Raw genomic sequence first — 144,179 nt, forward strand, 5'->3', positions numbered from 1 at the left:
GTATGGTGAAATTTTGGAAACAAATGGATGAAATTTTAAAAATGGACTAATGGGAAAGTGACACGTGGTATTTTTTAAATGAAATAATATTATTTTAATGAAAAGTCAGCTCATTTAAACCCCATTTTAAGTGCTGGCCGGCCATAAGAAAGAACAAGAGAGGAAATAGAGAGGAAAGGAAGAAAAAAAGAAAAGCCAAAGAGAAACAAGAAAATTCAAAGGGGAATTCGCGTTTTTCGCCCGTTTACGTGTCTAACGGTAAGATTTTTTTATTTTAGCTTGATTTCTACCTTTTCTATGCCTTTATTTCCATTTAGCATGCTTGAGGAGAGAGATCAAAAAGTGATATCAAGGGCTGGACGAAATTCTAGCGGAGAGAAATTGAAATTTTGAGGTTTTGATTTTTAGTTAAATTGATAGTTTTAGTTAGTTAAATGTATTTAGAAATTAAATTGGGCAAGAAATCATTAAATTTTCACAATACCCACCCTTGGCTGAATCTGCAATGAGGTACAATGATGATGATCTGAAATTTATTCTAAGAGAAATGAAGAGAAAATGATGAAAAATGATTAAATGTGATAGAAAAACAAAGTAGAAAACTTACCGAGTTAATATCCCATTTTTGGCCGAATTTTCCAAGGAAGGGAGTGAGCCGATTTTGTTGTTTTTAGAAGGTTATTGGCTGATATTTAATGGTTAGAAATGTTGGAGAGAGAATGGGGTGATTTAGAGCTAAAATGGAGCGCGTTAGCAATTTATCGGGCAAAATGCCAAAAATAGATTAATACCACGTTTAAGCCGTTTTAGGCTATTGCATTTCATACCATGCATTAGTATAGGATTTAAGTTAATTATATAGTGATTTAGCATCAATGTGATGAATTGTGTAAATTTTTGTAATGTGTCTAGGAGGAGAGCCTTCCGGAAAAGGCAAAGAAGTCGTACCCGACGAGTAGTGATCGGGGCGCTTAGAAAGCTTTTCGTTTGTACAAAGGGTGAATAAACTTATTATTATTGTAAATTATCTAGAGTTTATTTTTAAATGCCCTTTATGTATTTTATGAAATGAGAACGAGATTAAAACGGGATTTTTTATGTTTTAGGAATAAATGTGACAAATGAAAATATATTGTATTGATTATGAAATTGAGTAATTGGAGGCTGCAAATTGACTTGAAAAATATATATTTTCCTAGGAATGGCTTATGAGAAATGAGTATATGTGGCTATATTTTGTGAGTGCATTGAGAAATTTATGTAAGTTGTTTTTACTATGCAGGCTGGATAAATAAATAAAAGTCACGTTATACTGTTGAAATTTTATTAAAATTGGTGGGTTAGTCACTGCAGTGACGGGTTTTCGTGGACTGCCTATTAGAGGGGCACGGTAAACCCAATTATATAGTTACTCCGATTATAGAGTCGAGGAGGGTAACTCCCGGGGTAGTATTAGAGCTCACTTCACGTCGAACCCCCACGTGAATGTGTAACTCGGCCAACGCCAAGGAACGGCTTGTTTTAAAAATAAAAATGTGTTTCACGAGTGAATATTTTGACACCCTTGGCGGACTCGGTTAGATGCCTCGGCCAAGGTATCCCCGAGGATTAGTTTTGGCTTGAGCCTTGTTTTAATAAAAGACATAAGCCTTAACAACTGTTTTGGTAAATTACAAATATTTTATGGTTTAAGAAATAAATTGGAAACATTATGAAATGGGTTGAAATTTGTTGTTTAAACTTGCCTCCATTTTACTCACCTTTAGATATTTATGATAATGTCTGTTTACTCATTGGGATTTTATAATCTCACCACCCTCCTTTCCACCCATTTCAGGTTCAGTATAGACTGTAGATAGCTGATCTCATTGAGGACTACCATTGGATCTGTATTTTCCAAACCGTAGGTTCACAGTCCTCTTTACTTTTGTTTATTCGGGGGCCCTCTTGTTATTGTAAATTAAATTAAATATTTTGGCTTGATGTATTTCAGTATGTATAAATTTATTTAGCTTTTACGCTATAAAAATTATTCACGTATAACTCTATAAATATTGTTTTATAAGAAACTAGAATATTTCCCTTAATATTTCTTTTATTTTCTTATTATATTCAAATAACCATAATTTAGTTTTAAATGAAGATTTTAGACTTTTAAACTCATTTTGAATATGAATTATGTGTTTTGTACTTGTATATTACGTTTTAGCCAGTTTCGAAATTTTTGAGAAAAAATTACCAAAATACCCTTGTGTGGCGAAATTTTATTTTGATTGTTTTTTATCTAAAATAGTGTATATTCTCTAAAAACTCGATATTTAACAATGATTGCTCGCAAGAAAGGAAAGAAACTGATATGTAAGCCTTGCGGGGTTCCGGTTGGCATTCCGGATAATGAGTGTCAATCGGGACGTCGCGGTGATTGTCATGGGCCTGAGGGAGGTTCCGAGTCGTGACACACTTAGTTTTCTGAACCCTTCCTATCTTTGATTTCCAAATCAAATTCTTGTAATAGCAAAACCCATCATATTAACCTTGGCTTGGCATCTTTTTTTGCAATTAAATACTTGATTGCAGAATGGTAAGTATAAACAATAAATTTAGTGCCAATCAAGTTTGAACAAAATTTGTCAAATGCATACACAACAGCTAATAACTCTTTCTTATTAGTAGTGTAGTGCATCTGGGCCTCAGTCAAAGTTTTGCTTGCATAATATATAAAATTAAAAATTTTGTTCTTTCTCTGTCCTAACACTATGCCTATCACATGATCACTAACATTATACGTAAGTTGAAATGGGAATGTCCAATCAGAAACTACAATAATGGGTGCTGTTGTCAACCTCTTTTTCGATTTTATAAAAGTAGCATGACATGTATCATCAAATTTAAATTGGATGTCTTTTTCTAAAAGATTGCAAAAGGGTTTAGCAATTTTGGAGAAATCTTTGATGAATCATCGATAAAAACCAGCATGACCTAGGAAACTCCTAATACTTTTTACCGAAGTTGGTGGTGGAATCTTCTCAATGGTCTCAAGCTTTGCTTTATCCACCTCAAATCCTTTGCTTGACACCTTGTGACCCAGAACAATGCCTTCTTGTGCCACAAAATGGCATTTCTCCAATTCAACACCAAGTTTGTCTCCTCACATCATTGCAATACCCTGTCAAGATTGAGCAAACATTCATCAAAATTATTACCAAACACTGAGAAATCATCCATAAATACCTCTATGGTTTTCTCCACCATAATTGAAAAGATAAACATTATGCACCATTGGAATGTGGCTGGCGCATTACATAATCCACATGACATTCGCCTAAATGCGAAAGTACCATAGGGACATGTGAAAGTCGTTTTGTTTTGATTTTCTGGTGTTATAGCAATTGATTGTAGCCTGAGTATTCATCTAAGAAACAATAATATTCTCTTCCAACTAATCTGTCCAAATCTGGTCAATGAAAGGTAAAGGAAAATGACCTTTCCTTGTGGCCTTATTTAGGTTTTTGTATTTCATGCAAACTCTCCATCTAGTGACTATCCGTGTGGGAATGAGCTAATTACTTTTGTTGACCACGATTGTCATCCTTCCTTTCTTCAGTATGCATTACACCAGGCTTACCCACTAACTATTTGAATTAGGATAAATTATGCCCACATCGAGCCACTTGATTATTTCCTTCTTGACAACTTCTTTTATAATTGGATTTAATCGTCGTTGATGCCTAATGGTTGCTCTGTGATTGGCCTTTAACAAAATTTTGTGCATGCATATGGGGGGACTTATCCCCTTGATATTTTCTATGGACCACCTTAATGCCTTTTTGTGCGCTCTCAAAACTCTAAGCAACTTTTCTTCCTATTGATTGTTAAGATCAGATGCAACAATAACCAAAAGAGTAAATGAGTTTCCAAAATATGCATAACTCAAGCGTTTTGGTAGTGGTTTGAGTTCTAACTCAGAAAGGAACCTCAATTCAAGGTTTCATTGGTGTTGATGAAGGGGAAGTCAAATTTAACAATTTAAACTTGGCTCCAAATACCCTAACAGGAGCATTCAATGCATTGACACATTCTATAACTTCTTCATTAATGGGCTCAGCTTCAGAAATCAATGATACTTCTAGTGGATCATTAGGATGATTTTCTATGAAAAGTTCACTAGTGATCCTCTCTACCACACTAGCTAGAAAACACTCATCATGATCATTAGTGAATTTTAAAGCACGTAAGATACTAAATGTTACCTCTTGATCTTGCACGCACAAAGTAAGTTCTCCCTTTTTAACATCAATGAGTGCTTTAGCTAACGTGAGTAAGGAAGGTCTCTTAAAGATAATAGGAACCTCTCTATCTTCCACCATATCAAGAACTATGAAGTCGGTTGGAAATATAAATTTATCCACTTTCACAAGTACACCTTCCACTATGACTCTGGGATATGTGAGAGTATTATCTGCCAATTGAAGAGTTATAATGGTAGGCTCAATCTCTCCCAAACCCAATTTACTGTAGATGGACAATGGCATCAAATTAATGCTCGCCCATAGATCACTCAAGGCTTTAATGGAGAATATAGCATCAATTGTGCATGAAATTGTAAAACTGACTAGGTCCTTAAGCTTCAGGAGAAGCTTATTTTGAATGATTGTACTACACTCCTCAGTGAATGCCACTATCTTAAACTCACCCAATCTCCTTTTTTTTGGAAAGAATGTCTTTCAGAAATTTTACATAAAATGGCATTTGCTCAAGTGCCTCTGCAAAAGGAACGTTGATGTGAAGCTTTTTAAACACTTCCATAAATTTTTGAAATTGACTCTCTTCTTGTTGCTCCTTGAAACGTTTGGAAAAAAATAGTGGTGGTGTAAATGCCTTAGTCACTTTTGCCTCACATTAACCACTGGATTCTGAACCTTGAATCTCATTATCTAGAAATTTGTCTTGTTGTGCAACTTCTTGTGGTTTGTTATTAACTTTCTTACCACTTCTCAATGTGATGGCCTTGACATGCTCTTTGCCTTTTCTCCTCGGATTTGCCTTAGTATCACTATGTAATGTTGAGTTCGGTTGTTTAATAAATTTGCAAGTTGCCCAACTTAAGTCTCAATGTTTCAAAGTGAAGCTACTTGACTTTGAATGAGTGTTGTTTGACTTTGTATGATGCTATCATTCTGTGTCATATACTACCTTAACATATCTTCTATAGCTAGTTTTTTCTTATAGAGAGGTGCTTGGGTTTGTTGTTGGAATCTTGGAGGTGCATTTGGCCTTGAAGTGGATAATGCCTCTTGATTATTGGCCCAAGAAAAATTAGGATGACTCTTCCACCTTGAGTTGTAAGTGTTAAAGTAGGGGTTATTTTGCTATCTATTACTCACAAATTGTATTGTCTTTGTTGAGCTTGGACACTAATTACTTGCATGATTATCTCCACAAAGCTCACAAGCAACAAAAGGACTTTGCAAACTATTAACACCAAAAGATTCAAGATTTTTAGTTAAAGCTGCTACTTAAGCAAATAATGTTGTCATATCATCAACATCATGAATTCTAACTACTCTCCTCGGCATTGATCACTTTGTTGGCCACTGGTAATTGTTTGCAGACATCTTTTCTAATAAATTATATGACTCATCTATTGATTTAGCCATTAAAGCTCTTCTCGCAGTAGCGTCAATGGTAGTCTGAGCATGCCTACTCAAACCATTATAAAAAGTCTGCACTTGAAGCCACTTTGGGAGACCATGATAAAGACAACACCGAAGCAAGTCTTTGTATCTTTCCCAGGCTTCATACAACAATTCTGAATCGTGTTGCATGAATGATGTGATGTCATTCCACAATTTTGCTATCTTAAGCCGAAGGGAAGAATTTGGCAAGGAATTTCTAGGCAAGATCAACCCATGTTATTAAGCCAGTAGGGAGTGCATTTGGCCAAACCTTAGCTTAATCCCTCAATGAGAAGGGAAAAAGCCTTAAGCATCATCTGTAACACCATTGTGCTTGAACATATCACAAATCTCCAAGAAGTTTGATATATGGCCATTTGGATCATCATTTGGAAGACCACAAAACTAAACTGATGTTTGAATCATGATGATGATAGTTGGCTTGATCTCGAAATTTTTTGCTGAAATAGCTAACCTTCGAATGCTCAATGGAATTCCTTGTACCAAAAGAATAACGTAATCCCTTAAGCAATGATTTTCAGCTACTACATGCTCTTGGATTTGCTATTCACCCTATTGATTAGCCATTGTTTTTATTGGAGCAACACCTTCTTGATTCTCTTGTCAAAGTTTGCAAAATGTTCTTTTAATTTCTAGATCACACGAAAAATCTCCAAGTTGTTTGCTCTTCTCATGCAATGACTGAACGCACTTACAAAACAAAGATATATAACTTAAATTAAGACTAATCTGTAAAATTTTAATATTAGCAAATAACAAAGAAAACAAAATCCTCAGCAACAGTGCAAAAAATTTATTGTCAAAATTGGGCACGCAAATATACGTTTTGAACAAGTATACATACCGAACAAATCCAGATTATCGTTCCCACAAGGATTTGTTACTAAGTTTCACTAAGTACTAAAATTATGGAACAAATTAATCCTATTTAAGCTAACTGAATATTGAAAAAATTAATCAAAGATAAATTTTAAAAATCAACACAAAATAAGTTGAGGAAAGCAATGTATTAAAGATCTAGGATTATGGGTTCATTCAACAATTCATCTGATACTAGCTTTTCTTGTTATTTATCTTTCCTGTGTAGTTTTACTAACCTAGAATCCAAAGCTATCGACAAGTCTCCGTCGAGATGTTTGTACAAATACCTAACTTAATTAATTCTCTATATGACTATATAACGCAATTGGCATATGTCTACCCAAATTGCAAATCAGATCATCTAAACAAAATAAACATACACTAATCAAATCTTAGTCCAATCAAAAATCTCTATGTCGAGTTTCAATCAAGTTCACCATTCAATTAATTGTTGATCAAGCAATTAAAGGCATTACGAACAAATTTAATTAAGTAAAACGATACCCATTCATGATAAATAACAAAAAACAAGTATTCAGATTACTTATTAAAATCCACCACAATCCTAGATAAACAAATTAGTTCATAATATCAAAATAAAACAGTATCTGAAGAATTTTAGCCATGAATTCAAAACAAGAATTAAGAATAACACAGAAGGAGAGAATTAAACTAATGTTGAAGCTTGATTGATCAAGAATCTTTCTCGATTACTCCTGAATTCTTGATTGATTCGAAGCTCCAATTCTTTAGAAAGCTACTACCGTTCTTTCTGTTGAATGCTTTCCAAATAGGCTCTTAAATATGTGCAAGGTGCCCTACTTTTTAATTTTTCGTCGAAAGTTCAATTTTGGAAATCGAGGTGGCACTGTTGGCCATGCCATTTTGGCACTATGACACCATGATCGTCCTTGGTAGCGTCGCAGCGTCGTGCTCTTAAGTTTTTGTATGATGCTCCCAAGATGCTCAGCGTCGCAGCCTTTGTTCTTTGACACTGTGGTTGTATCACCTACAGTGCTGTGCCATGATCCTCTAGTGCCGTCGTGCTTTGGCCATGTTGTTTCAATGTAGAGCTGTATCTATCCACTAAATTTTAACATGATTTTCACCTTGAATCAGTCCAAACTAGGAAAAGTGTGAACATAAAAGTTGTTGCCCATTCTTTCCAATGAATTAAAAATCACCTCAATTGGATTTTTACAACTCAAGTTATCTTCAAATTACTGCAACATATACGAGTGACACTTTATCCTCACTTATGTTATCATATCTTTCTTTCACCTCGCTCATCATATTCCGCACAAAACCATGAGAAAAATTGGCAATAACTTTTCTTAACGCAAATTGAGGCAAAATAAAGTGAAATTAAACTAACACCAACTAATCTAGCTTTTCAATATAAAATCTAACTTACACTAGAAAAGCAACTTAAAAAGTTAAAATTCAATCCTAAACTCAAGGGTCTAACCACTAAAATCTTCAAAATGTGTTAAAAATAACTCTATATAATAGAGTTATCAATCTTAATCTATTTAAAGATGAAGTTTGTTGACGATTTAAGCTGCTTGTTATAAAAATAACAAGAGTTTACTTTTATAAGGGTCATAATAAGCTGTCATTTCTATTTTAATCCTAATAAAAACAAATTATTGTTTTAGAGATACAAATATTTAGTACGTTTACTATTTTTGCATGTATTATGGAATTATATAAATCCATCTTTCTTTTTCATTAATCAGTAGCAAATTGATACAGTTTTAATTTTTGAACATATCTATGTGTAAGAAATTCATGCTTTTTTGCTTTTATGCAATGTTGGTGGGCTTGGTCTTGATTGGAGAAGCAAATACAAATGAACCAATTGGCTACGGGGCTATGGCAGATGGTCGCCAACCTCCATGCAAAGGAGACAAGTGCCTGCCACCTCCATCAAACCCTGGAAGTAGAGGCTGGGAAAGTATCGAGAAATGTTGACACCCATGAAGTTGGTCATGCTTGAAAAGGCTTCACTCCCAATGTTTATCGTGTCAAAAACTTGTTTATAATAATTCTGGCTATATATTTGCATATATCTTCGAGTTATACAAGCCAATCTCTTTTACCCACTAATAAAGCACTCAAACAAAGAAATTGGTATCTATGATCACTACAACATTTTTACCCTTTTACTGCAAAATTTTAGATGCACTTTTTCTTATGTAACTAAATTCATCATATTACTCTTGATACATTTCATTTAATTACACTCTTTAAAGTGTAATCCCATAAAAAAATTAAGAAGAGAAAAGCCCACAAAATAAAAGCAGCCAACAGCCTAACAAAAAACAAACAAAAGCCCCTTGCCCTTTACATGGTCAAATAGACTATATTCTTGAAAAATCCCTTTAGCTCTGCCTTACTGCTTTCTCTTTTCATGATTCCAAAAAATGCCAAACAAATGAAGAGTTGATGATGCCAACCAACTCAAATGGATTTGTGTCACATGCGTAGTCCTAGACTTGTTCCTATATTGGAGCCTGCCCATTTCAATTCCCAGGTGCTCTGCTCCGTACAAATTATTTGATCTACACTCAATTTTTCTAAGACAGGTAAATCTCTTTTTGTCGATTCATCAATACTTTTTTTCTTTCTTTGGCTACTAAGAACACTATTGGTTTACACAAATCTAAAGAAATCCTCAAGGATTTTCTCAACTCTTTTGATTTTATGTTATTTTTGTTCGTTATTTTTTCAAATTTATTTGAAATTTGATAGTTGAGAATTTTAAACAAATATTGAATAGAGTTTTTTATTGTGTTCAGGCAAGTGTTCATATTCAATTCTCTAATTCTCATTCAGGTACTCACTCTATTTCTCCTCTGATTTTCCTTTATTTTAAGCATGATTTATGTAGTTCAAGTTTAGATTAGGGTTTCCTATAACACTAATTAAGTTTTTGGATCGCAAATTAAGGTTGCTTAGGAAATTTAGATATTAATATAGGGTTGCTTAAGGTTGTTGGTCTTTCTTTTATTGATTTGTGAGATATTTTTAAATTGGATTTTCGTTTTCATTAATTTTCTCTTTCTTTTATTTTCTACTTGATTGCAATTAATGTTTTTATTTTGTGTCTTTGATTCTAGGAGTAAGATGACTTTGGTTGCTTGAGAATCTGACATAGGTAAGTTTCAATGCTTTTTCCTTCGATTTCTTTTGTAATTTAGTCGATGATGGAATTTACTTAAAGAAACTGTGTTATAAGCTCTATGATAGTGTTTATCTTCATTACAATCGCCTTTATACTGCTCAGCTAGGTAATTTAAAGACATGCTTTGATGAAATTGGCAGCTGGATTATAATTTTGTCCTTCACTTTTTGTTTATAAAATTTAATGTAGTTAAGTTGTTAATTCCCAAAGAATCCTAACTGTGATATGCAATAATATAACTTATATTCTACATTATAGGCAGACAAGAAGAAGCAGCTGAAGCTTATGATATTGCTGCAATTAAGTTTAGGGGGACAAGTGCTGTAACCAATTTTGACAAAAGTAGGTATGATGTAAAGAGAATTTGCTCAAGCTCTACTCTTACTAACCTCAAGTCAAGTCAGCTTATAATTAGTAAGCTTTTAACATTAAATCCCTAAAAGACCCTTTAACTCTTTACCTTTCATTTCCATCTTATTTCACAGATCCGGGTCTTTTTCTTCTTCTTCTATGAAGGTACATGTTTTGTTATTGCTTTTTTCAAGTTTCAATCTTTAACCCAGTTTTTGTTCATAGCTATCATTATCATTTGGTCATTCTTTTTGGGTGTTTTTCCTTTGCTGTAAGTTTTTTAGATTAGATCAGGTAACTGGGTTTTGCATGGTAGATTTGTTTTGCCTTGTTGGGTTTTTCTTTTTGAAGTCCCAGATTGGGTTCTGAGGATCCTAGGAAAGGGAAATGAGGATAAAAGTTTGTAAAAGATTCTGAGTTTATGTTTTGTTCTGTGTTGCCTTTACTCTAAAAAGGAAAAAAAGATTATAAAAAGTTTGGCTTTGCTTGAGTTTAGGTTGCAAATACTGGCTCTATGGATTGGCATTTATGTTTTCTTAAGACCAAAATTGAGGATGAATTAATTGATTCAAAGTTCAAAGCTATAGGGCTGGTTTTGTTGAATTTGACATAATCTGATTATGAATTCTGTTTTTGGTTGTTTGTTTTAACATTTTTTAGCAATAAATATTGGCAAATATAAGGTAGGAAATTGGATTAAAGCTGATCTGTCGAATTAGATAAAGAACAGTACGGTTAGATCTAAAGCATATTCTAGCCATGTCTTTTATTGGTACCCAGCAGAAATGCAAGGCTTGTGAGAAGACTGTCTATCCTATGGAACTTTTGTCAGCAGATGGGCTTTCTTACCATAAGTCTTGCTTCAAATGTAGTCATTGCAAAGCGACTCTAAAGGTAATGTTTTTAATTGCTTTCAATCATTTTCTGCTCTTTTGTTGATGTAGTTGCAAATATAGTTGCATGCTTGTTTTGTACATTGATTTGGTTTACAGCAAATGGGATATCAAATTATGTTGCCATTTATTGCTTTTACACTAAGGTCATTAAGCATTTTATTTTGTTTGCTGGTTAATTTAGTAGATCTTTGTTAGAATGTGTAATCAAAAAATATACTAAGGAGTAACTTGGACACTATTGTCATCTTATTGCTGGTTTTTTTTATTATTCATTTTTTTCCTTAAGAAAGAAAATTTCGGGTGATTTTTTGTTGTAGAAAATTGAAATTGTTGTAGGCTTTGTGAACGAGTGTTGCTCACACGATAGATTTGGTTAACCAACTTTGTTGATTTATGTAATGAAGTTTCTGCTTCTAACTTAGTAGCATGTCTTATGTTTCCAGTTGGGTAATTACGCCTCGATGAAAGGTGTTCTTTATTGCAAGCCTCATTTTGAGCAACTCTTCAAGGAGATGGGTAACTTCAACAAGAATTTTCAATCACGTATTTATTTTTCTCTTACTGGATAAAAGTTTTTATTTGACTTTTTGATAGTTTTGTTTTGTTGGTTTAATTTGTCATTAATTTTATTGTTAGCAGCTGTAGAGTCAGCTGAAAAGTTAACTTCCGAGCTGGTAAATATCCCCTGCAACACCAAATGTGTTTGATGTTTGATTACATAAAGAGCTAAAAGTTGTTATTAGATGAGGATATTTGATGAAATTATATCTCAGCAGGCATTTTGCATTTGCTAATGCTTCATCTCTGATAATACCAAGTATAATATCTTTCCCCTTTTCTTCCATTATACCAAGTATTTTTTATTTATGATGTTGTTAACTTGTAAGTTATTTTGTTAGTAATTTATTTTATTTTTTATTAATACAGAAAGTTAATAGTTAAGTATTAGGACATGAGTGCTTACCTATCTTTATATCATTGTTTGGTTTGGTATTAATTGACCCATCCTTTAGGTTAATTTTATTTGATTCATGAAGAACTGGCCGAATTGAAAAATAGCCCTTTGCTTGTCACTTTAAGAGTTTTTATCATTTTAAGGTTCTAATTTGTAATATAATTTAAGATTTATGAATTGTGATATCATTTTTACTTTTCTTAGATGGTGGAAGTTAATGTTCCTCAACTTCTCTTGGAAGAATAAAGGCACAACTTCGAACAAATGAGCCTAACAAGATACTTGGAATAATTGATTCCAAATGCTACTATTGATGAATTCTGTAAGTCATTTTATGTTAATTTATGTAATTGCTTTGAAGGTGATTTTGTTCTAGCATTATCATTGGAATTTTTCTCTGTTGGATCCCTATCAGGATTTTCTGATGTATTGTTCTCTACTGGGAACTTCCTTGTTTTTGATGACTCGTAATCTTAGAGGTCTCTTTTTTAAGCTTCTGGTGGCAGTTTCTATTAGCGAAATGCAACAAGGTCTTGAGGTTTGTTGGCTTGGCTCTGATTTTTTTTTTTTTGTGACAGAAGCATTTCTTTATTACCTTGCTTTTGGCTCCTATTGTTTTCAGTCTTCTTTTCCATCTTGTCCTTGTTGAACTTAGCCACTTCATAGAGATTTTATTGTAATTGTACAGCTTTGTTACAACACCAATTTTTATGCCATTAAAGTATTAGGCTAATAAGACAAAAAAACTTGCCATGGCATCCATTGGTGATGGATTAATATAATTATGCTTTTTAGAAAAATATTACCTATTATATGAACTACTTGCAAATGAATTTTATCTTGCAACTTAATCTTTATAGGTAAGGAAGGCTGGGAACTGCAATGTCAGCTAGGTTTGTTAGGTTGGAGAATGGACAAACAAATATGTATAGAGAGGAATTGGAGAGAAAAAGAGAGAAAAAGAGAGATGACTAAAATTAGTTGAGGAAAATGATTGTAAAGATTGATTTTTAGACATTTTAAATGTTGTAATGACCTTTGAAAATGATTTTTAAAGCATTTGATTTTTGAGGCATTAGTTCTATAATTTGATTTTATGATTTGTGAGCATGTCTTTCTATCACATATTAAAAGGTTATATGTCTCTATTTTATACTTGTTAGCTGCACATTTTATATGCTACCATATGATTTAAGATTGCAGTCATATAACATACAGCTGCACTTTAATTTTGCTGTTGGATCCCATAAACAAGTGCAGCCATACTTTTCCATACATTGGTTAAGGTTGCATATTTTTCACCTATGACTGTAATTTTTTTTGCAACCAAAGGTCAAAAATGTTGTAATGGATGTGTACTTTTTAATTTGATTTGAGTCTTTGTAACTTTTTATTCTTTCAAATATGTCTATGTATAAGAAAATCATTCTCTTTGGCTTATGTGCAATGAGGCTGTGAAGGAACTTTCCTCCTCCATGCTCAAAGAGGGGGTAGCCTACCACCTGTGCACCTCCATGGTAGTCCAACACCAGCCATCAAGTTGCTCAATGCTCAAGCCTAAAAGAGAACTTTTGCTCAAATGTTCATAATAAAATTTCCTTTGCTAATTGATATACAATCTTAATCACTAATAATTGAATATTTTAAATTTATCTTAAAATCTCAATCTCTCTCTCTCTCTCTCTCATATATATTAATGCTTTGTTTGAGTTTGACTTTTTTTTAGTCAAAATTCTTCAAGTTACTCTTTCAAAATTTGAATAAAAGTGGTATCCAAATATATTTATTTGAATTTTAATTTGATAAAATATTTTAAAAAATTAAAGTCAAAGTTATTAAAATCATTTTATCACAAAAGTAAATAAACATAATAGTTGTAGGATAGATAAAGCATATAGTTCTTGTATTATAGAAAAGAAATTAACCTTTAAAATCATCAAATAACTTTTTTTGGATAAGGCATCGAAAAAAATTTAGGAAATGTTGAAAAGAAATTACCCCTTTCATAATATATGAGTTTGACATTTTTTAATCAAATTTTTAAAGTTTTGACTTTAGTATTTTAAATATTTTAAAACCTCCTCATTCAAATATTTGCAGAAGTATCTTCTTATATTCTAATAAAAACTCTATTTAAAATAAATTGAAAAAATTTTAATCATAAAAAAAACTAAGATAGAATAAAACTCTTATTATGTCTTATAAATAGTTGACCCTAAAATTAATTATGTAAAGGTATTTTAATCTTGAAAAAATGTTTCAAATCCCTTACTTTCTATTTAATAAAATTAACATTGATAACACAAAAAAATGGTGATTCAATATTTTTTCAATTATATTTTGACTTATTTGAAAAATAATTTAGTTAAAGTTTTACTCTATCATAATGTTTCATTACTAATAAGGATATGTTGTCTTCACAAAACTTTCGTACCTCCTCAACTACATTTATATATATATATATATATATTATAGTTTAGATTATAATTATTAGTATAATTAAATTTAAATTTTAAATGAAAAGATGTAATCCAATTCAATCACGATTTAGGCATTCCCTTTGGGGCCAACTAAAATTATACTTTATTTTATTCCTTTCCTTACAAGCTATCCTATCATATTTATTAATATAAAAGAATTATTTGTATACATATATAACCGACATTTCCCTCTTTCTCATATTTTTCTTGATTTGAGGGTTAGGGTTTTGGTCATCTGTGTTCGATTTTATTAGAGATCAGCGAGAGATTGGAATTCGATTGGCAATGGGAGAGCCAGCGTTCTACAGATGGTTAGCGGAGAAGTATCCGCTGGTTGTAATGGACGTTATCGAGGAAGAGCCGGTGGTTATCGACGGCGTCTCGATTCCAGTTGATACGAGTAAACCGAACCCCAACAAACTAGAATTCGATAATCTTTATCTGGACATGAACGGTATCATCCATCCTTGTTTGCACCCTGAAGACAGACCTTCGCCGAAAACTTTTGATGAAGTATTCCAGTGCATGTTTGATTACATTGATAGATTGTTTGTTATGGTCCGTCCTAGAAAGCTTTTATATATGGCTATTGATGGTGTTGCCCCTCGGGCCAAGATGAATCAACAGCGATCTAGGCGATTTAGAGCTGCGAAAGATGCTGCAGAGGCGGCAGCTGAAGAAGCAAGGCTACGAGAGGAGTTTGAGAGGGAGGGCAGAAGGTTTCCTCCTTGAGAGGAATCACAACTTTTTGATTCAAATGTGATTACACCTGGGACTCTATTTATGGCTGTTTTGTCAATTGCTTTGCAGTACTATATCCACCTTAGATTAAATTATGACCCTGGATGGAAAACTATCAAGGTTATTCTATCTGATGCAAATGTTCCCGGTGAAGGCGAACATAAAATTATGTCATATATTCGGCTCCAAAGGAGCCTTCCTGGTTTTAATCCAAACACACACCACTGCCTGTATGGTTTGGATGCTGATTTAATTATGTTGGCCTCAGCCACTCATGAAGTTCACTTTTCAATGCTCCGAGAGGTGGTCCTCACCCCTGGACGAGATAAATGCTTCCTGTGTGGTCAGAATGGCCATGTAGCGGCAGATTGTGAAGGAAAGGCAAAGCGGACAGCTGGAGAGTTTGATGAGAAAGGTGATGGAAAAGCTGTGGCCAAAAAGCGTTACCAGTATCTAAACATATGGACACTTAGGGAGTATCTGGAATATAAGATGAGAATCCCCAACCTTCCTTTTCAAATTGACTTGGAACGCGTTGTGGATAATTTTATATTCATGTGCTTCTTTATTGGCAACGATTTCTTACCTCATATGCCTACACTAGAGATTCGTGAAGGTGCAATCAACTTGTTAATGGCAGTATACAAGAAGGAATTGATGGGTTTGGTTATGTATGGCATGCTCAAAATACACAGCAGAAAGAAAATTAAAAACTTTAGAACTAAACAACAAAACATGCTTCCACCCATGGATCACCTTGGTGATATTAACACATAAAAGTACAAAATAAATTATTGTTTAGAAAGGTACCTTACCATGTAATTTCGTAATCGCGATAGCACTTTTCGAAGCAATCCCGCAAACACGACAAGGAGCAAAAACCCTAGCCAATCAAGTGTTTGGCCTCCAATTGTAGTACACAAGATTGCACTTGAACCCTCAACAAAGGAAGGAGTTTTTAACTATACTTTGTGCTAGCAAAGAGGACAACAATTGTCCTTTTCTTCTTTTTCATACTCTTAGCCGAACCTTTCTCGAAAATTGCTTCATAAGCAATTTTCTCTTTCACATCAAAGGAGTGGTGGCAAAGAAAGAAAACGTTTTTCTTTTTCTGACAAAAACTACGTTTTGTTCAATTGTGAAAAACTCTCATATGAAAAAATAGTTAAAAGGTGACTTATATAGTTACGTTAAAATAACTTCAATTTTGCAATTAAGCCCTCAATATTATAACACATTTAATATTGGGCCTATTACTTAATTAAACTCTTTTAATTAAGTCCTTAAAAATTAAAATCAAAATTAATTTCCTTTATATTTTGCAATCAAGGCCTTATAGTTATAACTATTTAAATTTATGCCAAAAACTTAATTAAACTCTTTTAATTAAGTTTATAGAAGTTAATTACCTAGCATGTGATTTAAGTCTAACTTAAATCGTCACTCTCCCAATTTAACTCAAATGCAATCATTGTGTGTGACCCATTAAGTTCCCAACATGTTAGCAATAGAATTGATTAATGACTTAATTCATTAATATAAATTTCAATCAATTAGTTTATAATCAATTCCATAGACCAAGATTGGCATCTAGCAATGCATCATGGCCACCCAATTGTTAGGAAAGTCAAAGGGTTCTTTGGCAACCTTTCAGTGTACAGAGTATCAGTGTAACATATTCCCTCATCATATATCTCAGAGATGATAAGAGCTTGGTACAGTATCTACTCTTATTGACCTCCATATTTGTTCCTGCAATTATAACATTAGCTTTATAGAGAGTTATGAAACCTTTTTCATAATCTCCATGTCGCCGTGGCCAAGGACTTCAATAAGCTAATGTTAACCAAGAACTGATAGGATATGTCCTCTAAAACACTTGAGGTGATGATTCCTATCTTGATCACTCATTTGCCTTCACATGTTTCACCCAAAAGCATCCTGTTTTGGCATCCTTGGTTAGGCACTCATAGGGATGAAATCAAAGCATAGCACTCCACACATAAGACAACCTGATGTCTCAAGTCTAGGAAGTATTTACACAACTGACACATGAGAAATGTTGCATAGACACTAGAGTGTATTACCAAATACACTTCTCATGGCAGGTCATGTTTAGTGAACTTGCTCTCCTAGGCAAGCACCTATATTCTAGTTCCAAGTATCTCTATACTTCAATTTATGAGATCAATTGCTTACTTCTAAAGTAAGGAACATAGAATATACCAGTCTCTAAGCATCATTAATGTCCAGTCTCAATGATACATTGAGATTATGCTTTGATGCATAGGAATCTCATAACTGCAACGCATTACAGTTTCCTTGCAAGGTATATTAATCTCATGGACTTCATCCAATTAGACTTATAACTCATTATAATTAATGTTTTATTGATGAAGAAAAACCTCTAATCATTCAACATAAATGATATTGTTGCATGATTGGAATCAAGCCTCAACCAATCCCAATTGGTTGCAGGGCTCATCCTAACATCTCCCACTAGCACAAAGCCAATTGCTACCTCATCGTATGTGGATTCAATCCATCTAGCAATCGTGTCTACATGTAGACTCGCTTGTACCCTTCAATGTGGTTAATGGTTAATTACTTTTATCTATCATCATGATGTCCATGCATCACATCATGTCATATTACTATATCTAGATCCAATAAGACCTAGGTTCTACTTGTATGGCTCCATTGTTACTTTAACAATGTTCAAAACCTTTTATTAGTTCCATGGACTAACGATCTAAGTATTTTTCTATTAGAGCCCTTTTAATAGGATGTATATGACTTTAATTATATACATGTTCATAGTCCTCTTTCTTTCTTTGGAACCATTCCAACTAAACTATGTTGTATGCATCATATGCATTTGTCACTTTTCATTGTACCATCCGCCCCTTTTAAATTTTGGCACTTTCTTTTTATACACATTGCATCCCATATAATTGTATCACCAAAGAATTGTATTCACTCCCACTAACCTCGTTTTGTCTATGAGATAAATACACTTGTACATATTATTAAATCCAACCCTTTGGATCCCATATAATAGAACAAAGTGTATGACTCCAACGAAAAACATATTTAGTAGTTCATCTCATATGAATAATACATCTTCAATGTATCTTACTAAATCTATGGAGTTCTCATACATATGATTATGCATCTCTATGCAAAATCTTAAGAGTTAGATTCCAATGTAACCATTTAATAACTAAAAAACTCCTTTTTTAGTGTCTTCATACTCCAAATAAATCCAAGATCCTTTGTGAGAGTAATAATCAAACTCTTTCGAATTTTTCGTGATGGTACATACATACACTCAATGTATGCTTGGAATCATATCGGTTTGGAATAATATAATTGGCTACATATAACTTGGAGAGATATGGACCAAATCATATCACTATATGAGTTTGCTTTCTTCTTTGAACAAACATCTCTATATTCTGTTCATAAGAAAGTTCCATTTCACATGTATCTACATTCATCTTTTGAATGATTAATTAATAAGTAAGAGTAATCTTTACTAAGATCATATCTTAATAAGAGTACTTCATACTATATAGCTCGTATGATCTTCTATTTGAGTTCTCTGAACATTTCAAGGTTTCAAATTTTATTTCTTTAAGTATACAAGACAAAATCTCAATTTGGTCTTGTGTAAACTTAATGAATTATGAACATTTTCCATAACATTTTATGTTCAATGGTTCGTATACATCTATATGTAAAAGACCTTTTGAACATACCAAGTCATTCACTTTTGCATGAAAATTGATTTGGTCATATAAGAATTACTAGCTCCTTTATGATTCCCAATCAAAAGGATCTAAGTATCTTCATACTCTAATTCTTACTTTAATGACCAAGATAAAAATGCCATAATTGAGATCATATGCAATCAATTTTCTTGACATTTATATTGAGCATTGACTTACTACTACTGTTTTGCGCTTTATGTCATTACTTAAATGCATTCAACATCTAGTATCGAATACTTATGATGTTAATACAACAGTGGTAACTTCTAACTTAATCATAAACTTTGGCAAAGTAGAGGCTTCTATAAGCTTCCTCTTCTTTAACTTTGTCAAGGAAATTTTTTTTTTTAGTCCCTCCTTTGTCCATATTTACCATATAGATGTTTGAGAACATTTCCCAATTAGTGCCATTATCATGGTTGTCTTCCTAATTCATAATTAAGGCAATATAAATTCCATCTCATGGAAGCACACTCCTAATTATGAATTGTATTTGGTAGAGATTATGGAACAAACAACCTTTCACTTGAGAACATTTCTCAAGTCCTGGTACCTTTAAAAAGGGTTTGGTCTAGTGAGTTTGATTTGCATCCAAGATGCACCATAGTGACATATTATTAGCCATGTATATAAATTATGTCTAAATAGATAAAATAAAGTAATACGTAAATATCATGCATAAACTATTTAAAACAAGGTTTTAAAATTTTAAATAGTTCTCCCACTATTTTCTGCAAGATGATAACCTTCCATATCACCTTGAGAGATCTCTACTAGGATTCTATTAGTGAGCTAGGATCCCATCCATCAAGTCATGGCTTTGAGTGTGCTCAACAAACCATGATCGGTGGATTAGGTAGGTAACTGAGCTTACCAATTGTATCTTTATACAACTCCTAGATTAGCTAGGCGACAACACATTGCCTAAACATATCATATATATTTTGCTTAGCCTTTGCCTCTAGTTTCATAATAATCAAGTTTCCAAGCATCCGGATTTTATGAAACTAGTTGAGTAAGACTCACCAATAGCTCAAACATACTTGTGTAAAAGTGTGACCTTGAGTGTGCTCAACAAGTCTCTGATTAAAAGAGCAGCCAGGTTATCTTGCTATATGGTGGAAGGCAACTTGCTCATGCACGGCATGTGACTCAATATATAATGAAAGATTTTGTTTTTGCCTTTATCAGGGTCTCATCTTTGCATGCATAGCATTTATTAAATCGCATAAAATAAATCTATCACATGCATACTACTTTGCATGGCATAGCATTTATTAAATTGCATAAAATAAATCTATCACATGCAAACTACTTTGGATGATTATGGACTTTAACTATATTAATTTTCTTGAGCCATTAAAGGAAACTAGCTTGGTCAAACTTAGGGGATTACATATAAGAATCTTCAAAATTTGCTTGTACCCTAATCTCCTTGTCCTTCTTGGCTCCTTGGATCTCCATCATCAATTTTTCTAAAATTCAATTCCTAATGTACCCTAATTCTAATTACATTTGAATGTAGAAACCTTGAGTTACATTCGAGAGGAGTAAGATAAGGAAAGAATTTTACAAACTGAGATAAAGAGATAAAGTAGGACGTGCAAGCCCTATTTCAAAAATACCAAAAATATACATTCAACCATAGCATAATCATATTGGGCCTAAGTCCATAATCATCCACATATATTCATCAATATGAATAAAATTTAATGACATGTCTCATTCAAATTGTTAATCATATGAGGCATTTGATATTGGCAATTTTCAACATTTGAATTTTGCCAATTTCAAATTTTCGGGTAACCATTTAATTCTATATATATGGAAACTTCTTTCATATATGGTAAGTATTACTAATCAAAATTAGTAATTTATCCATTCCTAATCTTCTTAGGATTAGAATTAAATTTTTATTACAAATTACAAATTAACACAGTTTTAATCTGTGCTCGTAAACATTTTACACAACCTATTATTAATCTCATTTAATTAAAGATTGAATGTCTATTATTACCTAATCTTATTAGGAAATAACTTAGACAATTTAATCTTTAAATTTAATGTCAAATTAGAATTATCTTCTTGTAAGAAGTCAATTCAAAATAAAATTTGTCTATAAATATTAAGACTCCCATTACTCCTAGGAATCTAATTCCTAAATTAATGTAGTCTTAAATTATTTAAATTTTGACACCCTTAAATTAAGGAATCACATTCCATAATTTATGAAATAAATTATCAATCTTTACATAACATATTCCATAAATATTTAATTGGCTAATGAAGATATTTTAACTTCCATAATTTTAGAAATCGCATTTCTTTATTTGTGGATGTTAATGTATCATCTTTGACATGCTTAATTTTAGGAATCATATTCCTTAAATTAAATGTTTCAAAAAATCAGAATAATTATGGAACCAATTCCATAACTTATCCTCCGCCAATTAACTAATTTAATTGATCATTTATTGGTGTAAATTTTGACAAATTCTATGTCTTAACCAAGACAATGTCCTGCTGCAGACAGTAGCAGATATGTTCTAATTAGTTGGCATTATGGTGCTATATCTTTAGGAATTTAATTCCAATAAAATGTATCCTGATAGATAACTCATGGAACTATTCCAGAATAAATTTTCAGGATTTTAGGATGTGATTTGGCCATTCAAAAAATTCAAAAACTGTGACCTTTATGAGGCAGAATTGGTTTTTGAGACCTTTTGAAATTCTTTGTGACTAAAACTTAGGAATTTAATTCCTAATAAAATTTATCCTGATATATAACTCAAGTAACTATTCCAGAATAAATTTTCAGGATTTTAGGAGGTGTTTTTGGTTGTCAAAAAAAATTCAAAACCGTGACCTTTATCTGTAGAGGCAGTTTCGGTTTTGTCTTTCTTTTGAAGCTATTTGGTGGCATAAAATCGGGAATTTAATTCCCAATTCAATTTTCCTTGATAGAAAACTTATGGAAAAATTCCATAGTAATTTTCCAGGATTTTAGGAAACGTTTTTAGCTGTCAAAAAAATTTAAAACCGTGGCTTGCTACTATAGAGGCAACAACAGTTTTGACTCCACCAACTCAGTTTTATGAAGGTTTAATTCTAGGGATTTAAATCCTTAAAATTCTTGGCAACAATTTGGATAATTTGTGGAACCTTTTCATAAAAAAAAAATCCTCAGCCAATTGGTGCAACTAATTGCACAAATTTAGGCCTTTATTGGTTGCCAAGTCAAACAAAACTATGACCATCTTTGTTGCAAACAGCAACTGTTTTAGCCACGTTTTGGTAACTTTACCTCCACCATTAGCCAAACATAATCACCCATCTTGGAACATTTCCAATGTGTATTGATATTTTAATTTTTCTGCATTTTATGAAGCACTTAAACCTCACTTTTATGGCTGAAAATGGACCAATACCGTGGCTGGACAGAATCGAATTCTACCATTTAAATCACACCATAATGTCATGAGATCAAATCTTTATTTGTTAAATTAATTTGTGCATCTCATGCACTTGTTAATCTTCAATATTTTGACATTAAAATGGGACTAATATTATGACAAATAAATTTTAAAATTTAAAATTAAAATCTATTTAGAAATCAAAATAACTAGAACAAATTGTAAAATTTTAAAACTTACTAATTTGTGTAGAACAAAACCTGAACACCTCATATTCCATTTAAACAAGGCATTAACAACAATAGAGATAAACATGTGTTAAAATCGATCCAAGGAAGGCTCTGATACCACTGATGGGTTTGGCTATGGATGGCATGCTCAAAATACGCAGCGAAAGAAAATTAAAAACTTTATAATTAAACAACAAAACATGCCTTCACCCATAGATCACCTTGATGATATTTAACACATAAAAACACAAAATAAATTATTGTTTAGAAAATTACCTTACCATGTAATTTCCTAATAACGATGACACTTTTCGAAGCAATTCCGCGAACACCACAAGGAGCCAAAACCCTAGCCAATCAAGTGCTTGGTCTCCAATGGTAGTACACACGATTGCACTTGAACCCTCAACAAAGGAAGGAGATTTTATATATACTTTGTGCTAGCAAAAAGGACAACAATTGTCCTTTTCTTCTTTTTCACAATCTTAGCCGAACCTTTGTCGAAAATTGCTTTATAAGTAATTTTCTCTTTCACACAAAGGGAGCGGTGACAAAGAAAAAAAATGTTTTTCTTTTTTTGACAAAAACTACGTTTTGTTCAATTGTGAAAAACTCTCATATGGAATAATAGTTAAAAGGTGACTTATATAGTTACGTTAAAATAACTTCAATTTTGCAATTAAGCCCTCAATATTATAACACATTTAATATTGGGCCTATTACTTAATTAAACTCTTTTAATTAAGTCCTTGAAAATTAAAATCAAAATTAATTTTTTTATATTTTGCAATCAAGGCCTTATAGTTATAACTATTTATATTTATGCCAAAAACTTAATTAAACTCTTTTAATTAAGTTTATAGAAGTTAATTACCTAGCATGTGATTTAAGTCTAACTTAAATCGTCACTCTCCCAATTTAATTCAAATGCAATCATTGTGTGTGACCTATTAGGTTCCTAACATGTTGACAACGGAATTGATTAATGACTTAATTGATTAATATAAATTTCAATTAATTAGTTTATAATCAATTCCATAGACCAAGATTGGCATCTAGTAATGCATCATGGCCACTCAATTGTTGGGAGAGTCAAAGGGTTCTTTGACAACCTTTTAGTGTACAGTCTATCAGTGTAATTCATTCCCTCATCATATTTCTCGGAGATGATAAGAGCTTGGTATAGTGTGTACTCTTATTGACCTCCATATTTGTTCCTGCAATTATAGCATTAGCTTTATAGAGATCTATGAAACCTTTTTCATAATCTCCATGTCGCCGTGGCCAAGGACTTCAATAAGCTAATGTTAACCAAGAACTAATAGGATATGTCCTCTAAAACACTTGAGGTGATGATTTTTATCTTGATCACTCATTTGGCTTCACATGCTTCATACTATACCCAAAAGCATCCTATTTTAGCATCCTTGGTTAGGCACCCATAGGGATTAAATCAAAACATAGCACTCCACATATAAGACAACCTAGTGTCTCAAGTCTAGGGAGTATTTACACAACTGACACATGAGAAATGTTGCATAGACACTACAATGTATTACCAAATGCACTTCTCATGGTGAGTCATGTTCAATGAACTTGCTCTTCTAGACAAGCACCTATATTCTAGTTCCAAGTATCTCTATACTTCAATCTATGAGATTGATTACTTACTTCTAAAGTAAGGAACATAGAATATACTAGTCTCTAAGCATTATTAATGTCCAGTCTCAATGATACATTGACCAGGAACATTTTGAGATTATGCTTTGATGCATAGGAATCTCATAACTGCAACGCATTACAGTTTTCTTGCAAGACATATTAATCTCATGGACTTCATCCAATTAGACTTATAACTCATTATAATTAATGTTTTATTGATGAAGAAAAACCTTTAATCATTCAACATGAATGATACGGTTGCATGATTGGAATCAAGCTTCAACTAATCCCAATTGGCTGCAGGGCTCATCCCAACAGGAATTGAGGTCACTGGGTGGTTATTTGACCGATGGAAGCAAGCCAAATTTGACCAGAGTAGAGCATTTTATTCAGGCTGTGGGATCCTATCAAGACAAAATATTCCAGAAAAGAGCACGATTGCATCAGCGTCAAGCAGAAAGAATCAAGCGTGAAAAAGCACAAGCTAAAAGAGATGTATCAGAGCCTGATTCTCTGCTTCCTGTTGCTAGATTTAATGGTTCCCGTCTTGCCTTAGGCCCTTCGCTTGCACCCTTTCAGCCAAAAATGGAGTCTCTTGGTCAGCCGTATAAAATGAGACGTTTATCTTCAAGCACCACTATCGGTGCTGCTATTGTCGAAGCAGAGGATAGTATGCACTTTAATGTACATGAGTACAAAGAAGAGTTGAAAGCAAAACTTAAGGAGTTGATCCGTGACAAATCTGATATTTTTAACTCTGAAAATCAAGAGGAAGACAAGATTAAACTGGGAGAACCAGGGTGGAAAGAAAGATATTATGTAGAAAAGTTTTCAGCAAATACTCCAGAGGAAATGGAAGCAATACGAAAAGATGTTGTTTTGAGGTACACGGAAGGTCTATGTTGGGTCATGCACTATTACTATGAAGGGGTTTGTTCTTGGTGGTGGTTTTATCCTTATCATTATGCACCCTTTGCATCTGATCTAAAGGATCTTGGTCAGCTAGATATTCAGTTTGTGTTGGGCTCCCCCTTCAAACCATTCAATCAGTTATTAGGGGTTTTTCCTGCTGCAAGTGCCCATGCACTTCCTGAGCAGTATAGGAAATTGATGTCTGATCCAAATTCACCCATTATCGATTTTTATCCAACTGATTTTGAAATTGACATGAATGGGAAGCGGTATTCATGGCAGGGTATTGCGAAATTGCCTTTTATTGATGAAGAACGTCTTCTTGCAGAGGTTGCAAAAATAGAACATACTTTGAGGGAGTAAGAAGACAGTGTAATGTGTGACATGCTTTTTGTGGCAGCATCACACCGTCTCTCGGAACAAATCTTTTCTCTTGACAATCGTTGTAGACAATTGACAGAAAAGGAACGAATTGAATTCAAGAAGGAAGTCAAACCTGACTTGAGTGATAGGATGAATGGTTACATTTCGCCTTCTACCGGATATACTCACCCTCCTATATTCAGATCTCCAATCAAGTACACAGAAGATATATTGGCCAATGAAGTTATAAGCTGTATATATAGACTTCCAAAAGCTCAAAAACATATCACGCGTCCCTTAGCTGCAGTTATATTCCCTCCTAAGATTGTGCAATTCAGTGATTTGAAAACCGAACCTGTGTTATGGCATGAAGATTCGGGGAGGAGAGCTTGGGAAAATGGGAGATCACATGCGCAAGTTCTTCAGTTGATGGAAAGGCATAACACTCCGGGAGCCATTTCTGGCCGTAAGCTTGGGGAGGCATCACACAGATTCATTGCTAATAGCTTACAGATGAAGGTCGATTGTAATGGTTTCAATAATGATATGCAGGCTCCACCACCGTCATATGCCGCTGCTCCCTGTGTCCCACCAGTAATTCCCATGTAAATTATGGGTTTCATAACCAGGGACAACATATAAGGGCTCCTCCTGGACTAGATTACTTCAGTGCAGGTTACCCCATATCTCAAACTTCTCCTTTGCGTCCTCACCTTGCCCATGGCTACAATGAACCCTATGGTTCTCCTCATCAGTACCAAATAAATAACCAAGCAGCTGCCAATAATTTTCATTACCCTCCGAGAGATCATCAGAACGGTGGATCAAGGCACATGCCCAGGCCTACAACACAACTGTCAATGGAGATTGGTCTCTATCCTTCTCGTCCAGGTGGTTATGATGGCAATCGGATGTACCAAGCACCTGGAACTGGTAGTCATCAGGAGTGGGGTGGTGGAATGGGTCCGCAGGCCAACCAGAATGTTTCTGGAGGGTATGGCCTACATCAACAAGGTGGAGTTAACCGGGGTCTTCATAGTGGGCATGACCATCAGCAACAAAGAGGTAACCAAATGCATAACCAGAGGGGAGGTTATCACCAAAGAGGGAGCCAGCTACGCAGGGGCAATCAACAACATGGTGGCATCCAACAACAAAGAGGAAACTCATATGTTGCATTAGACAGGCAACGCCATAGGAGGCCACTAGCTCCACCAGTTGAGAATAGCCACTGAATGATCCATTTTACTGCTGTTAGGTGTTGATGTTTGAATTGCTGTATAATAATTGTTCCGAGTGGCTAGGGTTTCTTTCTAGAAAAAGTAAGAGATGATGTCTATTTCCTATTTGAGAACGTCTATCTATAACAACATTACATTAAACATTACATTTTTCTATTCCAAGAGGAATTTGTAAAATTTTTGCACGCAACAATGATGGCATTTGATCCACCCATAAAGTTTCTTTGTGTTCTGGGTAAGAAGTTATTAAAATAAATTGCGTGCCCACGTGTGAAAAGTGTAATGCTGTCAGCTGGGAGCTTAGTGTATCGACAAATGCCAGGTTATTTATTCTGTACTTTGAGTTGAGGATCAGCTTCTTTGTCTGTGTTAATACGTCTGCTGAGTGATGCAAAGTTGTTTGGTTATGCCAATGTGTAAACCAGTCAATGTGTAAAGTGTGAGCTGTATGTGTACATGCCAATGTTTGAGGTTGTGTTCTGAGTGTAAAATTGTAAAACATTTATGGTATCCAAAAGTAAAATGTGGTATGCTCGATATCTTCCTCTTAACTTGAATCTAGGCTTATTGCCCATGTAGTGTTAATGATTGCTTAACGCAGTAATTTTATGATGTATCCGACATTAATATTTGTGACATTTGTTTTGGTCTTTAATTTGTTTGAAACACTTTTTTGAATATTTTTGCCATGTGTTGAGTTGAACTACGGTGGAATGAAATTTGTGGGTGTATTGTGTATTGGATGGGGCAGAGGCGGGGCTAGTGTTTTTGTCTCTCAAAATTTTTAAAATTTTTTATTTATTATATATATATTTTTAATAACTTTTTTAAAATAATTTTTTATTTAATAACTAATATAAAAAAATAATAATAAATCGACTTTACATGTCCTACTCAATTTTACTTTAATTTTTAAGTTTCTTCACACCTCTTTTTCTCTCTTTTTTTTTTCTCTTTCTCTTCTCTTTAATATTTTTTTATTTTTACTTTACGCTCTTTTTTGTAATTCATCATTAAAACACACTTCAATTTTCAAAAGAGATTTATAACTTGTGAACTTGGATAAAGAAGGACAAGGATCACTCACCATCATTGTGAAAATTATACATCAATTACAGAGAGAGCCTTTTCAGTATTGAGAATTGTGAAAACAAGACTCCGGAACAAATAGATGAAAAGTTTCTTGTAGATAATTAATTATTTTTATTGAGAAAGACATTGCTAGCCTTTTCAATATAGAATTAATAATTCATAAATTTGAATTTAGGAAATATCACCGAGCACAACTTTCCTAAAAAACTATTGTAAATTTGTTTCCTTTTAATTTACATATTATATAAAACTATTGTTTATAATAAATCTTTTGATTGTTAATTAAACTCACATATTAATTTTAAAAAATTTTAATCTTTATTCTTCTTCCGTCTTTGATCTCCAATAAAAGTTGATTAACTCAGCCGCTATGATGAGGCACCAATGGGGCACCAGTGGTTCTATGTTTCTGCTTCTATTGTACATGCCTTTTTCACTTAGTAGTGTACTGAAAATGGGATACGTTCTTCGAAACTATTTTATTCTGAGAGGTTGGAAATCTTTCTCAAGTTTATTAGAAAGGGTCCACTATGACACATTAAGCTCCTTATAGCATGTTTGGTTGGGGGAATGGCTAAGCCATTCCCCCTTTATTCCCAAGGAATTTTTGTTCCTTTGTTTGGTTGAAAAATGATCCAAGGAATAGCCATTCTTATGGAATGGCTATTCTTCAAAATCCTTCAAAACGAAGGAATAGCTAATACCACCCTCCCCCATGGTATTAGCTATTCCATGGTTGAGGAATAAATTCAAAAATTAATAAAGACAAAAATACCCCTTACAAGTTTGAAAATTTACAACTTTATTAGTATAAAATATTATTTTTCTCTCTCTCCTCTTTCTCTCACTTGATTCCAACTTTTAATAAAATATTAATATTAAATTATAAATAAAATATTAATATTTAAAATATCAATTATTAATAAAATAAATTATAAATTATTCCTATTTAAAAACAAAATAAATTAAAAATAAATAAACATAATATCATTTAAATTAGATAAACAATATTAATAATTAAATCATCAATTATTAATATTTAAATAAATTACCAATTATTAATATTTAAAAAATAAAATAAAAATTAATCATAATAAAATTTAAATAAAATAAAATATTAGTATTTAAATTATCTATTATTAATATTTTAAATAAATAATCAATTATTAATTTTCAAAAATAAAATAAAATAAAATAATTGATCATCATAATATTTAAATTAAATAAAATAGTAATATTTTAAAATGTAAATAAATATTAATATTGAAATTATCAATTATTAATATTTTAAATAAATTATCAATTATTAATATTTTAAAAATAAAATAAAATAAAAATTAATCATAATAATATTTAAATTAAATAAATGTTAATATTTAAATGATTTATTATTAATATTTTAATTAAATTCTAGATTATTAATATTTAAAAAATCTAATAAAAATAAAATGTCACATAAATAATAAATGGTGTTTTTGTCTTTTTATTTTCTATTCCTTTCTTATTCCAAAATTATTGTTACCAATCAAACACTACAATAAGTCATAATAATTATTCTTGTTCTATTCTCTTTGTCATACCAAACTAAGTAATAACCATTTTATTATATTCTCACCTCATTCTATTCCCACATAATAACTATTCTATTCCATTCCTGTCTATTTCGCCAACCAAACGTACCATTATGGATCCAGTCATTTAAGTTCTGCCATATTGAGGCTTCTTTAACATAGATTATGGATGGCTCGTTACAGTTAATAGACAACACTGTCCTTGGACTATTGGAAAACACTAATCTCCGAACAGAATTTTCTGTTAGATGATTTGTTTTACACTAATATTTTTGTCCGTGAATAGCGATGTGGGATAACGTGTTTTGTTAAGTCGAATGGATGTGTAAGATATGGGGGGCAGAGGGGCGTTATTTTCGGAGGGCTGAGTCCTGATCTATCTTTGTCCAACCCGACCTTTGCCATGGCAGGTCACCCAAACCTAATAAAATATATTTATATCTTTTTGTGCTTCGAGGCGAGTTGGCACAGGTTCTCTCCCCTGGTGTTCCTTTTCCCCATATTTATCTGCACCATACGTGTTTGATTCACAATCCCAATATTTATGGCTTTTTGATATTTTTTATCACTACAACATTTTTTCGCATAATTTTAGTTGCATTTATTCTAATGTAACTAAATTCACGATATTGCATTAATACATTTCTATTTACTTACACTATTTCAAATGTAATCACAAATAACAAATTAAAAGGAGAGAAGCCCACAAAATAAAAGAAAGCAATGGTCCATGAAACAGCTTATAAAAAACAAAAACCCTTTACCTGTTACGTTCAATGCTTCTTTCTAAAAAAATCTCTTAGTTTATACCTCCCTCTCTCTCCAATTCCTCAAATGGACTATATCTCTTCATTTCTCATCATATGTTTTCATATTTTTCTAACACAAGTACATCTCTTTTTTCCTTTTTTCTCAATTCATCCATTCTCTTTTTCTTTTTTTATTGACTTTTCTCATTTGGTTACTAAGAAAATTCTCTATTAGAATGGATCTAAAGAAATTCTCAGTGATTTTCTCAACTCTTTTGATTTTATGTTATTTTTATTTGTTATTTTTTAAATTTTTATGAAATTTGAATTTTGAGAGTTTTGAACAAATGCTTAATGGAGTTTTTATTATGTAAGCAACTGGTCTTAAAGTCTATGATTCTAATTCAGGTGCTCACTATATTTCTTTTCTCATTTTCTTTTTATTTTGAACGTGATTTGTGATTTATATAGTTTAAGTTTTGATTAGGGTTTCTTGTAATACTAATAAAGGATTTTGATTGCAAATTAGGGTTGTCTAGGAAAAATAAATATCAAGATAGTGTTGCTTAGGGTTTTTTTTTTTTTAATTTGAGTAGGGGATTCAAACTCTATTTTTTAAACAGGAGAATTATGCATCAACCACAATGAGCCAAATGCTCCAGTGCTATAGTATTGCTTAGGGTTGTTGATCTTTCTTTTATTGATTTGTAAGATATATTTAAGTTGTTCGTTTTCATTCATTTTCTCTTTCTTTTTTATTTTTTTCTTGATGATAGTTAGTGGTTTGAGAATTTGACATAGGTAAGTTTTGGGTGCTTTTTACTTGGATTTCTTTTGTATTTTAGTCAACGATGGAATTAACTTAAAGAAACTCTGTGATAAACGATGGAATTAACTTAAAGAAACTTTGTGATTAACGATGGAATTAACTTAAACTTTTATGGTGACTTTCTCTCACATCGTTACACCATACTTATTCAACCTCATGGGCCCCAAAAATTTTCAGGATACAGGGTTCAAATAACCCCCAACGTACACCATTGTTTGTATGAAAAGTGGCTTGGGAGGCTTTAAACGGGGGAGTTTTTTAGTTTTTGAGTTTCAGGGGTTCTCAGATTAGGATGACTTAGGATTTGGGATTTGATGCAATCGTTTGAATAGAAAAAGGTTATTTTGGCTTCGAGGAATGGAGGAAATTGGAGTAATATTTGAGGTTTGGGAAAGCTAGGGTTCGGTTAGGGTTTGAGAGAAGGCGTCATTGGTGTAGAAGAAGAAAGAAAGAAGGAAAATAGGGTAAAGGGGAGGAAAGAAAGAATTTATTGTTTGGGCTTGGAAGCTAAAAGACGTAGTTTGGGGAGAGTTACCAAAGCTGTTCAATGGTGCCGTTTAGGCGTTGAGCAAGGAATTGGGTTGTGGTTCTTCGGCCCGTCATTATCTTAGGCCTATCTAAGGATTGCCTTCAGAGCCTGCTTATGCCTTCTTAGGCTTGGATCAGATGTCTAGTTACCCAAGAAAGGTATGAGCTTTTCTCAAAAAAAAGAGAAGAAAACTTTATTGTTATTTGGGCCCTTTTATATTTTATGCTTTTGGGTTATATGATGTAGTTAGGCATGTTTTATTAAAATTATTATCATTTTATTTCGTTAGTCATCTTAGCTATTAAATAGCATGATAACAAGTTTTGAAAAAATTAATTATAAAATAATATATATAATGACAAAATAGATAGATTAAATGTTATTAGCTCAAAAGGTAGAAAATTAGAACATTTTTTTTTAGAAAAATAGACAATGTATACCATAAAATTTTAATACATAAAAAATAGTACATTATTTGGATTGAGCCGAAGATGGAATTTTGGCATGGGATTCGAAAAGTCACAATCTTGGGTTATGTTTCCTTGGTGAAGGATTTAATTAAAACCCTACCAAAAAGATGGATGGATGGGAAGATTTTAATTGTATATCTTAAGATTTCTCAATTCAAATAATCAATACAAAATAAAGCTCATAAACTAATAAAAATGTAGTTAAAATGAAGACAATAATGATAAAATATAGATCTTATTTAAGATAATAGGTAAATGAAAAGGAGAACTTCGAGTCCATATTGCATTATCATTACAACTTTAATTGTCATTCCATATACCTCAACTTTATATTTTGTACAAAAACCAAGGTGATCTTAGAAATGTTAGCTTAATAACAAAATGACAAGAATGTTCAAGAGGAGGTGAATTGGACTTTAATAATTTTTGGAGAATATAGAAATGAACTACAATAGTCGACTATAAGACTCAACCAATCTACTATGATTGTTTTCCTTTTTCACAAACTTTTTTCCTACACAATTTAACCAAACCTACAATCGACTACCATGACTCAATACTCAATCCTAGACCAAGAAAATCATTTTCAAGGCTTGTGAAAGAAATTCCGTAGAAAACTTTGATGATTACCTCAATCTTGAGCAAGTCTACACCATCAACCATAAGCCAAGGAATACTTTTGAAATGCTTATAAACAATTCTTAAGTGTGAATCAAATAAGACCAACTCAAGGATAACGTTTCAATAAAACTTTTCAGCAAGTAATGAACAAGTAAAGAAAGCATAATAATATTCAACAAAGAAACAAACCAAGGTGTGAAAGCTACAAATAAAAGCACAAGCAATTCACAATATTGATTTTCTTAAAATGAAATGCACCAAAATAAAGCGACAATAAAAATAAAGACACAAGTATTTTTATAAAGGTTCAACTTTTTCAAATGCCTACGTTCTTTCCCTTAGCTCACCAAAGACTTTCAAATCCATTCAAGGAAATGGTTTTTTTTTTTTTAAACGGGATCAAACGTTAAACCTTTACAAATGCTTTTTCATGGAATCAAGCAATATCCATTACAATGTTTTTTCACGAGATCATGCTTAACCACAAATCCACCTTTTACACGAGAACAAGCATAACCCACAAATTGCCTTCTACACAGGAGCAATCATTAAATCTTTACAAACGCTTTTTACGAGATCAAGCAATAACCCTCACAATGGCTTTTTTCGAGCTCAACCATAACCTTTACAATGGCTTTTCATAAAAGCAACCACAATCCTTGCAATGACTTTTTCTAAGCTCAACCATAATCCACTCTAACTTTTCAAGGCTAAGTCAAAACCTTTACAAAGATGGAGACAAGGAATAACAAGAATGCCTCTAAATGGTAGGTTTTGCTAAGTAAGTACAAAGAAGGAATGTCAAACCCTGTTCTATAAAATAATTACGACGTCATTTACATGCTCAATAGAATGTTTGCATGTTTAGGAAGTTCGAGGAATCGTTAAAAGATGATATTGCCCTTAATGGTACCATTAAGTCGATTAAGCCTCGAACTAGTTCAAATAGGAATTTTGAGGTGAAATTAAGAGTTTCACAATTCAGGGATGACTCAAAATGGTAATTCGGAGTTCGAGGATCAATTTGGAGTCAAACCAAAATTTTTACTATTTAGGGGCAAAATGGTCATTTGCCACATTAGGACAAAATGGGAATTTTGAGAAAAGATTTTTTTGGCCCCATTTAACTTATTGTAGTATGATTTGAGTATTGGAGTATAATTTGAGGGTTTGGTAGTGAAAAAGTTTAATTCCGATGATTTCTGCAATGTAGGGGCAAAATCGTGATTTTTCCATCCACAGACAAAATTTGAGATTTTGAGAGAATTTAGATCAAATTTGACAAATTGGAGAATGGTATGAGTATAAGGGGTGAAAAATATGTCTATGGGCAATTTTTCAGTTTTTGGGACAAAAATGTAATTTTTGACTTTTACGGGGGCAAAAGTGTAAATTTCAAAAATTACTCCACCAAGACTTTGGATAAGTCTGAGAATTTTATCTAAGCTTTGGGTATGTGGGACAAGTGTATGGTGAAAATTTGGAAGTAAATGGATGGCTAGAATTTAAGGAATTAATAAAACAAAAAAATGAATAAAATAATATTATATTATTTTAGCCTTTAAAAATGTCAAAATTCCAGAATTCTCATCTTCTTCAGCTGTCCAAACCAGGAGAGAAAAAGGGGGAAAAGAAATAAGAACCCTAGCTGAAAATTTTGGGGAAAATCAAGAGAAATCAAGAAATCAAGCATTAAAAAGGTAAATTTCATTGATTTTCCTTGTGATTTTCACTACCCATGCATTTTTTTCTTATTTCCATGCAAAATTAGAAAGTGGGTATGGACACCCATGCTGGCCAAACCTCCATGGATGAGTTTTGAGCTTGAGTTTTGGTTGATTTTAATTGAATTAAGTGATTTTAGTTAGGTTATATTGAAATATAACAAAAATAAGCTAGAGAAATAATTTTCTCCCATTGAAACCCATTATGCTGAATTTTCTATGAAAATATTGGCTGCTGATCTTGATGTTTATTTGAGGAATTATGATGAATAATGATGAATTATGAGCCTAGAAAAATAATGGGAATTTTTGGAGCAAAAATACGAATTTTTATCCACTAGGGGTATTTTCGTAATTTGCTATCGGGATTGATAATTTGCACCACACTGAGGGACATTAAGTCAATTTGGGTGCAATTGAGGTATAAAAACTGAAAAAAAAAATTAATTTGGAGTTTAAACGGACACGTATATCGATTTATCTGGTAAAAGACCGAAATAGGCTAACATCGCGTTTAGGCAAAATTTAGACATTTTGCACTTCATATCATGCATTAGTAGTATAAATTAGTTTATTTTGGTTTAGTACCAAAGTAGTAAACCTCTTAATTGTGCAATTTGTCAAGGTGGCGAATCCTATAGCAAGGGCAAAGAAATCGCACCCGAGGAGTAATAGTTGGAGTACCCGAATTAAGTTTTCGAAAACTGTGACTAAACTTATTATCGTCTTAATTATTTAGAGTAGTTTTATACAATTGTGTGATTTTATGGAAAATGGGTTTAAATGGTAAATTGCTATGTTTTAAGAGAAATTGTTATTTTATAAAATGATTTTATAAATTTTCTGAAAAATCGAATACTGATTTTGAAAATAAAGTAATTGGAGACTGCCTGCTTGTGTTGTAAATTTATGGTTTTAAATTGAATGGCTTATGACAATAAATGAGCATGAATGGCTAAACTGATTTTGGTGTTAGAATTATTTGTATTGTGTATTTAGCCTTGAGAGGCTAAGTTGCGATAAATTGTCATGTCATGCAGAAAAAGATTTTATAAATCAGGTGGTAGATAAAAGATTAGCTACTGCAGTGGTGGGGGGTTTCGTGGGCCAGCCTATTAGAGGGGCACGGTAAACTCCTTTATATTCTCACCTCGGTCGTAGAGGCGCGTAGGGTATCTCCTGAGGTGGGCTTTTTGAGTGCGCTTCACGTGGACCACTGCGTGAGAGTGAGACTCAGCCAACGTCAAGGAACGGCTATGTTTCAAAATAAAAATATGATTTATACGAAATATAAATTTTTAACAGCCTTGGCGGACTCGGTTGGATACCCCTGGTCCAGGTGTCATCGAGTACAGGATTTGGCTTGAGCCAAGTTTTGAGTAATTCACGAGCCATATTGATTATTTGGTTGAATGAATATTCGTGATGTGAAAAATTTGCTGAAGTTAATTATTTTTTAATTATCTCCATTTACTCGCCTTTAGAGAGTTTAGATGGTGTTTGTTTACTCACTGGGATTTTATAATCTCACCACCCTCAATTCCACACATTTCAGGTTCGGGATAGCAAGTAGATAGCCGATTGCATCAAGGACTTCAGTTAGCCTTGCATTGTCAAAATTATAGGTTCACAGACTCGCATCTTATTGGTTAGTTGGGGGCCCACGTGTCATTGTAAAAGTAATTTTATACTTTAGTTATTTGATTTAAAATATGTATGAACATATTTAGCTTTTACACCATGTTTTTGGCTGGTTTTGGTGTTTTCAAAGAAAAATAACCAAAATGCCCCCGTGAGCCAGAAAATAATATTTTACTATTTTAATTTAGAAACGATTTATGATTTCTTGAAATGCAATATTTAATAACTGTCGCTCACCAGGGAGATGCGGAAGCTGATGCTAAGCTTTGCGGGGTTCCGATCAGCATTTGGGGTAATGAGTGCCTATCGGGACGTCGCGACGGTTGTCACGGGCCCGATGGGAGTTCCGGGTCGTGACAATTAAAGTGGTATCAGAGCATGGTTTAAAGATCAGAGATTTTGATTTTGAAGCTTTGGATTTTAAAGTTTTTGGTTTTAAAGTTGTTTTAAGAAATCCACACTAACACTGCGTGGCCCGAGTTAAGTTAAGTTAGGTTTGATAGAATAGAATGCGTGCATCTACATATAGAATTTGGAGTCGTTTAGACTCGTTTTGTTTCTTCTTATAGATCTTATGGGAGCTATAGGAACTCCTGTTTCCAGTAATCCACTTCCTTGTTAATGTCATACAAAGGTCATAAGTAGGGCCGTTGTTCGGGTTTAAAATGCCACCAGTGCCACGAGCCAGTGTTGGAGAGATCTTAAAACGAATGCTCCTAATGAAAGATTAATGAAATGATATATCCCTCCGATTATGGATGGAGAAATTTGGAGTTGAACAAATAGGTCGTGATAATTTATTCATTTGGTGGAGTGTATAAATTAAGCATTGAGGTAAGAGTAAATTCATACATATATGCATGAAGATAAGAACACTATGTTAATTAATCGTGTTATGCCCATATAAAAGTGGTGTTGATTTCAATTAAGCGATTGTGAGATTTTAAAAATTGATTGGATTTATTATAGTTCATGGATATAAGCACGTGAACTAACTCGAGAGTGAGTACTAATGATTACTATAATTGATGTGTGGTCATGAAGTAAGAAGTTAGTAAACAAATTTGCTCTAAGGATGAGCTTGAACTTTGTTATGCATAGTAAGGAGGAGCCAAAGGATTAAAGGATTAGATGTGGAATTGGCAGCTTGAGGTTAAATGACTTGGAAATGTCGAATCTAGTCTAAGTGCCACATGAAGTTCTATAATTGAGATTGATATACGAATTACTTTAAAGATCAATTTAAAAGTTTATTCGGTTTAAAGTGCGGCCTATAATACGAATGATCAGTCTTAAAGGTGATCTCCCCAGAGCAAGAAATTTAGAAAATTTTGATGTTTGGATATACTCTAAGAGAGAGAACTTCTGCATCCTAAGTTTAGGACAACTTTGATCTTATGATCGCAAAGGCAAGGTGTAATAACTAAGTAAATTATTCACTTAATAAATGTGATTGATTATTGATGAATAAAGTCAAGATCTTGATGTTTAGTGGTATACAATTTGATAATTATGTATTTAAGGGTTATTTGGAGACAATTTCTTTATCAAATTTGCACTAAATGCTATGGTAAAGGCATATCAATGTTAATATGAAAATGTATCCAGGAATGATTTTAACATATCACCAAAGGAGAATTAAACATGTTGAAGTTAATGTTCTAATCGTGTGCATATGATAGAAAGCTAGTTTGTAAGTTGTAGTTTTCATGAAATATACAAGGATTATCAATATATGGACATACACTTGGAGTTGTAATTTACAAGTTTGAAGTATTTAAGATATGATTAAATGGAATTAGCATTAGTTAAGGTACGTGAATCTTCTAATTAAATTTTGTGGAGTATACATGATAGTAGAATGGAGGAACAGAGTGTCGTGATAATATATGGTCAAGTTACTATACAATATGGAAAGAGTATTCTAAAGTGGGATTTATTGACTGATGATAAGTGATGTGCAATCTGAGATACATGTAGCTATGAATAAATTTGGAGATCTTTGCTTAAGCAAACTCGTACTAAATGTTATGGTAAAGATATATGAATGTTAGTGGCAAAATAAAGACATTAAATCAATGTTCTGATCACGTACTTGTGATAGAAAGTTATTATTGCTAATTATGGTATAGACTTAGAGGGAAACCACACGATTGTGAATAATTGAGGTAGTAGCTTTAAAGGTAGAAGAATTACTGGGATAAAGAAAATTCAAATAGTTGCAACACCACAGTATTGACTATCAAACGCTGTCGCGTTAAGAACCCCTAATGGCTAGCAAGCATGAGCAAATTGAGAGTGGCATGAAGATGAAACTTATGAGTTGAAGAATGGTCATTGGTGTTGATGCTCAGCTTTGTTGTTTGGAATCTTAAGTGCATTGGGGAGGTATTAAGATAAAGATGATGAGTGAAATTGTAAAGTTTCTTTATTGCCTTATATATTGGCATGTAAGAGAAAGAAAAGTTAGAGAATTTTTGAGATGGTTACATAAAACTAAATTAACATGGGGAGTGTTAAGATGAATAATATGATGACTGAAGTCAAATCTTAAGAAATAAGGAAAATAAGAGATTAAGTCTTGTTAAAGACTAATGAGGAAGCGAGCGAAAGGTTAGATGAATGTATGAGATACTGATAAGAGATGTCAATACCAAGTGAGGAAAAATGTAAATAAAAATTTCAATAATGATGTAGCAAATGAGTTGATATAGAATATTGTTATGAGAATATACTGATCTTGTCTTAACTTTGTTGAAAGGAAAAGATTAGTAACAACACAAGTAAACTAGGTGACATGCTAGAAACTCTTGGAGATAAATTGAAATATGAGTAGTTGGGTATACCTTTATGGAAATGATATACTTGGAGTATGAAAGAGCAAATAAGTGATTTGGTGTTTCAAGAATATTTAAATACCTTTGAGGAAGAATTATACATTATACGAGATGAGTATAAGATGTGTGATTTTAAAACTTGTTGAGGAGCCTAACGGCTAAGTCACAAGTTAAGTGATCGTATGCTGTGAGACATAAGTCTAAGATAGATATTCCCAATGAAATACTCAAGAAGAGTTTTGCTACGGATTTCGTGAAAGCAAACACTAACTTATGTGATTATAAAAAGGAAGCTGTAAGCTGAAAGTGATATTCATATTAATATTGAAAAATACTTTAGGAGAATCTAGTTTCAAGTTTTACAATTTTAGGTACAATTTGTAAATTGGTTAGAGAAGAATGATGTTATATTTATATGAAAGAGTAGAACAAAGGATGATAGAAGTTAACCTTGAAAATGAAATTAGATAATGAAATTTTCCTAATACATTATGGAAATTGGAATTCGAAAATACTTGAGGTATACATGATTCAAATGAGTTTGAGTCTTAAGTGACAAATCAATATCGTAATGCAAGAAAGATACAAGGTAATATAGAGGCATGAAAGATGATTAAGGACAAAAGATGACTTTGAGAAATTATGATATTGCATCGTATTCAATGATCAAATCAAGGTAGATCTTGGAAGCATAAATGGGATTATAAGGCATATACACATATGTGGGGTTGATATTGTGATCAACTAAAATGAAGAATGATTTTTTGTGAACTAAGATTCAAACTTAATATATGATGAGTGATGTAGGTAGTACCATGATAAGAAATTTTATCAGAAATTAAACTATGTGAATATAAAAGACTCTGGGAAATAGTCAAGGAGATAATATCAAGGAAATGTGATCTATAGCATGGTTAAGCCGTACGAGATGGATTAATATGATTAAGAAGATTGATATTTCATACTTGTGAGATAAACAGGAAGCACATGGAAATAATGGAAGAAAACACCCCACATTTTCTTTGAGTTTGATAAGTGAAATTTTGAGGATAAAATTTTATTTTAAGAGGGGTAGTGTTGTCAAACCCTGTTCTATAAAATAATTACAACGTCATTTACATGCTCAATAGAATGTTTGCATGTTTAGGAAGTTCGAGGAATCGTTAAAAGACGATATTGCCCCTAATGGTACCATTAAGTCGATTAAGCCTCGAACTAGTTCAAATAGGAATTTTGAGGTGAAATTAAGAGTTTCACAGCTCAGGGATGACTCAAAATGGTAATTCGGAGTTCGAGGATCAATTTGGAGTCAAACCGAAATTTTCACTATCTAGGGGTAAAATGGTCATTTGCCACATTAGGACAAAATGGGAATTTTGAGAAAAGATTTTTTTGGCCCCATTTAACTTATTGTAGTATGATTTGAGTATTGGAGTATAATTTGAGGGTTTGGCAGTGAAAAAGTTTAATTCCGATGATTTCTGCAATGTAGGGGCAAAATCATGATTTTTCCATCCACGGACAAAATTTGAAATTTTGAGAGAATTTAGATCAAATTTGACAAATTGGAGAATGGTATGAGTATAAGGGATGAAAAATATGTCTATGGGCAATTTTTCAGTTTTTGGGATAAAAATGTAATTTTTGACTTTTACGGAGCAAAAGTGTAAATTTCAAAAATTACTCCACCAAGACTTTGGATAAGTCTGAGAATTTTATCTAAGCTTTGGATATGTGGGACAAGTGTATGGTGAAAATTTGGAAATAAATGGATGGCTAGAATTTAAGAAATTAATAAAACAAAAAAAATAAATAAAATAATATTATATTATTTTAGCCTTTAAACATGTCAAAATTCCAGAATTCTCATCTTCTTCAGCTGTCCAAACCAACAGAGAAAAAGAGGGAAAAGAAATAAGAACCCTAGCTGAAAAATTTGGGAAAAATCAAGAGAAATCAAGAAATCAAGCATTAAAAAGGTAAATTTCATTGATTTTCCTTGTGATTTTCACTACCCATGCATTTTTTCTTATTTCCATGCAAAATTAGAAAGTGGGTATGGACACCCATGCTGGCCAAACCTCCATGGATGAGTTTTGAGCTTGAGTTTTGGTTGATTTCAATTGAATTAACTGATTTTAGTTAGGTTATATTGAAATATAGCAAAAATAAGCTAGAGAAATAATTTTCTCTCATTGAAACCCATTATGCTAAATTTTCTAGGGGAATATTGGCTGCTGATCTTGATGTTTATTTGTGGAATTATGATGAATAATGATGAATTATGAGCCTAGAAAAATAATGGGAATTTTCGAAGCAAAAATACGAATTTTATACTTTAGTTATTTGATTTAAAATATGTATGAACATATTTAGCTTTTACACCATGTTTTTGTCGAGTTTTGGTATTTTCAAAGAAAAATGATGAAAATGTCCCCGTGAGCCAGAAAATAATATTTTATTATTTGATTTAGAAACGATTTATGATTTCTTGAAATGCAATATTTAATAACTGTCGCTCACCGGGGAGATGCAGAAGCTGATGCTAAGTCTTGCGGGATTCCGATCGGCATTCGGGGTAATGAGTGCGTATCGGGACGTCATGGCGGTTGTCACAGGCCCGATGGGAGTTCCGGGTCGTGACAAGGAAGAATGCCTAAATAAAGAGTATAAAGATTGGAGTGAACGCACAAGTGAAATTTCAGCTTAAGAAGGCTTGGTTTTGCTTGGTTTCTCTATTTTTTCTTCAAGATTTTGATGCTCAAGAGTTTGGCCTTTTTCTCTTTTCTTCCACACATTGAAATGCTTCCAATTGGTCCATTTTATAGTTTGAGAATTCTTAGAGTCGTTAGATATGATGAAAGCAAGAAACTAGTTATTTTCCTTTTGATATTTATGTTTAACAGTCATCTCTAGTTGAGAATAGAAGTTCTTTAGTCGATCCACTTCCAAAAAACTTGTCATTTTGAGGTTTGGCATTGAGGGTCAATTAGGAGGCTCTTAAGGTCGACTAGGGCTTCCAAAAATTTGAGTTTTCTCATCTTCACTACCTTAGGGTCGTTTGGGACCTTTATGGGTTCGATCGGAGCTGTTTATTTTTTAGATTTTGTTACCTTTCTACCATAGGATTGACTGGGGCAGCTCTAGGGTTGATTGGGCCTTCATTTTCTTCAAGTTTTCCATACGTTCTACCTTTGGATCAATTGGTCTTGCTTTAAGATTGATTAGAGTTTTGTTTTTTCAAGGTTCCTTGTCATTTTAGCATATATCTTCGGCTATATCCTCCCTGTGATCAAATATTGAGTAGTGATTGAGTATCTTGACTTGAAACAAGCTTGATGTTGTGTAAATCAGTCATCTTTAAATACCTTAAGATAAACTCCACAATTTGTAAACCTATCTCACAATTTAACACCTTAAAGATGAATGTTAGAAAAAGCATAGAAAGACCTCATTCAAACAAGTTTAACACTCATACAACTAAGTCATTCAAGCTTGTAAATATTCATGAAGTGAGTGTGTGAAAGTTCAATAACATCAAGAATTCACACAATTAAAACAATCAAGCTTGTAATCATATAAGAATAAATGTATGAGAGTTAAATCATTTCAAGAACTTGCTAAAGATCACTTAAGGAAATTTGATCATTTTATCATATTCAAAACTATAATCATTTTAAAGCTAACAATCTCTCCTTTTTTGATATTACAAAAACATGAGCATAAGTTGTATTTAAAATCTCCTTTGAAAGCTCCCCCTAACTCTATTAGTCTTAAAGCCTTTTTTGAAAACATTTATGTTAAAGTAAGAAAAGATTTAAAAAGGAATTAAAGTTTAAATTCTCCCCCACAACATATGCATGGGGTATCAAAAAGATTTAGCATTTCAATTAAATGTGCTCATAAACCTTTTCCCCATTTTTTATTGTATCAAAAAGGTTTAGAAGTGTGAACATTAAGATGTTTACGCTCAAGAGATAGGAGTAATCTGAATTCATTAAACTTGAACATTAAGAGCTATGATAAGTCCATAAGCTATCAAGTCATGTGTAGATCATTCAACCACTCAACTATGACCAAGCATTAAGATAACCATAATCAAGTATGCCACATATATATATGTATGTATATAATCAAGATGCAGTCATAACAACAATGAAGTTTAGAAATGATAGGCACAATAAGTTATTTACTTTTTAAGAGAAAAGGATATTCAATGAGCACATAATGTCACTAATGTTCAGCTTTAGTACCAAGTGTTAAACCTTAATATACCAATTATTAAAGTTTAATCTCTTTTTTGTAAGAGTAATTAATCACAAGGTCAATTTTAAGGGATAAAATCGTTTTAAAGCTTACTATATCAATTGGCATAAAATTAGTAAAGACTCCTCATTTTAAAGGGACTTTTAGCATTCCAAGCATATCAATTTGCAAGGCTTAAACATGTTTAAGAAGGTTGAAGTGAAAGAGAGAATATACGCTTGATGCAAGTTAAAGACTAGATAACAATTTAGAAGATTTAAAGCTCGATACCAATTATGTATTTCATTATTCAAGTATGAGTGAGAAGCAATGTAAAACACAATATAAATTTGGTGTTGAAAAGATGTTACCATGAATGATGAACACTAATTGTTGGATTTTGACCACAACTTGTTGTTGAAGATCTTAAGTACTCATAATACCAATTTGAAATAAAGTATAGAACAATGATCGACTCCCCCTCAAGAATTCATAAGCTCAGCACCAATTGTCAAAGTTTGTTAAAAGATTAAATTTTAGGAGAGTAATCATGAGCCTAAAATAAATGAACATTTAAGTAGATATTCAATATATTCATTTAAGAGCCTATTTGGCCTAGCTTTTTTGTAGCTTAAAAGCTATTATGAAGTTCTTATGAAAAATAATAGTTTTTAAAATTAAGCTAAATTTGTTTATTAAATTCACTTTTATAAGTTCTTTTTATAAATAAGTTGTTTGACAAAATAATTTATATAAGTTCTAATTTTGATTAAAATTACCATAAAAGATATTTAATAAATAATTTTCTATTAATAACAAATTCCTTTGTTCATAATGGAAAAAAGTTAATTTTATTTTTTATTTATAAAAAGTATAAAAAGTATTTTTATATAACATAAAATTTATAATTAATAATAAATCATATAAAAATGAAAACAGATAATGTTGAAATTATTTTTAATAGATTAGGACATTTTTGAAACAAAAAGAAAAATTCTCCTAAAAAAGAAACGTTTTCTTAAAAAAAGAAGAGAGAAAGCTACTCTTTGGAGCTTTTTCTAAAGCTCTTTTTTTCAAAATTTTATTCTTTAAAAAAAAGCTGCTTATTTTTTAAGAGCTTTTCCGAATTCTTGTTTGGCCTGGCTTTTGCTTTTAAGAGGTGGATAAGCTGAAAAAAGGCCAAGCCAAACAAGCACTAATACTCAAATATTCATGAAATTAGAAGAGTATGAGCATTTAAATAGATGTTCAATATATGCATCAAATACTTATATTTTCAAGAAATATATACAATGCAGTTTCTAAGCATGTCCAAGGTATCATAAGTCATCAAGCATTACTCCTAATCATTATCAAGCATCATTAGATATTCTTAATTTTCATCAAGCAATATTCATCATGTTATATCATCAAGCAATATTAACCAAGCATTTTTAAAGAATTCTCCTAAATTGTACAAGAATGGTAACTCAAGAAGAACTTCCGCTGTCACGACCCAGAACACCCATCGAGCCCATGACAACCGTCGCGATTTTTCGATAGGCACTCATTACCCGAAATGTCGATCGAAACCCCGCAAGGCTTAGCATCAACTTCCTCATCTCCCCGGTGAGCGACAGTTATTAAATCTCGCATTTCAAGAAGTTATAAGTCGTTTCCAAATCAAAACAATATAATATTTTTTTCTGGCTCACAAGGGCATTTTCGTAATTTTTCTTTGAAAATACCAAAACCCGCCAAAACATGGTGTGTGGGTGAAAAACACATGTTTCATAATTAAAAGTAAATTTAGATGTCTAAAATAATTATTTGAAATGAAATTATAATTGTTTGAATAAAATAATAATATTCAATAAAATATTCTATTTTCTAAATAAAAAAAATATAATATTTATAGAGAAATCCGTAATTTAATTTATGTAGTGTAAAAGCTAAATATTTTCATACATACTTTAAAGCACAGAACTGAAGTATAAAATTACTTTTACAGTGGCACGTGGGCCCCTAACTAACCAATAAGGTGCGAGTCTGTGAGTCTACAATTTTGTCGATGCAAGGCTAACTGAAGTCCTTAATGCAATCGGCTATCTACCAGCTATCCCGAGCCTGAAATGTGGGGAATTGAGGGTGGTGAGATTATAAAATCTCAGTGAGTAAACAATTACCATCAAAAGCATCTAAACTCGAGTTGATGGAGACAATATAAAAAAAAACGTTATATTTCAATAATGTTCATAACGCAAAATTCGTTTCGATCTATACCAAATAATTTCTTTTCATCAAAATTTCTCTGGCTTATGAGTTTCTTAAACTTGGCCCCTGCCAAAATCATTCTCGCAGGTACCTTCGTCAAGGTATCCCACTGAGACCGCCAAGGTTGTTCAATGACCCATACCCATAAACATGTTTTCACATCTGACACACAGCCGTTCCTTGGCGTTGGCTGAGTCTCACTCTCACGTGGTGGCTTGAATGTGAGGTGCACTCAAATCATACCTTAGGAGATACTTCACCCAACATCTCCCCCCAGAGGTAAGTATATAATTGAGTTACCGTCCCCCTCTCATAGGTAGTCCACGGAAACCCCCACCACTGCAGTGACCGTTTAATATACCACTAGACCCATAAAAATTCTAGTAGCATAACATGGTGAATAAAATGTAATCCAGTCTACCGAGACTAATCCAAAACTATTCATATATTTCATGCCAACCCCAAAAATTTAGCCATCATGCTACCATAGTGTCATAAGCCACAATTTTAATAACATATAAAATCATAAATTTCAACACAGTCTCCATATACTCAATTTTCCCAAAACAATATTTGATTTCAAAACCAGTATAAATCTCATTTTTATTAAAAAACATTTTAATTAGAAAACATAATATTTTATAATTTAAGCTCACCATTCAATAAAAGCATCAAACAAGTATAATAACTCTAGATATTTAAGACGATAAGTTGTCCACTCACAGTTTTATGAGTCGATGTACTCCTAATCCCAGTCTTCAAGCACAATCTCTGTACTTTTACCAATGTAATTTACTCACCACCTATCCACAATGTACAATACATAATTCACCACATTAATGCTTGACCATTATAAAATCAATTCAAGCTCGATGTATATGGATGATATGGTATGCAACCTATCCGACTACCACTTAAATGCGGTGCTGACCTAATTTGTCACGACCCGAAACTCCCATCGAGCCTGTGACAACCGCCGCGAAGCCTTGACAGACATTCTTTCCCCGAATGCCTTTCGAGACCTTGCAAGGCTTTTGTACCAATTTTTCCATTCCTCTCTCTTTTTTTCTTTTTTTTTAATAATAAAATAAAATAAAAATATTAATTAAAATAATCTATTTTAATGTAAAACAATATATATATATATTTGAAACATCAAAAATTAATTTTCTGCACATAAAAGGAAAATAAATTTATACATACTGTAATATAGAAAACTGGAGTATGCAATTTAAATTACAATGACACGTGGGCCCCCAAATAACTGAGAAGGTTTAAGTCTATAACCTTGCTTTCTAGGATGCAACTCCGAAATTTACTTCTCGATGCAATTGACAGTCTACTGCCTATTTTGAGCCTGAAAAATGTATAGGAAGAAGGGGTGAGATTATAAAATCCTAGTGAGTAGACAAACATCATCAAAATAATCTAAAACCGAGTAATAGGAGACAATTAAAATAATTCATCCCAACCCATATAAATAATTGGATTTCATCCAATTACTCAACATGGCTTATGTACTTTTCAAACTTGGCCTTTGCCAAAAATCTATTCTCGGGGATACCCCATGAAGGCATCTTACCGAGACCACCAAGGCTGTTTATTGTCATACACACAAACACATTTCACCTCTAACAACACAACCGTTCCTCGGCGTTGGCTGAGTCCCAGTTTCACGTGGTGACCAGCGTGAAGTGTACTTAAATCCTACCTCGGGAGTTATCCTACGCGCCTCTCCAATCGAGGTAAGCTCAATAATTGAGAATCGTGCCCCTCTAATTAGGCTGGCCCACGTAACCGCCATCACTGCAATGCCCATTTTATAATCCACCAACCAATAAAATCATAATAGTATGACATGGCTCACTTAACACATTCAAGGCAAATTAAAGCAATTCACATATTCTTTAAATCATAAAAATAACCAGTTATACCCACATTTATCATAAGCCATATAATGTAAAATCATGGATAAACAACACAATCATAGTATAGGTCTCCAATTACTCTATTTTTGAAATCATTATTAAATTTTCAAAAATTTTATAAAATTATTTTATAAAATCTCATTTTCCTATAAAACACAATAATTTTTCAATTAAACCATTTTTCCATAAAATCACACAATTAAATAAATCTACTTTAGATAATTAAGACAATAATAAGTTTACTCACTGTACTAGGAGTAGATATACTCCTATTCTCAATCCTCGGGTGTAGTCTTTTACCCGTATCAAATAGCTCACCACCTATCCATAATATATGACACAAAAAATTCAATAATTTGTATCAAATCAATATATATTATTTCAGGCTCTTATCCATGCGTATGCACTAGATAGGGTGTGAAATGTTTGGACAATCGCTTAATCATAGTGTCCGACCTAACTCGCCTATACACGGTGTAAATTTCTAAAATCTCCAATTCAACTCCAATTCCATCCATTTCAATTTCAATTATCCAATTATATCCACAATACCTCAATGATTGTGAATATGGTCCAATTTATCAGTTCGGACCACAAATTACGCTTTTACCCCTAGTGGGTAAAAATTTTAATTCTTTTGCACCAAAAATTCCCATTTAATTTCCAACCTCATAATTCATCATTTTTCCATCTAATTCTCTTAAAATAAAGTCAACCTCATACTCACACACCATTGGCTAGATTCAGCCTAGAGAAATTCATGGAGAAAATGAATATTTTTCTTGTTGTTTTACTCATAAACATGCTAAACTAACACTAAACACTAACATAGTTCAAAATCAAATTAATCTAACAACTTTCTCTCTCTAAACCCATATGATCAGATTTGAATCCATCATCAAAACACATAATTTAACCATGAAAAATAAGGAGAAATGCATGACAATGATAAATCTTAAGTTAAGCTTGAAAAATCATACCTTTAAACACTTGATTCCTTGAAAAATCACACTTTTTCTTTGAATTTTCTCACTCTAGGATTTGTTCTTATTTCTCTCTCTCTCCTGCTGGTTTTGGCTGACCCTCCCAATGAAGAATTCTAGAATTTTTAAGCCTTTTAATAGGCTTAATAAAATATTATTATTTTATTTACCTTTTGAATATTTTATTATTTTATTTTTTCTAGCCATCTTTTTGACTTTCTTTTTCTACCACTCAATTCTCTTCACTTATCCATGTCTTCCATGAAATTTCTAGACTTTTCCAAAGTTTTGGTGGAGCAAATTTTTAAAAATTACACTTTTGCCACAATAAAGTGAAAAATTACATATTTGCCCCAAAAATTGAAAAATTGTCAAAATGCATAATTTTCACTCTTTATACTCATATCATGCTCCATTTAATCAAATTTGATCTAAATTCTCTCGAAAATTTCAATTTCGTTCTCGGGTGAAAAAATTACGATTTTACCCCTAGATAGTGAAAATTTCGGTTTGACTCCGAATTGATCATCGAACTCCGAATTATCATTTTGAGTCATCCCTGAGCTGTGAAACACTTAATTTCACTTTAAAATTCCTATTTGAACTAGTTCGAGGCTTAATCGACTCAATGGTACCATTAGGGGCAATATCGTCTTTTAATGATTTTTCGAACTTCCTAAATATACAAACATTCTATCGAGCATGTGAATGACATTATAATTCTTTTACAAAGCAGGGTTTGACATAATTCGGCTAATTACCCGATTAAATCGATATATGCGTCCGTTTAAACTCCAAATTAATTTTTTTCAGTTTCTATACTTCAATTGTACCCAAATTGACTTAATGTCCCTCAGTGTGATGCAAATTATCAGTCTCGATAACAAATTACGAAAATACCCCTAGTGGGTAAAAATTTGTATTTTTACTTCGAAAATTTCCATTATTTTTTAGACTCATAATTCATCATTATTCATCATAATTCCTTAAATAAACATCAAGATCAGTAGCCAATATTCCCCTAGAAAATTCGGCATAATGGGTTTCAATGGGAGAAAATTATTTCTCTAGCTTATTTTTGCTATATTTCAATATAACCTAACTAAAATCATTTAATTCAATTAAAATCAACCAAAACTCAAGCTCAAAACTCATCCATGGAGGTTTGGCCAGCATGGGTGTCCATACCTACTTTCTAATTTTGCATGGAAATGAGAAAAAAATGCATGGGTAGTGAAAATCACAAGGAAAATCAATGAAATTTACCTTTTTAATGCTTGATTTCTTGATTTCTCTTGATTTTCCCCAAAATTTTCAGCTAGTATTTCCTTTCCTCCTTTTCTCTCCTGGTTTGGACAGCTTGAAGAAGATGAGAATTCTGAAAATTTTGACCTTTTTAAAGGCTAAAATAATATAATATTATTTTATTCTTTTTTTTTGTTTTATTAATTCCTTAAATTCTAGCCATCCATTTGTTTCCAAATTTTCAACATACACTTGTCCCATATATCCATAGCTTAGATAAAATTCTCAGACTTATCCAAAGTCTTGGTGGAGTAATTTTTAAAATTTACACTTTTACCCCCGTAAAAGTCAAAAATTACATTTTTACCCCAAAAACTAAAAAATTGCCCATAGACATATTTTTCATCCCTTATACTCATACTATTCTCCAATTTGTCAAATTTGATCTAAATTCTCTCAAAATCTCAACTTTTGTTCACGGGTGGAAAAATTACGATTTTTGCCCCTACACTCCAAAAATCACCGAAATTAAACTTTTTCACTTCTAAACCTCAAATCATACTCCAATACTCAAATCATAGTCCAATAAGTCAAATGAGGCCAAAAATCTTTTTTTAAAAATTTCCATTTTGTCCCTAAATAGCAAATGACCATTTTGCCCATAGATAGTGAAAATTTCAGTTTGACTCCAAATTGATCCTCGAACTCCGAATTACCATTTTGAGTCATCCCTGAACTGCAAAACTCTTAATTTCACCTTAAAATTCCTATTTGAATTAGTTTGAGACTTAATCGACATAATGGTACCATTAAGGGTAATATCATCTTTTAACGATTTCTCGAACTTCCTAAATATGCAAACATTCAATTGAGCATGTAAATGACGTTGTAATTATTTTATAGAACAGGGTTTGACATCCGCAATAAGAGCATAACATCAAATATTGAAAAGAATATCATCATTAGGCATAAGCATTCTTCCAAATTATTATCAAGAATGCATTTCAAGAAATATTCTCTAAAACATATATGACACAAGTAATTCAAAGAGAATTTTCCACATTAGGGGAATATCATTATCAATGGATCATTACCAAAGCATTTAGTGCATGTTGCAATCACATAAAGGAATATTATGACCAAGCAAGCACAAGCATGATTGCAAGGAAAATCTTGGCTATCTTGACTAATCATTGTCATAATGTGCGGGTCTAGGATCCCATCCACTAGACATGGAAAACTAAAAGTCGCCACCAATCGTTTTACCTCGGTGTGATTGGCCACCTATTAAATTTATTCTATTCGAAGAAGTCCTAAATTGATTTTAGGTCCATCTAAAGAATAATAACTTGATCTGCGAATTTTATAGTTGGGTTCGAGAGTGCAGTTACACACGGGGAAAGATTAGCATTTCCATAACACCTATTCCACGAACAGTATCATTTAATCATATGTTATCCTACTTAAGCCCTAATTTTATTCTTGTGCTTCCTTAATCATTGTTTATTTTCCTATTATTTATTTTATTAGTAAATTAAAAGTACTTTTATTCGATTTTATGGGTGTGACGTGTGTATGATATGATTATGAAATACATGGCAAAAATCTTGATAAAATATCAAAAGAAAACATTTTATTGAGATTGTCCTCCGAATCTACCCATTACACTGATGGGATTCGGGGATAACTGCTCACCTAGGGAATCACTTGAGAAAGCTCGCCTTTGTGGGTTTATTGAGTAAATCCCATCATCGGAGTAATCATTCGTGTTTAAAAATATTTTCCATGAATGCAAACCCTAATACGAGCGAAAACATTTTATTAAAGACAATCTTCAAGCCCTCGCATGGTACTGGTGGGACTCCAAGGTGTCATTTCACCTAAAAATTTTTTTTAAGGAACTTGCCTTCGCATGTGCTCTCGAAAAATTCCCATCATCGAGGCTTTGACTCGTACGCACAATTTGTCTACATGCCATGATGTTTAAATGATGCAATGATGGTGCGTGACATGCTATAAATTCCTATGTCCATTATTAATTATTCTCTAAATTCATTATTATTTTGAGAAAGCTCACCTTTATTTATCATCATGATATCATTAATTTTCATAATCTTATATATTTTTAAAACTATAAGTATATATTTCATCTATTCTCTCTTGTATTTATTATTGTCATTATTAATATTATTATGTTATTTCCTTTTGTTTCCATATATACTTTCATTACTATCAATACTGATCCTACAACTAAGTATTTTCCTATTCTTTCCTATTTAAATCATCATTTTTTTAGTACTAAAATGCTATTTATTTTTATAACTTTCTACCGAAACCTAGTACCATTTATTTTCTTTCTATATAGTTTACCTATAAACCTAAACATTTATTTATTGTCTATTTGTTATTTTTTTCTTTTCCATTCAATATTCCTAACATAATATCATGTAACTTTCTATATATTCTTTTTTTTTTGTATCTTCTTATTTTAATTAATCACATACCTAGAGTAATATGTTTCTTAACAAAGCACTGGGCTAAGCACAATACCTTAAACCAAACCAAATCCACAAAGGAAAGAACTTACCTTACTTAGGCTAAAGACGACCCAAGAAAACTAGTCTCCAAGTCAACCAACTGAGCTTAGCCAAAATGCATTGTTTAGTGCACAGTACGCCCTCCAAACGATGTCGTTTAGGCTTTGCTTCCTTCAAATGGCACGACACTAGTGAAACGGCATCATTTTGCTCTCTATCTTAAGTATTTAAACCCTATTTTCTTCCTCTCTCCCCATTTCTCTTTTCTATTTTCTCTCTCTAACAATTAACATTCTCTTTTTTCTTGATTCAGATTCCTCCCTTCACACTTTCTTGAAAAACCCTAACCATTCTTTCCCTCTAACCTCCTTTCTTGGTCGTCGCTCTCCCTTAAACCCTAACCACTGTTGTCAAAGCCTCATTTCTTCCTCTCCACCGAAGCCTCACTTTCCATTCTCTCACTAACTGAAACCCTAATGATGCCTCTCTTCATAAAAACACACCAAGCACTACCTCCCTTTTGTTTTGTAGTTTTTGGTTTTTTTTTTTTTTTTTGTGGTTCTGGTATTGTGCAGGTTGGTAGAATAGGAAAGTTAGAATTTTTGGCTCTATGGTTTTTAGTAAAAGTTTCTAAGGTTTTCTTTCATAAGTTGGCTACCCTTTTTTAAAATTTTTTTTTTCTTTATATAGAGGTCGAGAATATCATCCTCGGCACTCGGTTAACCATTGATCTTGGTTATTTTTTCCCCTACTGGGTGCAATTTCGTGCACTTGGCAATATGTGCTCCTACATTGTACAATTTTAAGTCCTTTTGCTAGTTGTCTTTTTTCATTCCGTTTCCTTGCATTTTCTAGAAAGTTCTTGAGATTAATCACATTTAATCCTAATTTCTTAGTCTTAATATTGTTTGATCAATTTTTTACCAACCTAATTCTATTGGACCTATTTTCAGTATCAAGCTTAGGCCTTGGGCTTGACTTTAAGTCCACTGCTTTTTAAATGAATACTAAAGCAATACTTGGGGTGCCCAAAGCCCACTAATCATTGGATTTGATTTAAATAATAATAGAATAAGCAATATATAAAAATACAAAATGAAATAAAAAATAAAGGCCTATATGTTAATTAAAAAAGAAAATAAATAATGTCTATAATCGTGATTCCAATTTATTCCATAAAATGCAAGCATGATTTGTCACGACCCGATACTCCCTTCGAGCCCGTGACATCCGTCGCAATGTCTCGATGGACATTTATTACCCGGAATGTCAACCGAAACCTCACAAGGCTCTCGCATCAGTTTTACATCTCCCCTGTGAGCAATAGTTACTAAATATCATGTTTTAAGAGAATATAAACTATTTTTAATTCAAAACAAACAAAAAAATAAATTTTGGCACACGGGTATTTTGGTCATTTTTACCCGAAAATTTTGAAACTTGGTAAAAATATAGCATATGATCAAAAAATATACATTTCTTATCTAAAAATAATTTCAGTAATCTAAATCATCCCTTTATAATGAAATTATGGCTAATCAAACTAAATAACAATATTAAATAAAATATTTCATTTTTTTATAAAACTATATTTATAGAATTCTGCGTAAATAATTTTTGTAGCGTAAAAGCAAAATAAATTCATACATATAGTGGCACACACAGCCAGGTATACAAAATATTCTACAATGACATGTGAGCCCCGATATAATTGAAAATATGCAAGACTGTAGACCTTCGATTTCTAAGGATGCAGATCCAAAAGCAATCCTCGACAAAATCGGCTGTCTATAAACTGTCCTAAGCCTAAAATGGGTGAAAAGAATGGGTGAGTTTTTATAAACCCAATGAGTAAGCAAAAGCTCATCTATAACATCTAAAACCAAGTAAATGGAGACAGTTAAATTATCCCATCATAATATAATTCATCACATACCAAAACTCATTTCAATTCATATAAAACAATTATATTTCATCAAAATAATCAACAAGGCTTATGATTTTTTAAAAAACTTGGCTTGTACCAAAACTCATACTCGGAGACACCTTGGCTCGAGCATCCAACCGAGTCCGCCAAGGATGTTAAAATGACATATACCCATAAAACATGTTTTTACTTTTAAAATATAGTCATTCCCTAACGTTGGCTGAGTTTCATCCTCACGTGGTGGTTCAGCGTGAAATGAACTCTAAATATACCTTAGGAGATACCCTTCACGCCTCTCGTACTAAGGTAAAATATAATGGGGTTTATTATGCCCCTCTAATAGGTTGGTCCACAGAAACCCGCCCACTGTAGTAAGCTAATCAAATAACCCACCAAATCAATAAACATTTCAACAACATGACATGGCTAATATAATATTACCCAGCCTGTGTCACGGCAAAATAAAACAGTTTATATATTCCACACAAAACACAAATCCAACCATTCATGCCATCACATTGTCATAAGCTACCAATTCAAACCATATATCAAAACACGAGTATATAGTCTCCACTTACTCAATTTCCAAAACCAATATTCAATTTCAAAACAAGTTATAAAACTCATTTCATTTAACCAACAATTCAATTTTTAAAACATAATAATTTACCATTTAAATTCATTATTCTTTAAAACATAAAAACAAGTAGAAACAACTTTAGATAGTTAAGATGAAAGTTTGTTACTCGCAATAGCAGGAGTTTAGAGTACTCCTATTCTTGGTCCTCGGTTACAATATCTTTACCCTTATCAGAGGGCTCATCACCTATACATAATACACGACACGTAATTCAATATATTTGTGTCAAACTGTTATAAAACTATTTCAGGCTCCATATGAATACATGAAATTGAATGAGAATTGTCCGAATAATCACTTAAAGACGGTGTTCTACGTGGGTTCAATTATGATAGACTGAATTTGTATTCGATCTAACTCGAACTATACACTGTTAAATCAACCAAAACATCCGATTCAACTCCAAATATATTCATTACACTTCTAATACTCCAATCACACCTAAGTACCTCAATAAGATTAATTATGACCTAATTCACCATAATGGAAATTCATTTTGATTTTGATATCCAATACCATAAATCATCAATTACTAGCTAAATAACTTGAAATACAACAAAATCCATCATCAATATGTCACCCACAAAATTCGACCAAAGTGGGTTGTTGAAGGGCATGTGATTTTCTTGCTTGTTTTTCATGCCAAACATCATCAAACAACTAAAAACACTAAGATATCATGAAATCTAGCAAAATCCACCATCAAAAGCTCTCTCTCTAAGTTCGGCCAGCATGCAATCCTTCATGGAAACTTGTGTTTTAGCCATGGAGAATGAAAAAGAATGCATGGGAAAGGTAGATCACAAGCTAAAATTAAAAAATCTTACCTTTACTTGCTTGATTCCTTGAAATCCAATAATTTCTCTTGAATTTTTCTTGCCTAGGGTTTGTTCTTCTCTTTTTCTCTTGTTCCCTTGCTTGGCCGGCCATAAGAGTGTGAATATGAAGGTTTCAAGTGAGTTTATATAGGCAATTTGTCACGACTCGGAACTCCTATCGGGCTCGTGACAACCACCGCGACATTCCGATAGGCACTCATTACCCTGAATGTCGATGGAAACCCCGCAAGGCTTAGCATCAGCTTCCGCATCTCCCCGGTGAGCTACAGTTATTAAATCTTGCATTTCAAGAAATCATAAGTCGTTTCCAAATCAAAACAATAAACTATTATTTTCTGGCTCATAGGGGCATTTTCATCATTTTTCTTTGATAATACCGAAACTCGCCAAAAACATGGTGTAAAAGCTAAATATGTTCATATATATTTTAAATTAGATAACTAAAGTATAAAATTACTTTTACAATGACACGTGGGCCCCCAACTAACCAATAAGATGCGAGTCTGTGAACCTATAATTTTGACAATGCAAGGCTAACTGAAGTCCTTGATGCAATCGGCTATCTACCGGCTATCCCGAACTTGAAATGTGGGGAATTGAGGGTGGTGAGATTATAAAATCCCAGTGAGTAAACAGACACCATCTAAACTATCTAAAGGCGAGTAAATGGAGACAATTAAAAATAATTAACTTCAGCAAATTTTTCACATCACTAATATTCATTTCAACCAAATAATCAATATGGCTCGTGAATTACTCAAAACTTGGCTCATGCCAAATCCTGTACTTAGGGACACCTAGACTAGGGGTATCCAACCGAGTCCGCCAAGGCTATTAAAAATTCATATTTCGTATAAATCATATTTTTATTTTGAACATAACCGTTCTTTGGCGTTGGCTGAGTCTCACTTTCACGCGGTGGTCCACGTGAAGTGCACTCAAAAAGCCCACCTCAGGAGATACCCTATGCGCTTCTACGACCGAGGTGAGAATATAAAGGAGTTTACTATACCCCTCTAATAGGGTGGCCCACGGAACCCCCCACCACTGTAGTAGCTAATCTTTTATCTACCACCTGATTTATAAAATCTTTTTCTGCATGACATGGCAATTTATCGCAACCTAGCCTCTCAAGGCTAAATACACAGTACAAATAATTCTAACACCAAAATCAGTTTAGCCATTCATGCTCATTTTTTGTCATAAGCCATTCAATTTAAAACCATAAATTTACAACACAAGCAGGCAGTCTCCAATTATTTTATTTTCAAAACCAATATTCGATTTTTCAGAAAATTTATAAAATCATTTTATAAAATCACAATTTCTCTTAAAACATAGCAATTTACCATTTAAACCCATTTTTCATAAAATCACACAATTGTATAAAACTACTCTAGATAATTAAGATGATAATAAGTTTACTCACAGTTTTCGAAAATTAAATTCGGGTACTCCAACTATTACTCCTCGGGTGCGATTTCTTTGCCCTTGCCAGAGGATTCGCCACCTTGACAAATTGCATAATTAAGAGGTTTATTACTTTGGTACTAAACCAAAATAAACTAATTTATACTACTAATGCATGATATGAAGTGCAAAATGTCTAAATTTTGCCTAAACGAGATGTTAGCCTATTTCGATCTTTTACCCGATAAATCGATATACGCGTTCGTTTAAACTCCAAATTAATTTTTTTCAGTTTCTATACCTCAATTGCACCCAAATTGACTTCATGTTCCTCAGTGTGGTGCAAATTATCAGTTTTGATAGTAAATTATGAAAATACCCCTAGTGGGTAAAAATTCGTATTTTTGCTCCGAAAATTCTCATTATTTTTCTAGGCTCATAATTCATCATTATTCATCATAATTCCTCAAATAAACATCAAGATCAGCAGCCAATATTCCCCTAGAAATTTCGGCCAATAATGGTAATGGAGGAAAATGAATTTTTTTCTTGTTGTTTTGTTTCTAAATTTGCTAAACTAACTAAAAATACTAACATAACTTAAAATCAAATTAATCTAACTTCATTCTCTCTCCATACCCATTTGGGCAGCCATGAATTTACCATGAAAACATGAAATCTAACCATGGAAAATAAGGAGAACAACATGGGAAAGGTAGATCACAAGTCAAAATCAAGAAATTTTACCTTTGATTGCTTGATTCCTTGAAATCCATTGATTTTCCTTTAATTTTTCCACCTGGGTTTCTTGTTTTTTTCCTTTCCTCCTTTTGTTCTTCCTTTTTCTTTGTTTGGCCAGCCATGTGAAAGAAAATTGGCTGATTTTTATATTTATTTTAAAGTTAAATAATTAATGAATATAAACTTGACACGTGTCACCTTATTATTGATCCATGTGTCATTTCTTAACTATTAAGATTTCTCTCTCCACCACACATTATCCAAGGGTCAAAAATGATGATGGGTGAAGACCTTGTGCTGGAAAAATGCTCTGGGGGTGCAAAATTACCGTTTTGCCCCCAAGGTGACAAAATTACATTTTTGCCCCAAAAACTGAAAAATTGCCCATAGACATATTTTTCATCCCTTATACTCATACCATTCTCCAATTTGTCAAATGTGATCTAAATTCTCTCAAAATCTCAAATTTTGTCCGCGGGTGGAAAAATTACGATTTTGCCCCTACACTCTAGAAATCATCGAAATTAAACTTTTTCATTGCCAAACCCTCAAATTATACTGCAATACTCAAATCATACTCCAATAAGTTAAATGGGGCCAAAAAAATCTTTTCTCAAAATATCCATTTTGTCCTCAGGTGGCAAATGACCATTTTGCCCCTAGATAGTGAAAATTTCGGTTTGACTCCAAATTGATCCTCGAACTCCGAATTACCATTTTGAGTCATCCTGAACTGTCAAACTCTTAATTTCACCTCAAAATTCCTATTTGAACTAGTTCGAGGCTTAATCGACTTAATGGTACCATTAGGGGCAATATCGTCTTTTAACGATTCCTCGAACTTCCTAAACATGCAAACATTCTATTGAGCATGTAAATGACTTCGTAATTATTTTATAGAACAGGGTTTGACAACACTACCCCCCTTAAAATAAAATTTTGTCATCAAAATTTCACTTATCAAACTCAAAGAAAATGTGGGGTATTTTCTTCCATTATTTCCATGTACTTCCTGTTTATTTCACAGGTATGAAATATCAATCTTCTTAATTATATTAATCCATCTCATACGGCTTAACCATGCTATAGATCACATTTTCTTGATATTATCTCCTTGACTATTTCCCAGAGTCTTTTATGTTCACATAGTTCAATTTCTGATAAAATTTCTTATCATGGTACTACCTACATCATTCATCATATATTAAGTTTGAATCTTAATTCACTAAAAATCATTCTTCATTTTAGTTGATCACAATATCAACCCCACATATGTGTATATGCCTTATAATCCCATTTATGCTTCCAAGATCTACCTTGATTTGATCATTGAATACGATGCAATATCATAATTTCTCAAAGTCATCCTTTTGTCCTTAATCATCTTTCATGCCTCTATATTACCTTGTATCTTTCTTTCATTACGATATTGATTTGTCACTTAAGACTCAAACTCATTTGAATCATGTATACCTCAAGCATTTTCGAATTCCAATTTCCATAATGTATTAGGAAAATTTCATTATCTAATTTCATTTTCAAGGTTAACTTCTATCATCCTTTGTTCTACTCTTTCATATAAATATAACATCATTCTTCCTTAACCAATTTACAAATTGTATGTCAAGCCCGACCTTATAAAATACTTTCCATGTCATTCATATGATTGACAATATGCTTGTATACTTGGAAAGCCTTGAAAGAAAAATCGTTAAAAGACGACAATGTACCAAATGGTACAATTAAGTTAATTTAAGTCTCGAACTAGATCAAATAGAGAATTTAAAATGAAATTAAGAATATTAAAGTCCCAGAATGGTTTAATATGGTGATTTGGAGTTCGAGGATCAATTTGAAGTCAAACTAGAATTTTTACTGTCCAGGGGCAAAATGGTCATTTGCCACCCAAGGACACAATGGGAATTTTTAGAAAAGAATTTTTTTTAGCCCCATTTGACTTATTGGAGTATGATTTGAGTATTGGAGTATAATTTGAGGGTTTGGCAGTGAAAAAGTTTAATTCCAGTGATTTTTAGAGTGTAGGGGCAAAATCGTAATTTTGCCACCCGCGAATAAAATTTGAGATTTTGAGAGAATTTAGATCAAATTTGACAAATTGGAGAATGGTATGAGTATAAGGGATGAAAAATATGTCTATGGGCAATTTTTCAATTTTTGGGGCAAAAATGTAATTTTTGACTTTTACGGGGGTAAAAGTGTAAATTTCAAAAATTACTCCACCAAGACTTTGGATAAGTCTGATAATTTTACCTAAGCTATGGATATGTGGGACAAGTGTATGGTGAAAATTTGGAAATAAATGGATGGCTAGAATTTAAGGAATTAATAAAACATTAAAAAAATGAATAAAATAATATTATATTATTTTAGCCTTTAAAAAGGTAAAAATTCCGAAATTCTCATCTTCTTCAGCTGTCCAAACCAGGGGAGAAAAGGGAAAAAAAAAAAACAAGAATCCTACCTGAAAAATTTGGAGAAAATCAAGAGAAATCAAGAAATCAAGCATTAAAAAGGTAAATTTCATTGATTTTCCTTGTGATTTTCACTACCCATGCATTTTTTTCTCATTTCTATGCAAAATTAGAAAGTGGGTATGGACACCCATGCTGGCCAAACCTCCATGGATGAGTTTTGAGCTTGATTTTTGGTTGATTATAATTGAATTAAGTGATTTTAGTTAAGTTATATTGAAATATAGCAAAAATAAGCTAAAGATATAATTTTCTCCCATTGAAACCCATTATGCTGAATTTTCTAGGGAAATATTGGCTGCTGATCTTGATGTTTATCTGAGGAATTATGATGAATAATGATGAATTATGAGCCTAGAAAAATAATGGGAATTTTTGGAGCAAAAATACAAATTTTTACCCACTAGGGGTATTTTTGTAATTTGCTATCGGGACTGATAATTTGCACCACACTGAGGGACATTAAGTCAATTTGGGTGCAATTGAGGTATAGAAACTGAAAAAAATTAATTTGGAGTTTAAACGGACGCGTATATCGATTTATCGGGTAAAAGACCAAAATAGGCTAACACCGCATTTCGACAAAAATTTAGACATTTTTGCATTCCATATCAAGCATTAGTAGTCTAAATTAGTTTAATTTCAATTTACTACCAATGTGGTGAATTTCTCGATTTTTTTTACTGTGTCAAGGTGGTGAGTCCTCCGATAAAGGCAAAGGAATTGCACCCGAGGACTAGTAGTCTGAGTATTTCAAAAATCCCCACTCTAGACACGGTGAGTAACCTTACCATCATTTTAATTATCTAAAGTATGTTTTTATTCGATTTTGGTGAATTTTATGAAAATGAGTTTAAATGAAAATATTTTATAAATTGTTTTGAAACGAAATAACGATTTTGCAAATAGAGTAATTGGAGACCACTGATATGTTGTAAATTTAAAATTGAATTAATAGCTTATGTTATTGTATTGGTATGACTGGCTGGGCTATGTTTTTTATGAATTGTATGAATTGCTTTATTTTACCCTTGCAAGCTGGGTAGTAATATATTAGCCCTGTCATGCTGTCAAAATTTTATTGTATGGTGGGTTTGACCTGCTGCAGTGGGCTGGATTCTGTGGACTAGCCTATTAGAGGGGCACGGAATCCTGTTATATTTTTACCTCGGTTGGAGAGGCGAGTAGGGTAACTCCTGAGGTATAACTTTTAGAGTTCACTTCACGCCAAACCACCTCGTGAAGGGGAACTCGGCCAACGTCAAGGAATGGCTATGTTTTCAAAATAAAAACATGACTTTCTAATAGCCTTGGCGGACTCAGTTGGGATAGCCCTCGGCCAAGGTATCCCAAATAACTGAGTATGATAATAATTTTTGGCATGAGCCAAGCTTTTTAAGAAATTCATAAGCCATATTGATTACTTGCTTTAAATAAATTGATTTCATTTGGTTGAAATAAGTTGAAAGATGATAAATTACAGTTTGATGAAATGTTTTAATAGTCTCCTTTTACTCGACTTTAGATATTTTGAGTGATGTTTGTTTACTCACTGGGATTTTATAATCTCACCACCCTCATTTCCACCCATTTCAGGTTCAGAATAGATTGTAGATAACTGATATCGGCAAGGATTACAGTTGAACTTGCCACATCCAAAGACTGTAGGTTCATTTCTTTTGATACTTTTGGTCATTCGTGGGCCCACGTGTCACTGTAAATTAAATTCTATACTTTGGTTATCTGTATTACGGTATGTAAGAATTTATTTTGCTTTTACGCTATAAAAATTATTTATGCAGTGTTCTTAAAATATCGTTTTATGTGAAAATTGAATATTTTATTGAATATTTTTATTTTATTATAACAGTCATAATTCCATTTTAAACGAATGTTTTAGACATCCAAAATTATTTTTGATTAAGAAATATGTGTTTTCCACTTACATACTATATTTTTAGATGATTTTTGAGATTTTTGGGATAAATGACAAAAATACCCCTGTGAGACGGAAATTATTATTTCATTTGTTTAAGTTGGAAACAGTTTAAAATCTTTTAAAATGTGGTATTTGGAAACAGCTACCCACAGGGGAAATGAGAAGCTGATATTAAAGCCTTGCGGGGTCTCGGTTGACATTCTGGGTAATGAATGTAAATTGAGACGTCGCGGCGGTTGTCACGGGCTCGATGGGAGTTCCGGGTCGTGACAATTAAGTTGGTATCAGAGCAAAGGGAAAATAACCCTATTCCTGGGAACTCTCGCATATGATCTATGGCGAAGTATGACTCTCCGCCCAGGAGCTTGGAAGAGGAGGGAAGGGACTGCTCCCGGTGCGTCCCGGAGTGAAGTGCACCTCTTGCCGAGTGCTCTGATAGGTACCACCTAATGCCATCTGTGTCCAGAGTGGTGGAAGAATTAAGTTGGTATCAGAGCTGTTGGTTTGAAAGATTAGAGTTTTGGGTTTAAAGTTATTTTAAAGCTGTTTTAAAAATTTACAGTGTCAGTGTGGCCCCGAGTTAAGTTAGGTTAGGTTGAATAAAATACATGCATAAGCATATAGAGCCTGAGGTTGCCTAAACTCACTTTGTTCCCTCTTATAGATTATTATGTCTCCTCGACGCAAACAACCACCTTTCACTAGATCAGCTGGGAGGGGAAGAGGTTGTTTTCAACGTCGTCAGTTAGGTGCAATAGAGGAGGAATCGACTGCATCCACCATTCGGGCAGCACCTGCTGCTGAACAAATCGAGACTCCTCCACATCCTCCACCTCCTCTACCACTTACTAGTATTCTTGCTATGCCTCTTGAGGCAGTTCAAGCATTAGCAGCCTTCTTTACTGCTATTGCTGGCCAGGCTCAAGCTGGTCAAGTTCTTCCTACAGTTCCTCTGGCTGCTCCTTCAGTACCACTATCCCCACCTCCTGTCCCACCACCAGTGCTGGATGTTTCTGATTCTAAGAAGCTTAAAGAGGCTAGGCAACATAGTTGTGTTTCTTTTATGGGTGAGTCGGACTCAACCGTGGCTAAAGATGTGGTGCGAATGGCTTTAAGAGCTGAGAAGCTTGCGAATGAAAATAGGAGTTTGCGAGCTGAGTTAGCAAAAAGGAGAAATCTGAGTGTATCTTCTAGTCAGCCACCAAAAAGGGGCAAAGACTCCTCTGTTTCAGGAAGTTCACGTAGATGCAGAAATTGTGGGAATTATCATGTTGGGCCGTGCAGAGGGCCTGCACGATGTTTTCATTGTGATCAACTGGGTCACATTAGGAGAGATTGTCCACAGTTAGGACGGGCTACGGTAGCTGCTCCATCTCCACCAGCTCATACGGATATACAGAGGAGAGATTCCTCTGGATTGCAATCGAGACAGGGATGATTTTGACATACCACCAAGGGTAGATTAAATAAGTTGAAATTAGTGCTCTAATAAAGTACGTATGATAGAAAGCTAGTTTGTAAGTTGTAGTTTTCATGATCATGAAATATATAAAGATTATCAATATATGGACATACATTTGGAGTTGTAATTTACAAGTTTGAAGTATTTAAGATATGATTAAATGGAATTAGCATTAGTTAGGGTACGTAAATCTTTTAATTAATTTCTATGGAGTATCCATGATAGTAGAATGGAGGAACATCGTGCAGTGATGCTATATGGTGAAATCACTATACAATATGGAAAGGGTATTTTCGAGTGGGATTTATTGACTGATGATAAGTGATGAGCAATTTGAGATACATGTAGCTATGAATAAATTTGGAGATCTTTGCTTAAACAAACTCGTATTAAATGTTATGGTAAAGATATATGAATGCTAGTGGCAAACAAAAAAAAAAAACGTTAAATCAATGTTTTGATTTCACACTTGTGATAGAAAGTTAGTCTTGCTAATTGTGGTATAGACTCGAAGGGAAGCCACACGATTGTGAATAATTGAGGTAGTAGCTTTAAAGGTGGAAGAGTTGCTAAGATAAAGTGAAATCAAATAGTTGCAACGCCACAGTACTGACTCTCAAACACTGTCGCGTTAAGAACCCCTAATGGCTAACAAGCAAGAGCAAATTGAGAGTGGCATGAAGATGAAACTCACGAGTTGAAGAATGGTCATTGGTTTTCATGCTAAGCTTTGTTGTTTGGAGTCTTAAGTGCATTGGGAGGTATTAAGATAAAGATGATGAGTGAAATTACAAAGTTTTTTTTTTTATTTTATTACCTTATATATATTGGCATGTAAGAGGAAGAAAAGTTAGAGAATTTTTGAGATGGCTACATAAAAATAAATTAACATGTGGAGTGTTAAGATGAATAATATGATGACTGAAGTCAAATCTTAAGAAATAAAGAGGACAAGAGATTAAGTCTTGTTAAAGACTAAAGAGGAAGCGAGCGAAAGGTTAGATGAATGTATGAGATACTGATAAGAGATGTCAATAGCAAGTGAGGAAAATGTAAATAAAGATTTCAATAATGATATAGCAAATGAGTTTATATAGAATATTGTTATGAGAATATACTGATCTTGTCTTGACCTTGTTGAAATGAAAGGATTAGTAACAACACAAGTAAACTAGGTGACATGCTAGAAACCCATGGAGATAAATTGAAGCATGAGTAGTTGGGCATGCCTTTATGGAAATGATATACTTGGTGTATAAAAGAGTAAATAAGTGATTAAGTGTTTCAAGAATGTTTAAACGCCCTTGAGAAAGAATTATAAGTTATACATGATGGGCATAAGATGTGTGACTTTGAAACTTGCTAAGGAGCCAAATGGCTAAGTTACGGGTTAAATGATCATATGTTATGAGACATAAATTTAAAATAAATATCCCTAAGGAAATACTCAAGAGAAGTTCTACCATGGATCTTGTGAAAGCAAGCACTAAGTTATGTAGTTATAAAAAGGAAGCTATAAGCTGAGAGTGGTATAAGTATTAACATTAAAAAGTACTTGAGGAGAATTTAGTTTCAAGTCTTGTAATTTCAAGTACAATTTGTAAATTAGTTAAGGAAGAATGATGTTATATTCATATGAAAGAGTGGAATAAAGGATGATAGAAGTTAACCTTGATAATGAAGTCAGATAATGAAACTTTCTTAATATATTATGGGAATTGAAATTCGAAAATGCGTGAGGCATACATGATTCAAATGAATCTGAGTTTTAAGTGACAAATCAATATCGAAATGCAATAAGGATACAATATATAGGAGACATGAAGGATAATCGAGGAATAAGGATGACTTTTAGGAATTGTAGTATTGCATAAGATGCAATGATCAAGTCAAGATAAATTTTTGAGATACCAATGGGATTATAAAACATACACGCATAATAGATTATAATTCAATGGAGATGACATTGTGATGCAATGATATACAGTACAAGGAAACTTAAGCATATAATTGGAAACGATAAGAAGAGAATATAAGTATATAAATGATGAGGAACTATACACAGGCATGATGAGAATTTGTATGAATTATGAAGCTTATTCTATTGAATCTTGATTGTGGATGGGAATGAATTAAGAGAAATTAGTCTGAAGGCATTTGAAAACAGAGACTCGTATACATAATGAGGAATATAGACATTTGAATGTATATGTATATGTATGTGTGGAGTAGTGATGTACCCAACTAAATGAATAATGGTTTTAGTGGTTCAAGATTTGAACTCAATATATTTGATGAGTTGTATAGATAATGTAACGATTAAGAATCTTATCAGAAGACGATTTATGGTGACCTAAGGAATTTTGGAGAAATAGTTAAGGGAATATAATCTATAGTACGATTAAGCCATATGAGATGGATTAATAAGATTAAGAAGATTGAAATTTCCTAAATGCAAAGTAAACATGAAATATGTAGAAATAATTAAAGCCATTAATTTTCCTGAACGCTGAGGATATGTACAGGAATGAGTATGGAGTGTTAATGATGTTGTAAACTACACAATAGTGTATGAGGATAGGATGAATGAATGAAAGTCGAGAAGTTTGATATGGAATGAAGTAATAAGATAGTGATTGGTATACCTAAATAAGAATAAAATGCGATCGAAATTGGTATGATTGAGATGGAGTTATGGTTCTATTGAATCTTTTTGGGAATGTAAATGTGTTTGCACAAGACATTAAATGATTTTATCAAACTTTTCTTAAAAATGGGTGCCTTGGGAACAAGCCCTTGATAAATTATCTTTGTGTTGTGATATGTGGCTATTATGGATTCATATACTGTTACATTATGTTGATATATAGATATATACGTATGAATATATTGTTGTGTAATGATATTGACTCGGCTATGTGCGAGTAGGGAGTGCGCATAAGCCGATGATGACCCGGTTATGTGTGAGTAGGGGGTGCGCAGAACCCAGTGATGACCTAGCCATGTGCGAGTAGGGAGTGTGCATGAGCTGATGATGATGGGATGGTGTGCATGATGATGATGAGATGGTGTGCATGATGATGTTGGGTATATATAAATATACATATGTAAATATGTGTGTTATAGGAAGTTTATGAGTAAAGGTATATGGTTGTAATGCATGTGAAATTTGGTATGATGAATCTTGAGAAATTCCCATTTTCTAGCAAATTGATCTTTATTGAAGCACCAAATGGATTTTTGTGCAAAGGAGGCCCCTTTTTCACTTAGGTGCCTTGCTTCTCGCTGCATTCTGTTTTGGCAGCAGAAAACTCGCTGCAGCGAAAATAAATCTTGCTGCAGCGAGAAACTCTCAGATTCTGATGCAGTGCCTTCACTTTGATGAAGATTTTGACCATTTTCCCGTCTGAACTGGGAAAAGTGGAAATTATAAAAGTTGTAGCCCTGCATCTTATCTTTCTAATGATCAAAAAATGAGGTCAATTGGACTTCTGTAGCGGGAGATATATTAGAAAAACTAAAACATATGCAAAGTGGTATTGTTTCTTGCTGCAGCGAGAATGAACTTCGCTGCAGCGAGAAATAGTCTATCCTACATGCTACCCTATTTGGTTTTTGATATACTTTTCACCCATTTAACTTCATGGACTGATCATGGGTTGTTGCAACACTATGAGGTTATTAATCAAAGTTTGAAATGAGGGGTTTTTAGTAAGAAATTAAATCAATTGCATTGTTTTTGAAACAAGTGCATCATGATTTCCAAATTCTTCCTATTGATTGCTTGTTCCCTTCTTATGTTCACTCACTGAGTTTCGTACTCACATTTTTAAAATTCATGTTTTTAGATTTGAAGGCAGTTGAGACCTAAATTGAGTTGCACACATATGCTCGCCTTCTTGGTAGGTACTATGGCATCTCAATAGCCGCACCTTCACTGTGGTCACTCCGCTGGAAGTCAATAGTCATTTTGTTTTATGAGTACGTTCATATGATGTAAAATACTAAGATACGTGTCTTAGACGAAATATGTATATTTTAACTGTTAATGCCACCATGAGTTGAAATGATAATATCAATTTGGGTTTATATTAATGAAATTCTTGATTGCTATAGGCCATTATTAAAATGATTATAAATTGGACTTACGAAAGATGAGTTGAGAATAGTTGATGGAATGTTAAGCAAGATTACATAATAGGCTTGGTTGGGCTTGGTGGGCTATGCCTATTGGGCCCATGCGCCTGTCATAGCCCGAGAATTTGGGCTGTGACAGTGTATTAGGCTAGCTTGTGTTTGTTTTATTTAATTATTTAGTATTTGGTTTATATTTTGTATGTAACTAATTAATAATGTAAGAACGAAGATTTAAAAGACATAATATATATATATATATATATATATATATATATATTAGTACAATAGTGCATTAGAAAATGTAAAAATTTGAAAAATATTTGTGCATTAAAGATAATAATAAATAGAACATGTAGGAAATGTATTTGCAAGAACTTATTTCTTAATTTTTATGCATAAAATATATGTATACATAATAATGCATTATAATGTGATGAAATAAATAAATAATATATAGAATATTAAAAAATGAATGATAGAAAAAACTTAAATCAAATTATAATTAATCATTTAATGTAAATTTGTGATGAGTCATTAATTCCATGTAGAAGTTGAAGATTCCACCAGAATGATGGGAGGGTTTCAATTGTAGTGGTACAACTTAATAAATAGATATTCCTAATAACATAATTGACAAATTTTATAAATAAAATATATAGCAAAAATGTATAAGTATAAAAATAACAAATAAAGATATAGGAATATATTATCTATGTTAGGCTGCATATGAGATTTCACTTGAGACATGAAAAGTTGTAATCACGAACTAGTTTTCTTCGGTGAGGGATTTGATTTAAAACTCCACCAGTATAATGGGAGGGTTTTAGTCTTAAGTCTCAAAATCTTAATCCAAATGAATGTTTCTATAAAACATTAATAAAAAGAAATTATTAAAATGAAAAGTATAAAATTAAAATGAAATAAAAAGAAAATAATAAAATGATGAATTATAATAATAGTAAATATATGGAATAAATAGCTATAAATATTAAAATTTATAACAAGTCATGCACTATCATTGCATTATTTAAATGTCATAACATTTCGATATATTTTTTATGCAAGTCAAGGCTTTGATGATAGAACTTTTTGAGAAAGCTTGTGAAAGCAAGTTCACTTGAAAAATTTCCTAGTTGAAAAGATATCTTCGGGTCTCACTAATATAATGAGAGAACTCGAAGAATGTTCTAAATAAAAGATCGTTTCTCGTATTAGGGTTTGCATTCATGAAAATATTATTTTTACCCGCAAATGATTACCCTAATGATGAGATTTGTTTGATAAGCTTGTGAATGTGAGTTTTCTCGAATAATTTCTTAAGTGAGAAAGTATCCTTGGGTCCCACTAGTATAATAGACGATTTGGAAAATATTCTCAATAAAAGGTTTTAAATGCATAATGCATACCAAAACCAAAAACATTTCTATAAAAGCCATAATTTCACAACACAATCTTTTTATTTTTTATTTTTAACTCGTAAAAGATGTAAGAGCTTAGGTTAGAATTAATCTTTGTATCTTGTAAGACTCCCTACCAAACACATAGAGCCGTAAACATTAAACTCCATATATGAAATGTGTTATTTAGATGTTCGGGCATTGATAAATTGAATAATTAGAAAACCAAGCTACCAACATACACAAACAACACATATGGGGCAAAAGATTAACCATGAAAACTACAATAACTGCAGCTGTGCTTTTCTTTCTCTTTGTAGTATAATCAGATTTCCTTGAGGTAGCCAATGCCGTAAATGAGCCCATGCTTGACACCGACAGTGAAGAGCTTCACACTGGTGTTGAACACTACATTGTGTCATCATTATGGGGTGCTTGTCACCACCCGGTTCTCCCTTCTAGCCCGTGAAAACTGTCGCAATGTCTTGATAGACATTCATTACCCGGAATGTCAACCAAAACCTCGCAAGGCCCTTGCATCAATTTACGTCTCCCCTGTGAGTAACAGTTACTAAATATCATGTTTTAAGGGAATATAAACTATTTTTAAATCAAAAACAAACAAAAAGTAATTTCTGCTGCATAGGGGTATTTTGGTCATTTTTACTCGAAAATTTTGAAACCTGGTGAAAGTACAATATACGATTGAAAAATATACATTTCTTATCTAAAAATAATTTTAGTAATCTAGATCATCCATTTAAAATGAAATTATGGCTAATCAAACTAAATAAAATATTAAATAAAATATTCCATTTTCTTATAAAACAATATTTATAGAATCCTGCATAAACAATTTTTGTAGCGTAAGAGCACAATAAATTCATATATATAATAGCACACTAAACCAGGTATACAAAAATATTCTACAATGACATGTGGGCCTCAAAATAACTGAAACTATACAAGACTGTAAACCTTCTATTTCTAAGGATGCAAATCCAAAAGCAACCCTCGACAAAATCGGCTGTCTACAGATTGTCTTGAGCCTGAAATGGGTAAAAAGAAGGGGTGAGTTTTTATAAACCCAGTGAGTAAGCAAAGTTCATCTACAACATCTAAAACGAGTAAATGGAGACAGTTAAATCATCCCATCATAATATGATTCATAACATTTAAACTCATTTCAATTCATATAAAACAATTACATTTCATTGAAATAATCAACAAGGCTTATGATTCTCTTAAAAACTTGGCTTGTGCCAAAACTCATACTCAGTGACACCTTGGCCCGGGCATCTAACCGAGTTCGTTAAGGATGTTAAAACGACATATACCCATAAAACATGTTTTTACTTTTAAAATATAGCCATTCCTTGGCGTTGGCTGAGTTTCATCCTCACGTGGTGGTTCAGTGTGAAGTGAACTCTAAACTTACCTTAGGAGATACCCTCCTCGCCTCTCGTATTAAGGTAAAATATAATGGGGTTTACCGTACCCCTCTAATAGGCTGGTCTACAAAAACCCGCCCACTACAGTAAGCTAATCAAATAACCCACCAAATCAATAAAAATTTTGATAGCATGACATGACTAATATAATATTACCCAGCCTATCAAGGTAAAACAAAACAGTTTATATAATCCACAAACCACAAATCTAGCCATTCATGCCATCACATTGTCATAAGCCATCAATTCAAACCATATATATATATAGATAACACAAGTATATAGTCTCCACCTACTCAATTTCCAAAATCGTCATTGAATTGCAAAACAATTTATAAATCTCATTCATTTAACCAACACTTAACTTATAAAACATAAAAATCTACGGTTTAAGTTCATTATTCTTTAAAATCATAAAAACGAGTATAAACTACTTTAGATAGTTAAGGTGAACATTTGATTACTCACAATAATGGGAGTTTGAAGTACTCCTATTCTTGATCCTCGGGTATGATATCTTTACCCTTATCAGAGGGCTCACCACCTATACATAATACACGACACGTAATTCAATATATTTGTGCCAAATTATTATAAAACTCTTTTAGGCTCTATATGAATGCATGAAATTGAATGAGAATTTTTCAAATAATCACTTAAAGACGGTGTTCTACGTGGGTTCAATTATGATCAGACTGAATTTGTATTCGACCTAACATGAACTATACACTGTTGAATTAACCAAAACATCTGATTCAACTTCAAATATATTCATTACACTTCCAATATTCCAAATACACCAAAGTACCTCAATGAGCTTGATTCTAACTTAATTCATCATAACCGAAATTCATTCCGTGTAAAGCCCGACCTTATAAAATACTATTCATGACATACATGTGATGATAGCATGATTGCATGCTAGGAGAGTCCCGAAAAATTTACAAAAGTCGGTATTGTACCTAGAAGTACAACAAAGTTTATTTAATCCTCGAACTAGATCAAATAGGAATTTTAAGGTGAGATTAAGAGTTTCACAGTTCATGGATGACTTAAAATGGTAATTTGGAGTTTGAGGATCAATTTGGAGTCAAATCAGAATTTTCACTAACTAGGGGTAAAATGGTCATTTGCCACCTGGGGACAAAATGAAAATTTTAAAAAAGATATTTTTTACCTCATTTGACTTATTGGAGTATAATTTGACTTATTGGAGTATGATTTGAGGTTTAGAAGTGAAAAATTTTAATTTCGGTATAATTTGGAGTAAAAGGGTAAAATGGTAATTTTGCCACCTCATGGGCAAAATTGTAATTTTCCACCACCAGGATATTTTTCCAGCACATGGTCTTCCTTTATCTTCATCTTTGACCCTTGGCTAATCATGTGGTGGAGATAAAATGTTTAAATTTTTAAAATTTAACAAACGGACCAATGACATGATGCCACGTGTCATGCCTTTATTAATTTATTATTTTCCTTTTTAAAAGGCACAAAAATCAGCTCATCTTCCACCCCATGGCCGGCCAAACCAGCAAAAAGAGAGAGAAAATAAAAACAAAACCCTAGAGAGAGAAAATCAAAGAAAATGTGTGAATTTTCAAGGAAATTAAGTGAAAAAGGTGAGATTTTTCTATTAAGCTTGAGTTTTCTTATTTCCAAGCATTTCTCTTTATTTTCCATGATTAAATTACATGTTTTCATGATGAATTCAATTCTGAAAAAATGGGTTAGGAGAGAGAAAGTTGTTGGATTTATTTGATTTTAATTTATGTTAGTGTTTTTAGTTAGTTTAGCATATTTAGAAACAAAACAACAAGAAAAGAATTTATTTTCTCCCCCAACCATTAATGGTTGAATTTATCATGTAGTGAGTGAGGATGAGTTTGATTTTATTCTAGGAGAATTGGTTAAGGAATAATGAATTATGAACCTAGGATAATGGGAATTTTCGGAGCAAAAATATGAATTTTTACCCACTAGGGGTATTTTCGTAATTTACTATCGAGACTGATAATTTGCACCACACTAAGGGACATTAAGTTAATTTGGGTGCAATTGAGGTATAGAAACCGAAAAGAATTAAATTGGAGTTTAAACGGACGCGTTAGGAATTTAATCGGGTGATAAGACGAATTAGGCCAATACTGAGTTTAGATAGTTACTAGTGCATTTTTGCATTCCATATCATTCATTGGTAGTCGAAATTAGTTTAATTTTGATTTAGTACCAACTTGGTGAAATTCTCGATTTTGTACTGTGTCAAGCTGGTGAGTCTTCCGATAAAGGCAAGGAAATTGCATCCGAGGACCAGTAGACAAAGTGCTTCGAAAGTCTGCATTATAGACATTGTGAGTAAACTTACTGTCATTTTAATTATCTAAGGTGGTTTTTAGATGCTTTCATGAATTTTATGGAAAAAGGAATTTAAAAAGGTAAATTTTCATGTTTTATGAATAAATGAGTTTTAATGAAATTAATTTATAAATTGTTTTGGAATTAATAATGATTTTGAAAAATAGAGTACACGGAGATTGTTAATATTGACAATTTGATTGTTTAAATTGACTGGCTTATGATAAATCGAGCATGATTGGCTAGTTGGCAATTGTATTGAAATGCGAATTGTTTGGTTGCCTTGAAAAACTGCGAATTACAAAATTGCCATATCATGTTATTGAGTTTTATTATATGGTGGATTATATATTAATTAATCACTACAGTATGGGGTTTCTGTGGACCAGCCTTTTAGAGGGGCTCGGTAAACCCCATTATATTTTTATCTTGAACGGAGAGGCGCGTAGGGTATCTCCTGGGGTAAAGCTTAGGGTTCACTTCATGCCAAACCACCACGTGAAGGGGAACTCAGCCAACGCCAAGGAACGGCTATGTTTTCAAAACAAAAATATGATTTATGTGAAATGTGAATTTTAATAGCCTTGGCGGTCTCGGTAAGATGCCTCGGCCAAGGTGTCCCCGAGAATAGATTTATGGCACAAGCCTAGATTTTTGTGAGATTCATAAGCCTTTTTACTGATTTTGAACGAGATGTGTTCTAATTGTATAACCCAGTTTATGATGATTTACTTTATTGTCTCCATGTACTCAACTCTAGATGTTTATGATGATGTCTGTTTACTCAGTGAGATTTTGTAATCTCACCACCCTCCTTTCCACCCATTTCAGGTTCAGTATAGACTGTAGATAGCTGATCTCATCGAGGACTACAGTGGGATCTGTATTTTCCAAATCGTAGGTTCACAGTCCTCTTTACTTTTGTTTATTCGGGGGAACTCTTGTTATTGTAAATTAAATTAAATATTTTGGCTTACTGTATTTAAGTATGTATAAATTTATTTAGCTTTTACGCTATAAAAATTATTCACGTATAACTCTATAAATATTGTTTTATAAGAAAATAGAATATTTTACTTAATATTTCTTTTATTTTCTTATTATATTCAAATAACCATAATTTCGTTTTAAATGAAGATTTTAGACTTTTAAACTCATTTTGAATATGAATTATGTGTTTTGTACTTGTATATTACGTTTTAGCCAGTTTTGAAATTTTTGAGAAAAATGACCAAAATACCCTTGTGAGACGAAAAATTTATATTTTATTTGTTTAAAGTTGGAAACAGTTTAAAATATTTTAGAACACGGTATTTGACAATGGTTGCTTACAAGGGAACAGAGAAACTGATAGTAAAGCCTTACTGGGTTTTGGGTTGACATCCCAGGCAATAAGTGTCTACCGGGACACCGCGGCGGTTGTCACGGGCTCTAGGGGAGTACCGGGTCGTGACAATTCGATTGGTATCAGAGCTTTTGATTTTAAAGATCAAAGTTTTTAGTTTTAAAGTTGTTTTAAAAATTTACAATATCAATGTGGCCCCGAATTAAGTTAAGTTAGGTTAGGTTGAATAGAATACATGCATCTGTATATAGAGCCTAAGGTTACCTAAACTTGCTCGTATTTTTTTTATATAGATTACAATGCCTCCTCGACGCGGACGCCCACCTCTCACTAGATCGGTTGGGAGGGGAAGAGGTCGTTCCCAACGTCATCAGCTAGATACAGTGGAGGAGGAATCAGCTGCATCTACCATTCGGGCAGCACCTACTGCTGAGCAGGCCGATAGTCCTCCACATCCTCCATCTCCTCAGCCACCTACGGGTATTCCCGCCATGCCTACTGAGGCAGCACAAGCATTGGCAGCTTTCTTTGCCGCAATGGCTGGTCAAGTTCCACCTGTAGTGCCTCCAACTACTCCTTTAGTTCCACCACCAGTACAGGATGTATCCATTTCCAAGAAGCTGAAGGAGACTAGGCAATTGAGTTGTGTATCTTTCACGGGTGAGTTGGATGCCATTGTGACCAAGGACTGGATTAATCAAGTTTCAGAGACTCTCTCTAATATAGGATTAGACGACGACATGAAGCTGATGGTGGCTACGAGATTATTAGAGAAGAGGGCTCGTACTTGGTGGAATTCGGTGAAGTCCGGTTCCGCTACTCCTCAGACATGGTCCGATTTTCTCAAGAAATTCGATGGTCAGTATTTCACTTATTTCCATCAGAAAGAAAGAAGAGAGAATTTCTGAGTTTGAAACAGGGAAATCTAACTGTAGAGGAGTACGAGACTCGTTTTAACGAGTTGATGTTATATGTGCTAGATCTGGTGAAATCTGAGCAAGATCAGGCCAACTATTTTGAGGAAGAACTCCGTAATGAGATTAGAGAGCGAATGACAGTGACTGGTAGGGAGCCACATAAGGAGGTGGTACAGATGGCTTTACAGGCTGAGAAGCTCCCGAATGAGAATAGGAGGATTCCGACTGAGTTTGTAAAAAAGAGGAATCTTGGTATGTCTTCTAGTCAGCCAGTAAAAAGAGGCAAGGACTCAGCGACTTCAAGGAGTACTACTTCTGTTTCTGTGACATTTCCTCGACCTCCATTTCCACCATCACAGTAGAGACCTTCGAGGTTTAGTTGATCTGCTATGACTGGTTCTGGGAAGAGTTCCGGAGGTTCTGACAGATGCAGAAATTGTGAAAATTATCATAGTGGGCTATGTAGAGGGCCAACAAGATGTTTCCAATGTAGACAGACGGGTCACATTAGGAGTAATTGCCCACAGTTAGGACGAGCCACTGTAGCTGCATCATCTCCACTAGCTTGCACTGATATGCAGAGGAGAGATTCTTCTAGGTTACCACCGAGACAGGGAGTAGCCATACGGTCCGGTGTGGAGAGTAATACCCCGACACATCCACCTTCGAGACCACAGACTCGTACCGCGACAAGAGTTTTTGTTGTGATAGAAGATGAGGCACAGGTCCGACTTGGAGCAGTGACAGGTACTATGTCTTTATTTGATAAAGATGCTTATGTTTTGATAGATTCTGGTTCAGATAGATCTTATGTGAGTACGACATTTGCATCAATTGCTGATAGAAACCTATCACCTTTAGAGGGAGAAATTGTAGTGCATACCCCTCTAGGAGAACAGTTGATTAGAAATACTTGTTATAGAGACTGTGGGGTAAGGGTAGGTGAAGAAGAATTTAGGGGTGACTTAATTCCTCTAGAGATCTTGGATTTTGATTTAATATTGGGTATGGACTGGTTAACTGCACATCTGGCGAACGTGGATTGTTTCTGAAAGGAAGTTGTTCTTCGAAATTCAGAGGGAGCAAAGATTGTGTTTGTAGGGGAACGTCGAGTATTACCATCTTGTGTAATCTCAGCCATCAAAGCTTCAAAATTAGTGCAAAAAGGGTATCCGGCTTATTTGGCATACGTGATCGATACTTCAAATGGGGAACCTAAGTTAGAGGATGTCCCAATAGTAAGTGAGTTTCCTGATGTATTTCCTGATGATTTACCGGGACTACCTCCTAATCGAGAGCTTGAGTTCCCTATTGATTTACTTTCGGGTACCGCACCTACTTCTATTCCTCCATATAGAATGGCTCCAGCAAAGTTGAAGGAACTGAAAGTTCAGTTGCAAGATTTGGTGGATAAAGGTTTCATTCACTCTAGCATTTCTCCTTGGAGAACACCAGTTTTATTTGGAAAGAAGAAGGATGGCACTCTTCGATTGTGTATCGATCACCGTCAGTTGAACCGAGTGACCATCAAGAATAAATACCCTTTACCCCGGATAGATGATCTTTTTGATCAATTACGAGGTGCTATGGTATTCTCTAAGATTGATTTGAGATCTGGGTACTATCAGTTGAGGATTAAGGAGCAGGATATACCCAAGACTGCCTTCAGGATGCGTTATGGGCATTATGAGTTTCTGGTGATGCCGTTTGGTTTTACTAATGCCCCGACAGTTTTTATGGATCTTATGAACAAGGTGTTCCATCCATACTTGGATAAGTTTGTGATAGTATTCATCGATGACATACTGGTTTATTCGAAGAATGATGATGAACATGCTGCCCATTTGCGCATTGTGTTGCAAACTTTGCGCGAGAGACAACTCTATGCCAAGTTCTCTAAATGTGAATTCTGGTTGAATGAAGTCGTTTTCTTGGGACATGTGGTATCCGGAGTTGGAATTTATGTCGATCCTAAGAAGATAGAGGCAATCTTACAATGGGAGCAACCAAGAACGGTTACAGAGATTCGTAGTTTTCTTGGCTTAGCCGGTTATTATCGGAGATTTGTTCAGGGCTTTTCTATGATAGCAGCTCCTCTAACTCGTTTGACTCGTAAAGGAGTTAAGTTTGAGTGGGATGATGTTTGTGAGAATCAATTTCAGGAGCTCAAGAATCGGTTAACCTCCGCTCCTGTTTTAACACTTCCTGTTAGTGGAAAAGAATTTGTGGTATATATCGATGCATCTAAGTTGGGATTAGAGTGTGTGTTGATGCAGAACGAGAAGGTAATAGCTTATGCTTCCCGGCAGTTGAAGAAGCACGAGACGAATTACCCTACTCACGACTTGGAGTTAGCAGCAGTAGTATTTGCATTGAAAATTTGGAGACATTATTTTTATGGTGAGCGTTGCCGAATTTTTACTGATCATAAGAGTTTGAAGTATTTGCTCACCCAGAAAAAGCTTAACTTGAGACAGAGACGATGGTTGGAGTTGATTAAGGATTATGACTTAGTGATTGATTATCATCCGGGAAAAGCAAATGTTGTAGCGGATGCCTTAAGTCGTAAATCCTCATCGTCGTTAGCAACACTTCAGAGTTCTTATTTTTTGATGTTACTTGAGATGAAATCTCTAGGGATCCAATTGAATAATGGTGAGGATGGAACCCTACTTGCTAGTTTTGTCGTGAGACCTTCATTGTTGAATCAGATCAGAGAATTGCAGAAATCTGATGATTGGTTGAAACAGGAAGTTCAAAAGCTGCAAGATGGAGAAGCTAGTGAGTTTAGACTCAGCGATGATGGTACTTTGATGCTTAGAGACCGAATTTGTGTCCCTAAAGATGATCAGTTGAGACGAGCTATTTTGGAGGAAGCTCATTCTTCCGCCTATGCTTTACATCCCGGAAGCACCAAGATGTATCGGACTATTAAAGAAAGTTATTGGTGGCCGGGTATGAAACGAGACATAGCAGAGTTTGTAGCGAAATGTCTCACATGCCAACAGATCAAGGCGGAGCATCAAAAATCGTCAGGTGACTATGGACTCTGTATTGGGTTTACCGCGGACACAAAGTGGGAAGGATGTTATTTGGGTGATTGTGGATAGATTGACTAAGTCCGCCCATTTTTTGGCTACCCATAGCACGTATTCTATTGAGAGGCTGGCAAGACTTTATATAGATGAGATTGTGAGATTACACGGAGTCCCAGTTTCTATTGTGTCAGATCGAGACCCTCGATTTACTTCTCGATTTTGGCCGAAATTTTAGGAAGCTTTTGGAACTAAATTGAGATTTAGTATTGCCTTTCATCCACAGACAGATGGTCAATCTGAAAGAACTATTCAGACCTTGGAGGATATGTTACGGGCTTGTGTCATTGACTTTATCGAGAGTTGGGACAGACACTTGCCATTGGTGGAGTTTGCTTATAACAATAGTTTTCAGTCTAGTATTGGGATGGCACCATACGAGGCTTTGTATGGAAGGAAATGCCGAACTCCACTCTGTTGGGATGAAGTAGGTGAGAGGAAATTGGTGAATGTGGAATTGATTGATTTGACAAACGATAAGGTCAAAGTTATCCGAGAGCGATTAAAGACAGCTCAAGATAGGCAGAAGAATTATTCGGATAAACGAAGGAAAGATTTGGAGTTTGAAGTCGACGATAAAGTTTTTCTTAAGGTTTCTCCTTGGAAAGGTGTGATTCGATTCGCGAAGAGAGGAAAGCTCAATCCAAGATACATTGGACCCTTTCGTATCATTGAAAGGATTAGGCCAGTGGCTTACAGACTTGAATTACCCCTAGAGTTAGATCGGATTCATAATGTCTTCCACGTCTCGATGTTGAAAAAGTATGTTCTCGATCCCTCTCACATTTTAGAGACACCTCCCATTGAGTTGCATGAGGATTTGAAGTTCGAGGTGCAGCCTATACGTATTCTAGATCGAAAGGATCGAGTGCTAAGGAAGAAGAGCATTCCAATGGTGAAAGTATTGTGGAAGAATGCTCGAATGGAGGAGATGACGTGGGAAGTCGAGAGCCAAATGAGAAACCAATATTCACATCTTTTCTTCGAATCAGGTAAGTGAAATTTTGAGGTCAAAATTTTATTTTAAGAGAGGTAGTGCTGTAAAGCCCGACCTTATAAAATACTATTCATGACATACATGTGATGATAGCATGATTGCATGCTAGGAGAGTCCCGAAAAATTTACAAAAGTCGGTATTGTACCTAAAAGTACAACAAAGTTTATTTAATCCTCGAACTAGATCAAATAGGAATTTTAAGGTGAGATTAAGAGTTTCACAGTCCATGAATGACTTAAAATGGTAATTTGGAGTTTGAGGATCAATTTGGAGTCAAATCGAAATTTTCACTAACCAGGGGTAAAATGGTCATTTGCCACCTAAGGACAAAATGAGAATTTTAAAAAAGATTTTTTTGACCCCATTTGACTTATTGGAGTATAATTTGACTTATTGGAGTATGATTTGAGGTTTAGAAGTGAAAAATTTTAATTTCGATATAATTTGGAGTAAAAGGGTAAAATGGTAATTTTGCCACCTCAGGGGCAAAATTGTAATTTTCCACCACCAGGATATTTTTCCAGCACATGGTCTTCCTTTATCTTCATCTCTGACCCTTGACTAATCATGTGGTGGAGATAAAATGTTTAAATTTTAAAATTTAAAAAACGGACCAATGACATGATGCCACGTGTCATGCCTTTATTAATTTATTATTTTCTTTTTTAAAAGGCACAAAAATCAGCTCACCTTCCACCCCATGGCCGGCCAAACCAGCAAGAAGAGAGAGAAAACAAAAACAAAACCCTAGAGAGAGAAAATCAAAGAAAAAGTGTGAATTTTCAAGGAAATTAAGTGAAAAATGTGAGATTTTTCTATTAAGCTTGAGTTTTCTTATTCCCAAGCATTTCTCTTTATTTTCCATGATAAAATTACATGTTTTCATGATGAATTCAATTCTGAAAAAATGGGTTAGGAGAGAGAAAGTTGTTGGATTTATTTGATTTTAATTTATGTTAGTGTTTTTAGTTAGTTTAACATATTTAGAAACAAAACAACAAGAAAAGAATTTATTTCCTCCCCCAACCATTAATGGCTGAATTTACCATGTAGTGAGTGAGGATGAGTTTGATTTTATTCTAGGAGAATTGGTTAAGGAATAATGAATTATGAGCCTAGGATAATGGGAATTTTCGGAGCAAAAATATGAATTTTTACCCACTAGGGGTATTTTCGTAATTTACTATTGGGACTGATAATTTGCACCACACTGAGGGACATTAAGTTAATTTGGGTGCAATTGAGGTATAGAAACCGAAAAGAATTAAATTGGAGTTTAAACGGACGCGTTAGGAATTTAATCGGGTGATAAGACGAATTAGGCCAATACTGAGTTTAGATAGTTACCAGTGCATTTTTGCATTCCATATCATGCATTGGTAGTCGAAATTAGTTTAATTTTGATTTAGTACCAACTTGGTGAAATTCTCGATTTTGTACTGTGTCAAGCTGGTGAGTCTTCCGATAAAGGCAAGGAAATTACATCCGAGGACCAGTAGACAGAGTGCTTCGAAAGTCTGCATTCTAGACATTGTGAGTAAACTTACTGCCATTTTAATTATCTAGGGTGGTTTTTAGATGCTTTCATGAATTCTATGGAAAAAGGAATTTAAAAGGGTAAATTTTCATGTTTTATGAATAAATGAGTTTTAATGAAATTAATTTATAAATTGTTTTGGAATTAATAATGATTTTGAAAAATAGAGTACACGGAGATTGTTAATTGTGACAATTTGATTGTTTAAATTGACTGGCTTATGATAAATCGAGCATGATTGGCTAGTTGGCAATTGTATTGAAATGCGAATTGTTTGGTTGCCTTGAAAAACTGCGAATTACAAAATTGTCATATCATGTTATTGAGTTTTATTATATGGTGGATTATATATTAATTAATCACTGTAGTAGGGGGTTTCTGTGGACCAGCCTTTTAGAGGGGCACGGTAAACCCCATTATATTCTTACCTTGAACGGAGAGGCGCGTAGGGTATCTCCTGGGGTAAAGCTTAGGGTTCACTTCACGCCAAACCACCACGTGAAGGGGAACTCAGCCAACGCCAAGGAACGGCTATGTTTTCAAAACAAAAATATGATTTATGTGAAATGTGAATTTTAATAGCCTTGGCGGTCTCGGTATGATGCCTCGGTCAAGGTGTCCCCGAGAATAGATTTATGGCACAAGCCTAGATTTTTGTGAGATTCATAAGCCTTTTTACGTATTTTGAATGAGATGTGTTCTAATTGTATAACCCAGTTTATGATGATTTACTTTATTGTCTCCATGTACTCAACTCTAGATGTTTATGATGATGTCTGTTTACTCATTGAGATTTTATAATCTCACCACACTCCTTTCCACCCATTTCAGGTTCAGTATAGACTGTAGATAGCTGATCTCATCGAGGACTATAGTGGGATCTGCATTTTCCAAATCGTAGGTTCACAGTCCTCTTTACTTTTGTTTATTCGGGGGCACTCTTGTTATTGTAAATTAAATTAAATATTTTGGCTTACTGTATTTAAGTATGTATAAATTTATTTAACTTTTACGCTATAAAAATTATTCACGTATAACTCTATAAATATTGTTTCATAAGAAAATAGAATATTTTACTTAATATTTCTTTTATTTTCTTATTATATTCAAATAACCATAATTTCGTTTTAAATGAAGATTTTAGACTTTTAAACTCATTTTGAATATGAATTATGTGTTTTGTACTTGTATATTACGTTTTAGCCAGTTTCAAAATTTTTGAGAAAAAATGACCAAAATACCCTTGTGAGACGAAAAATTTATATTTTATTTGTTTAAAGTTGGAAACAACTTAAAATCTTTTAGAACACGATATTTGACAATGGTTGCTCACAAGGGAACAGAGAAACTGATAGTAAAGCCTTTCGGGGTTTCGGGTTGACATCCCGGGCAATAAGTGTCTACCAGGACACCGCGGTGGTTGTCACGGGCTCGAGGGGAGTACCGGGTCGTGACATTCCGATTTCGAACTAACGTGCTAATCAGTGTTAACACAGTCCAATAAATCCATCTATATTATTAAGAATCAAATCCAAGTCCATTCACTATGATTTTCTCATTATTGTTTAAGTCGTTTACTAAAGGAACTATACTTTTAGATAGCCGTTTTCGATATCCGATACCATAAATCATCAATTACAGGCTAAATAACATGAAATACAACAAAATACATCATCAACATGTCACCTATAACATTCGGGCAAAAAGGGTTGTTGAAGGGCATGTGATTTTCTTGCTTGTTTTTCATACCAAACATTATCAAACAACTAAAAACACTAAGATATCATGAAATCTAGCAAAATCCATCATCAAAACCTCTCTCCCTATGTTCGGCCAGCAAGTATTCCCTCATGGAAACTTGTGTTTCAACCATAGAAAATGAAAAAGAAAGCATGGGAAAGGTAGATTTTAAGCTAAAATTGAAAAATCTTACCTTTGATTGCTTTGTTCTTTGAAATTCAACAAATTTCTCTTGAATTTTCCTCTCTAGGGTTTGTTTCTATTCTTTTTTCTTTGTTCTTTGCTTTGGCCGGCCATGAAGAGTGAAATGGGAGAGTTTATGTTGAGTTTATAAAGGAAATTATAAAAAATACTAAAGCTTGACATGTGTCACCATGTGATTGGTCCATGGTTAAAACTTAACAATTAAGCATTTTCTCACCACCACATGTAATCTCTTAATTATCCAAAGCATAAAATAATAATAGGTGAAATTCATGGGCTTGACAAGTGTTATGGTGGTGTAAAATTCCCAAAAATTTCAATTACGTCCTCGTGGACACATAAAATGACTATTTTGTCCTTATGTTCGAAAAAATATCGAAATTAAATTTTTTCATTTCTCAAATTCAAATCATGCTCCAATTAGTCAAACTTGGTAAAAAAAAATTCGTCCAACATTCCAATTTTGCCCTTAAGTGGCAAAATGACCATTTTGCCCCTACGTTATGAAAATTCCTAATTTGACTCCAAATTAATCCTTAAACTCCGAATCACCATATTAAGACATTCTAAGGTTCAATAACTCTCAAATATATCCTAAAATCTCTATTCAAAATAGTTCAAGGTTTTAATCGAATTAATTGTACCACTAGGTACAATACCGACTTTTAACGATTCTCTGAGGCATCCCAGTATATAGATATGCTATCAAGTACATGAATGACATGACAAGTATATAATAGAGCAGGGCTTGACATGCTGGTGGTGTTGCGCTAGCTCTGGGCAAGTTTAGAAATCAAAGCTTCCCAAATATCGTTGTTCAAAGATGATTTGACCTAACTATGGTATTCCGATGATATTTTCACCAGTGAAACCCAACAATGTTTATATCCGCGCATCCACTGATCTAAACATAGAGTTCATTCCCCTTAGAGACAGGCTCTACTTAACAACAACTGTTAAGGCCACCCTAAGCAAGGGTTTTAGGCCCCCAATTTGGGGAGGCCCCAATTTTAGGGAAGATTTATAATTTTATAATAATTATAATATAATTAATTATATTAACAATATATAAAAATTAAAAAAATATAAAAGTAAAAAATAATTAATAAAATTATTTGTCTTTTCACTTTTTTAATTATGTGCCTAATAAATCTTAATTTTCTATTACTTCCTCATTTCTAAAATGCTATTAATTCTCAATTATATTCTCTTATTTCTAATAAATTAACAGTCATATGTATTTAATCATCTCCAATAGCTATTTTTTTCACACTTATTTCTCTTATTTCCAATTAACACATTTAATAATTTTCAACAGCTATTTTTTTCCTATATATAAAACCAATTATTTTTTTTCAATGTGTAATATCTACTTTTAAAATCTTCCTTTGTCAAACCCTATTCTATAAAATAATTACAACGTCATTTACATGCTTAATAGAATATTTGCATATTTAGGAAGTTCGAGGAATCGTTAAAAGACAATATTGCCCCTAATGGTACCATTAATTCGATTAAGCCTCGAACTAGTTCAAATAGGAATTTTAAGGTAAAATTAAGAGTTTCACAGTCCATGAATGATTTAAAATGGTGATTTAGAGTTCGAAGATCAATTTGGAGTCAAATCAAAATTTTCACTATCTAGGGGTAAAATGGTCATTTGCCACCTGGAGACAAAATGGGAATTTTTAGAAAATATTTTTTGGTCCCATTTGACTTATTGGAGTATGATTTGAGGTTTAGAAGTGAAAATTTTTAATTCAAGTATAATTTGGAGTATAGGGGTGAAATGGTAATTTTACCACCCAAGGGGGCAAAACGGTAATTTTGCACCCCCAGAACATTTTTCCAGCACAAGGTCTTCACCCATCATCATTTTTGACCCTTGAATAATGTGTGGTGGAGATTTAAAGCTTAAAAGATAAGAATTTAAAAAAATGGACCAATCATGGAATGTCATGTGGCAAGTTTAAATTATTATATTATTTAACTATGAAAATCAGCCCACACCACCATTTTCTCTTCATTATGGCCGGCCATAGCAAGAAAACAAAGGGGAAAGGAAGAACAAACCATAGGTGGAAAGAAATTCAAGAGAAAAGTGTGGATTTTCAAGAAAATCAAGTGGAAAAAGGTAAAATTTCTTGATTTTAGTTTATGAACTATTTTCCCTATGCATTTTTCCTTAATTTCCATGGTTGAAAAGCATGTTTTCATGATGAATTCATGGCTGGTCAAAATGGGTATGGAGAGAGAAAGATGTTGGATTGAATTGATTTTAAGATATGTTAGTGTTTTTAGTTAGTTTAGCATATTTAGAAGCAAAACAACAAGCAAGGAATCCATTTTCCCCATGAATCTTCATGGCCGAATCTTCTTTGATGTGTGTGGGTGATGGATTGTTATTATTTCAAGAGAAATGGCTTAGAAAATGATGAATAATGGTAAGAAAATTAAGTAGGAAAAATCACGGTGTTAATGCACTGTAATGGACAAATTTTTCCATGAAGAAATGGGAGGGTTTTGATGCTAAAATTGGTGTTATTTGAATAATGTTTGGTGAATTGAGGTACTAGAAATGAAATTGAGCAATTTGGAGCCAAATCGGACACAATTGTCATTTAATCGGGTAATAGGCCGAATTAGGTCAACACCGCATTTAAGCGGTAGTCGGATAAGTTGCATATCATATCATGCATATATACTGAGCCTGAATTGATTTTATAATGGTCAAGCATTAATGTGGTGAATTATGTATTGTACATTGTGGATAGGTTATGAGTAAATTACACTGGTAAAAGTACAGAGATTGTGCTTGAAGACTGGGATTAGGAGTACATCAACTCTTAGAACTGTGAGTAAACTTATTATTGTCTTAATTATCTAGAGTAGTTTTATACAATTGTGTGATTTTATAGAAAATGGGTTTAAATGGTAAATTCCTTCGTTTTAGGAGAAATTGTGATTTTATAAATTTTTTGGAAATCAAATAATGATTTTGAAAATAGAGTAATTGGAGACTGCCTGCTTGTGTTATAAATTGTGTTTTAAATTATATGGCTTTTAGCAATATGTGAGCATAAATGGCAAAGTCAGTGTTTGTATCAAAATTATATATACTATGTATTCAGCCTTGAGAGGCTAGATTGAAATAAATTGTCATGTCATGCAGAAAAAGATTTTATAAATCAGGTGGTAGATAAAATAATCCATAGTCACTACAGTGGTGGGGGTTTTCGTGGACTGCCTATGAGAGGGGCACGGTAACTCAGTTATATATTTACCTCCGCGGGGAGATGTTGGATGAAGTATCTCTTGAGGTAAAGATTTGAGTGCACTTCACGTGGACCACCGCGTGAGAGTGAGACTCAACCAACGCCAAGGAACGGCTATGTGTCAGATGTGAAAACATGTTTATGGGTATGAGACATTTAACAGCCTTGGCGGTCTCAATGGGATACCTTGACGAAGATACCTGCGAAAACGATTTTGGCAGGAGCCAAGTTTTGTTAGATATATAAGCCATGTTGATTAATTGAGTAAACTGAATATTCATGTTATGAAACATATATTAGAAAATGATATTTTAATTCGTCTCCATTTACTCGCCTTTAGATAGTTTAGATGGTGTCTATTTACTCACTAGGATTTTATAATCTCACCACCCTTCTTTCCTCACATTTCAGGCTCAAGGAATTTCATAGTTAGCTGACTTTGACAAGGACCTTCATTTGGACTTGAATCGGTAAAAGCGTAGGTTTTCAGCTTCTGATGCATTTTGGTTAGTTGAGGGCCCACGTGTCACTGTAAAAGTAATTTTATACTTCAGTTATCTTATTTAAAGTATGTATGAACATATTTAGCTTTTACACCATGTTTTTGACGGGTTTTAGTATTTTAAAAAAAAGACGAAAATGCCCCTATGAGCCAAAAAATAATATTTTATTATTTTGATTTAGAAATGACTTATGATTTCTTAAAATACGAGATTTAATAACTGTCCCTCACTGGGGAGATGCGGAAGCTGATGCTAAGCTTTGTAGGGTTTCGATCAGCATTCGGGGTAATGAGTGCCTATTGGGACGTCGCGACGGTTGTCATGGGCTTGATGAGAGTTTCGGGTCGTGACATCCTTTTTCATTTGCTCTTTCTTCCTTTAACTTCAATTTTTCTCCAAAGAATACACAAGAAGTCTATTCTTTTATTATCTTCATAAAGTTGTGAGCCTCATTTGCGGTTTGCAATAAGCATTCAACAATTGGTACTATTGTTCTAATCTTTAGAGATTTTTTTACTTTAATTTAGAGTTTATATTATATTGTTATATTATTTTTATTTTATGTGATAGTTGATTTATTTGAATTAGAAATTTTGATTGTTGATTTTATAGTAGCCATTTAAAAAATATAAGATAATTATAATAGTTAAATATTTTTGTACCTCATGTCAAATCAAAAATATGTTTCTAGTTATTCAAAGCTTAAAAAAAAAAAAGAAGAATTGAAAGCTTAATACAATCTCAAAAAGGAGCTCTTGATAAATTTTTTACAAGGAATAAAAATAATGAATCGAAAATTATTAATAAATGTCCCTTAAACGACATTATTAATAAAAATAAGCCTCATTTGAATATTTCGCTTTAGGCCTTTGAACTTATTGAACTGCCCCTAACAGTTGTGTGGAAGCTTAACAACTATGACCAATCAACAAGAAAATGGTGTTGAGGAGTAATATTTGCATGGTAGCAGCATGTGGATGTCATGTTGATAACTTATTTTCCTTGGCTTAGTTTAGTTTTTTTTTTTTTTTTCAAGCTGGAAAAAATGTAAGGCCCAGTTATCCTGTCAAATTTTATAAGTTACGAAATAAAAAGTACAAAGGAGGGGGACATGATCCGAGCCTCCAAGTTACATGAGCATAAGAGAGTTTCCAAGACGGACCTAGAGTAAAAATTTAAAATCGAAAATGCTAAATTTCTTTATTCTTCTCTAGATTAGCGCACTAGTAATACCTCTCTCGTTCCCAACTAGCTGCAAAGTTCACCGAGATGGCATCTTCATCCGAGTCCTCATCATTTTTCCCCATGTCCACGGCTTTGTTTGAGGCGAAACTTAATATTTTATCAATTGAAACTTCAATGTCTGAATGTCTCCTATGCCGTATCTTAGGATGGACCTCGATTTCTGTGAATTTTGTTTCGGAGAAAGAGGGAAACGAAGGAACATCACTTAGTTCTTTATTGTGCATGCACTTACCCGAGGTGGACTGTCACGACCCGAAACTCCCCATCGAGCCCGTGACAACCGCCACGAGGCCTCGACAGACATTCTTCACCCCGAATGCCTATCGAAACCTCGTAAGACTTAGCATCAACTTTCGCATCTCCCCGGTGAGCAACAATTATAAAATCTCGCATTTAAAAAAATCATAAGTCATTTTCAAATAAGAACAATAAAATATTATTTTCTGGCTCATAGGGGCATTTTCGTAATTTTTCGTCAAAAATCTCAAAACTTGCTAAAAGTGTAATAGGTAAGCAGAAAATATATATTTAATGATTTAAAAACAAAATAAGTATCTAAAACTTTCATTTGAAAGCAAATTGTTAACAACTAGTACTATTCAAAAATAATTAATAAAATATTCTATTTTCTCATAAAATAAATTTTTATAGAAATATTCGTAAATAATTTTTCGCACATGAAAGTAAAGTAAAAATTGTATGAATAGAAATACAGATAACCAAAATATAAGTTTTGATCTGCAATGACACGTGGGCTCCAATTGACCAAGAGGATGTAAGACTGTGAACTCTTACTTTCTATAATGCAGTTTCGAGCTTAGTTCTCGTCCTACTCGACTATCTACAAACTGTCCTGAGCCTGAAAAATGTATAGGAAGAAGGGGTGAGATTTTATAATCCCAGTGAGTAAACAGATACCATCTAAAGTATCTAAAGCCGAGTAAATGGAGACAATTAAAACAAGTCATCATACTGTAATTTCATTACCATTCAACTCATTTCAACCAAATAAAATCAATCCATAAAAATCGAGTAATCAACTTGGCTTATGAATTTCTTAAAACTTTGGCTCGTGCCAAAACTCATACTCGGTGATACCTTGCGCAGGGCATCTAACCGAGTCCGCCAAGGCTGTTAAAATTTTGTATACACTTAAAATATATTTTTGTTTGAGAAAAATACAGCCGTTCCTTGGCGTTGGCTGAGTTCCCCTTCACGTGGTGGTTTGGCGTGAAGTGAACCCTAAGCTATACCCCAGGAGATACCCTACGCGCCTCTCCGTTCGAGGTAATAATATAATGGAGTTTACCGTGCCCCTCTAATAGGCTGGTCCACGGAACCCCCTCTGCAGTAAATAATTAATATATACTCCACCAATTCAATAAAATTCATTCTAGTATGGCATGGCAATTTATCGTAATCTAGCCTCTCAAGGCTGAATACACAATATAAATAATTATAACACCAAAATCAGTTTAGCCATTCATGCTCATTTATTATCATAAGCCATTCAATTTAAAACCATAATTTACAACACAAGCAGGCAGTCTCCAATTACTCTATTTTCAAAACCAGTATTCGATTTTTCAGAAAATTTATAAAATCATTTTATAAAATCACAATTTCTCCTAAAACATAGCAATTTACCATTTAAACCCATTTTCCATAAAATCACACAATTGTATAAACCTACTCTAGATAATTAAGACGATAATAAGTTTACTCACAATGTCTAGAATGCAGACTTTCGAAGCACTCTGTCTACTGGTCCTCGGATGCAATTTCCTTGCCTTTATTGGAGGACTCACCACCTTGACACAGTACAAAATCGAGAATTTCACTAAGTTGGTACTAAATCAAAATTAAACTAATTTGGACTACCAATGCATGATATGGAATGCAAAAATGCACTGGTAACTATCTAAACCCGGTATTGACCTAATTCGTCTTATCACCCGATTAAATTCCTAACGGGTTCGTTTAAACTTCAATTTAATTCTTTTCAGTTTCTATACCCCAATTGCACCCAAATTAACTTAATGTCCCTCAGTGTGATGCAAATTATCAGTCCCAACAGCAAATTACGAAAATACCCCTAGTGGGTAAAAATTCGTATTTTTGCTCCGAAAATTTCCATTATTTTTCTAGGCTCATAATTCATTATTCCTTAACCAATTCTCCTAGAATAAAATCAAACTCATCCTCACTCACTACATGGTAAATTCAGCCATTAATGGTTGGAGGAGAAAATAAATTATTTTCTTGTTGTTTTGTTTCTAAATATGCTAAACTAACTAAAAACACTAACATAAATTAAAATCAAATAAATCCAACAACTTTCTCTCTCCTAACCCATTTTTTCAGAATTGAATTCATCATGAAAACATGTAATTTAATCATAGAAAATAAAGCGAAATGCTTGGGAATAAGAAAACTCAAGCTTAATAGAAAAAATCTCACCTTTTTCACTTAATTTCCTTGAAAATTCACACTTTTTCTTTGATTTTCTCTCTCTAGGGTTTTGTTTTCTCCTTTCTCTCTCTTGTTTCTTGCTTGGCCGAATGTTGAAGAAGAAGAATGGGTGGGCTGATTTTTTTTATGCCTTTTTATTGTTTAATGAAATAATATTATTTTATTCATATTTTAAATATTTTATTAATTCATTTTTTTTTCTAGCCATCCACTTGTCCTATTTTTTTCACCATGCATTCCCTTTGACTTATCCAAGTCTTAAGTGAAATTTCCAGATTTTTCCAAAGTTTTGGTGGAGCAAATTTTTCAAAATTACACTTTTACCCCCGAACTTTTCAAAAATTACATTTTTACCCAAAAAATTGAAAATTTTCCATAATGCATAATTTTCACTCCTCATACTCATTTCACACTCCAAATAATTAAATTTGATCAAAATCCTTTCAAAAAATTAAATTTTCGATTCCGAATGGTAAAATTACCATTTTACCCTTTTACTCCAAATTATACCGAAATTAAAATTTTTCACTTCTAAACCTCAAATCTTACTCCAATAAGTCAAATGGGGCCAAAAATCTTTTCTAAAAATTTCCATTTTGTCCCTAGGTGGCAAATGACCATTTTGCCCTTGGATAGCGAAAAATTCCGGTTTGACTCCAAATTGATCTTCGAACTCCGAATCACCATATTAACCCATTCTGGGACTTTAAAATTCTTAATTTCATTGTAAATTCTCTATTTGATCTAGTTCGAGGTTTAAATCAACTTTATTGTACCTCTAGGTACAATACCGACTTTTGTAAATTTTTCAAGACTCTCTTAGCATGTAAACATGCTATCCACCACATGTATGTCATCACAAATATTTCTGTAGAGTCGGGCTTGTCATCTTCTCCCCCACTTGGATCAACCATATGATCCTCCTTCTTGATTGACTTCGACATCTGGCTAAATATTAATATTTTAATATTATTTTATTAATAAAATATTATTTTATTCTAAAAATTTTATCTTGTCTCCTTGGTACCAAAAATACCTTATTATGCCTCACTTGACTTCCAAATCGCCTTTTATCTCACAAATTCTCCTCCGATAAAATTATTATTATTTTATTATTATTTTCTCACTTGCGAAACATTTTATCCTAAACTACTCCTTTCGTCTTTTATCACTTCTAAACATTTTAATTGACCTCAATTTACATTTGATCAATTTTATTTATCACCATATCAAAGTATGGGGTATTTCACGGACTCTTGGGTGGGGGGAATGTCTGCTTGGCTTAGTTTAGTTTATTTCGTTGTATTGTCTAATGTTAATGTGATCTTTGAGCTGTCCTTTGACGTGTTAGTTTGCATGTAAATTAACACTTACACTTATCAAACAAGTTTACAGGTGTTTCTTATGTACACAAGGTGTATAAGCCTTGGTTTTGTATTAATGAAATGGGTTTTGATCATTATCTCTCTTCATGTACTCTATTCTTTCTCTCTTTCATTACATTAACAAATGGTGGGTGATAGTCGGTGGGGTTGCAGGTGATGCTGGTCCTCATACTTTGCCCAATTGATTTAAGATTGAGAAGAACAAAGTTCTCGGTTACAAATTTACTTTCTGCACTTCAGTCTGTGATTCACGCACGACTATATGTAGAGATCTTGGAAGATATGAGGATAATGGACAAATACGTCTATCTCTGGATGACCAAGGATGGCCATTTGTATTTAAAAAAGCAACAAGGGCAATAAAACGAGTTGTTGGGAAGCAATAGCTATAAGTTTATTATGAATTCATTCAAAGTAGTTGTTCTTGCTGTTAGTTTAAAATAAATAAAAGTTAAGTGTGTGCATTCTAGAAAGCTGGTTGTAACGCATAGTTGGATGTTTTTGTTAAGGTTGCCTTTGTTTGAGATTGGATATGTCCTCATTGCATCTATCTTCACAATCTCTTTCCAACCTTATGAATAAATAGTTTGCTTCTTGGCTGTGCAATATATTTGATAAGCTGACTTATGCATTTTTCTACCATTATGTATTAATTGCAGTCATGAGCTTGCATATTTCAATCCCTCAGGCATTGTTGTCCTTTTAGCTTGTGAGGTACGGAAAGGGAGAAAAAAAAGACGAAAGAGAAAAGAGAAAAGAAAAAAAAAAGAATAAAACATGGGGAGGTTAATTTATGTTTATGATAAAATTTATTAAGTCAGTATTAATATTAAAGTTAATAATAATACTCTCTTTCTCTCGTAAATACTGTCTTTATTTAACTTTGGATAGTAAAACTTTTTTAACTTTGATTTCATTTTATTTCAAATTAAAATATAAAACAAAAAGTTACTAAAAACTATCATTGAAGAGGTTTTTAAGTATATTTTTATAAATATGTAGTTTAATAAATATGTTATTATGTTTCAATTATACTAGCATTCTTGGTTACATGCTTTGTACATAAATATTTACTTCTACATATTTTTTAAAATATAATTTTGAAGTATAATAAGTAATTTTTTCATTTTTTAAATTTATAAATATTTTATTATTAATCCTCTTTATAATTCTAACTATTTTTAACCAAGAGAAATTAATTTTGGATAAATTCGCCTTTGATGAAACTGACACATATATTTAGGTCCGTACCTCAACTTGGCCTCTATGTTTGGATCAAGTTCTTAACCTTTGTAACCAGGGGCAGACCTAGAAATTTTCTTGACTGGTGTCGTAATTAAAATAATAATTAAAAATAAATATGTTAAAATTTATAAAGAAAAAGTTTTGATATTAAATTAAAGAAAATGTAAATTCAATACATTCATTTAATACTTCAAAGTAAAAATATCTAAAAAAAATTATAATTATTTGCGATAATTTTTCATATTTTGAAAACGTTGTATGATAGTATTAGCAGAAATACTATTAAATACATTTTTTTCAATATATGTCACCAAGTAATTATTCATCTACTCATCACTCATTCCATTGCATAGCCTGTACTTTATAATTATGAATCCAAACTATCAAATTAATCAAAAAATATTTAGACATGAAATATTTAAAAACTTAGCTTGGATTAAAAATTACTTACAATTGAAGCTTAGTTGAGTTGTTTTGAGATAGTGAAAAACACAACCAAGAATCGAGAAGAGAAAAATCACTATAAGTCTTAAGAGTAAGATTTAGAGTTTTGAAGAGAGAGAGTAGTTTAGGTTTTGACTTTTTTAATAAAATTTTAAATTATAGAAGAAAATTTTTTTATTTCTATATAGAACTTAAATATTAATTTGTAAATTTTTTTGATAATATTTAAATATTATTAATATATAATTTTTTAATAAAATCTACCTTTTGTCCCCACTTCTTACAAAATTATAAAAAAATTAGTCGGTTCATAATATTATTTTAAAAATTTTTCATAATTCTTATCTTTTTCCATTTATAAAATAAAATTTTATGAGTAAATGATAATATATTATATATTATATAATAAAAAGATAAATATAAACCCTTCATAAATATAATAATCACGTTATTCTAAAAACCGACAGTGTATTGAATGACGATCAGGAAAAAGGATAAAGAAAATTTGATTCAACATTATTGATGTGATAGTTTGGAGCATGTCGTGAACACATGTATCATGAGTTTGACGACTTTAGTAAGTAGACAAATATTTTAGTGATATACGTGTTGCCGCATCGATATGGATAAAGATTGAAGTTAAAGTAAAAAAGATAAAAATAGATTTATCTTTAGATGATTAAAAAAATATATATTTAATATATATGTAATTCCTTTAGATGATAAATACATGATTTTAATTTTATATAGACTAATTAATTAAGTTATAATTTGTGTTACATTTTAAGTATTCATACATTTTAATTTAATTATTATATAGTTGTTGACCTTTTTTTATTTTGTAAATTTTTTTTCAAAACTAAAAAATAAACAACAAATAACAAGTAATGAAAATATTAATCAAACAAAATCCTTTTACAGCATTTAATGAAAAATATTTTTTTCTTTTTTTTACATCTTAAAAGTTTATACTAAATTAGAACAAAAATTATTAAATAAATTATAATTTCTCGTGAATTTAACTTTTTAATTATATAATGTATAAATCAATTACAATAATAAATCATTTTACTTTGTTGATCATTCATGTCCGCTGTCTATTCTCACATAATTAATAAATTAGAACAAAATTAATACCGACATTGTTTTTTGTCCATACGTTGTTCTTATCTTGCATCTTAATTGTTGTGCATTTATTGAGGAACTCAAAACAAACTTGACAAGACGTTGTATGTACCTGCCAGAAAATAATTCTTCTCGTGCATTTACGGATAAGAAGACAAAAAAGTAAATAATATCACAAATGGACAATAGCTAGCCATGCGCTGAATGTATGGAGGCCTGGCATGGGTCATTCGCCCTACTTCGATTCTATCACATTGTTTTTGTGGTAAAAATAAATTTTAATTTAAAATTTCAACAACATTTTAACTTAGATGTAAATTAAAAGGAATTTATGTGCGAAAATTATATGAAGAAAGCAAAACATAAATTAATCACTTGAAACTAAGATATTTTTTAAAATAAAATGCAAGTGTTATGTTCTACTTTTATCATTATACCTTAAATGAATGTGTCTTCTTTAATATCTTCATATTCATCTTAGTCCTCCCAACTTAAAACACTGTAAGTATGCTCTCCCATTATCACAAATTCAAGTTTCAACAACCGCAAGCTCACTTATAAATTTTATTGTAACATTTGCACGAATTTGCTCTAGGTTTATAACTTATTCATAGAATTAGATGTAATATAGAGTAATTTTTTTTTGTATTGATAATAAAAGTGATTTTATACTAAGATGGGCTTATATTAGAAAATAAGATATTGAAATAACTCTATTTTGGGAATAAAAATTTTAAAATGCCTTGGTCCAGGAAAAACCTCTTTGGCCAAACTATGAACTTAAAAAGTTCTTAAACTTTCTTTCTATTTTTATCATTTTTCCTTCCTTGCCCTTCTCCTTTAAGAAAGATACTAGGTGTCACCTGTGTGGCGCCCATACCTAGTGTTACACGAGAAAAATGCCATGTCGTATTTGCAAACTCCTGATGTACCGATGGAAAGCAACAAGTGAGACAGTCTTTTTATCTCATTTAAATTTTATCACGTCGAATAATTTTTTGTCTGATATTTTCAAACTGGGTCGATTATAGAGTAATAATAAATAAGGTTGGTAAGGTTTTTGATTTATTTACCAAGCTTTATTTTGTCTTTTTAATTATTTTATATTCAGAAATAAAAAAATTGATATATAATAGCAAGGCGTCTCAAATAAAGAAGTCACGTCGCTGTTCAGAGCTAGAAGCACTGATACTAAGGCATCTGTTTCTCCTTTAATGGTACTAGCACGTGGTCACAAACTCTTTTAACATTTTCTGACTTACGATTTTCGTCCGTATGTCTATCATTGCCATCGATTTTGGTCTTCATCTCATAACCATGCAATTGACTAAATAACTTAGAAAAAAAGGAAAAAAGGTAGCCCAACCTTGGTTTTTTCTGTCTTATTTTTTCTGTTCATTTAATTCATTTTTATAAAATATAAAGGGCTGACATTGGTAACAGTAACTGGAGCAGGTCATGATCTTCCACTCCATCGTCCCTGTCTAGCTTTATCGTTTTCAGATTATCTCAACAAGCCAATGCCAAGTTAAAACTCCTCTTTAGCACTACTATTCCTTTCCCAAGATGAATAAGCCCAAAAAAAAAATTATAGAATTCTTTAGATATAGGCCCACGAAAGAAGTCGCAAAAAGAGACACATTCTTCTCGTGTGCCCCTCCATTCTTGGCTACTCTGTTCCAAGAATAACGTAGAATAATGTAGATTTGGAGTTATAATGAGAATACAAACTTTATCAAAATTTAAATTAAATTTAAATTTAAATTTAAATTTTAAATGAAAATCTTGTTCGATTTAAATTCAAGAACTAATGTCTTCTCTTCTCCACAAAAGTTTAAGAATTTTCACATTATTACCCTAGAAAAATATCATGTCCTATTTTACAGGCTCATGATGTGCATTTAAAAGCAGATGGTGAGACAAATATAGTCTATCCATTCAAATTTTATTACATATGTTAATCAATTTTCATTTATTTACTTGTGAGATTTTGTCTTTATCTTCTTAATTATTGCATGTGATAAATGGATTGACAGTACATGCATCTCAAATAAAGTAGTCACGTTGTTGTGCAGAGCTAAAATATTCAACAAAGTAAAGAAGATAAAAAAACTCAGAACTTGGACCCACATCCTTGTTATGTGTAGGTTGATTGCTACGTGTGGTGAAATTATTTGAAGCATTCAAGCACGGATTTAGACATTTGATTTTGGAGCTAACTAAAACTATATTTTATTTTATTTTTTTCATTTATTATATTCATTAAAAATATATTAATATAAATTGCATACCCACGAGTTGCCGGGAGCAAAATTGTAAATGCCTATTTAATAAAAAAAATATTTGTTTTTCTTTTTCTCTTTACATCATACAAGTTAATAATAGATTAGGGTTAAAAGGAAATTAATAAATGAATTAATATAATTAATTGGTTAGGTGTATCATTTTGATTATATTGTATATCAAATGCATAAAATATTTGCGCCCAATTATCTCAACAAATTCAAAGAATATATCCATTAAAAAAGTGTACTATATTTTTTTTCCTAACATTTATTTTATTTTTATACCTTTTTCCTTGTAGGTCACTTGTTTTGGCGACCAGTCTTATAAAATTCACAATTTTTTTCGTTGTTTTCCTCATTTTCTTCTCTCCCAATTATCTTTCACAGTTATAAAATTGAGTGGCTCAAATATAAAAAAATAAGATCGACATTAATGGGATCTTAAGAAAATTTTGGTTTCTTTTCTTCTTTCTTTCTGCTCAATTTCTAGGCTGCTTTTTTGGCCTAGAAGATTGATTTTCTTTTTTCTTACCCTTTGATGATGTTAATCTAATTTTTCTTTATTATTTTACATATTTATATCACTAAAGTTTACTAAATCTTATTGCTATATGACTAAAATTTATTAAGTCAGTATTAATACTAAAGTTAATAATAATAATCTCTTTGTCTGTTTGATATATTCTCTCTCTAACGTAGGGTTATGAGAGCTAACGCTTGAAGTCCAAGGTAATTACCAGAACCAAACATTTTGGGTTTAGCTTTTTGATTTTTGACGTTAGTGTTTCTGGTAAATCTACGTTGGTGAAGTAAGGAGGCTATGGAGGGTCTAAAAACTAAGTGGAAGAATTTAAGATTATCGGAGAATGAAGTGAGTCCATTACGAAAAAAGCCAATGGTCGAAACTAGTTCCTTTAGGGTTGGAAGAGAGTTCTGCTTGGTGGGATTATTATGGAAGCCCCAATTGGTCAATAAAGAGGATATGAGCAAAACGTTGGGGATTGCATGGAGACTGCATAGGCAGTTATCTATTAACGAAATAGAGGACAATAAATTTCTATTCGTTTTTACAGATAAATGTGATTATGATACAGTTAGGTTGGGTAAACCTTGGTGTTTTGATAGAAGTTTGCTGGTCTTAAAAGAATTTGATGAAGAACATATGGATCTAGAAGAGATAGACTTTAGCATAAAAGAATTTTGGATCCAGTTGGTTAGTGTACAATTAAAATTGATGAATGGTGAGATGGCTAAAGCCATAGGTAATATGGAGGGATTATTTGTGCGACTGGATGGTGATGAGGAGGATTTACGACATCGTTTCTTGAGGATTAGGTTTCTAATTGACATTAAAAAACCACTGAGATGACGAATCATGTTAGCATGTGATGATGGTCAAATTAAATGGATAAATGTTCAATATGAACGATTACCCAGGTTTTGTTATTGATGTGGCGTAATTGGGCACAATGCTAAAGATTGTAAGGTTTCATGTGTTGATGAAGATGGTAATGAGATTGTTAGTGTAAGCCCTACAAACCAATCGATTTTGTGCTCATAAAACACTATATTAGTTAGTGTTAAATAAAGAGTTTATATAATGTATAAGGTATTTCTTTATCCATGAGTTTATTTATAAAGAGTTATGAAAGACTTTTGTCGATAAAATCCTTGGAACATAATGGTCTTGCAAAGAAATTATAAAGGTTATAATTATGAGATTTTTATGCATCAAAGCTTTGCTCCTAAATGTATTGCTGATCATTGTATTGTTAAGAATAAGAGCATTGACAACGCTCAAAAGCTAGTACAGGCTAAGCCTCCTTACTTTAGAAGTAAACGATTGATCTCAGAGGTTGAAATATGTGAGATACTTGGGAATAGTATGTGGGTATTTGTTAAAGAATAATGTCACGCCCCGGAACTCCCTATCGGGCCCGTGACAACTGCCGCGAAGCCTCGACAGACATTTTTTACCCCGAATGCCAATCGAAACCTCGCAAGGCTCTCGTATCAGCTTCCACATCTTCCCAGTGAGCGACAGTTATTAAATCTCGTGTTTCAAGAAATCATAAGTCGTTTCCAAATCAAAATAATAAAATATTATTTTTTGGCTCATATGGGCATTTTCGTCATTTTTCTTCGAAAAGACCAAAACCCGTCAAAAACATGGTGTAAAAACTAAATATGTTCATACATGCTTTAAATCAAATAACTAAAGTATAAAATTACTTTTACAATGACACGTGGACCCCCAACTAACCAATAAGATGCGAGTTTGTGAACCTACAATTTTGTCGATGCAAGGCTAACTGAAGTCCTTGATGCAATCGGATATCCCAAGCCTGAAATGTGAGGAATTGAAGGTGGTGAGATTATAAAATCCCAATGAGTAAACAGACACCATCTAAACTATCTAAATGTGAGTAAATGAAGATCAATTAAAATATTCTTTTCCAATATATGTTTCACAACATGAAAATCATTGTATTTTTGTGGAAGGTTTTGACAGGTGGTCCTCCTACAAGGAGTGCATTGATTAGGGCAAGAATTAATGTTGAAGTTGATTGTCTCATATGTGGAGTTGAATTGGAAGCAGATACTCGTATTGTGTGAATGTACATTTGCCACAGCAATTTGGCTTTGTACTAAATGGGGTTTTAAAGACATATCCAATCAGTTTGCCTCTGTTGGAGATTGGATAAGGTTGTTGTTGCAGCAAATGGATAACGTTGAAATGAAGGAGATTGTGTACATTGTGTGGGCTCTTTGGAAAGGCCGAAACTTGGCAATTTTTAAAAATGAGAAGAGGTTACCGAATGATATAGCGAAAATGGGCAATGAAATGAGTTTACAATTTCGTAATGCTGTAGTGGTGCAAAGTCCAAATTGGATGCCTTATTTAGTTGAAGAATGACGATGGAGGAAGCTAGCTAGTTTTAAGCTAAATTGTGATGCATCAGTATTTGATGTAAATGGCTGGGGCAAGCTTTGTAGGACGAAACTTTAATGGAGATCTTGTATTAGTTGGAAAGTGAGGATTGCCTATCATTCACATGCTTCGATGGCAGAAGTAAGCTGTTTACGTTGGTCCCTTTTGACAAGTTGCGGTGAAAAGGTGCTAGTATCTGAAGCTGAAATTGATTGCTTGCAGGTGGTCAATTGGATTAAAGGTGAACATTTCAATGGGGATATGAGGCACATTATAGAAGAAAACTGTAACGACAGTAAGTGGTCAATTATACCTTATAAAAAAGATTGATGGCAACTCAATTTCACATCGAACGATTGAATTCTCGACTCCACACGTAACGACAATAATTAATTGATCAAGTGTAACATTTTGATCATATTGTATATAAAATGCATAAAATATTTACTCCCAATCATTTCAAGTAGAATATATGTTACTTGATAATATTCAATAATACAAAAGAATATATTCCTTAAAAAAAGTATATTTTATTTTAATTTTTTCCCTAAAATTTACTTTATTTTTATACCATTAACCTTGTGGTCACTTGTTTAGGAAACCATTCATATAAATTTCAGAAATCCTATCATTGCTTTTATCATTTTCTTCTCTCTCAGTTATCTTTAACAGTTATAAAAATGAGTGGCTCAAATATAAAAATAGAATCAACATTAATGAGATCTTCAAGAAATTTTGGCTCAATTTCGGGACTGCTTTTTTGGCCTAGATGCATGATTTTGTTATACTCCTAAGTTCTCCAAAATCATAAAGTCCCAGGGTAAATTTTTCTTTATATGACTAATATCTTAAAATCAACCATAAAGTAGAAATTATATAAATTATAGATTACATATATAATCAAATAGAAATTTGTTAAAATATAAATTGTAGAACTGATTTTTTGTTTCGAAGATAATTTAAAAATTTGTCACATTATTTTTTTTTGAAAAATGATAATATGCTTTTATTAAGCTGCGAAGAAATTCCACCATCAAACCAATGGAAAACAGAAGAAACTGGCAATATACCCACAAATGTCCAGGTATATCCCACCAAACCAAAATGACATCATCCACATGGACCGAAGGACAATACAAAAAAAGAAAAACTTTACATTTATAAAAACATACAGCCAAACTTTGTCTTGTACTCTTAATTATTTTGTAGTTGAAAATAAAGAATCGGTATATAGCAACAAGGCATCTCAAATAAAGAAGTCACGCTATTTTTCAAAGCTAAGACCAATGATACTAAGGCATCTGTTTCTCCTTTAACTATAAGAAAAAAGAATCAACGAAGAAAACAAGGTTATAATAATGACGTGGAAGGCTGATAGTTACATTTGGCAAAATCCTTCATAGCAATTAAATGATTTTTCTTCTCAATTTCTAAATAATATTTAAGAAATTTTAGTTTCGGTACTTTTTTTTTCTCACTTGAATTATCTATTTTTAATTAATACCAAATGAGTGGAAATTTTTTTCAAAGTACCAAATCTTGTCATCAAATCTCTCAACTCTTCATACGTTGCCTAACTTTTTTTAATGTAATCTCATGTTAAACTTATAAATTCCGTGACACAGGTACGATTTCCATATATTAACCTCTCAGAAATGATAAAAAGTTTGAATATGTAGTGATTCAAGTAAGACATATAAAATTATTATTTTATAAAATTTTCATCTTTTCATATTTTGTCATTTTTTGTCTCATTACTATACAGTAAGATTTTGCAATCCTTTTTTCTTCTTGTAAACTATAATCATAAAAAACAAATATCAAGTTTCTTGTAGTTTTCTATCTCTTCTCTTTGAATCATTTAACATATTTTTGTTACTTATTTGTTCAAGTTTGTCATTTACTTTTAGTTGTATATGAAAAATGGAATGAAGATGACATATAAGAAACAGTTAAAGAGTATGAATTTAATGGGTGCCTATAAGTACCAGTTAATGTCGCTTTAAATGTCATTGTAGTACATCTTTTTTAATTTAATGTACTAATTTTATTAAATTCAAAAACAGTAATTACAATCATGGTGTGGCAACTGAAGGTGATGATTTTGTTTTAAATACATGGTTAGATGTTTGCGGGATGTGTTATGATCAATTAGTTTCAATGATGTTTTTAATTTTTTTTGAAAGTCATGTTATTGTAATCTTTATAACATGACTGGTATTTATTGATCTATTAACATGTTTTATAATTGGGTTTATCTTTTAAGCATTGTTATATATGAATTCTATATATTATCAGTAAATTAAATCATATCACTTTATTAATAAAGAAATTTAAAAGTTGAAAATTCTCAAATTAAATATTTACAATATATATTTATAAAAAATATTTATAATTTTAAAAATAGTTATTTGAAAAATTTTTAGAATTCTTATCTTTTTACATTTATAAAATAAAATTTTATAATTAAAAGATAATATATTAAATATTATATAATACAAATCGACAGTGCATTCATAGAGGATAAGGAAAAGGACAAAGAAAATCTGGGTCCAGCATTATTGATGTGATAGGTTGATAGATATAAAAGTGGAAAGAAATTATTCCAATTATTATCAAATATTAATTATATGCACAGATTGATCATGAGTCTTATGACTTTGGTAAGTGAACAAGAAAACATTCTGTTGATATACGTGTTGCCGCATCTTTATGGATAAAAAGATTGAAGCTATCCACGTTTTTACTTTTTATTTATCTATTTTTCAAAGTAAAAAGGTCAAAAAAGATTTATCTTTAGATGATTAAAATATATATGTTTAATATATATAATAGCTAGCAGTGCTGTTATCAAGTACTATAAGAAATATTACCATGAACTTCAAAAGTTCTTAAAATTTCCTTTTATTTTTTATTCAACAATACGTAACAAGATCAACCTCAGCAACCCACTAAAAAAACAAAGTCAGAAAAGCAATACTTTAATTATCTCTTCACAGCATCAACCAAAAGCAGACCCCTCATTCCGTTGCATCATCTCCCATAAAATGAACGGACAGCAATTCTTTCTTGCTCCCTTAGAACACCCTGTTTGACCAAAAGATCAACTTCACCGTTAGGACTTCTAAGCACATGTTTGAACTTCACGTTATTAATTTGAATTTTAAACTTCTCGGTTGCTAAAATATGAAGCCTAAACTTCTCATTTTTAATGGGATCTTCAAGAAATTTTGGCTCAATTTCTGGACTGTTTTTTCAACCTAAAAGCATGATTTTGTTATACGCCTAAGCTCTCCAAAATAAAAACATCCAAGGGTAAATTTTTCTTTATATGACTAATATCATAAAATTAACCATAAAGTAAAGCCTTTGATGATGTTAATCTAATTTTTCTTTATATTTTAAACATCTATATCACATATATATTAACTTCTCAAAAATAATAAAAAATTTGACTATATAATTATTCGAGTAAGACATATTCCTATTATGGTGTGACGGCTTAAGGGATGATTTTATTTTTAATACATGTTTAGATGTTTTTTTGGTGTATTATAATGAATTATTTTCAATATAATATTTTAATTTGTTTGAAAGTTTTGTTATTGTCATCTTTTATTACATGACTGGTATTTATTAATCTATTAACATGTTTTATAATTAGGTTTATCTTTTATGCATTGTCATATATGAATTTTATACATTATAAGTGAATTAAATTACATCACCTCATTAATAAATAAATTTAAAAATTGAAAAATCTTAAAAATAAATATTTATAATTATAAAAATATTTATTTTGAAAGTTTTTTAAACTTTTATCTTTTTACATTTATAAAATAAAGATTTATAATTAAATGATAATCCGAAGACCAGTAAAAATTCTTGTGTAATGTGTAATTTTTTTGGAATAAAAGACTGAAGTATAAATTGAAGGATTGGAGTGGGACAAAAGAAATGGGCGGAAAACCGACACCGCATTCATTGAGGATAAGGTAAAAGAACAAAGAAAATTTGGTCCAACATTATTTGATGTGATGGGTTGATGGGTATATGAATGGAAAGAAATTGTTCCAGTCACTATCAAGCATTAATTAGCCACACATTGATCATGAGCCTTGTGACTTTAGCAAGTAAACAAGTGTATATGAATGTGATATATATGTTGTCACAAGTTATGGGTAAAAGATTGAAGAAATTGTGAGAAATAATTTTTTTGATAAAAATATTTAGATATTTTAAAAGTAATTATTAAAATAAGTTTAATTATTTTTAATTATATTTAATTTTAATTTGATAAAAATATTTTTTAAATTATTTCAAATAAATTAAACACTTCATCAAAAATTTTTTCTATTTAACTCCATTTGTATTTCGAATTTCTCTCTCACCATCTCAATCTTTCAAATTTTATCGATTTCTCTGTTTGGTAATCGTCTGCTATGCTTCTGATTTCTCTCTCCCGCGTTTTCAGATTTCTTTTTCTTACGCTTTCAAGACACCAAGCAATGGTTTTGATATGCTTGGGTGGGTGACTGCTTGAAAAATTCGATTTTTAGGTATTTTGAATAAAACTAAAGCGGTAAAAATAATCACAAATGTATGAAATAGCTTTGAATTGAATCAATTCGAGACCTAGATACTAATAAACTCAAAATTTTGAAATTTATAAATCTAAGTTTTCAAAGATTTTTTTTTATTTTTAGTCAAAGTAGGTGTTTTAGATAAAAAAATATTTGTATTTTGATTTATGAAAACATATTAGAAACACTTTAATCTATGTCAAATTGTCAAGAAAAAAAAAAAAGTTGAGAGGATTTGAAGTTTTGGTTCGTAAGTAACAACAACATTTTAGGTATTAAAGTGTAACAAAATGTTTTTGAATATGTCGTATAATAACAATATTTTTTTAACATGACATGTAACAATAATATTTTTTTTTCAACATGGCGTGTAACAACTTTTTTTAATCATGACGTGTAACATATTTTTTTACATAGCATGTAACAACAGTATTTTTTTTCAACATGATGTATAACAACCTAACTACGGCTCGTCACAAGTTTTTGTACATAGTGTGTAACAAGCTAACCATAACTTGTCACAAGTTTTTGTACTTGACTTGTTAAATATTTTTGTACATAGCATGTGACATGCTAACCATGACTTGTCACAGGTTTTTGTACATGACCTGTCACATATTTTTGTACATAGCGTGTAACACGCTAACCATGGCTTGTCACAGGTTTTTGTACATGGCATGTAACAAGCTAACCATAACTTGTCACAGGTTTTTGCACATGGGTTGTCACATATTTTTGTACATCGCATGTAACAAGCTAACCATGACTTATCACATATTTTTGTACATAGCGTGTAACACCCTAACCATGGCTTGTCACAAGTTTTTGTACATAACGTGTCACATATTTTTATCCATAGCGTGTAACACGCTAACTATAGCTTGTCACAAGTTTTTGTACATGGCGTGTAACATCATAGCGTGTAACTTCATTAAGGGTAATTTTGTCCATCTTGGCTAAAAATAGTTAAAATTATAAAGAGGATTATTTTTAAAAACATGTTATCTTTAAGGATTATTTTTTAAAATGTCCCTAAAAGATTTAAATTATCTACAATTTGATTATTTATTTATGTACTTTTGAAGATAAAAAGATAAAATAAATAAATATATTTGGTATTGAAATTAATAAATTTTTTAGAATTATACATTTAATATATATTATTCCTTTTGATGATAAAATACATGATTTTAATTTTATATAGACTAATTAATTAAGTTATAATTTGTGTTACATTGTAAGCATTCATACATTTTAATTTAATTATTATATTGTTGTTGACCTTTTGCTTTTGCTTTTGTTTATAAAACTTTTTAAAAAATAAAAACGTAAGTAACCAATAACAAGTAATTAAAACATTAATCAAATAAAATCTTTGTATAGCATTTAATGAAAAATTTATACCCAATTAGAACAAAAATTTGAAAAATGAATTATAATTCCTTGTAAGTTTAACTTTTGATTATATATGCATATAGTTACAATAATAAATCATTTCAAAGGTGATATATTCAAAATTTTAATCAAATATTTTGCGTTTCAATTATAAAGCGGGATTAATGATATGGTATTGTTGAGTTCATTTCAATTATAAACTGGCCCTTAAAATGATTAACAATTCCTTTTGGAGAAAATGAAGGTAAATTAGAAATTATATTTATTAAAAGAATAACGAATTAGCATCTAAAAAATAAAGCAATATAAGAAGATAGCATTAGATAAAAAAAAAGTGTATTGATCAAAATTATATTTTTAATTTTCCTAATTTTTAAAATATTATTCCTTTTGCTTTGTAATTGATTATTTATGTCCACTGACCATTTTAGACTTGGTAATTCATATTTCTATGTCTTAATTGTGTCGACACGATTAAGATACGAAATATGATAAGGTTAAATACGAATACAATACGAATAGTTATTCATATTAGCATCTGAAACACATATACGAATATATTTAATAACCGTATAACATGACACGATACGACAACATATTTATTAAATATGTCAAAATTTTTTATACGACACGACGAGATTAATAAACACAATTAAGATGATTTTTCCTAACAAGTTTAACACAATTAACTTAAAATATTTACAATTAAATATAATTTTATTATTAAAATTTAAAGTTAATAATTATAAAAATAATTATGGTAAAATAATAATAACATCAAATATAATAAAATTTAACATAAATAACATACTTAAAATGTCAAATCCTGTTCTATAAAATAATTACGACGTCATTTACATGCTCAATCGAATGTTTGCATATTTAGGAATTTCGAGAAATCGTTAAAAGACAATATTGCCCCTAATGGTACCATTAAGTCGATTAAGCCTCGAACTAGTTCAAATAGGAATTTTAAGGTGAAATTAAGAGTTTCACAGCTCAGTGACGACTCAAAATGGTAATTCGGAGTTCAAAGATCAATTTGGAGTCAAACCAAAATTTTCACTATCTAGGGGCAAAATGGTCATTTGCTACCTGGAGTCAAAATGAGAATTTTTAGAAAAGATTTTTTTTGGCCCCATTTAACTTATTCGAGTATGATTTGAGTATTGGAGTATAATTTGAGGTTTGGAAGTTTAAAAGTTTAATTTCGGTGATTTTTGAAGTGTAGGGGCAAAATCGTAATTTTTCCACTCGCAGACAAAATTTGAGATTTTGAGAGAATTTAGATCACATTTGACAAATTGGAGAATGGTATGAGTATAAGGGATGAAAAATATATCTATGGACAATTTTTCAATTTTTGGGGTAAAAATGTAATTTTTGACTTTTACCGTGACAAAAGTGTAAATTTCAAAAATTACTCCACCAAGACTTTGGATAAGTCTGAAAATTTTATCTAAGCTATGGATATGTGGGACAAGTGTATGGTGAAAATTTGGAAACAAATGGATGGCTAGAATTTAAGGAATTAATAAAACAAAAAAAAATAAATAAAATAATATTATATTATTTTAGCCTTTAAAAAGGTCAAAATTTCCAGAATTCTCATCTACTTCAAGCTGTCCAAACCAGGAGAGAAAAGGGGGAAAAGAAATAAGAACCCTAGCTGAAAATTTTGGAGAAAATAAAGAGAAATCAAGAAATTAAGCATTAAAAAGGTAAATTTCATTTATTTTCCTTGTGATTTTCACTACCCATGTATTTGTTTCTCATTTCCATGCAAAATTAGAAAGTGGGTATGGACACCCATGCTGGCCAAACCTCCATGGATGAGTTTTGAGCTTGAGTTTTGGTTGATTTTAATTGAATTAAGTGATATTAGTTAGGCTATATTGAAATATAGCAAAAATAAGCTAGAGAAATAATTTTCTCCCATTGAAACCCATTATGCCGAATTTTCTAGAGGAATATTGACTGCTGATCTTGATGTTTATTTGAGGAATTATGATGAATAATGATGAGTTATGAGCCTAGAAAAATAATGGGAATTTTCGGAGCAAAAATACGAATTTTTACCCACTGAGGGTATTTTCGTAATTTGCTATCGCGACTGATAATTTGCCCCACACTGAGGGACATTAAGTCAATTTGGGTGAAATTGAGGTATAGAAACTGAAAAAAATTAATTTAGAGTTTAAACGGACGCGTATATCGATTTATTGGGTAAAAGATCGAAATAGGCTAACATCGCGTTTAAGCAAAATTTAGACATTTTGCAGTTCATATCATGCATTAGTAGGATAAATTAGTTTATTTTGATTTAGTACCAAAGTAGTAAACGTCTTAATTGTGCAATTTGTCAAGGTGGCGAATCCTTTGGCAAGGGCAAAGAAATCGCACCCGAGGAGTAATAGTTGGAGTACTCGAATTTAGTTTTCGAAAATTGTGAGTGAACTTATTATCGTCTTAATTATCTAGAGTAGTTTTATACAATTGTGTGATTTTATGAAAAATGAGTTTAAATGGTAAATTGCTATATTTTAGGAGAAATTGTGATTTTATAAAATGATTTTATAAATTTTCTGAAAAATCGAATACTGGTTTTGAAAATAGAGTAATTGGAGACTACCTGCTTGTGTTGTAAATTTATGGTTTTAAATTGAATGGCTTATGACAATAAATGAGCATGAATGGCTAAACTGATTTTGGTGTTAGAATTATTTGTACTATGTATTTAGCCTTGAGAGGTTAGGTTGCGATAAATTGCCATGTCATGCAAAAAAAGATTTTATAAATCAGGTGGTAGATAAAAGATTAGCTACTGCAGTGGTGAGGGGTTCCGTGGGCCAACCTATTAGAGGGGCACAGTAAACTCCTTTATATTCTCACATCGGTTGTAGAGGCACGTAGGGTATCTCCTGAGGTGGGCTTTTTGAGTGCACTTGTCAAACCCTGCTTTGTAAAATAATTATAATATCATTCACATGCTCGATAGAATGTTTGTATATTTAGGAAGTTCGAGAAATCGTTAAAAGACGATATTGCCCCTAATGGTATCATTAAGTCGATTAAGCCTCGAACTAGTTCAAATAGAAATTTTAAGGTGAAATTAAGAGTTTCACAGTTCAGGGATGACTCAAAATGGTAATTAGGAGTTCGAGGATCAATTCGGAGTCAAATTGAAATTTTTACTATATAGGGGTAAAATTGTAATTTTTCCATCTGCGGATAAAATTTGAGATTTTGAGAGAATTTAGATCACATTTGACAAATTGGGGAATGATATGAGTATAAGGGATAAAAAATATGTCTATGGGAAATTTTTCAGTTTTTGGGGTAAAAATGTAATTTTTGATTTTTACGGGGGCAAAAGTGTAAATATCAAAAATTACTTCACCAAGACTTTGGATAAGTTTGAGAATTTTATCTAAGTTATGGATATTTTAAGGAATAATGTGTGGTGGAGATTTAAAGCTTGAAAGATAAGAATTTAAAAAATAGACCAATAATGTAGTGACATGTGGCAAGTTTAGATTATTATATTATTTAACTATAAAAATCAGCCCACACCACCATTTTCTCTTCATTATGGCCGGCCATAGCAAGAAAACAAAGGGGAAAAGAAAAACAAAAACCTAGGGGGAGAAATTCAAGGAAAAATTGGTGAAAATTCAAGGAAACAAGTGACCAAAGGTAAAATTTCTTGATTTTGACTTGTGCTTTACCTTTCCCATGCATTTCCCATCATTTTCCATGGTTGAATCATGTGATTTGAGGATGAATTCAATTCTGGAAAAATGGGTTAGGAGAGAGAAACTTGTTAGATTAATTTGATTTTAAGTTATGTTAGTGTTTTAAGTTAGTTTAGCATATTTAGGAACAAAACAACAAGAAAAGAATTTATTTTCCTCCATTACCATTATTGGCTGAATTTTCTAGGGGAATATTGGCTGATGATCTTGATGTTTATTTGAGAAATTATGATGAATTATGAGTCTAGAAAAATAATGGAAATTTTTGGAGCAAAAATATGAATTTTTACCCATTAGGGGTATTTTCGTAATTTGCTATCAGGACTGATAATTTGCACCACACCGAGGGACATTAAGTCAATTTGGGTGCAATTGAGGTATAGAAACTGAAAAAAATTAATTTGAGATTAAATTGGATGCGTTAGTAATTTAATCGGGTAATAGGCCGAATTAGGTCAGCACCGCATTTAAGCGGTAGTCGGATAAGTTGCATGTCATATCATGCATATATACCGAGCCTGAATTGATTTTATAATTGTCAAGCATTGATGTGGTGAATTATGTATTGTACATTGTGGATAGGTGGTGAGCAAATTACACTGGTAAAAGTACCAAAATTGTGCTTGAAGACTGGGATTAGGAGTACATCGACTCCTAGAACTGTGAGTGGACAATTTATCGTCTTAAATATCTAGAGTAATTATACTTGTTTGATGCTTTTATTGAATGGTGAATTTAAATTATAAAATATTATGTTTTCCAATTAAAATGTTTTTTAATAAAAAATGAGATTTATACTGGTTTTGAAATCAAATATTGTTTTGGGAAAATTGAGTATATGGAGACTGTGTTGAAATTTATGATTTTATATGTTATTGAAATTGGGGCTTATGACACTATGGTAGCATGATGGCTAAATTTTTGGGGTTGGCATGAAATATATGAACAATTTTGGATTGGTCTCGGTAGACTGGATTACATTTTATTCGCCATATTATGCTACTGGAATTTTTATGGGTCTGGTGGTATATTAAACGGTCACTGCAGTGGTGGGGGTTTCCGTGGACTGCCTATGAGAGGGGCACGGTAACTCAATTATATACTTACCTCCGGGGGGAGATGTTGGGTGAAGTATCTCCTGAGGTATGATTTGAGTGCACCTCACGTTCGGCCCACCACGTGAGAGTGAGACTCAGCCAACGCCAAGGAACGGCTGTGTGTCAGATGTGAAAATATGTTTATGGGTATGGGTCATTGAACAGCCTTGGCGGTCTCAGTGGGATACCTTGACGAAGGTACCCGCGAGAATGATATTGGCAAGGGCCAAGTTTAAAAAAAATTCATAAGTCGGGGAAATTTTGATGAAAAGAAATTATTTGGTATAGATTGAAACGAATTTTGTGTTATGAACATTATTGAGATATAACGTTTTTATATTGTCTCCATCTACTCGGCTTTAGATGCTTTTGATGGTAATTGTTTACTCACTGGGATTATTTAATCTCACCCCTCTTCCTATCCATTTTTCAGGCTCAGGACAGTTTGTTGATAGTTGATTAAGACGAGAATTAATCTCGGAGTTGCATCATAGGAAGTAAGGGTTCGTAGCTCTACACCTTCTTGGTTAATTGGGGGCCCACGTGTCACTGTAAACGAAATTTCATACTTTAATTATCTTTATTACTATATGAATAAATTTATTTTACTCTTACGCTACAAAAGTTATTTTAGGAAGACTTTGAAAATATTGTGTTTTAAGAAAATAGAATATTTTATTTAATGTTTTTATTATATTCAAATAGCTATAATTTTACTTTAAACGAATGTTTTAGACTTCAAAATTTAATTTAAATCATGAAATATGTGTTTCCACTTACATATTACATTTTTTCGGATTTCGAAATTTCAAAAAAAAAATGATGAAAATGCCCCAGTGAGCTAGAAAATAATATTTTTATTGTTTTGAGTTGGAAACAACTTATGATTTCTTGAAATGCGAGATTTAATAACTGTCGCTCACTGGGGAGATGCGAAAGTTGATGCTAAGCCTTGCGGGGTTTCGATCAGCATTCGGGGTAATGAGTGCTTATCGGGACGTCGCGGCGGTTGTCACGGGCCCGATGGGAGTTCCGGGTCGTGACAGCACTTCACGTAAACCACCACGTGAGAGTGAGACTCAGCCAACGCCAAGGATTGGCTATGATGTTCAACGAAAAATGTGTTTTATGCGAAATATGAATTTTTAACAACCTTGACGGTCTCAGTGGGTTACCTTGATGAAGGTATCCGCGAAAATGATTTTGGCAGGCGCCAAGTTTTGTGAGATATATAAGCCATGTTGATTAATTGAGTAAACTGAATATTCATGTTATGAAACATATATTGAAAAAGAATATTTTAATTCGTCTCCATTTACTCGCCTTTAGATAGTTTAGATGGTGTCTGTTTACTCACTGAGATTTTATAATCTCACCACCCTCAATTCCCCACATTTCAGGCTCAGGATAGCCGGTAGATAGCCGATTGTATCAAGGACTTCAATTAGCCTTGCATCGACAAAATTGTAGGTTCACAGACTCACATCTTATTGGTTAGTTGGGGGCCCACGTGTCATTGTAAAAGTAATTTTATACTTTAGTTATTTGATTTAAAGTATGTATGAACATATTTAGTTTTTACACTATGTTTTTGACGGGTTTTGGTGTTTTTGAAGAAAAATGACAAAAATGCCCCTGTGAGCCAGAAATAATATTTTATTGTTTTGATTTGGAAAAGACTTATAATTTCTTGAAATGTGAGATTTAATAACTGTCGCTCAGCGGGGAGATGCGAAAGTTGATGTTAAGCCTTGCGGGGTTTCGATCGACATTCGGGGTAATGAGTGCTTATCGGGATGTTCCGGGTCATGACATAAAATTTATTATCATGTTAATAAAATGCATCATTAATATTAAACGTGTCAATTATACACGTTTAAACACAATAACACGATTAATTAAATTTATTTAAATATGTTTTAAATGAGTTTAACTGTATTTAACATAGTTAAAAAACGGAATTTTTATTTCTTAATCATATCTATATTATTAAGACATGAAATATGCAAAGCCCGACCTTATAAAATACCTGTCATGACATATATGTGATGATAGCATGATTGCATGCTAGGAGAGTTTCGAAAAATTTACAAAAGTAGGTATTGTACCTAGAGGTACAACAAAGTTGATTTAAGCCTCGAACTAGATCAAATAGAGAATTTGAGATGAAATTAAGGATATTAAAGTGCCAGAATGGTTTAATATGGTGATTTGGAGTTCGAGGATCAATTTGGAGTCAAACCGGAATTTCCCCTATCTAGGGGTAAAATGGTCATTTGCCACCTGGGGACAAAATGAAAATTTTTAGAAAATATTTTTTAACCCGTTTTGACTTATTAGAATATGATTTGAGGTTAAGAAGTGAAAAAAAATTATAATTCTGGTATTTTTCATAGCATAGGGATAAAATGGTAATTTTACCACCTCAGTGGCAAAATTGTAATTTTACACCACCATGACATTTGTCAAGCTCCAGAATTCTACCTATTATTATTTTATGCTATGGATAAATATTAGAGCATTTGTGGTGGTAAGAAAAGGCTTAAAAATTAAGTTAAAACAAGTGGACCAATAAAAAGGTGACATGTGTCAAAAATTTAATATTTTTATATTGCCATTTAAAAACCATCCCACACTCTTCCACTCAGCATTTCAAGGCCGACAAGCACCTGCAGAAAAGAGAAGAAAAGAAAAGAAAAACCCTAGGGAAGAAAAACTAAGGAAAATTTGTTGAAATTTCAAGAAATTGGTGACTAAAGGTAAGATTTTTAATATTAAGCTTGAAATTCATCTTGCCCATGCATTCTTTTCCATTTTCCATGAATTAAATTCAAGTTTTCATGAGGGGCAATATGCTGGCCAGATTTAGAGAGAGAAAGTTGGTGATGAATTTAGTTGAATTTCAAGGTAATTTAGTGTTTTTAGGTGTTTAGTAACATTTAGTATGAAAATTAAGCAAGAAATCCACATGCCCATTATAGAACTGATCTTGGCTGAATTTTATGGGTGAGGATTGATGATGATTTTGGTTATTTTTCATGCCATTTAGATATATTTGGTGCTTAGGAATACCGAAAATCGAAAACGGGTACCGAAAAATTTTACTCGCGTTAGTTAGAAATTTGCACCATAATGAAGGATAGTTTGGTAATTGCACTTAGAATAGATTTGTAAAACCCGACCCTATAAATACATGTCATGACATACATGCACTGAGTAGTATGTTATTATGCTAAAAAAGCACCTAAGAATAGACGAAACTCGGTATTGTACCTAATGGTATACTTGAGTTGATTTAACTTCGAACTAGTTCAAATAGGAATTGTAGGATGAAATTTAATATTTTATAGTCAAGGAATGACTAAAAATGATTGTTCGGAGTTCGAGGGTTCATTTGGGGTAAAATTGAAAATTTGGATGCTTAAGGGCAAAATCGTCATTTGGCCACCTAAGATAATAATTTGATCATGGAGTGAAATTTTTGACCAAGATTAACTATTTGGAGTATAATTTAATGATAGGAAGTGAAAAAGTTTAATTCTGGTGATTCTTAGAGTGTAGGAGCAAAATCGTAATTTTACCACCCGCGAACAAAATTTGAGATTTTGAGAGAATTTAGATCAAATTTGACAAATTGGAGAATGGTATGAGTATAAGGGATGAAAAATATGTCTATGGGCAATTTTTCAGTTTTTTAGGCAAAAATGTAATTTTTCACTTTTACGGGGGCAAAAGTGTAAATTTCAAAAATTACTCCACCGAGACTTTGGATAAGTCTGAGAATTTTACCTAAGCTATGGATATGTGGGACAAGTGAATGGTGAAAATTTGGAAACAAATGGATGAAATTTTAAAAATGGGCCAATGGGAAAGTGACACGTGGCATTTTTTTTAATGAAATAATATTATTTTAATAAAAAGTCAGCCCATTTAAACCCCATTTTAAGTGCTGGCCGGCCATAAGGAAGAACAAGAGAGGAAATAGAGAGGAAAGGAAGAAAAAAAGAAAAACCAAAGAGAAACAAGAAAATTCAAAGGGGAATTCGCGATTTTCGACCGTTTATGCGTCTAACGGTAAGATTTTTCGATTTTAGCTTGATTTCTACCTTTCCTATACCTTTATTTCCATTTAGCATGCTTGAGGAGAGAGATCAAAAAGTGATATCAAGGGCTGGATGAAATTCTAGGGGAGAGAAATTGAAATTTTTAGGTTTTGATTTTTAGTTAAATTGATAGTTTTAGTTAGTTAAATGTGTTTAGAAATTAAATTGGGCAAGAAATCATTAAATTTTCACAATACCCACTCTTGGCTGGATGCTCAATGCTGTACAATGATGATGAATTGATTTTATTCTAAGGGAAATGAAGAGAAAATGATGAAAAACGATTAAACGTGATAGAAAAACAAAGTAGAAAATTAACCGAGTTAATGTCCCATTTTTGGCCGAATTTTCCAAGGAAGGGAGTGAGCTGATTTTGTTGTTTTTAGAAGGTTATTGGCTGATATTTAATGGTTAGAAATGTTGGAGAGAGAATGGGATGATTTAGAACTAAAATGGAGGGCGTTAGCAATTTATCGGGCAAAGTGCCAAAAATAGGTTAATACCGCGTTTAAGCCGTTTTAGGCTATTGCATTTCATACCATGCATTAGTATAGGATTTAAGTTAATTATATAGTGATTTAGCATCAATGTGATGAATTGTGTAAATTTTTGTAATGTGTCTAGGAGGAGAGCCTTCCGAAAAAGGCAAAGAAGTTGTACCAGACGAGTAGTGATCGGGGCGCTTAGAAAGCTTTTAGTTTGTACAAACGGTGAGTAAACTTATTATTATTGTAAATTATCTAGAGTTTATTTTTAAATTCGCTTTATGTATTTTATGAAATGAAAACGAGATTAAAACGGGATTTTTTGATGTTTTAGGAATAAATGTGACAAATAAAAATATATTGTATTGATTATGAAATTGAGTAATTGGAGGCTACAAATTGACTTGAAAAATATATATTTTCCTAGGAATGGCTTATGAGAAATGAGTATATGTGGCTATATTTTGTGAGTGCATTGGGAAATTTATGTAAGTTGTTTTTACTATGCAGGCTGGATAAATAAATAAAAGCCACGTTATACTGTCGAAATTTTATTAAAATTGGTGGGTTAGTCACTACAGTGACGGGTTTTCGTGGACTGCCTATTAGAGGGGCACGGTAAACCCAGTTATATAGTTACTCCGGTTGTAGAGGCGAGGAGGGTAACTCCCGGGGTAGTATTAGAGCTCACTTCACGTCGAACCCCCACGTGAATGTGTAACTCGGCCAACGCCAAGGGACGACTTGTTTTAAAAATAAAAATGTGTTTCATGTGTGAATATTTTAACACCCTTGGCGGACTCGGTTAGATGCCTCGGCCAAGGTATCCCCGAGGATTAGTTTTGGCTTGAGCCTTATTTTAATAAAAGACATAAGCCTTAACAACTGTTTTGGTAAATTACAAATATTTTATGATTTAAGAAATAAATTAAAAACATTATGAAATGGGTTGAAATTTGTTGTTTAAACTTACCTCCATTTTACTCGCCTTTAGATATTTATGATAATGTCTGTTTACTCATTGGGATTTTATAATCTCACCACCCTCCTTTCCACCCATTTCAGGTTCAGTATAGACTGTAGATAGCTGATCTCATCGAGGACTACCATTGGATCTGCATTTTTCAAACCGTAGGTTCACAGTCCTCTTTACTTTTGTTTATTCGGGGGCCCTCTTGTTATTGTAAATTAAATTAAATATTTTGGCTTACTGTATTTCAGTATGTATAAATTTATTTAGCTTTTACACTATAAAAATTATTCACGTATAACTCTATAAATATTGTTTTATAAGAAAATAGAATATTTCCCTTAATATTTCTTTTATTTTCTTATTATATTCAAATAACCGTAATTTCATTTTAAATGAAGATTTTAGATTTTTAAACTCATTTTGAATATGAATTATGTGTTTTGTACTTGTATATTACGTTTTAGCCAATTTCGAAATTTTTGAGAAAAAATGACCAAAATACCCCTGTGTGGTGAAAATTTTATTTTGATTGTTTTTGATCTAAAATAGTGTATATTCTCTAAAAACTCGATATTTAACAACGATTGCTCACAGGAAAGGAAAGAAATTGATATGTAAGCCTTGCGGGGTTCCGGTTGGCATTCCGAATAATGAGTGTCAATAGGTGACGTCGCGACGATTGTCATGGGCTTGAGGGAGGTTCCGGGTCGTGACAAAATTTTTATTGAAGTTTGTGGAATTTTGGGGAGTACTGGAAGTGCAATAAATTAATTGGAATCGAATTGGACATTTAGACCGATTAAATAGTGTATAGTGCGTGATAGGCCGAACACCTCCCATTTCATTGCATGCATTCATATAGAACATAGAATAGTTTTGTGACAATTTAGCATAAGTATATTTAATTTCCTGTTAGACATTATGTATAGGTGGTGAGCCCTAGGATAAGGGCAAAGGTATTGCACCCGAGGATCAAGAATAAGAGTATTGTAAATTCCCGTCAAAGTGAGTAACCACTGTTCATCTTATCTATCTAAAGTATTTTTACAATCGTTTTTATGATTTTAAGAATATTGAACCTAAACGAATTTTATATTCTATGATTAGTAATCGATTTAAGGAATAAGGTTTATGAATTATTTTACAATTCAATAATGTTTTTGAAAATGAGAGTATGTGGAGACCAACCTTTGATGTTGCCTATATATTTAAGTTTACGTACCAATATTTGGAATTGATGATTTATGAACTGATACGTGATGACATATGTTGCTGGGTTTTTGAGTTGTGAAATATATAAACTATTGTTTTCCTTTGACAGGCTTGGTAGTATTATGTTAGCCACGTTGTGCTGTCAAAATTTATTGATTGGTGGGTTATTTAATTAGCCACTGTAGTAGGCGGGTTTCCGTGGACCAGCCTATTAGAGGGGCACGGTAAACCCCGTTATATTTACCTTAGTATGAGAGGCGTGGAGGATATCTCCTAAGGTACGATAGAGTTCACTTCACGTTGAACCACCACTTGAGGATGAACTCTGCCAACGCCAAGAGATGGCTAAATTATGTTTTTATGAGTAGTTGTTAACTTAATAACTTTGGCGAACCCGATTGAATGCCTCGGCCAAGGTATCACCGAGTATGATTTTTGGCACGAGCCAAGTTTTTGAGAAAATTATAAGTCAAGATGTGTATTATAATGAAATGTGTTGTTTTATATATATATGATTTAAAACAAGTACAAAATGTTGTGGATTATGGTATGATGAAAAGTTAACTATCTCCATTTACTCGGCTTTATATGTTAATGATGGACTTTGTTTACTCACTGAGTTTATGAAAACTCACCCTTTCTTTTTTTAACCATTTCAGGTTCAGGATAATCTGTAGGCAGTCGATTTCATCAAGGATCTCTTTTAGACTTACTTCCTTGAAAATCGTGGGTCTACATTCTAGCACACTTTTGGTTATCTTGGGGTCCATGTGCCACTGTAGGATACTTTTGAATACCTGGTTTACTGTATCACTATGTGTATGAATTTATTTTGTTCTCACGCTACAAAAATTATTTATACATAGTTCTATAAAAATTGTTTTATAAGAAAATGGAATATATTATCGAACATTTTTATTTAGTCTAATTAGCCAACTTTTCACTCCAAATGGATGATTTAGATTACAAAAATTTATTTTTAATTGGAAATGGATATCTTTCTACCATACATTGTATTTTTATCAGGTTTCAAAATTTTCAGGTAAAAATGACCAAAATACCCCTATGTGGTCAAAATTTTATTTTGATTGTTTTCGATCTAAAATAGTTTATATTCTCTTAAAACTCGATATTTAGTAACTATTGCTCACATGGGAAGTGGAAAACTGATGCAAGAGCCTTGCGAGGTTTCGGTTGACATACCGGGTAATGAATGATTACCGAAACTTCGCGGCGGTTGTCACGGGCTCGAAGGGAGTGCCGGGTCGTGACAAAATATGTGTAGACATTATAGTTTTATATGAGTTTATATTTTCTTATTTATTTATTTATCTCATTTTATTTTATTTTTATTATTATTTATTCATTTTGTTACTTTGTCTTTCATCTTTTATTTATGTGTCTTTATAATCAGAATTAGTTAAAAAGTCTAGTGGGCTTTAAAGTCTCAGATTCGATTCTAATATTATAAAGTGGTTTGGGCCATGGAAATATGGATTGGCAAACAGACTCAAAGAACATTAAAATTAAAATTTCATATCAAACTAAGCAAATACAATTAGGTTTAATAAATTGTGATCAAAGCTAAACAAACTAAAATAATCTGGAAACAACAAGAACAATTTGAGAATTGGCCAGCTGGCTAAAACAGAAAGCCAAGAAAAAATGGAAGGGTATGAGGCCTCTGTGAAGAGTTATTGGACACCTTAGTAGAGGCCACTTGGTTACTCCACCGTCCTAGGAGCACACCCAACGGCTGGTAGAGCTAATAATTGAAAGATTTATGAATTCCTTGCCCATATAAAAAGGGTAAAAATTGGAATGAGAAAGAACCCCTAGCAATAAGAGAAAGATCCCTAGCGGCAGCATCCCTAAAAAACCAAAGCCCTAGCAACCGTAGAAAACCTTAACCACAGCAAAACCAAAGAAAAAATTCCCTAGAAAATCTAGCAGCCAAAACCACAAAAAAAAAAAAAGAGAAAAAAGAAAGAGGAAAGGTTGCAGCTTTTTTTTGGGAGATTTAGAGGGTTTTTGGGTTTGATCTTTGGCGGGCTGACAAAGGGAGAAAGAGATTTAAGGGGTTTATGGTTGGTCTTCAGGTAGCCAACGAGGAAAAGAGGGAAAGAAAGGAGAGGAATAGTAGCGGCTTGTGGGATTAAAGAGAAGGGGGAATGTAGACACTATATTTTCTTTCATTATTGATATTATTTACTTGTTTTATGTATTAATTAAACATTATAGTGTCATAGAGACTAATAATAAAATAATAGTAACAAAATAAAAAATAAAAAGAGAAAAGATAGAAACAAAAGAAAACAAAAGAAAACAAAAAGAAAATGTTGTACGACTGACAGGGTGTGGACACACCCTACCAGGCACAATGCACTGTGCCAGACGCGAAAAACTCGCTTTTGGCAAGAAAGTGGAAATGGCAACCGATTAAAATTGAGTATAAAAAGAGCTACAATGGTAACCACAAGAGAGGACGGCAACCAAAAAAATTAGAAAACCCTAGCAGCATCAAAAACCAAAAAAACCTAGTCTAGTAGCTAGAAACAACCACAAATCCACAGTAAAAAAAATACAAAAAAAAAAATACAATGAGAGAAGGAGAGTAGCTGTGTTTTGAAGATTTTTAGAATATATTTGGAGGGGGTTTTGGTAACCGGTTGGGGAGGAAAGCCTTTGGGTAGCCAGTGAAAAGGGAGAGGCGAAAGATCCAAGCGATGATAGGATAGAAACGAGGAGAGCCAACTAACGATTTGGAGAGATCTAGAGGTTTTTGGAGGAAAACTTTTGGGTAGTCAGCGAAAAGGGAAAGGAGAAAGATCCGAGCGGTGGTAGGATAGAAATGGGAAGAGTCGATCGGCGGTTTAAAGAGATCTAGAGGTTTTTGGGGGAGGCCATTTGCAGATTGATGGTAAGAGAGTGAAAAAGGTTGTAGTAGTTTAGAAGGCTTAGGATTTGCTTAAGGTCGGGTTGGTGATAAAAGGAGAGAGTGACACCAGTTAGAAAAAAGAGGGGTGAAAAGTGAGGTGAGAAGAAAGAAAAAGAAGTCCATCTCCACTGAGCCGAACGACGTAGTTTAGTGCTCCAAGGGGTGCTGTGCAAAGCCAAACGGTGCGTCTAGTGCTAGTTGTGGTTAGCCTATGTAAAACCCGACCCTATAAATACATGTCATGACATACATGCATTGAGTAGCATGTTATTACGCTAGAAAAGTACCTAAGAATAGACGAAACCCGATATTGTACCTAACGGTACACTTAAATTGATTTAACCTCGAACTAGTTCAAATAGGAATTGTAGGATGAAATTTAATATTTTATAGTCCAGGAATGACTAAAAATGATTGTTCGGAGTTCGAGGGTTCATTTGGGGTAAAATTAGAAATTTTGATATTCAAGGGCAAAATCGTCATTTTACCACCCAAGATAATAATTTGATCATGGAGTGAAATTTTTGACCAAGATTAACTATTTGGAGTCTAATTTAATGATAGGAAGTGAAAAAGTATAATTCTGGTGATTTTTGGAGTGTAGGGGAAAAATCGTAGTTTTGCCACCCACGGACAAAATTTGAGATTTTGAGAGAATTTAGATCAAATTTGACAAATTGGAGAATGGTATGAGTATAAGGGATGAAAAATATGTCTATGGGCAATTTTTCAATTTTTGGGGCAAAAATGTAATTTTTGACTTTTACGGGGGCAAAAGTGTAAATTTTAAAACTTACTCCACCGAGACTTTGGATGAGTCTGAGAATTTTATCTAAGCTATGAATATATGAGACAAGTGTATGGTGAAAATTTGGAAACAAATGGATGAAATTTTAAAAATGGGCCAATGGGAAAGTGACATGTGGCATTTTTAAAATGAAATAATATTATTTTAATGAAAAGTCAGCTATTTAAACCCAAATTTTGAGTGCTGGCCGGCCATAAGGAAGAACAAGAGAGGAAATAGAGAGGAAAGGAAGAAAAAAAAGAAAAACCAAAGAGAAACAAGAAAATTCAAAGGGAAATTCACGGTTTTCGACCGTTTACGCGTCTAACGGTAAGATTTTTCGAATTTAACTTGATTTCTACCTTTCCTATGCCTTTATTTCCATTTAGCATGCTTGAGGAGAGAGATCAAAAAGTGATATCAAGGTCTGGACGAAATTCTAGGGGAGAGAAATTGAAATTTTTAGGTTTTGATTTTTAGTTAAATTGATAGTTTTAGTTAGTTAAATGTGTTTAGAAATTAAATTGGGCAAGAAATCAGTAAATTTTCACAATACCCACTCTTGGCTGGATGCTCAATGCTGTACAATGATGATGAATTGATTTTATTCTAAGGAAAATGAAGAGAAAATGATGAAAAACGATTAAACGTGATAGAAAAACAAAGTAGAAAATTAACCGACTTAATGTCCCTTTTTTGGCCGAATTTTCCAAGGAAGGGAGTGAGCTGATTTTGTTGTTTTTAGAAGGTTATTGGCTGATATTTAATGGTTAGAAATGTTGGAGAGAGAATGGGATGATTTAGAGCTAAAATGGAGCGCGTTAGCAATTTATCGGGCAAAGTGCCAAAAATAGGTTAATACCGCGTTTAAGCCGTTTTAGGCTATTGCATTTCATACCATGCATTAGTATAGGATTTAAGTTAATTATATAGTGATTTAGCATCAATGTGATGAATTGTGTAAATTTTTGTAATGTGTATAGGAGGAGAGCCTTCCGAAAAAGGCAAAGAAGTCGTACCCGACGAGTAGTGATCGGGGCGCTTAGAAAGCTTTTAGTTTGTACAAACTGTGAGTAAACTTATTATTATTGTAAATTATCTAGAGTTTATTTTTAAATGCCCTTTATGTATTTTATGAAATGAAAACGGGATTTTTGATGTTTTAGGAATAAATGTGATAAATAAAAATATATTGTATTGATTATGAAATTGAGTAATTGGAGGCTGCAAACTGACCTGAAAAATATATATTTTCCTAGGAATGGCTTATGAGAAATGAGTATATGTGGCTATATTTTGTGAGTGCATTTGGGAAAGTTATGTAAGTTGATTTTACTATGCAGGCTGGATAAATAAATAAAAGCCACGTTATACTGTCGAAATTTTATTAAAATTGGTGGGTTAGTCACTACAGTGACGGGTTTCCGTGGACTGCCTATTAGAGGGGTACGGTAAACCCAGTTATATAGTTACTCCGGTTGTAGAGGCGAGGAGGGTAACTCCTGGGGTAGTATTAGAGCTCACTTCACGTCGAACCCCCACATGAATGTGTAACTCGGCCAACGCCAAGGAACGGCTGGTTTTTAAAAATAAAAATGTGTTTCACGTGTGAATATTTTAACACCCTTGGCGGACTCGATTAGATGCCTCGGCCAAGGTATCCCCGAGGATTAGTTTTGGCTTGAGCCTTGTTTTAATAAAAGACATAAGCCTTAACAATTGTTTTGGTAAATTACAAATATTTTATGGTTTAAGAAATAAATTGAAAACATTATGAAATGGATTGAAATTTATTGTTTAAACTTGCCTCCATTTTACTCGCCTTTAGATATTTATGATAATGTCTGTTTACTCATTGGGATTGCAAAATCTCACCCAACTCCTTTCCACCCATTTCAGGTTCAGTATAAACTGTAGATAGCTGATCTCATCGAGGACTACCATTGGATTTGCATTTTCCAAATCGTAGGTTCACAGTCCTCTTTACTTTTGTTTATTCGGGGGCCCTCTTGTTATTGTAAATTAAATTAAATATTTTAGCTTACTGTATTTCAGTATGTATAAATTTATTTAGCTTTAACGCTATAAAAATTATTCACGTATAACTCTATAAATATTGTTTTATAAGAAAATAGAATATTTCCCTTAATATTTTTTTTATTTTCTTATTATATTCAAATAACCGTAATTTCGTTTTAAATGAAGATTTTAGACTTTTAAACTCATTTTGAATATGAATTATGTATTTTGTACTTGTATATTACGTTTTAGCCAGTTTTGAAATTTTTGAGAAAAAATGACCAAAATACCCCTATGTGGCAAAAAATTTATTTTGATTGTTTTTGATCTAAAATAGTATATATTCTCTAAAAACTCAATATTTAACAATGATTGCTCACAGGAAAGGAAAGAAACTGATATGTAAGCCTTGCGGGGTTCCGGTTGGCATCCCGGATAATGAGTGTCAATCGGGATGTCGCGGCGATTGTCATGGGCCTGAGGCAGGTTCCGGGTCGTGACAGCCTAATTGTCCTTGGCTAATTTAGCTTGATCAGGTAAGGAAAATTTCATTCTTTTGCCTAATGGATTTGTAATGATTTAATTGCTTGGGTTATTATGGTTTGATTGGTTTGGATTTAATTTACAATATTTAATTTAAGCCTCATGACGTAATGCTATAAGATTAATCCAAAAATATTTTTAATACAATGTCCTAAAAGTTTCTAGAGAATGTTTTTAGGATTATGATTGGATTACTTTAGCATAATGCTCTAAAATTTTCATATATTATTTTTAGGTCAAAGAAGATAATACATATAAAGGAATATAAATAAATAAATATATATAAATAATACAATATAAAAATAAAAATATATATAGTTAATTAAGAAAAGAATTTAAATGTAGGAGAATGTTTAATAAGGGTGAGTGAAGCCAATATGCAAAACAAAAAAATAGATTGCTAAATGAAATATATATAAATGAATGAAATAAATGGTAAACTAAAGATTTACATATAGATTAAATTAAGTGAAATTGGAAATTATTAGGTTATTAGTGAGGTATTCTTAAATAAAATATAGAAAAGAGCATGGGAAATATTTATGTACATTAAAATATATATATTTAGTGAATAAAGATAAAAAGTAAAAAAAATATATTATGTCAAGTATCAAAATAATTATAATAAGATAGGCATGAGAATCAAACTTAGAAAATTGACTCTTAAAAGTATTGTCATATTGGCCATAAGCATAATATATAAACACCACTGATGGGATGATTGGCAGGGACGCGAGGAGTCGCAATCCAGGGCTAATTTTCTCTAGGCTCGAAATCGAAATTAGGGCTCTACCAGTATGATGGGAGGGCCTCGATTTTGGGGTTTCGAGATTTTTTTAATAAATAAAATTACTATACAATAAATTAGTCAAACAAAACATAAATATAAATATGGCATACACAAGAGAATAAATGACATATATTTAAGTTGTCCAAAGATAAAAATAAAAATTTGTGAAAACAGCAATACTCATGATAATAAATAAATAGATGAATAACTAAAATAGTTAATGATGGAAAATTCAAAACAATAAATAGGTCTAAAACATGAAATTTAAATATTTTGTGGTATAAAATATATTTTAAATAGATTAATAAGTGTTTTATAAAGGGAATAAGATAGATAAGAGAAAAATGGAATTAAAATATATATACGAAATAAGATATCATGCTATAGATTTTGAATGAAAGATTATTTACATAGAAAAAATTGTTCACCTAAATAACATAGAATTATAGATAATTTATAACATGCCTAATTATAAAAAGGGATATAGAAAAATAGAATCCATAAGAAATAGCAAGGAAGACAATGTTAGAACTTAGAAATAAAAAATAATAATAATAAACTTTACAAGCATAACATATATTTCTATTGCATCATGCATATCATGGCATATAGATATTTTTGTTCACGAGTGTAAGTCCCGATGATGAAATTTTTCGAAAATCTTGCGAAGACGAGATTCTCACGAAAAGTTCCCCAAGTGAAAGGATGTTCCCGAGTCCCACCAGTAAGATGGGAGGGCTTGGGAAACATCTTTGATAAAAAGGTTTTTGCTCGTAATAGGTTTACATTCATTAAAATTTTTTTCTAAAAAACGTACGATAACCCTAATGATGGGATTTATTCGTCAAATTTGTGAAGGTAAATTTCTCGGATAATTCTCTAGGTGAGAGAATATCCCCAGATTCCACTAGTACGATGGGTGGATCCGGGAGAACGTCCTCGATAAAAGGTTATTCGTCTGACATCATTTGATTTTTATGCCATGCATTGCACAATGTCTCATGTCCGCATCACACCTTGGATTCGAATAAAATATTTTAATAAAATGAACGATAAAATAAATAAATAATAGCTAAGGAAACATAATAAATGAAATGCCCCAAACTTTGATATGGTGATAAATAAAATTGGTCGGATGCGAATTGAGGCATAATAAGCAACTTTGGGAACCAAAAAGACAAGATAAAATTTTTTAGAATAAAATAATATTTTATTAATGAAATAATATTAAAATATTAATATTTAGCCGGATGTCGAAATCTGTAAAGCCTGACCTTATAAAATGCTTGTCATGACATACATGTGATGATAGCATGATTGCATGCTAGGAGAGCCCCGAAAAATTTACAAAAGTAGGTATTGTACTTAGAGGTGCAACAAAGTTGATTTAAACCTTGAACTAGATCAAATAGGAATTTTAAGGTGAGATTAAGAGCTTCACAGTCCATGGATGACTCAAAATGGTAATTAGGAGTTTAAGGATCAATTTGGAGTCAAACCGGAATTTTCACTATTTAGGGGCAAAATGGTCATTTGCCACCTAGGGACAAAATGAGAATTTTTAGAAAAGATTTTTTAGGCCCCATTTGAATTATTGGAGTATGATTTGAGTATTGGAGTATGATTTGAGGTTGAGAAGTGAAAAAAATGTAATCTCGGTATTTTTTGAAGCATAGGGATAAAATGGTAATTTTGCCATCCTAGGGGTAAAATTGTAATTTTACACACCCGACACTTATCCAGCACATGGATTTTATCCAATTTTATCATAGATAATTGAAGGGATTTATATGGTGGAGAGAGAAAGCTTAATAGTTAATAAATAAAAATGGGCTAATGATATGGTGACACATGGCATATTTATATCCATTTATTTTTTTTAGCTTTAAAATCAGCAAAAATCAGCCTATTTTCTTCATTATGGTCTGCCAAAGCATGAAGTGAAGAAGAACAAAGAAAGAACAAAACTTAGGTGGGAAAATTGAAGAAAAAGTGTGGGATTTCAAGGGATTAAGCTAATAAAGGTAAAATTTCTTGATTTTGACTTGTGATTTACACTACCCATGCTTTGTTTTTCATTTTCCATTCATGTTTTCATGGTGAATTCATGGTTGGTTAGAATGGGTATGGAGAGAGAATGAAGTTGGATTGATTTGATTCTAAGTTATGTTAGTGTTTTTGATTAGTTTATCATGTCTAGAAACAAATCAACAAGAAAAATTCATTTTTTCTCCCATTACCCATCATTGGCCGAATTTTCTAGGGAGGATATTGTGGCTGAAATTGATGATATTTCATGATATTTGGGACGATATTTGATGTTTGGTGAGGCTAGAAATTAAATGGGAAATTTTGGTGTAAAAATCTGAATTTTTACCTAATAATGACATGTGTGATTATTGACTCGGGACTGAAAAATTGAATCCCATTCACAGTCACTGAGGTAATTTAGGTATAATTGGAGTGTAGAAAGTGAGAAGAATTGATTTGGAGTTAAATTGGAGATTTTAGCTGATTAGGCCGAGTATAGTGTGACTTAGGTCGAATATCACATTTAAGTGATTAATCAGACATTTTGCATCTCATCGCATGCATTCATTTAAATTTAGAGAGCCTGAAATAGTTTGAAATACCCCATACTTTGATATGGTGATAAATAAAGTTGATCGAATGCAAATTGAGATCAATTAAAATGTTTAGAAGTGATAAAATATGAAAAGAGTAGTTTACGATAAAATATTTCGCAAGTGAGAAAATAATAAAAAAATAATAATAATTTTGTCACGACTCGGAACTCCCATCGGGCCCGTGACAACCGCCGCGACGTCCCGATAAGCACTCATTACCCCGAATGCCGATCGAAACCCCGCAAGGCTTAGCATCAACTTCCGCATCTCCCCGGTGAGCGACAGTTATTAAATCTCGCATTTCAAGAAATCATAAGTTGTTTCCAACTCAAAACAATAAAAATATTATTTTCTAGCTCATTGGGGCATTTTCGTCATTTTTTTTTTTGAAATTTCGAAATCCGAAAAAATGTAATATGTAAGTGGAAACACATATTTCATGATTTAAATTAAATTTTGAAGTCTAAAACATTCGTTTAAAGTAAAATTATAGCTATTTAAATATAATAAAAACATTAAATAAAATATTCTATTTTCTTAAAACACAATATTTTCAAAGTCTTCCTAAAATAACTTTTGTAGCGTAAGAGTAAAATAAATTTATTCATATAGTAATAAAGATATTAAAGTATGAAATTTCGTTTACAGTGACACGTGGGCCCCCAACTAACCAAGAAGGTGTAGAGCTACGAACCCTTACTTCCTATGATGCAACTCCGAGATTAATTCTCGTCTTAATCAACTATCAACAAACTGTCCTGAGCCTGAAAAATGGATAGGAAGAGGGGTGAGATTAAATAATCCCAGTGAGTAAACAATTACCATCAAAAGCATCTAAAGCCGAGTAGATGGAGACAATATAAAAACGTTATATCTCAATAATGTTCATAACACAAAATTCGTTTCAATCTATACCAAATAATTTCTTTTCATCAAAATTTCCCCGACTTATGAATTTTTTTAAACTTGGCCCCTGCCAATATCATTCTCGCGGGTACCTTCGTCAAGGTATCCCACTGAGACCGCCAAGGCTGTTCAATGACCCATACCCATAAACATGTTTTCACATTTGACACACAGCCGTTCCTTGGCGTTGGCTGAGTCTCACTCTCACGTGGTGGCCCGAACGTGAGGTGCACTCAAATCATACCTCAGGAGATACTTCACCCAACATCTCCCCCCGGAGGTAAGTATATAATTGAGTTATCGTGCCCCTCTCATAGGCAGTCCACGGAAACCCCCACCACTGCAGTGACCATTTAATATACCACCAGACCCATAAAAATTCCAGTAGCATAATATGACGAATAAAATGTAATCCAGTCTACCGAGACCAATCCAAAATTGTTTATATATTTCATGCCAACCCCAAAAATTTAGCCATCATGCTACCATAGTATCATAAGCCTCAATTTCAATAACATATAAAATCAAAAACTTCAACACAGTCTCCATATACTCAATTTTCCCAAAACAATATTTGATTTCAAAACCAGTATAAATCTCATTTTTATTAAAAAACATTTTAATTGGAAAACATAATATTTTATAATTTAAATTCACCATTCAATAAAAGCATCAAACAAGTATAATTACTCTAGATATTTAAGACGATAAATTGTCCACTCACAGTTCTAGGAGTCGATGTACTCCTAATCCCAGTCTTCAAGCACAATTTTGGTACTTTTACCAGTGTAATTTGCTCACCACCTATCCACAATGTACAATACATAATTCACCACATCAATGCTTGACCATTATAGAATCAATTCAGGCTCGGTATATATGCATGATATGACATGCAACTTATCCGACTACCGCTTAAATGCGGTGCTGACTTAATTCGGCCTATTACTCGATTAAATTACTAACGCGTCCAATTTAATCTCAAATTAATTTTTTTTCAGTTTCTATACCTCAATTGCACCCAAATTGACTTAATGTCCCTCGGTGTGGTGCAAATTATCAGTCCTGATAGCAAATTACGAAAATACCCCTAATGGGTAAAAATTCATATTTTTGCTCCAAAAATTTCCATTATTTTTCTAGACTCATAATTCATCATTATTCATCATAATTCCTCAAATAAACATCAAGATCATCAGCCAATATTCCCCTAGAAAATTCAGCCAATAATGGTAATGGAGGAAAATAAATTATTTTCTTGTTGTTTTGTTCCTAAATATGCTAAACTAACTTAAAACACTAACATAACTTAAAATCAAATTAATCTAACAAGTTTCTCTCTCCTAACCCATTTTTCCAGAATTGAATTCATCCTCAAATCACATGATTCAACCATGGAAAATGATGGGAAATGCATGGGAAAGGTAAAGCACAAGTCAAAATCAAGAAATTTTACCTTTGGTCACTTGTTTCCTTGAATTTTCACCAATTTTTCCTTGAATTTCTTCCCCTAGGTTTTTGTTTTTCTTTTCCCCTTTGTTTTCTTGCTATGGCCGGCCATAATGAAGAGAAAATGGTGGTGTGGGCTGATTTTTATAGTTAAATAATATAATAATCTAAACTTGCCACATGTCACTACATTATTGGTCCATTTTTTAAATTCTTATCTTTTAAGCTTTAAATCTCCACCACACATTATTCCTTAAAATATCCATAACTTAAATAAAATTCTCAAACTTATCCAAAGTCTTGGTGAAGTAATTTTTTATATTTACACTTTTGCCCCCGTAAAAATCAAAAATTACATTTTTGCCCCAAAAACTGAAAAATTGCCCATAGACATATTTTTTATCCCTTATACTCATATCATTCCCCAATTTGTCAAATGTGATCTAAATTCTCTCAAAATCTCAAATTTTATCCGCAGATGAAAAAATTACAATTTTACCCCTATATAGTGAAAATTTCAATTTGACTCCGAATTGATCCTCGAACTCCTAATTACCATTTTGAGTCATCCCTGAACTGTGAAACTCTTAATTTCACCTTAAAATTCCTATTTGAACTAGTTCGAGGCTTAATCGACTTAATGATACCATTAGGGGCAATATCGTCTTTTAACGATTTCTCGAACTTCCTAAATATACAAACATTCTATCGAGCATGTGAATGATATTATAATTATTTTACAAAGCAGGGTTTGACAAATTTTATCGAAGGAGAATTTGTGAGAAAAAAGGCGATTTGGAAGTCAAGTGAGCCATAATAAGGTATTTTGGGTACCAAGGAGACAAGATAAAATTTTTAAAATAAAATAATATTTTATTAATAAAATAATACTAAAATATTAATATTTAGCTGGATGTCGAAGTCAATCAAGAAGAAGGATCATATGGTTGATCCAAGTGGGGGAGAAGATGACAAGCCCGACTCTATAAAAATATTTATCATGACATACATGTGATGGATAGCATGTTTGTATGCTAGGAGAGTCTCGAAAAATTTACAAAAGTCGGTATTGTACCTAGAGGTACAATAAAATTGATTTAAGTCTCGAACTAGATCAAATAGAGAATTTACGATGAAATTAAGAATTTTAAAGTCCTAGAATGGTTTAATATGGTGATTCGGAGTTCGAGGATCAATTTGGAGTCAAACTGGAATTTTCGCTATCTAGGGGCAAAATGGTCATTTGTCACCTGGGGACAAAATGAGAATTTTAGAAAAGATTTTTTTTGGACCCATTTGACTTATTGGAGTAAGATTTGACTTATTGGAGTAAGATTTGAGGTTTAGAAGTGAAAAATTTTAATTTCGGTATAATTTGGAGTAAAAGGGTAAAATGGTAATTTTGCCACCCTAGGGGTAAAATTGTAATTTTCCACCACCAGGACATTTTTCTAGCACATGGTCTTCCTTTATCCTCATTTTTACCATTGACTAATTGTGTGGTGGAAATAAAAAGGATTAAAATTTTAAAATTTTAAAAATGAACCAATAAGAAAATGACATGTGTCATACCTTTATTATTTTATTGGTTCTTATTAAAAAGGCATAAAATCAGCCCATTTTCTTCATATGGCCGGCCAAGCAAGGAAGAGAGAGAAAGAGAGGAAGAACAAAGGGAAAAACAAGAAAACCTAGGTGGAAAATTCAAAGAAAAAGTGAAGAAATCAAGGAAACAAGCTAGGTAAGTTATAATTTTTTTAGTTCTCCTTAATACCTAGCTTACCCATACTTTTGTTCTTGATTTTTATGGTTGAATATTGAGTTATTGTGATGAATTCAATTCTGAAAAATGGGTTAGGAGAGAGCAAATTGTTAGATTAATTTGATCTTAAGTTATGTTAGTGTTTTAAGTTAGTTTAGCATATTTAGAAACAAAACAATAAGAAAAGAATTTATTTTCTCCCACAACCATTAATGGTCGAATTTATCATGTGTTGAGTGAGGATGAATTTGATTTTCATTTTAGGAGAATTGGTTAAGAAATGATGAATTATGAGCCTAGAAAAATAATGAGAATTTTCGGAGCAAAAATATGAATTTTTACCTACTAGGGGTATTTTCGTAATTTGCTATCGAGACTGATAAATTGAATCGCATTCATAGTCATGGATGTAATTTAGTTATAATTGGAGTGTAAAAAGTGAGAAGAATTGATTTGGAGTTAAATTGGAGATAATAGGCCGAATTAGGTCAACACCGCATTTAAGCGGTAGTCGGATAAGTTGTATATCATATCATACATATATACCGAGCCTGAATTGATTTTATAATGGTTAAGCATTGATGTGATGAATTATGTATTATACATTGTGGATAGGTGGTGAGCAAAGTACACTAGTAAAAGTACAGAAATTATGCTTGGAGACTTGGATTAGGAGTACATTGACTCCTAGAACAGTGAGTGAACTTATTATCGTCTTAATTATCTAGAGTAGTTTTATACAATTGTGTGATTTTATGGAAAATGGGTTTAAATGGTAAATTGCTATGTTTTAAGAGAAATTACGATTTTATAAAATGATTTTATAAAATTTTTGGAAAAATCGAATACTGGTTTGGAAAATAGAGTAATTGGAGACTGCTTGCTTGTGTTGTAAATTTATGGTTTTAAATTGAATGGCTTATGACAATATATGAGCATGAATGGCTAAACTGATTTTGGTGTTATAATTATTTATACTGTGTATTCAGCCTTGAGAGGCTAGATTGCGATAAATTACCATGTCATGCTATAATGAATTTTATTGATTGGTGGAGTATATATTAATTATTCACTGCAGAGAGGGTTCCGTGGACCAGCCTATTAGAGGGGCACGGTAAACTCCATTATATTCTTACCTCGAATGGAGAGGCGCATAGGGTATCTCTTGGGGTAAAGCTTAGGGTTCACTTGACGCCAAATCACCACGTGAAGGGGAACTCAGCCAACGCCAAGGAACGGCTGTATTTTTCTCAAACCAAAAATATATTTTAAGTGTATACAAAATTTTAACAGCCTTGGCGGACTCGGTTGGATGCCCTGCGCAAGGTATCACCGAGTATGAGTTTTGGCACGAGCCAAAGTTTTAAGAAATTCATAAGCCAAGTTGATTTCTCGATTTATATGGATTGATTTTATTTGGTTGAAATGAACTGAAAGGTAATGAAATTACAGTATGATGACTTATTTTAATTGTCTCCATTTACTTGACTTTAGATAGTTTAGATGGTATCTATTTACTAACTGGGATTTTATAATCTCACCACCCTCATTTCCTCACATTTCAGGCTCGGAAAATTCCATAGTTAGCTGACTTTGACAAGGACTTTCATTTGGACTCGAATCGGTAAAAGCTGTAGGTTTCCAGCTTCCGATGCATTTTGGTTAGAGGTGGGCCCACGTGTCACTGTAAAAGAAATTTTATGCTTTGGTTATTTGTTTTATAGTATATATGAATGTAATTAACTTTTATGCTATAAGAATTATGTACCGATAGTTTTACGAAAATTATTTTACAAGAAAATAGTTTATTTTATTGAATATTTTTATTATATTCAAATGGTCAAATTTCACTTGAAATGAACGTTTTAGATGCTTAATTTTTTTAAATCATTAAATATATATTTTCGGCTTACCTACTACATTTTTAGCAAGTTTCGAGGTTTTCAACAAAATTGACAAAAATGCCCCTGTGAGCTAAAAAAAAAAAATGTTATGTTATGATTTGAAAATGATTTGTAATCCTTCGTATTTTGATTATTTGATAACTATTGCTCACCGGGGAAGTGCGAAAGCTGATACGAGAGCCTTGCGAGGTTTCGATCGACATTCGAGGTGAAGAATGTTTGTCGAGGCTTCGCGCGGTTGTCACGGGCTCGATGGGGAGTTTCAGGTTGTGACAATTTAGATTAGTATTAGAGCATGGTTTAAAGATCAGATATTTTGATTTTAAAGCATTGGATTTTAAAGTCTTTGGTTTTAAAGTTGTTTTAAGGAATGTACACTGACACTGCGTGGCCCCAAGTCCAGTTAAGTTAAGATAAGTTAAGTTAAGTTAAGTTAGGTTAGATTGAATAGAATATATGAATCTACATATAGAAATCTACCTACTTTTGAGATGCATAAATAATTAAAAAAATACTATTTGATTGCATATAGGTTTTGAGGTGCACTGGTGACATACACACCATGTCTAGAAGAGGTGGTAGTCTCGACGCCTCTCATAGTATTAGCGAGGGATCGCTAGATTCTATTGCTAGGAGCCGATGGTAGCCCGAACCGAGTAGTCCAAAAAGTGCAGATAGTAATAATATTAATGTAAGCATGAAAGGTTCCCTTTTGAGAGAATCTAAGGAATATGCTAAAGAAAGGGGGAAATTAAGGATAGCCAAATGAGGTATTCGTTCTAGGAAGAGCGTGACAGTAGTCCGACACTTTTCACCAAGCTGTGGGAGCAATGTAAGGGAACAACCAAAAAAGAATAAGGAGAAAGTAACAGTGGTAAGTAAACCCCGTAGGGGGGGTGAACGTTGTACGACATTTTCCTCCCGGTTGTGGAAGAAATGCTGCACCGATAAGTGATGAGGAACGTAGAAGAATATAACAAGCCTGCATTGAAGAACAAAGGAGAAAATCTCAAGAGGAAGAGGATCCATTGATGTGCCCGGATCAGGACAATGAGGAACCTAAAGATGTTTAATACTTTAGTTAAAGTTGTATTATCATAAATCTAGGCAAGTGTCGTTTAAGGGAAAATGTGGTAGTTACCTGTGTAAAGGAGTTAGGAGTGGCTTTTATTTTGTATGACTCGAACGAAATGTAAAATAGCTGTTTAAATAATTAGATATGTAGGGGAATCTTTTAGTATAACAGAGATAAATTGGTAATATAATTATTGAGGAAGGTTATAGAAGGAAGCAATAAGGTTATAAATGACATTCGGAATGGATAATGTGATTACGTTAATGATTGTAATTTAAGCATGAATGGGATTATTCAGTGATGTTATGACACTATGAGGCAATAGTTGGGCCAAATATAACCCAATGAAGTTAAATTATGGAATATGGGGAATATAGAATTTTGATTCAGTAAGGATTGCGAGAATAAAGTGAGGAGGAAGTTGGGCTGTTTTCGTAGTTAATTATACTGAAAGTCAATAAGATTATTGGAGTATAAGACAAAGAAGATAATTGGATAGGGATGACAATAAATTTGAGGAAAGTTGTAGATAGTAAGCAACTTATGTGTGGAGTGGTATATGTATCATAAATTTATTACACTGTATGGAAAGGATGTTTTGAGGTGGAATTTTATGAAGGTTGATAAAGGTCAAAAGATGACATGAGATGAAAGTATTAATCTGGCTTAGTGTGTATGACAAGAAAATAGAAGGTACCTATACTTATGGAACTCATGATATATATCTAGAAGGAGAATGATTGATGTGGTGACTTTGAATGCAGACAAATAGCTTTGATGAGAAAATTTCTAATAGCTACAGTACTTTAGCATTGACTGCTCAACGCTGTAATGCTTCGAATACCTCACGCCTATGTACTTTAGCATTGACTGTTCAATGCTATAATGCTCCGAATACCTCACGCCTATGATGCACGAGTAAGATGGGAGTGACACGATAATGAGCTTACAAATTGAATTTTGGTTATTGGTCATTGTGTTTTGTTATCTAGGAGTTTTAAATATTTTGGAGAATGTTTACCCAAATGAATTGAAAAACTTCTTTATTGCCTTGTATATAGGCATATAATTAAAAGAAAAATTGAAAGATTCTTGAAATGACTATATTGAGATGAGATACCAAATAATGAAAGTGTGAAGGAAGAATTACGAGACTGGTATAGAAAATCAGTTTATATAGAATACCATTACGAGAAATTGTAATATCTATTTTGATACAGTAAAATGACAAGAGTTAGTAACAACATTAAGCTAATTGTGTGAAGCCCTAGAAATCTATGAAGATGAGTTAGGATTGAATGGATGAGTACGTATTTATATACCTTTAAGATTAAGTGTTTTAGGAATACATAAACATCTTTGAGAAGAGATTCTAATCATACACAGCAAGTATGAAACGTAAAATTTTTAAAACTTGCTGAGAAGCCTAACGGCTAAATCACAAGTTAAGGGATTACAGGTTGTGAGACATAAGTTTAAGATAGATATTCCCAAGGAAATACTCAAGAGAAGTTTTGCTCTGGATCTCGTTAAAGCAAGCACTAAGTTATGTGATTATAAAAAGGAAGCTGTAAGCTGAGAGTGATATTAGTATTAGTATTGAAAAATACTTGAAGAGAATCTAGTTTTAAGTTTTACAATTTCAAGTACAATTTATAAATTAGTTAAGGAAGAATGATGTTATGTTCATATGAAGGAGTGGAACAAAGGATGATAGAAGTTGACCTTGAAAATGAAGCCAGATAATGAAACCTGAAAATGAAGCCAGATAATGAAACTTTCCTAATATATTATGGAAATTGGAATTCGAGAATGCTTAAGGCATACATGATTCAAATGGGTTCGAGTCTTAAGTGACAAATCAATATCGTAATGCAAGAAAGATACAAGGTAATATAGAGGCATGAAAGATGATTAAGGACAAAAGGATGACTTTTAGGAATTGTGGTATTGCATGAGATGCAATGATCAAGTTGAGATAAATCTTTGAGGCATCAATAGGATTGTAAAGCATACACGCATAATAGATTATAATTCAATGGAGATGACATTGTGATGAATGATATGAAGTTATACACAAGTATAATAAAAAGGTTGACATGCACTATAAGAATTATTATATTGAAACTAGGATTGGGATACGGATGAATAAAGGGGGAATGTAGTCCAAGGCATGTGAACACATGGATTCCTATATATAAAGAGAGATGTTGACATTTGAAAATGCATGTATATATGTATATATGAAATTGATAATTTTACTAACTAAAGTGAAGAATGGTTCTCGGTAATTGGGAGATTTTGAAATAGTGTCCAGAGAGGTTAGTGAGCTAAAGTGTTAACGGACATGTAATGAATGATTAAAGTTATGAATGACTTTGACGGTAAACCTTGAATTGTTTAAGTTCTTAATGGAACTCTATTAAAGGAAGGGTATGGACCAGTATAAGATGGATGAATCAAGGTTGAGAAATTTGGTACGGAGCGAATTAATAAAATGATGATTAGGTATACATAAGTAAGTATGATATGTGATCGAAATCAGTATAATTGAGGTGAAGTTATGGTTCAAATTTAATAATGGTGATAAAGGCATGCTTAGTGTCTCGATATAAGAGATCATGGTTGTGAAAAGTATTACTGATTCAGTTCCAAAGGATAATAATTGCCATAAATAAAGCATTTAATTGAACTGAAGGTGAACGAGGTGAATAAATTGAATGTCCCTATAGAAGGAACAAGGAGTAGGATCATAGAAGGAGATTGATAACGCAACATTGACGGGAATTCGAGGACGAATTCTATTTAAGTGGGGGAGATTGAAATACCCCATACTTTGATATGGTGATAAATAAAGTTGATCGAATGCAAATTGAGGTCAATTAAAATGTTTAGAAGTGATAAAATACGAAAGGAGTAGTTTAGGATAAAATATTTCGCAAGTGAGAAAATAAAAAAAAATAATAATAATTTTATCGAAAGAGAATTTGTGAGAAAAAAAAGGCGATTTGGAAGTCAAGTGAGGCATAATAAGGTATTTTGGGTACCAAGGAGACAAGATAAAATTTTTAGAATAAAATTATATTTTATTAATAAAATATTATTAAAATATTAATATTTAGTTGGATGTCGAAGTCAATCAAGAAGAAAGATCATATGGTTGATCCAAGTGGGGGAGAAGATGACAAGCCCGACTCTATAAAAATATTTATCATGACATACATGTGATGGATAGCATGTTTGCATGCTAGGAGAGTCCCGAAAAATTTACAAAAGTCGGTATTGTACCTAGAGGTACAATAAAGTTGATTTAAGTCTAGAACTAGATCAAATAGAGAATTTACGATGAAATTAAGAATTTTAAAGTCCCAGAATGGTTTAATATGGTGATTCGGAGTTCGAGGATCAATTTGGAGTCAAATCGGAATTTTCGCTATCTAGGGACAAAATGGTCATTTGTCACCTGGGGACAAAATGAGAATTTTAGAAAAGATTTTTTTTGGCCCCATTTGACTTATTGGAGTAAGATTTGACTTATTGGAGTAAGATTTGAGGTTTAGAAGTGAAAAGTTTTAATTTCGGTATAATTTGGAGTAAAAAGGTAAAATGGTAATTTTGCCACCCTAGGGGCAAAATTGTAATTTTCCACCACAAGGATATTTTTCTAGCACATGGTCTTCCTTTATCCTCATTTTGACCATGACTAATTGTGTGGTGGATATAAAAAGGATTAAAATTTTAAAATTTTAAAAATGAACCAATAAGAAAATGACATGTGTCATACATTTATTATTTTATTGTTTCTTATTAAAAAGGCATAAAATCAGCCCATTTTCTTCATATGGCCAGCCAAGCAAGGAAGAGAGAGAAAGAGAGGAAGAACAAAGGGAAAAACAAGAAAACCTAGGTGGAAAATTCAAAGAAAAAGTGAAGAAATCAAGGAAACAAGCTAGGTAAGTTAGAATTTCTTTAGTTCTCCTTAATACCTAGCTTACCCATGCTTTTGTTCTTGATTTTCATGGTTGAATATTGAGTTATTACGATGAATTCAATTCTGAAAAATGGGTTAAGAGAGAGAAAATTGTTAGATTAATTTGGTTTTAAGTTATGTTAGTGTTTTAAGTTAGTTTAGTATATGTAGAAACAAAACAACAAGAAAAGAATTTATTTTCTCCCACAACCATTAATGGTCAAATTTGTCATATGTTGAGTGAGGATGAATTTGATTTTCATTTTAGGAGAATTGGTTAAGAAATGATGAATTATGAGCCTAGAAAAATAGTGAGAATTTTCGGAGCAAAAATATGAATTTTTACCCACTAGGGGTATTTTCGTAATTTGCTATCGAGACTGATAAATTGAATCTCATTCACAGTCATGGAGGTAATTTAGTTATAATTGGAGTGTAGAAAGTGAGAATAATTGATTTGGAGTTAAATTTAAGATAATAGGCCGAATTAGGTCAACACCGCATTTAAGCGATAGTCGAATAAGTTGTATATCATATCATACATATATACCGAGCCTGAATTGATTTTATAATGGTCAAGCATTGATGTCATGAATTATGTATTATACATTGTGGATAGGTGGTGAGCAAAGTACACTGGTAAAAGTACAGAAATTGTGCTTGGAGACTGGGATTAGGAGTACATCGACTCCTAGAACAGTGAGTGAACTTATTATCGTCTTAATTATCTGGAGTAGTTTTATACAATTGTGTGATTTTATGGAAAATGGGTTTAAATGGTAAATTGTTATGTTTTAAGAGAAATTACGATTTTATAAAGTGATTTTATAAATTTTCTAGAAAAATCGAATACTGGTTTGGAAAATAGAGTAATTGGAGACTGCCTGCTTGTGTTGTAAATTTATGGTTTTAAATTGAATGGCTTATGATAATATATGAGCATGAATGGCTAAACTGATTTTGGTGTTATAATTATTTATACTGTGTATTCAGCCTTGAGAGGCTAGGTTGCGATAAATTGCCACGTCATGCTATAATGAATTTTATTGATTGGTGGAGTATATATTAATTATTCACTGCAGAGGGGGTTCCGTGGACCAGCCTATTAGAGGGGCACGGCAAACTCCATTATATTCTTACCTCGAACGGAGAGGCGCGTAGGGTATCTCCAGGGGTAAAGCTGAGGGTTCACTTCACGCCAAACCACCACGTGAAAGGGAACTCAGCCAACGCCAAGGAACGGCTGTATTTTTCTCAAACGAAAAATATATTTTAAGTGTATACAAAATTTTAACAGCCTTGGCGGACTCGGTTGGATGCCCTGCGCAAGGTATCACCGAGTATGAGTTTTGGCACGAGCCAAAGTTTTAAGAAATTCATAAGGCAAGTTGATTTCTCGATTTATATGGATTGATTTTATTTGGTTGAAATGAACTGAAAGGTAATGAAATTACAGTATGATGACTTATTTTAATTGTCTCCATTTACTCGACTTTAGATAGTTTAGATGGTATCTATTTACTCACTGGGATTTTATAATCTCACCAGCCTCATTTCCTCACATTTCAGGCTCGGGGAATTCCATAGTTAGCTAACTTTGACAAGGACTTTCATTTGGACTCGAATCGGTAAAAGCTGTAGGTTTCCAGCTTCCGATGCATTTTGGTTAGAGGTGAGCCCACGTGTCACTGTAAAAGAAATTTTATACTTTGGTTATTTGCTTTATAGTATATATGAATGTAATTAACTTTTACGCTATAAGAATTATGTACCGATAGTTTTACGAAAATTATTTTACAAGAGAATAGTTTATTTTATTGAATATTTTTATTATATTTAAATGGTCAAAATTTCACTTCAAATGAACGTTTTAGATGCTTAATTTTTTTTAAATCATTAAATATATATTTTCGGCTTACCTACTACATTTTTAGCAAGTTTCGAGATTTTCGACAAAAATGACGAAAATGCCCCTGTGAGCTAAAAAAAATGTTATGTTATGATTTGAAAATGATTTGTAATCCTTCGTATTTTGATTATTTGATAACTATTGCTCACCGGGGAAGTGCGAAAGCTGATAGAAAAGCCTTGTGAGGTTTCGATCGAAATTCGGGGTGAAGAATGTTTGTTGAGGCTTCACGGCGGTTGTCACGGGCTCGATAGAGAGTTCCGGGTCGTGACATAGTTTATGATAAATTGACACAATTTATTGAAATTCGTGTCACGTATGATGTATAGGTGGTGAGCCCTTTAACAAGGGTAAAAAGATTGTGCTTGAAGACCGAAAATATGAGTATATAGAACTCCTAGTACTGTGAGTAACCTTACCATCATTTTCATTATCTAAAGTATGTTTTAATCGGTTTTGGTGAAATTTTAGGTTTATAAACAAAATGAGTTTAAATAAAAATATTTTATAAATTGTCTTGAAATTGAATAATGATTTTGAAAAATAGAGTAATTAGAGACCACTTGTTATATTGTAAATTTATGATTTGAAATCGAATGGCTTATGACAATATTTGCATGATTGGCTGAATTGATATTTGTGTTGAAATGTATGAAATATGTATTTAGCCTTGAAAGGCTGTGAATTACCATGATTTCCATATCATGTTATTGAATTTTATTGTATGGTGGGTTTAGCTTGCTGCAGTGGGCTGATTCTGTGGACCAACCTATTAGAGGGGCATAGAATCCGGATATATATATATATATATATGTACCTCGGTCGGAGAAGCGCGTAGGGTATCTCCTGAGGTATGGATAGAGTTCACGTCGCGCCGAACCACCTCGTGATGATGAACTTCGCTAACGCCAAGGAATGACTGTGGTTTTCAAACTAAAAATATGTTTTATGTGTATACGAAATTTTAACAGCCTTGGCGGGCTCATGTGTACGCCTCTGATCAAGGTGTCATCGAGTACTATTTGATGGCATGAGCCAAATGTTTATGGAAGTCATAAGCTTTAATGAGAAATTAAATGAAATACAATCGTTTATATGGGTTGGGATGAATTTTCAAATTGTGAAATACTTAAAATGATGGGATATTTTAATTGTCTCCTTTTACTCGGCTTTAGCTGATTTAAATGATGTTTGTTTACTCATTGGGATTTTATAATCTCACCACCCTCTTTTTCACCCATTTCAAGCTCAGAGTAGGTTGTAGATAGCTGGTTCCATTGGGGATTTCCATTGGATTTGCGTCTTCCAAATTGTAGGTTCACAGCTTCTTTAATTTTGGTTATTGTGGGCCCACTTGATATTATAAATTTAAATTAATTTAAATACTCCAGTTTATTGCATTACAGTATGAATGAATTTATTTTGTTTTTGCGTTCCAAAAAATATTTACGCATAACTCCAAAATTTCTATTTATAAGAGAATAAAATATTTTATTGAATATTTGTTTTATCTTCTTATTATATTCAAATGTTTACAATTTCATTTTAGATAAAGGTTTTAGATGCCTAAACTTATTTTTAATTGTGAATTATGTGATTGGTACTTGTTCACTACATTTTTAACTGGTTTCAAAATTTTTAGTGGAAAATGACCAAAATGCCCTTGTGAGACAAAAAATTTTATTTTATCAGTTTTAAGTTGGAAATAGCTCAAAATCCTTTAGAACATAAAATTTGGCAACGGTTACTGATTGGGGGGAATGCGAAACTGATATTAAGCCTTGTGGGGTTCCGGTTGGTATTCCGGGAGATGAGTGCCCATCGGGGCACCGCGACGGTTGTCACGGGCTCGAGGGGAGTTCCGGGTCGTGACAATAAATTTAGGGATCGAGGCCTCAATAAGATAATCTAAAATCAAATGGTACCGTTCATGGAACAGGCGTCACGGGGGTGCTAATCCTTCCCTGAGCGTAATCGCACTCCCGAACCTAGTCTTAAAATACGTAGACCAGTTTATGTTTTTCTCGACGGGCTTAAAATTAATTTAAGATTTCGTCAACTAGAATCCAGTTAATAGGTGACCAATCACACCTAGAAAAAAGATTGGTGGCGACTCTTAGTGTTTTCATCACGTCTAACGGTCTGGTTCTTCGACTCGCACGTTACGACAGGGAAGATGCCAGCTAGAGAGAAAAACTGTCACGACCCGGTACTCCCCTCGAGCCCGTGACAACCACCGCGACATCCCAGTAGACATTCGTTACCCGGAGTGCCAATCGGAACCCCGCAAGGCTTTAGTACCATTTTTTTTCATCTCCCCTATGAGTAATCATCGCCAAACCTCGTTTTTGAAGAATTTTAAGCTTTTTCCCTTTCAAAATCGTGGAAAAATAATTTTCGCCTCACAGGGGTGTTTTCGTCATTTTTTCTTAAAATTTTCCGAACCCGACTAAAGATGTAGTAGATGAGTGGAAAACACATATTTCATGATTTAAAATAAATTTGAGTGTCTAAAACATTTATTATAAATGATATTGCAATCATTTGAATAAAATAAAAATATTCAATAAAATATTCTAATTTCTTGTAAAACAATATTTATGGAGTGATCGATAAATAATTTTTGTAATGTAAAAGCTAAATAAATTCATACGTACTATAATACAGATAACCGGGGTATGAAATTTACTTTACAGTGACTCGTGGGCGCACAAGGAACAAAAGTGCACAAAGGCAATAAACCTATAGTTTTTGGAGTAGTAAAGCCAACTATAATCCTTGACGATATCTGCTATCAACAAGCTACCTTGGGCCTGAAATGGTTGAAAATGAGGGTGGTGAGATTATAAAATCCCGGTGAGTAAACAGATACCATATAAACCATTTAAAGTCTAGTAAATGGAGACAAATAAAACAGTTTAACATATTGAAATTCATCACCTTTCAACTTGTTTCAACCAAATAAAATCAATTCATATAAATCGAGTAATTAACATGGCTTATGAGTATCTTAAAACTTTGGCTCGTGCCAAAATCATTCTCATACCCAGTTATCAGGGATACCTTGGCCGAGGGTTATCCCAAACCGAGTCCGCCAAGGCTGTTAAAAAGTTATGTACGCATAAATCATGTTTTTATTTTGAAAACATAGTCGTTCCTTGACGTTGGCCGAGTTCCCCCTCACGTGGTGGTTTGACGTGAAGTGAACTCTAAAAGTGTTAACCTCAGGAGTTATCCATCCGCGCCTCTCAAACTGAGGTATGAATATAACGGGGTTTACAGTGGCCCTCTAATAGGCTGGTCCACGGAAACCCGCCCACTGCAGTAAGCTAAACCCACCATACAATAAAAATTCAATAGCATGATATGACAATTTTATCATTATCCAGCCTATCAAGGCAAACAATAATTTATACATTTCAACACAAATACCAATTCAGCCATTCATGGCAATATTGTCATAAGCCAATCAATTAGAACCATAAATTCACAATACATCAAATGGTCTCCAATTACTCTATTTGCAAAGTCATCATTCAATTTTAAAACAATTTTATGAAATCATTTTATTTAAACCCATTTTGTTTATAAAACCTAAAAATTTACCATTTAAACTCATTTTTTATAAAATCACAAAATCGGATAAAAACCACTCTAGATAATTAAGACGATAGTAAGGTTACTCACAATACTAGGAGTTCGATATACTCCTATTCCCGATCTTCGAGCACACTCTTTTTACCCTTGTTAGAGGGCTCACTACCTATACATCATACGTGACACGAATTTCAATAAATTGTGCCAATTTATCATAAACTATTTCAGGCTCTATAAATCTATATGAATGCACGAAATGTGATGCAAAATGTCTGAATTGCCGTTTAAATATGGTATTCGACCTAATTTGCACTATTCTCGGTGTAATTGGCTAAAACCTCCAATTTAACTCTAAATCGATTTCTTTCACTTTCTACACTCCAATTATACTTAAAATACCTCAATGACTATGAATATGATTCAATTTATCAGTCCGAACCATAAATCGAACATGTCTATACATTAGGTAAAAATTCAGATTTTCATGCCAAAATTTCCCATTAAATTTCTAGCCTCACCAATCATTAAAAACCACCAAAATATCATGAAATATCATCAATTTCAGCCTTAATATCCTCCCTAGAAATTTTGGCCTCTTGTGGGTTTGTGAAGAACAAAGTGATTCTTTGCTAGATTTTCATACTTTCCATTACCAAACAACCAAAAACACTTAATTAGCTTGAAATCTAGCAAAATCAATGCTCAAAACCTCTCCTCTCAAATTCGGCCAACATGGGTTCATCAT

General features: G+C 32.6%; 1 protein-coding gene, 3 long non-coding RNA genes and 1 pseudogene across 30 annotated transcripts; 3 read left to right on the forward strand and 2 right to left on the reverse strand.

Moving 5' to 3' along the window:
• The first annotated feature begins 8,835 nt into the window (after positions 1–8,835).
• On the forward strand, positions 8,836–86,397 carry LOC18604289 (LIM domain-containing protein WLIM2b-like). Of its 27 annotated transcripts, none has more exons than XM_088805017.1 (12): positions 8,836–9,145; positions 9,359–9,395; positions 9,680–9,717; positions 10,003–10,090; positions 10,230–10,260; positions 10,756–10,989; positions 11,435–11,534; positions 11,628–11,665; positions 11,765–11,808; positions 12,151–12,268; positions 12,362–12,484; positions 12,807–13,019. In XM_088805017.1, exons 6-9 carry the CDS (start codon positions 10,855–10,857, stop codon positions 11,783–11,785), a joined length of 294 nt encoding a protein of 97 aa, XP_088661143.1. In that variant the 5' UTR covers positions 8,836–9,145; positions 9,359–9,395; positions 9,680–9,717; positions 10,003–10,090; positions 10,230–10,260; positions 10,756–10,854; the 3' UTR covers positions 11,786–11,808; positions 12,151–12,268; positions 12,362–12,484; positions 12,807–13,019. The 27 variants fall into 27 exon arrangements, 19 of the variants coding, with proteins under 19 accessions (XP_088661143.1, XP_088661145.1, XP_088661144.1 ...); XM_088805019.1 differs by having other exon boundaries at positions 11,768–11,808; XM_088805018.1 differs by having other exon boundaries at positions 11,631–11,665.
• LOC18594948 (5'-3' exoribonuclease 3-like) lies at positions 14,655–26,758 on the forward strand (annotated as a pseudogene).
• A 1,907-nt stretch (positions 86,398–88,304) lies between the features above and the next one.
• On the reverse strand, positions 88,305–90,252 carry LOC148763503 (uncharacterized). The gene is made up of 3 exons (XR_016025554.1): positions 90,128–90,252; positions 89,395–89,478; positions 88,305–88,526 (listed from the first exon to the last, which is right to left on the reverse strand). It is a non-coding gene; the product is annotated as an uncharacterized LOC148763503 (long non-coding RNA).
• Positions 90,253–109,059: 18,807 nt separating this feature from the next.
• LOC148763504 (uncharacterized) lies at positions 109,060–111,903 on the forward strand. Its single transcript, XR_016025183.1, has 4 exons — positions 109,060–109,229; positions 109,871–109,950; positions 110,819–110,888; positions 111,786–111,903. It is a non-coding gene; the product is annotated as an uncharacterized LOC148763504 (long non-coding RNA).
• Positions 111,904–127,491: 15,588 nt separating this feature from the next.
• On the reverse strand, positions 127,492–129,464 carry LOC148763505 (uncharacterized). The gene is made up of 3 exons (XR_016025472.1): positions 129,225–129,464; positions 128,493–128,572; positions 127,492–127,626 (listed from the first exon to the last, which is right to left on the reverse strand). It is a non-coding gene; the product is annotated as an uncharacterized LOC148763505 (long non-coding RNA).
• Positions 129,465–144,179: the final 14,715 nt, after the last annotated feature.

This window comes from Theobroma cacao, chromosome 3, assembly GCF_053813885.1.
Source record: "Theobroma cacao isolate CCN51 chromosome 3, ASM5381388v1, whole genome shotgun sequence".
In the NCBI taxonomy this organism is placed as follows: Eukaryota; Viridiplantae; Streptophyta; class Magnoliopsida; order Malvales; family Malvaceae; genus Theobroma; species Theobroma cacao.

Coding starts and splice junctions, on each gene's coding strand:
- LOC18604289 (XM_088805009.1), top strand. CDS start 10,855: ATGTCTTTTATTGGTACCCAGCAGAAATGCAAGGCTTGTGAGAAGACT. Junction 11,535..11,627: donor CAACAAGAATTTTCAATCAC/GTATTTATTTTT, acceptor TTTTATTGTTAG/CAGCTGTAGAGTCAGCTGAA. Junction 11,666..12,150: donor AAAAGTTAACTTCCGAGCTG/GTAAATATCCCC, acceptor TACTTTTCTTAG/ATGGTGGAAGTTAATGTTCC.